The sequence below is a fragment of the Ptychodera flava genome, chromosome 11, assembly GCF_041260155.1.
Source record: "Ptychodera flava strain L36383 chromosome 11, AS_Pfla_20210202, whole genome shotgun sequence".
In the NCBI taxonomy this organism is placed as follows: domain Eukaryota; kingdom Metazoa; phylum Hemichordata; class Enteropneusta; family Ptychoderidae; genus Ptychodera; species Ptychodera flava.
In genome coordinates, this window is record NC_091938.1 from 18748780 (window position 1) to 18877771 (window position 128992).

Sequence of the window (128992 nt, forward strand, 5' to 3'; positions counted from 1 at the left end):
GATATCATATGATTGCCTACACACAAAAAAATACATTAAATGATCAAATTGCTTGAATAAAATATCAATTTGCTCAATATATTTTTAAGAAATCTATTAACAGCAACGATTTTGTTCCCATTACTGAGTTTTATATTTATTCAAATTATGCACTGTCTCACCTCTTCCTCTAAGAGTTAACTAGTCATATTGTTTGTCATTCTATACATTCAATACACGGTTGAAACAAAAACTACTTCTTGTATAAATCAATATAATTTTTAAGTGAAATGCAGTGAAAAGTGAAACACAGTGGCAGCCATACTTGATTTACGCAAATTAGGAATATTTCTCGGGTGATAAAATGTATTCAAAAAATGTTGCCTGGACAAAAAATAAGATAAATGCATACATTACTTGAACATAATGTCGCATTTTTCTCAATTCAACTGCATATTTCTTTTATCAGTGAATGTATTGCACCGATTATCCGTTTATATCTATACAAATTAGGAAACGGTATACATCTTAGATTGTATTGGACTTTAAGTATGTCATTCTAGGACCTCTCTAAAATACACAAAGAAAAAATAATTATATTGCTGTCAGAAGTAGCTTAAAATAGTTATTAATTGGGGGTATACAAAGAAAAGCGAAGTGTGGCGGCCATATTGGATTTATGCAAATGAGGAATATTTCTATGACGACTAAATATTTCCATTAACATTGCCTAAACCATAAACAAGGCAAATAAGCCCAAAACCTGTATATATCATGCTAAGCCAAATACTTTTAGTAGAAACATTCTATCGGTACCTAGTTTGTAACCATAATGTTTTTACATTTATGCAAATTACGCATTGTTTACATTTCTAGATTGTACTGGGCTTTTAGTATGTGATTGTAGGACTTCTCTGAAATACACAGTGAATAAATAATTCTATTGCTGTCAGAAGTAGCTTTTATAATAGTTATTAATTTGGAAAAATACAAAGAATAGTGAAGGTTGTGGCGGCCATATTGGATTTATGCAAATGAGTAATATTTCTATGACGACGAAATATTTCCATTGACATTACCTGAACCAAAACCAAGCCAAATAAGCCAAAAACCTGCATAACATATCATGTTTTGCCAATTATTTTTAGCAGAAACATTCTATCAGCACTAAGTTTGTAGCCATAATCGTTTTACAATTATGCAAATTAGGCGCTGTTTACAATTCTAGATTGTGCTAGGCTTAAAGTATGTTATTCTAAGACTTCTCTAAAATAAAATGTGAAAAAAATTATTCTATTGCTGTCAGTAGTAGCTTAAAAATAGTTATTAATTAGAGAAAAACAAAGAAAAGTGAAGTGTTGTGGCGGCCATATTGGATTTATGCAAATGAGGAATATTTCTATGACATCAAAATATTTCCATCAACTTTGCCTTGACCAAAAACGAGGCAAATAAGCCAAAAAACCTGTATCAAAATCATGTTTAGCCACATATTTTAAGCAGAAACCATCTATCACAGACAATTTTATACCCATGAGCCCCCTTTACATTTATGCAAATTAGGCACTGTTGCACCCCTTATATTTTATTATACTTTTAGTATGTTATTTCTGGGACCTTTCCAAAATGCATGGTGAAGAAATAATTTCTGTTGCAATTAGTCCTAGGTTGACCCCTTTTTTGGCTTAGATTGACTGGACTATTTTTGTCTCTCTCTCTCCTCTCTCTCTCTCTCTCTCTCTCTCTCTCTCTCTCTCTCTCTCTCTCTATACTATAGTATATATAATATATATATATATATATATATATATATATATATATATATATATATATATATATATATATTTATATATATGTGTGTGTGTGTATGTATGTATAATTGTCGAATGGTAGGTTACAATGTTAGCCTTCATAGGAACAGACTTCTAGCTATATTATTTGAATAGCGGGTAAATGTGAAATTGCACAAATAGATTCTTTAACATGAATCCGTACTGTCCGATTTCCACTTTAGCTAGCTGTTTATTAGAAACAATTTGTGGCAGACAAGTTTGATAGCAAATTATTCTGCTCAAAATTAATTCCACCGACTCTGAAACATTTTGTTATATTTGGAAACAAACTTGCACAGTGGTGTCCTCTGTAGGCGTAAATTATAAATTATTATTGCATATTGTTATGAAACATTAATATTTATAAAAGCGTCGCTAATGAGACGTAACATTTTTACCGTGTACATTACATAATGTTACGTATCTTGTAATGATATGCTTACTAATTGGCAATTTAACTGATTATATCTTTATGTATGTGGGGCATTAAGCCTAAAAGGTCAAGTCCATTTCGCATCTGGCCAGGTTTACTCTCTCGACCACTCCACCGAACAGGAGTGGACATTCATTACTTCATGTTTGTTTGCTGCCGGTTTTCTGTTTTTGTCATCGTCCATACAATTAGCATTGCTTATTTCAAACCTGCAACATACTAGTTAAACAAACTAAAGATATGTGGGTATGGAACTGCGCCCTGACGTTTAGGCGACGAAACGGCAGAGGGCGCTAGACGAAATAAGGTGAAGCGAATCAACTGCACTGCACTGTCATAGTGGCATATTTTTACTATATACTATCAGCGTCGCACATAACAGTCAAGCCGCAGACACACTCATTTACACATCTTCAATGTAAAGGCGTCAGTGACGTTGTGATATCAGAATCAATTGTTTGTGACCTTGATGGTGAAATAATGCCCTAACGGCATGATTTTGTTGGCTTCATTTGAGACTGGTTAGTTTCTCTTGCTTCGGAGGGCCTGCTCACTTTTTGTGAACATGTAAATTGGATAGGACATACGAACAAAAGAAAAACAGGGCAACCTTCCTGTGCCAACATTAGAAAACAGGGTTACCCAGCCGATTATTTATTTATTTATTTATTTATTTATTTATTTATTTATTTATTTATTTATTTATATAATTCACATTAAAGGATTACCCATTTACAGACTCAAATAGGGGTAAAGACTACTGTAAGGTTGTAATCTACCATGGGGTCCTACATAAAGTAAAAAAAAATATTAAAAGTTTACAACATGAAAATTAGTTTTAAAAAAAGTAAAATCAGTGCAGGTTAACTATTAAAAAGGTGACTACAGATAAAAATATATTAAAAAACACTGCTGAAATGCGAAGTAGACTATCTGCTTACATTGTCTCTGATGTAAAAGTTCAACTGGGATTTGAAATTATTCAAGGTAGTATTGCATCTAATCATGTCAGGCGATGAATTCCAAGCTCGAGCTGCACGCATGGCAAAAGTCCTTTGACCTGTTTCAGTACGAAAGGCAGCAATAATACGCAAGTTGAGGCTCCTCGTGTCCCATAAGTGTGGACGTCATTAAGCGTAATAATTTTATCAATAAGATAACTTGGAGAAGTATTATTGAAACATTTGAAAACCATATGATAATACAAGTAAAATAAAAAAATACGTTGTCTAATAGATAGAACATTAAATCTTTCAAAAAGTACATCAGTTGGGGTATCAAAATCAGCATTAAGTATCACTGTTAAGGCACACTTCTGTATTTTATAAACCCTGTCTATATTTTTAGAGGTTGTATTTCCCCACACAATACTGCAGTAATCAATGGCAGATGGAATCAAACCATAATGTAAAACTTTTCTAAGGTGCAAAGGAATGAAATTACACAGGCGCCTAAGTAGTCCAACTCTCCGGCTCAAAGTTAGACACAAATTATCAATATGGTACATCAGTCAAACGGTAACGCAGGTGTCCTAAGACTAGCTTGGCGGGGACGGAAACCCCGCGTGGAGCAAAAGGTCAAAAGCTCGCTTCATCTTGATTTTCAGTGCGAATACAGACCGTGAAAGAGCGGCCTGTCGATCCTTTTGAAGCAAGAGGTGTCAAGAGGCGATTTACACACTTTAAAATCACGAGAAAATTAATTTTCTTTAAACTTTTTTCAACAGAAGACGCGCTTCGTCAAGATTACCCATGGCTTTGTGTTTTTGCCTCTTTGTTTCCGGATATACCCCCTTTAGCATTGACAACAGCTATACTGCTATTCAGAAGTGTGAAGAGGGTATAATTTCTTCTGCCCGTCACCGAAATCCTGTGAGGATCAGGAAACAGACCGATCCGATATAATCCCTGAGAAGCATCAACGTCTTCCAAATCAATAGGGAGCAAGGAAAGTTACTCTGCAGTTTTATTACTTATGGCAAATTTAAAGTTTAGAGAGTTGGATTTGACTTTGGCATTTAATTAGCTTCTGTAACAATAGTGTGGGTATGCACATTCATTAGTTGATCACATTCTTGGGAAAGATCAGTACCAACCAATCAATTCACCGTCTATTCTATCAGTACTCTGTTATTAAGTTTCAATTCTATTACTCGCGTTAATAAAATGCGAGATCGTGTAATTTTGGACAAAATACTTTTCTCTTTGTCATCCCGCTTACCTACCCAATTATTTTGAAACAATTCATTTAAAATGAAAAAATATTACAATTTACATAATACTATAATGATGAATATTTTTGGAACATATGGCTCGCCGTTAATTCGTCTACTCGGCTGAAGAGTACGGTCCTGGTTGACACGGGTTATTTCAAGTTCTGTGACGGGCGCTGTCGTCCCGGCCAATACACTAGAACTATAGAACAGCGCAAGTTAGTCAACTTGATCTAGTTATTAGCTCAGTTGGCAGAGCATCTGAACTGAATTCGGGAGACACGGGCTCAAATCCTACGTTGGCCATTTTTTGAAGCCCCCAAAATGTAAAATGTACAGACGATCAGATGTGGTTGTATGATTTTTCTCCGTTCCTCTACAGAAGTTTAGATCTAAGGGTAACTACTCCATATACAAACACACATAGATAAGATCAATAACGATGTTCTTAAAGCAGTATCTTAGCAACACGTGTCCGTTGTTTACGGTTGTTGCTGATCAAAACAAATAATTTATTTTTTGCTCAATCTGGGTCAGTGTTGGCAGGTGCTTTGTTTGGATTTCGTATTATCAGAAGTCGATCGCGACTTGCAAACATGACCCTTAAACACTAACAAATATGCGGCAGTTATCGGCATTTAAGAAGTACGGCTACTGGAGACAACGGTTACTTACTTGATCGGGCGCATTTGTTAACTTTTATTCATTCATTCAGTTATGTTTAGTAACTTTTGAGGGGATAACAAAGAAAGGTCCGGTCTGGTCCTTAAAATTTGAAGGGGAAATAGCTAATTTCGAAAAAAATACGAATGAATTTTCCCCAACCGCACCCTACAATTACGAGCGTTACAGCTTAAATATGGCATGAAATCTCCATAACCTTTACAAATCGTTTGATTAATGTACTGTTTTGGTGGTAATGAACCTGGTACGACATACAGTTTAACGCCCCTCCATAGCGTGCGAGGGAACCAATTCTGTGGCTCATTCCAGGAATGTTGTATATGAACTACATGCGATATATGTTTACCCAAGGAAACAGTTTTTCATTTCCTTTCAGTGCACACAATTAGAGTAAGGCAATTTTCAAACGTGTCCCTATGTGAAATGTGCGGGGCGGGATTGACATTCTCACCGATGAAATAGGTTTGATGTATTGAGCGGTTTAAAACCAGACGTGACTAAAATTTATTTTGAGTCAATACTTTGATTATAGATGTGTAATTAATTATCCCTACATAACTTTGTTGGCTAGGAATAACAATGGGTAAGGCATATGTAGCGTTTATGTATTTATCTCAAGGATTCGTGTACAATTGATAATACCAAACAACCTACCAAAAGACTTTGTTGGCAGGGGAACACAATGTTCTGATGAGCTTTATAAAAAAAATCCCGATACTTGGTACGGGATAAATCATTTGTAAATATCAAGATATAGAGTATACAAGTCTTGGATTGCTATTGGCTAAACATTGAAGAAATGCTTAAATTGTGATATTGGAAACGTTTGCACCTTGTGAACATATGTGCAAAGTAATGTGACATTATTATGCACCGTATCTCCATCAATGTAAGTTGAGTACTATATAGTACTGACCGGTTTCAGTGGTCACCCGGTCCGGTGAAGCCCTTCGACGTTTTCGACGTCAAAGTAGACGCGCATTAACTGTGAAGAGGCATGTAATAAAAAAGTTATTGCCTGAATACATGGGTTTATGTGCCCGAGAGCAGGTGACAATTTGCCCTTCGCCAGGAGGGCAAATTGTCTCCTGCTGCAGGGTTGACGCTAAACGCAAAGCTGGTTGGAAACAAGTCAAATTTTAACAAGCAAAAACTGCGGAATAAAAGTGAGAATTGTGACAAATTACACGCAAATCAGCTATGATCCAGCCGGTTGCCCGAAAGAAAAGAGGAAAGGAAAAAAAAATCCCTTAATAAGAAAGGGGAGGTAGAGAGGAAGCAAAAATCATCAAGTTGTTTACTTTTTAACGGAAGTCACACAAACGCAACTGTAAATGGACGATTGTCATAGCCAATGATCGACATCGGTATAACAAAGCTTAATTCTCTTTCTTAAAATCTGATTTCGATATATAGATTTTAAAAGTATAATATTTTTGAAGCAAGTCTTATTATAACTGAGTGTGAGTGAGCTGTATTATTTGGGAAATTGCGGATTAAAACCATCAGTAACCCTATAAAATTTGAATTCCATTTTGTCCATAGGCGCGCGCTGTATTTACACTCGGGTCGCCTATTGTTCACCGCAATGTAACCCGGTGTTAATAATAATACGACGGCACAATGGAATTGCATTTACCCACGGTCACTTCACTTTAAAAGGTGGGAGGTGACCGTGAATTGCCAAATCTCCTACAGCAGTAACTTGACAACACCAATATCCATTGTTGATAGTTGTCGTTAATTAAACCGTCATTGTTGCGTTGACAGGAGTCTTCTCTAGCTCTAATCTTATCAGTTTATCACGACTTGCAAACACGGACACGGAACTACAGCAATGTTTATCACTGTGCTAGATTCAATAGCCATTCTGTTTTGACGCAAGTAGAGGACGTATGACCCATTACAATGGCTTATACGCTCAGACAGTACATTAAATCCGTATATCTTCTCGTGTTCCTCTTTTTCCCGTTGGTAACAGGTGAGTAATTCACTTTATTTATACGTTATTAGTAATATTCGTATTAAAATGTACCGGTCGGCTGATTTCCAATTCGGCCTAACCCATCTCGGCCTAAAGCCGTCTCAGCACAGTTTCAATGTCATCCAAATGATACTGTAGTTGATAAGCTCCTTTCATTACATGGACTAGCCCAGATCGCCACCCATGTGACGTAGACCATGACGGATGTACATGTTGTTCCTGTTCTGTCGGAACTTTTTTCCGGCATGCAACAGCGCACAGACCGATCTTTCGCGATCGGAACCTTATATTCTCACAATAAAGGTGATTCGATAAATTTGGAGATGGAAAGCGAGTCCAACGAAATTGCAAGTTGCTAAAACTTGAGAAATTCCAAGTGACCGAACGGGTCGGGGGCTTTACAGACCCAATGTCAATGGTCTGCAGGCAGTGATCCGTCGATCGATTAGCTTAGGGAGCTTTCAGTAATTACAGGGGGGTGGGCCGGGGGTATTGGGGGAGGGTCAATTTTTAGAAAACAGCTCAAGGGGGAGAGTCACTTTTTATAAACCTGTCTTGGGGGGAGGGTTACTTTTGACAGAAGCTGATTTTATGGCCAAAACTTTGATTGTCCGTGTGATATTTCCTGAATAGGAAATCACCAACAAAATACGTACACATTACATTATCCACAAGTTTCACAAGCAAAGAAGATGCAGTGGTATCCTACATTAAACACCTTGAACAGTTAAAACTGATAAAAGACAAGAGACAAAAACATATGCAACAGGTGGAAAAGTGTATATCAATTATCAAATGTACATAAATGCAAAGATATTGTCAATTTTTATATTGAAAAAAATTGTGCATAATTCTCTCATAGACTACCATGTACAGTAAATCAACTTTTCAGTGAAATTCCAAAATCAAATTTCTTGCACAACCATGGACTTGTAACCACTCTAGTCTAATCAAGAACAATAATGTAAATAATCCAGCATACATAAATGCACAGATTTATCTAATTTTGTACTGAAAAAAAATTATTCATAGTTTCATCATAGACCCCCATGCATAGTGAATCGACATTTCGGTGAAATTCCAAAATCAAATTTCTTGCACAACCATGGACTTGTAACCACTCTAGTCTAATCAAGAACAATAATGTTAATAATCCAGCATACATAAATGCACAGATTTATCTAATTTTGTACTGAAAAAAAAATATTCATAGTTTCATCATAGACCCATGCATAGTGAATTGACATTTTGGTGAAATTCTAAAATCAAATTTCTTACACAACCATGGACTTGTAACCACTCTAGTCTAATCAAGAACATTAATATAAATAATCAAGAGTACACAAATGCAAAGATTTACCTGTTTTTGTGTGGAAAAAACTATTCATAGTTTCATCATAGACACCATGGATAGTGAACCAACTTTTTAGATGAAATTCAGAAATCAATTTCTTCTACACGAATGCACATTTTACTTCCCAATTCAAGCAAAGTACATTTAAATACATTATCAAACATATATAATATATAGATATAGCATGTTTTGTGGGGGAAATTGTCAATAATTTGCCTGATAGACTCCATGTATTATGATTTGATATTTTTTGATGAAGCACTAAATCAGCCACATCTTGCCTTCTTATAGTTGCACAAAATATGGTGACCCTCCCTCAAATGTATGAAATACCATATCTCTTCAAAAATTCTTGCGTGATAAAATGCGACTGTCCCTCCAAAAACACCAGCCCTCCCCTCTGTAATTTGTCCTTAACATAACAATTGAACCAATTGTTATGTAAATTAGCTGATACTGTTTCAGTTATTTCCGGGGAGAATACCACAGTGGTTGGGGTTAGGGTCAAGTTTTAGAATGTCGGACAAGGGGGCGGGTCACATTTTAGACAGGAGGATGGGGGAGAGTCACATTTTACGGTACAGGTGTGGGCAAAATTCCCCCGGTCCACCCCCTTTGAATTACTAAAAGCTCCCTTTGTAACATCGCGGCTCTGGTCGTACGGTTTAATGTGGACGTCGTACCAGTCGACTCCAGCGGAGACCCGTCGACCGCAGTGCTGTGGCCATCACAAGCATGCAAAGAAGTAATCTGGGTACTATCGAACGGAACCTTTCCGGTTCGCCCAGATCGAATGCTTGTGATATTTTAAAGACATGACGCCTACGAGAATAAGAACTACTGTTTAGATCTTGTCGATCCTTCTATGCATTTAGATCCGATTTAGATCCGATTAGATGCATTTAGATTAATATGCTACATAACTCTGATTACTGTGGTTCTCCATCGCATGCGAGGTGAAACCTCTTTGCCAGCCGATGGCAGACTTGCTTTGGCGTCAGAACAGAGCGTGATGACAAGTTTACGTGACCGAATCCATGTGTCTGATTCGTTTGGTAAAGATGGTGTATTAAAATTTCAACTTGATAGGATTTATTAACGAAAATACCCTGTAAAACGGATATCTCCTGAGCGATTGGCCGTCTTACTCATTTCAATGACAGTAATCCCGGGAAATAAAACACAGATCGCGATAGTGTTTTGCAATCCATAACTATAATATTGATCCGCATTAATCAAAAATTAAGAAGACTGTTCATTTGAGAAATATATAAATTAATGGAATTTTTCTCTGTACGTCATCGTATACTTATGTGTTTTGCAAATCTGCGCAACTTTTCGCCTTCGGCTCGAAGTTTTACGGCTTCGTGAAAGACACTCGAACATGATGACCAAAAACTACCATGAGATTATAAGCATGATTAGATAATATGAATATAGACAGATCACGTCATTGAAATTTGCCCTCAATGTACGTATCAAGTTTGTCTTGCCTTCGTTATAACAAGCAACGATTTACAAGTACAATGCAAGATTAACTCCTCATGATCTACCGGGCATCATACGTACAGCTTCCACTCAGCCAACGTTAAGTCAATTAATCATGTTTATCCTATGCCTCTACTGCATACCTGTATAACCAGAGTTACAATGTAAATCGACTGAAGTTATCAATGTACATGAAGCAAAAGACGCTTTTATCCAGCGCCACCATGGTTGTCACTGACTTTTTCTTTTGTGTAAGCACGGTGTTTTCAATTGGGTTCGAACTCACAACATACACTAGCAAGTCACCTAGCAGAGAAGCAACTGACAGAACCGCTCGGCCAAATCCCCACTCTCAAAAATGGGTGGTTCGGTAACCGAGCCAAGTTGTTACAGATTTTCTGACTGCGACCCTTCCGCACGTTGTAGAGTTCATGGAACACTCGCACTAAACATACTGACTATCATCAATCGCACACAAACTTTATCAAAGCAATAACTACATCGCTTATCTTGGCGAAATGATCATTTACGTAAGCAAGTGATTAATGGAACCAAAAAGTGTGATTAGATTCAGAAATGAAATTCATACCTCTTGGGTTATATATATATATATATATATATATATATATATATATATATATATATATATATATATATATATATATTATATATATATATATATTATATATATATATACCCTTGGGTTAATATAACATATAATATATTATATCATATATATATATATATATATATATATATATATATATATATATATATATATATATATATATATATATATATATATATATATATATATATATATATATATTTATCCCTTAGCAAGTTCAGAGGTTACCATAAAGCCAAAATGGTGATAACCGGGAGGGCACATTGTAACATTTTGTGTGTGTGTATATATATATATATATATATATATATATATATATATATATATATATATATATATATATATATATATATATATATATATATATAATATATATATATATATATATTATATATATATATATACAAGCCTTACTCTTAAAGTTCACTTACATAAAGCTGTTTACATATTAGCAAATGTGAATGTACCACTACCACGGCCGTCATTTACCAGTGGATGGTTACCAATCCAGTCTCAAGCTGGTGACAACTCGTTCATGTCAATACCTCACTACCTGAACGAATTGCCGGTGTTTGTCCAAGTAAGTGCATATACTATTTTGAGCAAACAAAGATACATTGACTAGAGATCATTTTTAAAGATCAAGTGAAATAGTATTTTCTTATTTCAAATTACTTATATTTCGTTAAGTAGATCAGAGTTTGCAGTAACTCAAACCATTATAATTAAGTGTTAAACATTTTCATGTGTGTGCAAGGTTCAAGGTGCGCGTTATTGTGATGTTTGCTCGAATCTTGAGGGGACGCTGCAGCCAACACAGCGTATTTTGCTCAAAAATCACTTTTTTGCAAATATTCATTCAATTGTAATTAATTTTGTAACCCAAGATTAAAATATTGGTTCACCCTTTAGCTTGTCAAGCAGTCGTAAGTTGCGTGATAAAGAAGTGTTAATTTATGCAATTTATGCAAATCACCCGATTTCCTGGCTAAGAATTTGACTCCGCTCTAACTGGGACAAATTTTCTGAAATTTTCACATTATGTTTTCTAAATACTATATAAAAACGACTAGTTTGTTTGACAATGAAGTTCTTACATTTTGAATAAGAGGCATTTAATTTTGCTAATCATGATTTCAATAAAAGTTTTGAGTGTTGGTCTTTCAACCCTTGCCACTTTCGAACGAGGATGAATAATGCAAAATAAAATAGTCGTTTTTTCTGTAAATAATTTTCTTTTAAGTGAAATATTATATATAATAAAACAGCGTCAAGTTTTTGACATAAATTAATTTTTATCATTAATACCAAAGTTGAGTTTTTCACCCCAAATATACACCCTCTTCATCCTTCGAGTAAACCACTGCTACCATACTAAACTCTGCTTTTTGAAAATATATAGTATGGGGTCGTTTCCTTGTTATGTTCGATGAGAAATGTTGCTTTGAAAAAACTGTGTTGGCAACATGCAGCTCCACCTTAACTGATTCATTGGTTGTATTGACAATCATATTTTTTGCTCAAATGCTTAAATTGTTGCGAAAACAGATTTTCCAGAAACCTTCAGAAATCTTCAGTAAGAAAGGCTGTGACAATATGGCCGCTCATTTTGTTGATATTTCCGGTTAAGGTATAATGTACCTGGGGATGTATATTCGGATTCTAACCTATAACAATTCTGTTCTGATCTACCACTAGGCAGTTGGAGTAACAAAAATTCCATCGTCTTATTATTTTCGAGGAATGGAAAAATTTATTTTTCTCAATGGGGTTAATGCAGGGATTGTGGCCATTTGGATTTGAGGTTACTTGTTTCTCCAGTGCCAAAATTGCACGGAGACCCCCAGATTTGTATTCTTGATTTTGTCAGAGAAAGATTAAAAGTTTTCTTAGGAAAGTTTGAGCAAAAGGTCTCACTTTCGAGGAGCTTAATATCTCAAGACACTGAATTAAAGACAATGATAACACTGCAATCTTTTTGAAGGACCAGTTGCTGAAGGATAGCAATCTTCAAAGTTAAGAATTCCATGGAAAAATGTGTCATTTGCGTTTTTGTGATATCGAAAAAGTGAATCAAGAACACTAACGTTCTCGCCATATCATTGTGAACTGTCGTTCATCGATAAGATATGTAAAAATTTTGAAGTGTATCAGAACAATCTAACATAAGCTGAATTTAGCACAGTGCCTAAGCGATCCAATGATCTATAATAGTTGTCTATTTTCTTGAACGTTAAATTTTGACGATAATTTTTTGGTCACGGGTACGCTGTGATTTTATACTCTTAGAGTGCCATCCGCATTTAAGGTCTCATTTATTTTAGGTTCTTGCTCGCGCTGTTGACGGACCAAATGCTGGTTTTTTGTTTCATGGAGTGGGTTCAGCCCAAATTGACGATGATCAAACCGTAGACTACGGCGGTGTAGTTTACAGTTACAATGAACAAACGGTTAGATTGTGGGTGCCGACTGTGAACAACGGCAACAACCGTGGCTATGTCATTTATACAGGTAAAGTGAAAGGCATTAAACTGACCTCTCTGTCTCTCTCTATGACTTTGTGTCTTAATCACTCATTCGGAAATGTAAAGATGAAGATTTGTCCAACATTTATTTTCTCTCGCGCCTATTTTTGTTGTCTCAGCCTTTAAAGCAACAATAGCTGCGAATTTTATCCATTATTTTAATGATTTTATTTTCAAATCAAAGTTGGTTCGTGTAAATGTGCTAACTAAAGGACATGTATAGAAGTATCCCTGCTCGCTGATTTAGACTATGCCTACATGTTTTCACAGGTTAAATAATAAACGGGTCTCGCACTCGTAAAATAACGCCCCCACGGAAAAGTACAAAAATGCATTATTTCGTGCACATACACATCGTAATCATCCAAGTAAACAAACTTGATGCCATTTACCTGAATGCACTGCACACGATGACCTACATTTTGTTGTCGTAATCTTTATATTCTCTCTCACGTGATTAGTTTCTGCAAATGACAAGAAATATAAGATGATGTTAAAACGTTTTAATTTACATGCCACTTTCGACACTTATGAGAGTGTTCCACACTTTCAGTCTTTAAATGGATTTATTCAAAGAAAAGTCTTGGAAAACAGAAGATATTTTGAGATCGTTAATTACACATTCGCAGCTATTGTGAATTTACATGTAATGCAACATCAAAGCATTGATGCTTGTGTGTTTATGCAACACTGATGCGATATGTTGTAAATTATGTTACATATACAGTAACGGATTAAAGTCAATGGGCAGAATATACCGTTATTTATGAAGTATAAACGAAGATGATCATTGGACGGTGCACGTTGTTTACCAGTCATTTGTAAAGTTGTGGGTTGATATATGAAAAATCGGCCTATATACAACCACCCTGTAACAAAAGGTTACAGGGTAGTCATTATAAAAATATAAAAAATGGTGAATTATACTAAATGAAAAATGGTGAAGAATCCTCGAGAATTTCAATGCCCAGGAAATTTAAAAGTGTCTCTACATATGATGTCGGCAGAAAGACGGCTCGTGCTAGTTAAAAACCCAGGTGTAAATTTTAATCATTCTTATGGTGTACACGATTTTTAGAGGTGGAAACTATTTGATAGTAATACGCTTTTGCAACATTACGACACGTATTGTTTTCTTATTTATTCCTAATATACAGGTGGTTCTTTATGGGGTACACCCCATTACCAAGTTAGCCACGGTGCTGAAGTCAAAGTAGACGCCTGGTTAAATGACAGTTTTCCTGAACCAGACTTCTCCTCTGAATGGTTTGAATTCAGTGCGAATAACGGAGTAAATTCGTTCAAGGAAATACACCATGGTCTTGCTGAAAAGCCGTCCTTTGTAAGAGTTCAATACAAGGATAAAAACCCGTCAGATGACTTTTTGGGATACACATATGATGCTTACGGTGAGTTTCACGCAACGTTTATACCATTCTTGATGAATCCATGCACAAAGTTCTAGGCAGCCTTGTTTTGATACCATCCAAATGTCGAATAACATCTGAATCTTTAGTGCAAGCAAATGCTCAGATATATACACCACTCATTGTTATAACATGTATTAGTGAAATCAAACACGCACATTATTAATAAATTGTTTTTAGGCCAACTACATAACGTTTTATGGAGCATTGCTTTATATCCACGTAAGAATTGAACGTCGATAAAAACTACTAAATAATAGCGAGCGCAGCGAAAGCGGTCGAAGGCTGCTCGCGACGCGAGCAGTACAACTAACGTGTGTACATGAATGTATTTAGAATAGAATCTCTATACCTACGAGTTTGAAAAGAGCGCACTTCCGGTTTTTACATGGAGGCGGCCATTTTGACTTCTTTGTCATGGATTGCGTGAAATCTAAAATGTCATCCACCACAATGCTACTCGACAATGAGTGTTTCTTACAAGGGAAGCCCTGTGTTCCAAAAACAGTGGGTAATTTTGTTCAAAAGTATTATTTTTTATCGCTTTTAGAAGTCGGGTTCTCATAAAGCTGTGCGCCGCCATTTTGAAACAAGCCAACTCAGGCTAGAATTACATAAGTCCACGCTGTATGAACTGCAAACTTAAGGGGAGTGGGGAGTTCAAAATCGAGTTGAAGCGCCACCAACGACAAAAAACAATTATTTGTTTTTGCTTCAGCTATCAGGCGTCCTGTGTTCCCGGCCGACTCTATACTGATCTGACTATGTAATTTGCATGTTAACTGATTTAAGTTGATGAACTGCTTGGCATTTCGAGTTAAAATTGCCGAAATATAATCTAATATTAAAATGATTGACTGCCCTTCTACCTCTAAACTACGAACCATGAGCAAACACTGATTGGCATATGTACGATTATGATGGGGACAATGATATCAATACGTTGCGCTCGCTGTCAGGTCAGACCTGTAACATATTATTTGTAATCGTGTCATTGCAAAAATAAGATCTTATGTGATGGTGGCTCTATATCATTGTCATTTCGGACTTGAACCACAGTAAGTAAGACACTCATTTCAGTATGATTCTAATTCACCTAAGTTGAATATATTTACTTGACCGCTTTGTTACAAACCAAACATGGAGCATTTCATCGTTCCTATCGTAAACTATAGAGAGGCTGCGTTTTTTTTTCACTGCATTCACAGTCTCCAAAAGACACACAACTTTGTCTCTCGTTGTATGTGCAATGTGAGGGGTAAGTTTAGGGTATCACGACACAAGTCATAGCCTAATTAACCGTTTATAAAAAAACCAGCATGAGGTAAGTCTGTCTAGCATAATTGCTGATAAGCTGGTGCACGTGATCGAAATGTGCAGTGTAGCCAAATCTGAGAGCAAAATGTACCACCCTTTAGGTATTACTAATAAAAACATCAAGAACAAGTACAATCAAGTGATCAGCTATCTGCCAAGGCAGACTTGCCAATTTACCGTAATCAATTAGTGAGTTAGTGACTCTGAAGTATATTGTAATATTCAGTACGGTAACTTATCGATCAGGCCGGGTCTTGAACTCACAAAGTACAGCACCCAGTCACCTAGCGGAGAAAATCCCCACTCTCAAAAAAGAGTGGTTAAATAACCGGCCAAGCAAAGTTGTTACAATTTTTCTGACTATAATTCATGAAGCACTTATACATTCACTGTTACATATCGTATACAAACTCTATCGGACCAATGGATACATCGCTTAAACTGGGCGAAAGACAGCCTCTGGGACAATGATGTTCCAGAACAACATTTTATATATCATACATATTGCTTCTTTGTCTCACACAGAAAGTCATGGAGGTAAGAGCACTGTAAGTTTACGTCAACGTCAATTTTTTCCAGGTGCTGCCCAGTCAGACGACGATACGACTTACAGACATCACTATGGAATAGTTTTCTCATTCAATGGCAGCTTCGTCCGGATATGGGCCCCTGACAGAAACGACTACACTGGCACAAGTTACTACAGTAAGTACGGTGTTGTATCTTGGTAAATGTTTCTATCGGAGTATGGAATTTACAAAATTTTGATTAAAGACTCATCGGTCTGAGCTGGTTTCAACAGGCATTATTCGTAAAGTCTGAAGTCGTAGATTGGTTGTGTATGCCGCTTTTAATGTAAAATGAGCACGTAAAAATTATCAATTAGGCCGGGTCTTGAGGACGTTCAGAAGGGCAATGAAGAATATTAACCCTTTGAGTGATGTAATCCTTCCCACCACTGAATTTTAGAGCAACATTATATCATTTTTTTGAAATTTTCTGTAATATTTTGATGATTTTGACCAAATGGCCATTACATTTATTTGCTACACTTTTTTAACATGATTTTTCACAAAAATTAGAAAAAAATGACTAAGGTAAATTTTATAAAGGCAACCAATATTGACTTTCGCGCTCCAAGGTTAAGTAGAATTCACAATGATGGCGCTCAGAGCACAAGGTACCCAGGCATCTGGTTGTTGTTGTTTGTATTGTTGTTTATGCTTATTAGTCATGTTTTTGTTGACTAATAAAATTCAACGAATATAACTGTTGTGTTGTTGTTGTTTCAAACGTAATGTGGATGTCATAAGAAACGCTACAAGGACACTATCATTATTTGACCTCCCTGCCAACGTACACTCTCCGTAAAAGTATATCAAGAGAGTGTACGTTGGCAGGAAGGTCAAATAATGATAGTGTCCTTGTAGCGTTTCTTATGACATCCACATTACGTTTGAAACAACAACAACACAACAGTTATATTCGTTGAATTTTATTAGTCAACAAAAACATGACTAATAAGCATAAACAACAATACAAACAACGACAACCAGATGTCTGGGTACCCCGTGCTCTGACGGAGAGATTGGTCGATATACGCTAGTGATTGATTTCTCCGACTAACATCTTGAAGTGATGAATGAAAGTTATTTCCAAGTCTTATATACATAAACCATACAGGCGGCTCAGGATGTGTGTGGGATGGTTGGGGTAATGGTCTCTTCAACACCGACTTTGATAACACCATTGTAAAGGTGTCAGTCTGGACGGACACTTTCCCTACGCCGGATTTTGAGACGAACGGCGGCCTTCAGATGGGATACGGAAACGGTTTGGACAACTATAGAGAAATCACAATACCAAGTGACATAACTCCGGAGTTGGTGTATGTGCAGGTACACACATTCAAATATTGCTCGAATATCTCACAGTTTACTGTTGGTAATAAAATTTTGAATACTTACAAATATATTATCATGACATTTCGGAGGGAAGACTGGTCCTTCGATGAATTTAAGTATTTTTCATCAGATTTATTTGTTTCATCGTTGCGTGTAGTGGATATTAGGTCTCAAATTGACTTGGGAAAGCTGACATACCATGTAAAGAGCTCAAACTGATCTATGATAAAAGTTATTGGATGACGGCGACCAGAAACGAGTGCATTTTAACGATCTTCTTAGAAAAACTTCCTTGAAGTTCTTGACCTTTACTTGTCGCCAACTGTTCATTTAGGTAACAGCAATAGACGGGCCTAACAACGAGCTCTTTTTTTACGGAATGGGTGTGCAACAAGCACTGCCTGGTACCAACTATGGCGGTCTGATCTATGGCTACAGTGACAGTGAAGTACGGATGTGGTCACCGGATACATCGTACGGTGGTATAATAAATGTTATCGATGGATGGGGAGGAGAGAGAAATGTCCAGACTTCTCAAATCGCCAACGTCACTGTCAAGATATGGCAAACCGCTGCTAGTGGTGTGTAAAAGCATTTTATTTAATGTTGACCTGCAAATAAATGTCTTGAAACGATAGAAATTAAATGTCTTCAATCGACATTTCGAGAGACAAGACACATTACGAGATCAAATAGTATTGGAAACATGCAATATATTTTGTTCTAAAAGATTTCCGTGAAGCTCAATTTTAACATCAATCGTTTACCTCTTGGTTGCCGTGTCTGGTAATTTGTTGATAAAGTAACTTATCCTTTCGTCACTCAATGCTTCACGCAGACCCTTGCCACGAAGACAACTACGAAGAGATTGACAATCGATACAGAAGTTCAGCATTTAGCTCAAGCCACTTCTCCAACATTTCGGACTTGATATGTGACAGGGACATTTCTGTGGCGTGGTATCGCTTCACAAGTGACGCTGGGGGTGAAATCCCGACGTCTTGTGTCAACGTAGGAATGTGTGGAACTCAGTATCCTGTATGGATAAACGGAGACATTCCTGACGGTGTAGGTATTAACACTGTAGAGGCATGTGTTAACAAGGGTAAGCACACATTTCTGATATCAATAATTGCAAATAATGTAAAGATCTTCTCCCCGACAAGCAAACATCTTGGGTGATTATTTTACATTATCATGCACCTAAATTATAATGTTATGCATAATGCTAGAGAGGCATATAGATTAGTAGAGCGTTGTCCGTGGATTTAGAGTTTTCATATGCATTGTATCATATTGTAGATTACGTTGCGAAGTGATGTGGACAAGGTCCTGCATAGAACATATCCTCTTGTCGTTCCGTGTCTTCAGTTGAGAGATTTCTACCTGCATGCGTTCAGAACAAGTTTAATGCAAAGTGTTACATAATTAATCTTCATACAATCTCGTTAAACAGGAGGTGCAACATGCTGCGATGAAACAATATTCATTCGAGTGAAACGATGTACCGACTACTTCGTGTATGAACTAAAACCGTTGTCATCTTGTCCAATGGCATACTGTGCAGGTAAATCTCTTTTTTATTTGATGACCACTTGAAGATGACAAATGAGGACATACAAGAAAAGAGGTTGACCAAAATAAATAATTATCAAACCTTACCTTAATAAAAATGTGTAAGAATAATAAGTCTTGAAAAAAATCAGATGAGGCGCGCACATAACCTTTCCACTCGTCCCCTGTACTCTGTCGGCAGATCCATATTACTGCAACGTAGTAAATTGTTTAATTCAATATACGCTCTCTAAATCTTTCAGGTGATCTTGAACCGTGTCCACCTGGTGAACGTTCTCCGACGGGGGATTTTCAACCGGGATGCTCAGGTAAAAACACATGAATTTTAGCCAGTATTTACACTTAGTAGATTTTTTCCTTTTGGACTCACTGTTTAGGCCTTCATGATTCCTTGTTCTACAGATTTATTTCCCGAATTAGAGCACCCACCGTTATTGACGCACAAGATTTATCAAAACATTGCCTACTTTGAGTGTAGCTTCGTGCCTTTGTGGTCCAACACGACGAGTTTGGTAGAGTGGTACCTTGACGACAAACTTATCAAGTATAAATATCTTAGTTACAAATATCATACCGATGAATTGCCGGAACATGAATACAAGCTCGGCTCAACTGTAAGTAGACCACAGAGATTTATATGCAACAAGCGGGTATATATTTTAACTTAATTGTCCGGTAAAATAATAAATGATCAATTCAATGCCCCTGAAATTGAAAAAAACCAAAAAAAAAACAAAATAAAAAATAAGGGTAATCTGGTTAAGCTGAACTGTCCGCAAGAATATTTTCAAGTACCACCTTGCACATTTAATGTTATCCATTCAAAAAAGAACAAGTAGAGAGAGAGAGAGAGAGAGAGAGAGAGAGAGAGAGAGAGAGAGAGAGAGAGAGAGAGAGAGAGAGAGAGAGAGAGAGAGAGAGAGAGAGGGAGAGAGACGACAGACAGACAGACAGACAGACAGACAGACGGACGGACGGACGGACGGACGGACAGACAGACAGACAGACAGAGAGAGAGAGCTACTTGCAAAGCTTGAATACTTGTTCAAAGGATGTAACCCTTTAGTAGTGGTGAGCGGCTGAATTAATTAGTGTGGTGACATTTTGATCCCATGTGATAGGGATTTCGCTTCTCGACATTATTGGCCAAATACAATGCCATAGAAAGTAAAAGTAATTTACACTGGAAATCATTTATTTAGGTTACTTGCGAAGTGTCCGTGTCGTACACACGATATGAAATATTTGGGCATCCAAAGCAAAGCAATGCTATCTTCGTTGGAGTTCAGGTAGGCGAAGAAAATTCCGATGCTTGTAATTACTAGTATTATATTCTTCTTGACAACACTTCTCTATGTGCTCCACAGCGGACATCTGGCTAATATAGATAGCTACTTATAAGTATCTACAATGGCATTCAAGGTGTAATGAACGTGATAAAGGGGCCGTCGATCATAAAAGCTGACGCACTCGAGATGCAGTGCCATAGTATAAGGGGTATGGGTAAGGCCCCAATTTGTTCTGCGTAGGTCAAAATCTCGATAAAATTCTGCTGTGACAAAGGAAAACTTCAGACCGTGAAACCATTACAAGTACAACATTTTAATTGCAATACATGAAATCCTTATAGTTATGATGCCGAGTAATGACCTGTTTGTTGCAAAATTGTGAGACGCGTCATGTTGACACTTTTTGATACATTTGAACTGGGACAAATCATGATAGACCGACACTTTCTAAATTATCTTTATTTGCATGAAGGAAACCATACCAAATTGTGGTCAAACCACTCTATTTGGCACGTTGAATAAGTGTTAAAGGTTTGTCTAATTATCAGGTGCAGATTTTGCACAACGTGTGCATTAAAGACAGGTTGGTGTACTCCATACATAATAAACGCAGACTTCAGGAAACCAATTTTCAATAAAGAATTTCGTTTTGATGGCGGGACTTACACCGAATTAAAGAATTAAATTACTTTTTCTAAGCGTCAGATTTGATGATTGACGACCTCTAAGAAAGGAGCAGATTACAACCACGTAAGTTAAACGCCACACAGGGTGGAAACAATAACGCACATCGCACCCGGTCTCAGTGCGAGAAGAATTGTTATTTCCCTCAATGTAAAGATTTGTTTTTTAAATGTTTTAACACATGTTTACTGCGACGTATACCACCCAAAATTGGTGAAAAGTAAGTTTTAAATGAGTTAAAGATAACAAACGTCAGTGTGATGCGTGTAATTTCATAATCGTAGCATAACAAAGTATATCTTCATAAAGTGGATGTACGAACATACGAAAATTTGACCTGTCAAAAAGTGTCATGCGAAAAACTGTCAATCATTATATGACTGCGTTCGAATAAATAATTTTTTCGAATTGCATTAATGTCTAATGTAACACGCTCAACTCGCGAACTTTTGAATGCTAAAATCCCTTTCTCTTTTGTTTCGTGCATACTCTAGATCTTGCCAAGTGAGGTAACTGTGTGGGAAGACGGACTGCCTTCTAACGTGTCAATTGTAACGACCATCCCAATGCGATGCTCCTTTCTCCTCAGAGCAAGACAAAGTAAGCACTTCTGTACCATTTCCAAGAACAAAACAAATCAGATTTATTCTGATTTTCTGTACATTTCCTTCCAAGTGCGAAAATATTTTCTCCACGAGGCATTGACTTTCTTCATCAGCAATTATCATCGTTACTGATTGATCGATCGATATTTGTAACACATGGACGTAATAGGCATTTTAGTCGCTATTGGTCAATAGTGAACGTCACCCCTTAATATACTCATTACAACTCGAGCTCCTAACGTTCGACGTTCATAGCATATTAAGCTTATATTAAAGTTTTTTTTTCTATTTTTGGTTCTGTGCCTTTAGCCTTCATAACGATTTCCACGAAAAGTGCAGAGCCACCAACTGTTACACCAAATTTTCATATCCTATTGACTTCTTGGGAACACATTTATTAACTATTTAACTATTCTTTCCATGTAGATTACTACGGTTTATCAAGGCCTGACATAGTGTTTGACAAGTGTCAAGTAGACAAAGGATATGATACTGCCGAATCTCCAGATATAGTTAACATCTATGCAATAAAGGATTGCCAATCAGAAGTCTTCTATACGAACATCGTAGATGTCATACCATCGGAAGATTGTTCATTGTCAATCACTCAAGGTTATAGTGAATATTTCGGGGTGAGTATCATGGGTTTCGTGAAATGTAGACATTCTGTGTGGATAAGTACTGTTGGAAGTTATTATTACCCCAATGCACATTCACATTGAAATTAAGCAGGTATGGCCCGAGATACACTTCAAGACAGAACGTATTCTTCGATTTACCCACACGTGACACTGTTGATCACCATGCCGCTGTATATCTATATCGCTTCGTCGGTATCATAGATGTCTCCGAACACTTCAAAGTCATTCATTTAGGAATATTTCAGGAATGTACGCGGAAAGGACATTGCGATACTTCAGTTGCAATGATCTCCAAACTTCCTTGGGAAGTAATAATGAAGCAATGTGCGCTTCTCAGAACCAAAGGTTACTAAGTATTTCTATGCGATGTATCCGACAGGTTTCTTGTCCAGTCGCTATCACCTTCACCTTGATGTGATCATTGAGAAAATGATAATAATCTGACTTTTGCGTCGTCATCCAACTGAAACGGAACTTTTCGTATCACTTCTTGTTGTACCTTTTCAGCGTAGATTAAAACGGCTTTCTTAGTTTTGTAGACACGCATATCGTTATCGATACCATTAAAGTGACAAGATTTGTATATTATGGTCTATGAAAGCTGCATTTTCTCAATAATTCTCTTATTGACCAAGCATTAAATAATATCTGTTAAAATTGATACTTTAAGGGTTATTCATCAAAGTGAAAATGCTTAGTCTTCAAAAGGATTAGAAACAGCATTTTGCATAACAAGTTGAGTCATACAAATTAGTGCGTATCGCACACATTTTTTCCTATAAATGCAGGTTAACACAGAAGACGTTGATTGTGGAAACTGCTGTGGGACGGGAGACCCTCACTATACAACATTCGATGCAAGGTAAATTTTAATCTGTGTGATTTGTTTTTAAACGAAAGTTCCATTGGAAATGATTAAATCTTTATTGTCTATATTTCATATGGTTGCATTTTACTTACAGTGGCTATGACTGGTATGGAGCCGGTGACTTCGTACTTCATCAGAGCTTATCACGGCACTTTGAGGTAATGTACTCATATGAAACATCTAGGCGGTTATTGTCGAGAGTTCAATCATTTAAACGACAAGTGCAACACTTATCTATAATGTATGCATACATACACACACACATACATACATACATACATACATACATACATACATACATACATACATACATACATACATACATACATACATTGTTCTGTTTGTTAAGGCTCATTGATTTCATGCTTATTTCTGAAAGCTTATAGCTCAAGTATAACAATGACAATTAAGAAAAACAAGGCCACCAAGGATATATTAAACAACATGTTAAACCAGATATGAACTGAATATGCTCACGTGTTTACAACAGGTTCATTAATAGTGGTACGCTTCACAGAACAATAAGATATCTGTTATATCACTATATGTAGCAGGTTTTATCAACTTCGCACAGTACTCTCAGAGTTTAATCACTAATTACAAAACTTTATTTAGTATGCAAATGAGCTGTTAATTAACTTGACACCGCTCAATGCTTCATGGGACAATTAGATATCCATCATTTGTAGCACGTTTCATTTAATTTAATGCTGTAATTTTAGAGTAATGTCACTAATTACAAAGTTCATTAAATATGCGAATAAGCCCTAAATTAGCTTGACACTGTTATGTTTCATAGCACAATTAAAATATTTATCAAATCAATATCTCTAGCACGTTTCACCAAATTTGGTGCCATAATTTCAGAGTTATATACCTAATTACAAAGTTTATTAAATATGCAAATGAACCCTTAATTAATTTCACACTACTAAATGCTTTACAGCACAGTTAGATATCTGTCGGATCAGTATATGCAGCAGTTTTCATCACATTTGATGCAGATATTTCGGAGCTATATGAGTAATTATAAAACTTCGTGAAATATGCAAATGAGCTATTTATTAACTTGACACTGCACAAAGCTTCTCAGTACAATTGGATATTTATCAGATCAACATCTGTAGCAAGTTTCATCAAATTTAATGCTTTAATTTTAGAGTAATCTCACTAATTACAAAGTTCATTAAATATACAAATGAACCCTTAATTAACTCAACACAACTAAATGCTTTACACCACAATTAGATATCTGTCGGATCAGTGTCTGCAGCATATTTCATCACATTTTGTGCAGTTATTTTGGAGTTATATGATTTATTACAAAACTTCATAAAATATGCAAATAAGCTATTTTTCAACTTGACACTACCAAATGCTTCTCATTACAATTAGGTATTTAAGAGAACAATATCTGTACCCAATTTCACTGACTTGGGTGCCGTAATTTCAGAGTTAAATACCTAATTACAAAATTCATTAAATATGTAAATGAACCCTTAATTAACTTCATACTAGTAAATGCTTTACACTGCAGTTAGATATCAGTCGGATCAGTATCTGCAGCAGATTTCATCACATTTGGTGTAGTTATAATGGAGCTATACGACTAATTACAAAACTTCATAAAATATGCAAATGCGCTATTTTTTAACTTGACACTGCCCAATGCTTCTGAGTATAATTAGATATATATCAGATCAATATTTGTTGCAAATATCATCAAGTTTGGTGTAGGAATTTCAGAGTTATGTCACTAATAACAAAAGTTCATTAAATATGCAAATGAGAAGATAATTTACATGACACTCACAGTATCATGATAATGTTCTGAGATTGTCATCTGTGAAAAATTTCATGAAATTTTGTGCAGTATTTCTTGATATATGTCTACACTGTCATTACCGTCTCCATAGGGAAACCATTGTACGGAAAAAACGATATTGCATAACTTCATTTATAAGCAAGCCACCAAAATCTAATCAGTTCTTGCAAGTAGCATATGGTACCTGTGTACCAAATCTGACTTGAATCCGTGCAGGCGTTTTTGAGTTATCGTGTAAACAGACAGACAGACAGACACACACACACACACTAACACACACACACAGACAGACAGACAGACAGACATCGCTATGACAATAGCCCACGTGTTTACACACGTGAGCTAAAAAGGGCATGTGATCTAAAAAATTTTTTGTGTTGCACTCATGCGCAACAGACACATAGATTAAAAAGCGAGAAACAAAATAATTTATGATAGGCATTTCAAAATCGATGAAAACCTTTCAAAGTTAGTTTCGTTGCAATCAAACCTTTAACTATTCCATTATATGTAATTTCTTATTATTGTCGCTGTTTTCATATGTCTTGTTCTGTTAGTATTTATTCTCATCATATTTATTTCATTGCATCGCTCATAACATTTTGTGATCGCGTTTTTTTAAATATCTATTGACTTTAGAAGTTATTTAAAATAACCTAACGTGTATAAGTATTATACCCAGGTTCATGTCAGGACATGGAAGTGTTGGTCTGTCACGTGTCACTGTGCTGTCGCTATACGTGAAAATAATGACGTCATAAGTGTGGACATATGTCACGGCACGTTTGAAAAAGCCGCACCAAAAATAAGAAAACTTAGCGAACACAGGTTTGCAAGCGGTGTTATGATCAGAAAGCACACGTCGGGAAAGGAGTTTAAAGTGAGTTATTATGTATTTAGAGTCAATATTTCATTTATATATTTCGACGAATCGCGGCTTTTGGTTGTCCATCAGCATAGCCCGACATCCGAGCATTAATGCGAGAATCAACAGCTTTATCACAACGATGCTCTGTTTATGAGATTAGAGCTGGTGCCAAACGTTTGCGTGTATACACCTAGGTGTACGGCAAAACAAACATTTAAACAGAACTAATGTCTAAATGGAAGACTAACTCAATTATGCGAAAATCAGGGACATTCTGAGATGCGATATCAAAATATAAACTTTTTTTTCTCAAATGACGAGTGACTGCACTCCAGGCTTTATCTCATCATATTATTTCAATGTTTTTAAACAATATTTTCCACTTTGGGACTATCAAAATAGTGACGGGTGTAGCATGCTGTCAGGGTTCTCTTGCCCATCTCGGACACCTGATACCACCTTGTTTTAGATGACCATATTATTATCGTCATTTTCTCGTTGTTTCTTGGACCTGGTAAATTATTAAATACATTGTAAACCTTGAACACTACTGGTTATTAGGCCAGGTGAATTCTGATTGCCCTCTCAATCTATAACATCGAAGACCGTCAAGGTTTTATTAGCCCGCTTTCGTCTTTACATATGTGCAAATTAAAGGAGAGAGCAAAACAATATTTTCAAACTATAAAATTTCGAAAATACTAAAGAAATAAAATTGAATCTTTAATTATTTTTCCCTTTAGGAAGATCAAGGTTTTCTTACTTATTTCCCAATCGGAACCTTTACTTACAGATCGAGATGCCTTCTCAAGCTGCCATAAGGGTCGTAACGTCTAGTACCCACTTGAATATATACCTGGATGTACCCGGTGATGACTTTCAGCACTCTGATGGTTTATGCGGAACCTTTGACCATGACAGCTCGAACGATTACAGAAAACGAGATGGAAGCACTCTATCTTACACAGGACGTCGTCCGGATGCATTCAGTGAAAGCTGGAGGTATGTCTCAGCTGACTGTGGCAAATTAATGAAATAGTATTGATCACCACATTGCACTTCCATATTCATTAGCATATAGAAACTGATATTAGTTTGGACTGATTGACCCATCATGTTATTCATGTTTAAAAGTGACAGAGTGTGACCAGGGTATATGCCAAAATGGACCTGTTAAAAACAGTACTCTGATATCGAAAATTGCCTATTTGTAAGCATAGACTGTGTTACCTTTCCTTTTAATGGGATGAAAATTTTAGACTCAGTGCACATCCTTTCGCTTCAGATTGATTTTTAATAAGTTCTGTCAAACGTAAAACTTCAGAATTCCTGCAGGCGAAAGTTTGCTCGATAAGTTACCAGATGCGGTTGTAGAAGACCCAAGACAGCCCGAGGAAAATATGACCTACTGTTCCTGCCTTGGAGAAGAAGATGAGTGCCATGACAGTTTAAAAGACTTTACTGACTACTCGTATTTAACGGACAGCTGGACAGACATCACGGATGAAATTGACGTTGAAACGGCAGGAAGCAGGTAAGCCGCCATGAAAACTAACCAGGCTGACGCTATTTCTGCATGTAATTAGAAATGCTACCCTTCTAAACTTCTTTCGATGAAGACAAAACCGTACAATGTACAAGTCAATCTAAAACAGCTAAACGCTGTTTTCACTTGTTACTAAGGCATTGCATTTAAAATTTGCTTGATTAAAAAACGGTCCATACGTACACCTACCGACAGTACTAGTCCAGTCAATCTACGCCAAAAAAGGGGTCAACCTAGGACTAATTGCAACAGAAATTATTTCTTCACCATGCATTTTGGAAAGGTCCTAGAAATAACATACTAAAAGTATAATAAAATCTAAGGGGTGCAACAGTGCCTAATTTGCATAAATGTAAAGGGGGCTCATGGGTATAAAATTGTCGCTGATAGATGGTTTGTACTTAAGATATGTGGCTAAACATGATTTTGATACAGGTTTTTTGGCTTATTTGCCTCCATTTTGGTCTAGGCAATGTTGTTGAAAATATTTTGTCGTCAAAGAAATATTCCTCATTTGCATAAATCCAATATGGCCGCCACAACACTTCACTTTTCTTAGTTTTTCTCGAATTAATAACTATTTTTAAGCTACTACTGACAGCAATAGAATAATTTTTTCACATTGTATTTTAGACAAGTCCTAGAATAACATACTAAAAGCCGAGTACAATCTAGAATTGTAAACAGTGCCTAATTTGCATAGATGTAAAAAGATTATGGTTACAAACTTAGTGCTGATAGAATGTTTCTTCTAAAAATAATTGGCTAAACATGATATGTTATGCAGGTTTTTGGCTTATTTGCCTTGTTTTTGGTTTAGGTAATGTTGATGGAAATATCTAGTCGTCATAGAAATATTCCTAATTTGCATAAATCCAATATGGCCGCCACAACCTTCACTTTTCTTTGTATTTTTCCCAATTAATAACTATTTTTAAGCTAAGTCTGACAGCAATAGAATTATTTATACACTGTGTATTTCAGAGAAGTCCTACAATGACATACTAAAAGCCTCGTACAATCTAGAAATGTAAACAATGCCTAATTTGCATATATGTAAAAAGATTATGGTTATTAACTAGGTGCTGATAGAATGTTGCTACTAAAAATATTCGGCTAAACATGATATATGCGGATTTTGGGCTTATTTGCCTTGTGTTTGATTCAGGCAAGGTTGATTAAAATATTTTGTCGTCATAGAAATATTCTTCATTTGCATAAATCCAATATGGCCGCCACAACACTTCGCTTTTCTTTGTATGTCCCTAATTAGTAACTATATAAGCTACTTCTGACAGCAATAGAATTTAGTTTTTCTTTGTGTATTTTAGAGAGGTCCTAGAATGACATACTAAAAGTCCAATACAATCTAAGAGCTATAACATTACCTAATATGTATAGATATAAACGGATAATGGGAGCAATACATTCACTGATAAAAGAAATATGCATATTGAATGGAGAAAAATGCGACATCATGTTCAAGTAATGTATGCATTTATCTTAATTTTTGTCCAGGCAATATTTTTGAATACATTTTATCGCCCGAGAAATATTCCTTATTTGCTTCAATCAAGTATAGCTGCCACTGCATTTCACTTAAAAATAATATTTAAACCACACAACAAGTAGTTTTTGTTTCCACTCTGTATTGAATGTAGAGAATGACAAACAAAATGACTATTAAGAGGGGAGACATTGCATGATTTGAATAAATATAAAACTTAGAAAAGGGAACAAAATCGTTGCTGTTAATATATTTCTTAAAAATATATTCAGCAAATTGATATTTAATTCAAGCAATTTGATTATTTAATGTACTTTTTGTGTTTGTAGGCAATGCATAAAATCATTTAAGACTCCTCATTTTACATAACTGCAATGTGCCCCTCCTACCACTTTACTTTTCCCTGTTTTGACCTATAGTATAAATGACTATATATAATGTTAAAAAACAACGGAGATCATTAGAACTAAATTTTAGTAGGGTCATGGAAGTTACATATCGCAAGTTTAAAGGCCTGTGTTGGCACCAGATTTTCTCATCAGAAAATTTACCCACCAGATTACAATTTCAATGGACAACAAAAGGCTATTACACCTCAATCATTCTCTTACAGACTAGAACAAATTCGATCCCAGGGATCGCGAAAAGTGCATTTAATGAAGTTGTGCATAAGACAGCTAATTTACCCAAATGCTAAATGGGTCATACATGCTATACAAACCTGGTGCTGATAATCTATTTACGAAAGTAATTTAAGAGATAAGCTGACATTGTAATGACTATGTAACATCATTTTTTTTGTTTTTAGTTCAGGGAATGTTTCAAATATATCTTACAGCGATAAAAAATTATTATTTGCATTTGTCCAATAAGTCAACCATATCACTTCCTTTTTCTAACTAGAGTATGAATTATTTCTTCACCTTAAATACTTAAAGGTCCAAGAAAGGTATATTCAAAGTCTAATACAATCTACATTGTACAAAGGGCTAATTTTAAAAGATTTTATAGGAAATGCCTACACTGTATTAAATATAATAATTGAAACTTGAAATGATTTAAATTTCGTATTATTCGTATAGTTCATTTCAATTATCTAGAGAATTTGCATAATGTCAATAACATTGGCAACTTACTGGAAGATTTGGATTTTCTTAATGCATACCAAAATGCTTGGCCAAATAACCAACACTTTGTACTAAGCAAAGCTGAAGAAAATTTGTGTTTCAGCTCTATTTTCTTTTATTTTCACACTTACCGGTATTACTAATATAGATTAAGTGTTGGTAAAATGTAATTAAAGACCAGGTTGAGTGGTCACTGGTAAATCAGATATACGTTTGACTGTGTGCAACTTGCCTGTTCATGCCATATGCAGAAATTTATGATAATAATTATAAATAAATTATAATGATCATGATGATATAGAGGTACAATTGTTATACTATACTGCCAATTATCATGAAATATGGATAAGGAAAGCTGTTCCTTTATCAGCTGAAAGACATTACAATAATCAAAGGACACTGCATTTCTCAAAATTTTGAAATTTCTTGAAGACAACAATTGAAAATTAATATAAAGTCATATAATGGACTGAAGAGAGAGATTTCCTGTTTAATCTTACCGTACACAGCCATAACATTTAAGGAAAAACTGAAAAAAATCTGTTGACTGAATCATGATAATCTAAATCACTGGTAAATGCAAATCTAGATACTTTTCATAATGTTACATGGTCTAGCTGCTCTTTCAAATTTTCATGACCGTGAAACAAGAAAACCAAAATGTGAAGGGATTTGCATCACAGAAGCTGCCGTTAACGAGTTTATCAATTAGGATATCAAATTTGGACATCAAATTATCATAAAATTGGTTATCCTGTATTTTGAACCTTATGGAAGTCTCACCTCAGATTGGCCAGACTCTCAATTCCTTAAGTGATCGATCTTATTGGTGATAATACAAAGTCTAATAATCTGCAAATGGGAAGTCCATTACATAACAGCCCCATGAGTGATACTTGCACATCTAAGATCTGATATGATACGCAGTACAATTATATCATCCTATGCTTCACATCTTTTCATTGAGTTGCCCTTCCCCATACTAATGGGTTCTACCATGAACTGCAGCAGCATGAATAACCCCAGAAGAAAGCAAAATATAGACTTTCTGTTGTCAACGAAAGGATTCTGGCTGTAAACAAATGAACCACCTAGAGGAAGATGTAAACAGAGAGGAAGAGGAAGAAATTTTGATATGATAATGACCATCATAATAATTGTCATCACCACTACCATCATGGTGATCAAATGATGTTCGTATTTATATTAATGATAGTTTAATAATGAGAAAGATGATTCACAGGCACAACTGTTAAGTGTGGGGAACATTTATTAGTAACTGAATATTCCATCGTCATTGAAGATAGTGACCAAAAGCATAAAATATTCCTTCAAAAATTTTACTGCAATCGAACATGTTGTAGGATAAAATGACTGAAAATGACAATTGATGTCAAATTATTGAACACGTCCAATGATTTTTTATGAATAACCTTATCGTCGTAAAAGAAAGAAGAATATCCAAAGAAAGAATTCTGATTCCCTTTATTTAAATAGTAATGCTCTGAAACTCTTCTCTTTATTCATTGCATTTCTGAATAACCAGAAAATGTCAATGGAAGCTATTGTAGTCTTATTGTATTCAGAAGACCGTTGTGTCGATTATGCAAATTAGGCCTTTTGTATTAAAATAATTAGCATGCAAATTAGGTCAACCTCATTTGTTTTAGGTAATTCTTGCAAAACCTTAACAATTTCATTGAGAAAAAAATTGTTTAAATATGAGCTTAAACATTCATTTTGTCTGAAATAGTGGAAAAACTGCGAATATATGCAAATTACTTAATTTGCATAATCTTTATTGTTCAAGACATTTAGAAAATAACTTGTTGAACCTTACTAAATTGTGTTGCAATGAAAAAAGTCACTTGAATTCAGTTTACATGTCCAAAATGTGAGTATAGCAGTCATTTTAAAGGCGATATATAGCTAATTTGAATATATGCAAATTTAACCAATTTGCACCCCTTATATTTTCCTATACTTTTAATATGTCATTAGTGAGACTTTCCAAAGGTCAAGGTGAAGAAATAATTTCTGTTGCAATTAGTCCTAGGTTAAACCCTAAATTGACTGGACTAGTACGTGCACATGTCAACATTATTTACCGTTGAAAGATTTCGCCAAAGGAATCGAGTGCAACAAACAAAAACAGGTGACAGAGTATTAACAGCAGGTAACTACATGATTATTTAATCATTCGGTGTTGTTCTTCATTTCTTCTTCGAATTGAATATTATGTAGTTGTTGACGGTCCTGTTGTGATAACTGTAATAATACGCCGCGAAACTTAGACTGGACTTGACTTCGTGCGAGAAATCGCAAAGAATGTAACTTCAGTATGGTTAGTGATGCTTTTGAAATGATGTCTGTTAAAGACGTACCCTATCAAGTTGTCATATAAACAACAGCTGAAGAACGTAACACCGTTTGTCTTATCTAACACCCGACACCCCTTTGCAAAAAAGTGTAGCTTTTCTTCAGTTGGACTCTCGAATATCTTAATACAAAATACTCCCCAGATTATGTTGGATTTTAGAAATTCCTGGTGTAGGCCAAGTATTCTTCTTTCTAGTCGATAAATGTGTCTCCTTTGTTATAATGTGTTCATGCTCTTCATCATGTAATTAGTACATGTATTTCCTCTCCAAAAGGACTAAACGAGATCTGCACACGGCGTCCACGAACACATTCACGGAAGATGTACCCTTTCTACCAGCCACACTGACATGGCCTACTCATAGCGGTATCACAGAGCAACAAGCACGCCAAATGTGTGAGTCAGCAGTTCTCAACTCTACCGCTGCCGAAGCATGCGCAGACGTTCCAGGCGTCGATCTGTTTGTTGGCGTTGAAGGCTGCGTGGAAGACATTGGGGTATTTGATTGGTTTATTGATTGATTAATTGAGTTTTGAATAAAACATATATATATATATATATATATATATATATATATATATATATATATATATATATATATATATATATATATATATTTATTATAATAGGAGTACGTCCGTGTAAGTTTTTGCATGGACATGATGACTTCATAGACCCATCCTGTCGTTTATTTTCATCCAATACCAGGAAGCGCCTTTTATATCATTATTTGTTTGATTTGTTTGATGTTACATCTATTTTCGTATTTAATGACATGTTTGAGGAGGCTACCTCAAATTGTACAGCCAGCATAATGCAGAGCTTGGCAATCAAGTTTATAGTTGTTCAGAAATGTCTTCTGACATGCCTTACCAGGACACACCAATTAATTACTCTTACTTTACAGTACTCGTACTTTTGCTCATATGATGCACATACAGGTTACGGACGATTTGGCGTTTCTAGCGGAAGCTGTATCATTGATGGAAAATGAATGTGTGGTGTTGACAATGAAAAACATCTCCTTGTACACAAAAGGTAAGGGTTGCCTTTCTGTGCTGTACATCTTAGACTAGCTGCATCATATCAATATAGCTGCAACATTTGAAGTATAATATGTACATATTGACTAACATGTTTTAACTTTCATCAATTACCTTGGATAGTACAGTATTTACATTGGTCGTATGGGTTCCATGTAACCTTTAAGTCCACTTCTAACACCCCCCCACTTTAAAACTCTCATAAGTAAAACTTTACGGTACATAGCCAAATGTCTGGTTATTAACGACAAATTAAAAATGGTTGCCTGTACCGAGCTGTGAAACCAAACAGAATGGCAATTCATTTGCAATATAATTGAGGAATACACATGTTTTTGGATGTGCTCGATCCCCGGATTTTGAAGTTTGTGAACAGTTATTATTCACAATATAGCTAACACCTGATGACTTTACCCTTTTCGGAGTCAATCACTGACAAAGTATAGCTGAATATATCATATCTCAGCGTAAACTGACGAAACTCGACTATTTCTTACCTTACAGACGAAAACGGAACTGTTATCGGACCACCGTCCTTTATTTTCGAAGTGATTTGCCCTTCACAATGCAGTGGTAATGGTCAGTGCGTCAATGGGACGTGCCTCTGTTACGAAGGTAAGTTTTTATGATCTAGTCGGCGAAGGCGCCCGAGAGACACGTAGTAGTTCCAACGGCATTTTACACGAACATCGGCCAATTCATCTGTTTTGAAGATTTCAAATTTGAGAAATACAATCGTTTGTATGATCACATAGCGAAGTTGAAAGTAACTAAAATGGACCAGGGGTTGTCTTAATTTTTGTCGAGTGCACATCCTCCCGAGGTATGACTCCCTGAATTAGGAAAATTTGCAGCGTTTCGGTCAGCGGAAATCTATTGTTCTTATTGAACAGAAATTGTTTTGGACTTCTTAAGTTGCTGAAAATAATAACAACCTATACCCATATAGCCTTGCGATCTGCTGCACAATGCCAGCTCTGTTTTAATATGAAAATTTCAGACTACCCAACACGTAATCTTATTTCCCTCCATGACGCTCTCTCCTATATGGTGTACCCGAGATGTGCCGGATATCAGTGTCTGATCATTCAATCATTTATTTCCTCGAAAACATTTAAATTCGTCCTGAAATAGCACCCAACGTTTACCCTGTCTAAATTTGCGTAGATAATTTATTACCAGAATGTCAATAAGTTGAATGTGACATTTTTTACGTAACTTTATAAATTCAGAACTGTGTTACTCGGTAGTTTTCTGGCCTGTATTCTGTGAGTAACACGATTGGAACTAATTTGGGAAAATTGGGACTTTTAATTATTCAAATATATCAAAAGGACCAGGTGCCCTATAGCTAAGAGTTACGCTATTACGAATTACCCATAAAAAGCGTATTGTAAAAATGCAGATGGTGTTGAATATGCTGATTAAACCAACATCTACTACAATATCCAAGTACCCAAAATGTTCTAATCGTGCGTGTTCAGTGCTGTCTGTCAAATGGCATACGCCACCAGAGTTATCAAGTATTGTACAATGGAAAATGTGGGTCGTCAGTTGACTTACTTATCCCAGAGAGGTAACGTTTCGCTTCTAGTTTTACCTCAACGCTTGGCCATAGGTGTTCTTAGAATTGCTAGCATAGGAGATGCGGACTGGAGGGATGAAGATCGTAGTTTGAATGCTACGAGCACCCATTTCACTTACCATTTCGTCGGTCTTTGAACAATGGCTTGACTATTGTGTTTTATTTTCTTGTTCGAAGTGCACATCACATTAAATGCTGCAGTCAAACCGATTTCACATTTCAATGTTTTAAAAATACTAGGTTACGACGGAGCGGACTGTTCGATCGATGCAACTGCACCTCCAACCCTCTGGTATATTAACGAAGTTGAAGAACATGCCTTGTGTGACGTCAGAGAGGACTCCTGTCAACAAATCAGCGTTATTGGAGATAACTTCCTGAATTCGGAATATTTAGCGTGCCTTTACCACGTCAGACATGTGATTACCATACATATATATTCTTGTTATTTCTGTATATTATCTTATAAGATTGTTACATTATCATAATATTGACGCACATTTTTTCATTACATGTGCTTTCAAGTTGATAATATCTGTCATACAGAAGATGTTACCGTACAAGGCAATGAGATTTGTTCGTCAAGCTTATTAGGCCTACTCTTGTGTTCTATATGATTTCGAAAACCATCCTGTTCGCACAATGTACTTGTCCATGTAGGGTATATGTGTGCATTCATTAATCTTGATCGTTTGTCATGAAATGATGTAATAAAGAAAGTTTTCGTCTTCTATCTATACTTAGGCACCACAGACTGCATCACATTCGGATGAACCACTGAAAGTTGACTCTCATTTCAACACATTCCGTGAAGTTACTTGCTCATTGCCAAATCCCATGGTGACCCCAGGAGACCCAGGCGTCACTGAGGGCAAAACAGTTAGCACCATCGAAATGTACGTTAGCAATGACAATGGCGCTACCATGAGTGACGGGTTGCTACTGACAACATATGACTCAAAGTGTCGGCATTGTGACGTCACCGATGGTTGTATCATAAAGGTGTGTCTTACATATGATATCATTCTGTTATAATGCAAATGTATGCATCGTAAAGAACAGTGTTTTGTTCACTATGATGATACTGACCTTTAGTTTGAAAAAGTCCTGGAGCTCTTTTGATCTCATCTACATGGCTTAGGCAAAAGCTACGTTGTTCATACTAGATATATAATCAATGCAATAAAGGTGATGAAAGCGAAAAAAATCTTGGTTCTTTTCAATTCATTGGGATCATCTATATTTCATACCAATAGACGGATACCTGTGAAATTGAAGGCCGCTGTTTTTCTGACGGAGAATACCATCCATATGACAACAGTAGATACTGTGATCCCGCCACCAACCAGTATGAATGGACTACAGGTATTGTTATTTGTTTTACTTTCGGCTGGCTTTCACTGTATATCAACCGAAACATTGTTTCATATTGTTTGATATAAATGAAGATCAAAACAAAATAAAGCAAACAATGATGATCTTCTAAGAAAAGAATTGAGCTAAAAGCTCGTGAATGCCATGATTTACGTTCAGACAAGAAGAACTCGAGATAAATTTAAAATTCAACTTACTGTTCCCTTCCTTTTCACTTGTTAGTCCAGGAAAATGTTTGATTTGATGTTATTTCATTGTTTCTCACATGATAACTACCAGATGCAAACTGGGTACTTATACTGGCAATAACTTTGACCGTGACATGTGTGGTTGTCTTTGCCATCATCCTGGTCGTTTTCAACCGCAGCCGTCTTTGCAAAGGGATGAAGACTAACAAAAAGGTTGGTGTATATCAAAAAAGTTATTGAAAATGTCAGTGTCTATTCACGGCTTGTTACATTCAAATATGCGTATATGCAGTCGTGCACAACCTATGAATGTCTAATGTATGTAATATGTGTATGTATGTATGTATGTATGTATGTATGTATGTATGTATGTATGTATGTATGTATGTATGTATGTATGTATGTATGCATGCATGCATGCATGCATGCATGTATGTATGTATGTATGTATGTATGTATGTATGTATGTATGTATGTATGTATGTATGTATGTATGTATCAATACAAGTATCTATGTGGGTATTTGTGTACATTGGGATTGAGTGTTGAGGGAGGAGAGGTGACAAGGTAGGATGGTTAAGGAGGTTGAATAAGGTTCAGTGTGGAAACTCTAATGAAAGTAGGTGCTTGTGTATGTCTGTTTGCACCGTCTATTACTGCTACATGTCCCCAATAGCCCTTTAAAATTTTCAAAAATAATATCTCATCAGGTGCATCCCAAGGAAACAGAGGAGGAAATCGTCATCGAAGAGAAGAAGGAACTAGAATAATCATGAATGAACCGACATCTTCTCTTGATCATAATGATGGCTGGTGATGACAAAATGTTCTCATTAGTCAAGAAGGTCATTTGTACCTGTAAAGAAAAAAGTCTATATCATCTTCAATTAGCCCAAATGTCTTTTGAATATTAGTATGCATTTAGCCGTATGTTTCAAAATGGTCATCCAAGACTTTTCAAAAAACCCTAAAATGCCTAGTGAAATTAGTTGACTTTTCAAAAAAGGTAAAATACCCAATGAAGTAAGTTGAAGATTCAATAAAGAGGGTGATAAATATTTAAGCTTGTCTAGTAAATGATCGTTTTTGTTTCAACTCAAGGTCTTGAGAGTTGAGAGGATGGTTTAAGGGTCAAAATAAACACAGACACGGCTCACAAAAAATCGATGACTTTAAGCAATTGTACGACAGTTTTTCTCTTCAGTACGTGTATTGCTATAAAGCACCAAATGAATAAATCACATGGTCACAATAAAAAAGGATCAATACACATCATCATGTTGTTGCCAGAACTAGAGGTTCAATGTGATTTATCGAACTTTCCTCACACCTGCGAACATGGTCCCTTAGACACACTGTAATTGAGGATCAAAAATATTTTTTTATCGATTAACACCGAGTATTGGAATTTATTTGACGCGCTCCACAAATGATCACTTGCTTTCCTGACTTTGGGTAAGTAATCACATCACTGGGAACTCGGGCTCCTTGTTTGTTTGTTGTTTGAATTCGCTTTGCCACATCTTTTAAGTGCAATTTGTTCCAAGTTACCATCACTGATGTCTGAAAGACAGTGTTCAGTCAGTGATATGTGACGTGTTTACCCTGTCAACAACCATTTAAAGCTGAGGATCTTGGGAGAATTCATGACTGTGGTGACGAATGCACTGTGGAAAGGGTGTGCTGTATGGTGCATTTCAAAAGGGGTCCGAAAAACGGAACCCTGTGAGCAACAACAAATTGAAGTATAGTTTTTGTGCATGCAATGATTGGCTATTAAACTCTAGGGCCAAAAAAGGCGAGTTCTTCCAGTAATCCAATGGACAGTAGGAAAGCCAGCCGTCCCAAGACATTTTTCTCATTCTCACAAAAAAGTTGAGAAAATTATCATTTTTTACCACAGTTTATGGGTCCCAGCAGAGAAAAGAAAAGGAAAACATCTCCAACTTACATACCGTAATTTTGGAGGTATGTTATCGTAAACACATACATTTTTTGTTTTGCCTTATCCTGCCAAGTTCATATGTCACCGTTAGTTAAATTCGGTTACTGAGGTATAACATTGAACGTGTCTTACATACTACATCTGAAGTAAGATTTGCATGTTTGAAATCCCCGTACTATACGACTTGACCCGCCATGACACACTGTTGCTCAGTAGGTTTTAGTTCGATGCCACTTTATACTGACTTGGCGGAACGGGTTAAATTCACTTCGACATAACTCGGCAGAGTAAGTTCACAGGGAATACGCTGTGGTTGTTGCTGATTTTGTATTGTCTGTTGTCATTTTTTCACTTTCTTTCCAGAGGGAGTCGAGATTACGTAAATATTCTTATGTACATTCTAATATAGCAAAACATTACGATTGACGTGGCATTGTCACCGACCTGGCAATTTTCCCGAAGGTATCCAACTTGGAACTTTCTCTGGAAGTTTCGGTGCAACGACAGCTGAAGTACGCCCTCACGCAAGGAATATTGTGTACAACATTTACAAGCTCTACAATTTACAGAAACTAACTTTGCATATTATTGGTTTTTACGTAATACCACAATCAGGACTAACTAAATGTATGCCATAGCAGTGAATGTCAGTGTACACGTTTGACTTGATAAGCAGGGTGGTTTATTTTGGTATTTTTTCACAGAGAAGTTTCTGTGAAATCTATTCCTGCGCGAATGTTTACAATCATTTTGTTGTGATATATAGAATGACTAATCCATGAAAGGAGCGGCTCAGCTTCGGTCATTTAAGGGCTTTGCATACAATGCTATGATTACAGGTATCACGCGTAACTTTGCGTCAAAACTGACTGCACGTTTAGTTTTCTGATGTAGGGCGCCATCAGATGACAGTTGAATGGGTGCTTAGGAGTAGCGATTGAGATAAAAAAAAACAGTGAAATTACTTGCATTGGGAAAGATTAAAGTTCCTAATTTCATTGCCGCTCAGTCCCTCCAACCAAGGTAATATCCAACCTTGGCCTTGAATCGCTAAACACTATGAGTATGTGAGTGAGTTAGCGCTTTTTATTTTCTACAAATTTTGTCTTCAATGTCAATAGATTCCTGATCGAATGAAATGAGTTGTATAAGATAAGTATTTCTTAATGTCATCGCGTCTACGTTTGCTCGGTACGTATTGCAACGTGCAATGGTCATCATGGAATTTTGGCTCTCCTAACAAATGAATGCCCACGTAAATAACATAATTTTAATTAAACCGAAATAAAAATAGAGAGCTCGCATTATATTAATGAAATAGTAATTTGATTAATTCTTTCGTGAATGGTTACGAAATATTATAATGAACTGGTTTCATATTATCATTTGTTCGACTGGTGATCGTAAAGTCATTTATTAGCAACCAAACAGAAGCATCCTATATTTGCAAACGGAAACAATGATTTTACATCGACTGGGACAGAGAGAAACTGCTTGCGCTATACACATTAATAAATTACACACACACACACACACATTAATTCATCGGATTATCAGAATAGCATCTATATTTAGCCCAACTTAGTATGAGTTCATAGTTCAGTACCACAATCGAGATATTTTTCTCGATATATCTGTTCTTAAATTATGTGTAGTTTATTTACCGATGGGAGTAGATACTCAGCAAAATTCAAGTTTTTTGTGCATATCATTTTGTTCACGTCTGATAGCCTGATAGTCAGAAAGCCTGAAGAACAAATATGACCATGCTTATTTCACCTAGTGCAGTTTCCAATCGCCATATTGATGAATCGCCATCATTTGCATACAGGCCGATGGCGTGAAAATTACAATGCAAGAATATTTGTGTACACCATAATAAAACATGCAATATCACTCACTTGTACACTTAATTTTAATATTAACATCACAACGTTTTATTAAGGGCGCCAGTAACGCGGTGAATATATCAAAGAGTGACTTTTTGTCGGGTCCGGATTACCCTTGAAGAGCGTGCGAAATTCACGCTAACCCAATGGCCCGAGACCAGCTATTTTCATGCTGGACCAGTAACTCCTGAAAGATGTCCTGCTGTTCTTAAAGACGCAGGCCAGTAACTTTAACTGGATGGAAAGAGGTTAACCCAAACGTTTTGCTAAGCTAAATACCAGACAAAATTATTCAGAGATACGAAATTTATTCTTTCAAGAGATTTGCAAAACGTGAAATTCGCAAATAAAAACTGAACAGACTGATCGGTACTGCATCTAGGCGAAAGACCTTACCTCAGCTTTTCTCGCGAGAGTAGTGGCGCTATGCAATATGCTCCCCATTTGTTATGCATGTATTTTGTTCGTGATCTCCTTGTGGTCATAAAAGAGTTATTGTTGAGCATGTGTCGACGTAAATTTATTTATGGATTTCCATGACACCGCGACATTGCACTTTTATATGACATCGGACATTTACAGCTACTGGACAACACAATATCGAAATTAGAATTATTTGGTCAGATATGTGAGTTGAGGAAATCTCCAATATAGGATCGATGTTTACCCACAGTTCAAGACAAGTCTAGGCTCGTATAATTTAAGTTTAGTTGGACTACAGAAATCGGGCTTAGCCAGACGGCGGGGCCAGATCTGTAAGGTATAGTGAAATCACCGATGTACATCTAATATTCACCCGCAATCTGACAAGTATGGTATCGTCTAGTATCGAAGTAAGAGTCGGATTGAGGAAGTCGGGCCTGTCAAGATCTGTGAGGTGGTGAAATCTCTGATAAGCTTATATATTGGATATTTACCCGCGATTTGAAAGTCAAGAATCGACCAGAATCGATCTTAGAGTCCCGACATCGTCGATAAACATCGGCAATTTTATATAGACCAGACGTCCCCGAGACTCAAAGCAAGTCATTCCAGTATCGATATTAGAGTCCCATTTTCCAATAAATATGAAGTAAATATATGTGATTTCACAGATCCGGCGTGTCGAGACGCAAGGCAAAGTCATTATACAATGGTCTCGTATCGATTATTACAGTCCAAAAAATCGCCGATATGTATCAGCTTGAGGTAAAATATCGGCAATTTCGCAACAGAAGACAAGTCATTTTTGTGTCGTCTTATATCGATATTAGACCCGATATATAGATTGTTATGTACGACAGAAATATTGTGGACGCCAAACTTCGAAACTAGAAAGTAAATGTCCGATATTTAAACATTGTGCAAAATCGCGCCTTCATTGTGATTTGAACTTGATGGCCATTTGCCTTGGTCGCCTGTATAGATTACATTTTTGTGATTCGCCTGTTGTGATTTGTCTTTTAACGTGGCTTTCGAAACTTCAGTATTTTTTCTCTCCTCCTGTGGTGCCAAAACTTATCCATCCCCGATCGGAGTTCTGGACGCTTAGCTTTTTCGTGTTGGGACACATTTCAACTTCAAGCCCACGCTTTTGCTCGTTTTCTCAATGTCATTATATTTGTTATGTAAGGCTGTTTTAAGAAATACAAACGTTTATGTGTTTGTGTTTAACCTTTCACTGATTTCATATGTTTTTTGGCACTGAGACCAGTTGCCCAAACTTGGTTTTGATAGTCATCATCATTTGCTTTCCTTTGAATGAATTAAAGGCACAAAACAGTTTGATGTTAGGATGTTGAAGTGGTGTCTTTTTATTTTTTTAATCAAATGTTCTAGGCCCCCTGAGAGCGGGTAAAAATCTGCATTATATTTGGATTAGACCTGCAGACGATCGGATCAGTTGATTTTCTTCAGGGCCCGTGATTTTTTAAAGTTGCTGGCCCGCTTTGCCAGTAGAGATTTTGCGTGAGTTTCACACACTGCCCTTGAAAGATCACGATTCGGATGCGGCTGTTCGGGGGGGGGGGTAATGACGTCGTGTCCTGCAGATAGGCCGCTCCAAGATATTGGCATAAAAAAATCTATGTTTCGCAAAAAAGTTACGAGAAAATAAAGGATTGGGTATATACTGCAAGGTACACGAATAGTACACATATGGATAAAGAATATTAGCAAAAAATTTTGACACCGAAAGTCATTCTTGTTATTTGCATGTGTGAATACTAATTCAGCTCGCATCTTGCGATGAATTGCGCTAAGAGGGATTTGTCACATTAGGTCACTAATTTCAACGCCCGCGTTTGAGGGAGGAACTTTTGTTTCGCAGAAGGTTAAAATGCTTCACTCAGAAAAAAGGGGACAGCATTTCTGTATCATGGATGAAACGGCTGTAGAACAGTCATGGCGGGACATCAAACCCATCGCAAACTCTCCCAAACTTCGTTCCTGAATCCTGATTGATGGATGGGGAATTTCCAGGTGGTAAATATCCTGATTTAGCCATCGTGATAACGGTGAATTACAGTGTGTTGGATTTCTAGTTTTATGAAAACCGAATGATGTGAATATGTGTGTTTCAAATTGGCATGCGTGAAACTGAAATTTTTTTCAGTGGGTACTTAACTAACGAGAGCTAAATTTCTTGAGATGTTTGTGTATCCAGTCATTCAATTCGATGCTTGTTGCAGGCATGTTGCAATTAAATATAGTACCTGTCGGAGAACAATATATGCCTTCATCTGGAATGATCACATCAAATAAAATGATGTCCGAACTATACTCCAACATCCATGGCAAGTAGTCAAGAATTCTGCACGTTTTAGATTATTGCATTTATATTCGCACGAAATACATTCTTTGTATTTAATACACTTTTTTACATTTATTGTACGAAAGGTCTGCACGAAATACGTATATTATATTTAAAACATTTTTACATTTATTACATGAAAGGTCTGCATGAAATACATTCTTCGGGAGTTTGGGCCGGTCATGCGCGAAATACATTATTTACATTTGATAAGCTTACATTTTTTACATTTATTACATGAAAGATCTGCATGAAATATATTCTTTACATTTAATACATTCTTTACATGTAATACATTCTTTACATGAAAGGTCTGCACTAATTACATTCTTTACATTCTTTACATTTAATCATCGAGCTACCAAAAGATTTACATGTAGTACATTCTTTACATGAAAGGTACGCACGAATTACATTCTTTACACACTTAACTATCAAGGCTTGGTCGGGAGGGACGATCGGACCTCGTCGTAAGTATAGGCGGGCCTTGCCTGAAATACATTATGTACAAGTAATACATTTCTTCGAAAAAATGTCCGCACGAAATACACATTACAGGGGCCGTCTGGGGCGTGGGCATGTGTGTGAATGGGTTCTGAATAACAATTTAATTATGTAACACTTCATCGCTCAGCAGTAATGTACGCTGCAGCGCTGTGCCAGGAATGTTTTCGCCCATCTAGAACTTTTGCAAGCTCATCTAGACCCTGCCCCGAGCTTATAATGTAATGCGTGCAGACCTTTCATTTATCCAATATAAAACATGTAAAATATGTATTAAATGTAAAGAATGTATTTCGTGCAAGCCCATCTAGACCCAGCCCCGATCTTAGAATGTATTTCGCGCAGACCTTTCGTGTAAAAATGTATTAGGCCCTAAATGTAAAGAATGTGTTAAAGGCCAGGGACTTGATACCCGGGATCAAGTTAATCCCGTTCACCTTTGACATTCACGGGCGGGATCGAATGTTTATGTCTTTGTAAATTACGGTCACCATTAGAGGAAGAAACTGTTTTTTGCAAACAGAGCGACATGAAAGTTTACAACTAATGAATCGTCTAAGCTTGCCAAGAACAATAAAATACATCATGAAAAATAAACGTTTTATATGGTTAAGAAATGTATATTATAAGGAATATAGTGTTTTCATATTATTCATGGCTTATAGTTCATAAAAATGTCGTTTATAGTGAAGATTCTCTGCATGTCATCATGCAGACATTTTAACATCTTCATCGGAGTCTGCTCCAACCAGCTATCTTGTCACCTGAGAACTAAACTACCGGCAGTGTTTCTTTGCGTTTTTCTCATACAGTTTCGTTGAGTCGCTACATCAAAAAATTAATTTGACAAGGAAAAAAAAATTCTCTTCGTGTTCAGCTGCTGCTGACAAAACAACTTGTATAGTAAAAACGATATTTCACGTCAGTTTTTTTTTTAAGTCAATCGAACTTAAGCCAAAATTAAATTATAAAACATCCTGATATCTCTGATATATATGTCTGGTATATTAAAGTCATGCACAGGAACGGCGTGCTGAAAAATGTGACTGATATATTAAAGTAATGCGCTCGAAGAGCATGCTGAAAAATATTGAACATACAGATATCTCTGATATATGTATGCCTAATATGTTAAAGTTGGGCGTGCTGAAAAATATGTCTGATTATTAGAGTTACGCGCCCGGGCGCGCCGAAAAATGCAACTGAATGATGAAATTTGAGGCAGACACGATGCATTTTAGGCAATGATGAGCCTGTGTGGAAATTCAAAAACACACTGACCCCCTATTGGGCATTTCAAAAACATGGTAAGACAAAAACAGGGTGACCCCCCCCCCTGGTGATGAATCCACCGCCCCTACAGGCCGAAGAAACTGACCAATCCCTTACGCGTATCGAGAAAATATGGGACACAAAGCCCGAAACCTAAAAATAAAAAAAAAACATCATTTGAACTCTTACAGAAGCACATAGAATACTGAGAACGTTGAAAAAGATAAACACAGGGCCTCATAAGTGCCTATTTAAGTCAATATTACAGCGTTTTTCTTTCTTTTTCAATGTTACAAATAATCCAGCTGAAGAGCACAACACTTGTGTAGCTGTCTTTTGTGTAGCGTGTATTGGCATGTATAGTGCGTCCTCGTAAATGTGACCTTTAGTTCCGTGACCTCTAGGCCCGGCTCTAGCCATGCCTACTTCCTGCCCTGCCCTCGCTATGCTTACTGTACTAATTTCCCACAGTAAACACAGCGACGTCTGTACACGTGGCCAGAAGGCATGGCCAGAGGAATTGGCTAGAGGTCACGGAACTAAAGGTCGTATTTACATATGATCACATTCCCCATTGAGGGCGCACTATACATGCCAATACAAGCTACACAAAAGACAGCTACACAAATGTTGTGCTCTCCAGCTTTATTTGTAACATTAAAAAGAAAGAAAAACGCTGTAATATTGACTTAAATAGGCACTTATGAGGCCCTGTGGTATAAACGTAAAGTTGTTAATTATGAAGATTTTCCGCAATGCGCATGCGTTGAAGACAGCCGGAGGTTGGTATTCTCCATACATAATAACCAGCACAGTTTTTCTGGAGCCAATGCCAAGTTTCATTTTTAGGGGAGGGAGGAGGGACGTGCATACCAAGATTATGGAATTACATTTATAGTGCGCAAGCTTTATGGTCTAATCGACGACCCCTAAGCCTTCCCTGAGCGAACGTTGGAGGTGCAAATATTCCACTACGAAACTATTCAAACTTTATCCAGCCGTGACAAATTTGTTGTTGGCCGCATGACAAGTTTTTATCTCAAACAAAACCTGAAGGATAGTAAGCCTGGTAAGCTAGGTACCGTTCAGTTTTTACGGCCGGGGGGGGCCCCGGCAAAATCCAGGGGGGGGGGTCATCATAATTTTGGAATCTGCAAAGGGGGGGTCATCGCTTTTTCACTGGTAGGAAAGGGGGGGTCACCACATTTTCAAAAACATAATACCAACAATAAAGTTCACTTTATGCCATGGCCATGATCGACCCTCTTTACCGGCGGGCCGCCTTCGGCGGCCCACTACAATAAATATACATTATGTGTTACCCATGACCCTCTTAACAGGCAGACGCCTTTGGCGGCCACTCCAATTAGGTTTACTTCATGCAATGGCCATGATCGACCCTCTTTACCGGCGGGCCGCCTGCGGCGGCCCACTACAATAAATATACATTATGTATTACCCATGACCCTCTTAACGGGCAGACGCCTTGGTGGCCCACTCCAATCAGGTTTACTTCATGCAATGGCCATGATTGACCCTCTTTACCGGTGTGCCACCTTTGGTGGCCCACTAGAATAAAGTTGACTTTACGTAATGGCCCATGACCCTCTTAACCGGAGGGCTGCCTTTGGCGAACCACTCCAATAAAGTTTACTTTATACAATGTCCATGGACATAAGTTGTCTGTGGAAATGAAGTTAAAAATTGCCTTACAGTCGTCCTAATTAACAGACGTTTCAATGGATGTGGCTGAGAAGTTTGTGCACTGGCATCGAATAAAGTGCGCCCGCGTACCGGAGTTCAATCCAAACCATGCGGGTAAATTTGACATATGGGTTTTGGTTATTTTTCAGGGGGGGGGGTCATCAATTTTTTCGTCTGACAAAGGGGGGGGGGTCATCTTTTTTTCACAAAAAAATGCAGGGGGGGGTCTATATTTTTTTTGAACACCGGCGACAAGATTTTGCCGGGCCCCCCCCCAGGCCGTAAAAACTGAACGCTCCCTTATCATAGTCGTATAAATCATTTCCATGGTGTGGCCGTGTCACAAATAGGTGCGAATTTTCTCACAGAAATCGAAATAGAGTTAAGCCTCACCCCTACGCAATGAGCTAAGTTTGGAAAGCGTTCGTTTTAAATTTATTTATCCAAGAGTCCCTACAATTGCTAAATTGCGAGTTCGGATTCTTGGAATTTCTGAAGGGACGTCCACATTCGACGAAACGATCACTTTGCGACGATTTGTGATCGGCCCTCAGCAAATTAATGAAACACTCTTCCTATTTTACAAGTAAACAGAAGGTGTCGTTATAGATATCTGCAAATCTGAAAGATGAATGAAAAATGGAATTTAATCCAAACAAAAGCGATTTAAATATCAATTGAAAAACCAGTGAGGTATAGCATTAATACTTGAGTTTAGTGTATTTATTGTTTATTATTCATTTGTTTTGATATTTCATTCAGACTATACACCGAGTACCGGTATCGTGTTGTTGCATTAGTGTTTGTTAGCCACGCCGTAAATTCATTGTCAGAGATACTGAAGTTTTTTTAAGTTGAATTATTCAGACGTTAAAGATTCGAAGTCTTGTAATAGGTTTGGAAATATTGGCTTTCTGGTAGAGTGACACTGCACACAAAGGGACTTACATATTAGAGAATAAACCTACTGATTCATTCTGTTTTCTGTTTCAGACTCATTGTCGTGAGAAACATGAGAAGACACTGATTGTACGGAGAGCAACACTTTTACCGTCGAACACTCATGACCGCGGAGGCCAGGCGCATTAGCTGCTACAGAAAGTGACAATACGGCGGTGTAGACCTAGGCCGAGTACGTAGGCGGAGTCTGTGTATTCAACTCTTCAGCGAGGCTGCAAATTATTTTTGTAGCACGCCCCCAGCGTTTACTCGAATGTAAACATTAATTTTTATCAAGATGGCGGACGCTGGGGTTGCTGTCAGTTCGGCGATGTGAAATTTGTTTGCTTTTCTCCCCAAAATGAAGTGCAACGGCTTCTGAAAATGTACACGTGAAGAGCCATGCCGAAGCTGATCTAAGAGTAAGTTTTTCCTTGCTTTCCGCCTCCACAAGTCGGATGCAGTTCACCTGTTTTGCCGACTCCCATTCAATCTGACAAAAGGGGATATGTCAAAATGAGGTCGTGCGCTGTGAAAGATCGCAACTTGCAGCTAAAATGCACTTTTATGAAGCGTAAGATAAAAGAAAACATTCCAAACAATTTATTTTAAGCGTGGACGTTATCGTAATCTAGCTTTTTTAGACTCCCGTCGATTTTCTGGATAACTCCGCTCAATATTTTTAAGCAAACGTTCATTTTTGATGCTTTCTGGTTCAGCTGCGCCGTTTTAATAATTGCCCTTTCATCGCTGCCTTTGCAGCCATTTGCAAGAAAATTAAATTATGCGTTGAAAAATAGCCTCCTCGCACGAGCGTGTAAGCAGCTAAATTATACACCGGAGCATCGGTTGTGTTTTTGCCACAGTGTTACCAAATACAGTTTTCGTACGCAGTTTACGGCAGCAGTTGATCGAGGCCTCAACTGACTCGTAGGTCGTATCATTAAATAAATACCAGGGCGAGAATTTTTGAAATTCTTTCGAATTTTACACTTGTGTGATATAGTGCTAGAGTTCAAAGTGGGCAAGGGTTGTAGCGTGTTCATATACTAGCCATGACGAAAAAATATCACCGCAAATAAGTTACATCATACTTCAGTCGCAAGATTAAATATTGTCGCTTCGAAGCTCGCAGCAATTTTCGTCGTTCGCGCTTTGTCAAAGGCAGCACAAGTGTGTCAACGCTATTCCTTTTTTTTTTGACCCGTCGAATTATAAATCATTTAAACAGTTGAAATGAACTCATTCTCGACATAAATATTTCAGATTGAGGTCAGTGTATTTGAATGTCGATTTTTTCCATTCTCAAGTGTATTTTTTGCAGGTTTTCACACAGCTGAAAGAAAAACTTTTTTGAAGAGTTGAATGTAGCTAACATCCAGTCGTATATACTGGTGCGGAATTGAAATAAACATTTAATTGTGATCGTAGCTATTCACATTTAAACCTTGAACTCCTAAAAAGATACAAAGTCACGTTCACGAATTCAATATAGGTCAACCAAAAATATTGTTGAATTTTGAAACCAAACCAAACCAGTGCGCGACAGACCTTTAAAATAAATTTGGAAAAAAATATAAATTAAGTTGAAAAATACAAGTAGAAAAGCAGAAAATTGAATTGAAGAAATTGAAACTGGGACAAGCACAAATTGTCAGTCATATTTTGCCATCTGACATTGATTGATACAAACCTCTCGGCATCATTAATATTTCATCTTTGTACAATGTAAATTTTTCATAAGAGTTCTTCAATATTCCATTATTAAATGTGAATAATTTTTTACCAGGGCAGGTACACTAGCAAACTCTCACTGTTCCAGGCTGAATACTATTAATGCTGAAGTTAAGACAAAGAACAAGGTAGACTCAACAGCAGCAATTTTTTATACATAATACATCTTCATAATTAATTGCGGATGATTTCAAAGGAACGGTTCATTGTCATGTGCAACCTATTTCTGCTTTTGCCGAGTTTCTTTGTTTAATCGTTGTCAATAGTCTTCAAAATTTAAATGAGAAAGCCGCTTTCATGCTGGCTGATTCATATGACTGCTTTTAATATTCAATTCTTTTGGGAATTTTCAGTGGCTTTCAATTTGACAATATTAAATATATCATCGCAGAAACCCAATTCAGCCGATGTGAAAGCTTTTAGAGGGGAAGAAATATAATTGGATCAAAATTTTAAAATTGTGTCCTAATGCCATTCCAGAAAAAGTTTGAGATGAAAAGGCAGATTGCAATCATCCAGAGATTTTTTTTCATTTTGATTGCTCGAGTAAATATATATAGATTGAACATTAGATTTAAGGATTTAAAAAGCTGAAAAATAAGATTATCTCAGTCAACCTTCTTTCCGTAATCTTTTATATCTCATTTGGTGAAGTGGAATGATTTCTACATGTTTTGTGGGAATGATCAAAATTGTGGCATATCATTCACAAAAATATCTAAGACTTTGAGAATCTTCCTCATTCTACAGTGTTGTGCAGTTTTGTCGAGTTCTCTGATCAGAAATGGCTTATCTATATCAATGGTCTTCTCTTTGTTGTCTCTGAGTGTTTTTATCTTCTATTGGGATATACACAGGAGGATGGACAAATACAGAAAAATTTGCAAACATGTTTACCAGGTACGCATACAGGCAGACACTGACAGACACATTACGCACACATATATACAAACATTTTTACTTACACATTTCACAGTAGTGCACGTATTACAACTTTATCCGTGGGTCTATAGCTTTGTTTAAATTGACCCATGTCGTTAAATTTGATAGTAAAAAAATGTTGAAACGTCATGGACTGGTCATTATCAAATGTAGAGCAGCATTCTTTAATCTTGTTTTATGTCCAGTAAGCTCTGAGAGCCATCACAGCTTGATTATCAGAACATCAACTTTCCTGAAAGCTCCCAGCTTGAGTCAAAAAATAATTTTTTAATGCATTTTCTCATTGACCACTTCCTATGATTTTTAGTGATGATGCCAGCCGTCTGAAAATGATTTGTCAACAAACTTTGAGGATGTATGAATGAAAAGTATTGCTTCACAGAACGTGCGCTATTACTGGTCACGAGAAATTTCTGCCAATTTCAAATCCTGATCATTATGACCTCGAATTACATGATGCATATTCCTCACATCTGGTGACCTGTCTTTCTGAGTAATTCTGATGTTAACAGGATGCACTTGGTTTAGACAGAACAGGAGATTCTGAAATCGAGTGATTGCATTCTTTTATTTATCTAGGATGGATTTTGCAATGTTGGAATTTCTATTAAAACTCCAATCCAAGTATTTGGGCTAAATTTTTCTGAAACTAGAAAAAAGATTTTAATAAACATTAGATTCCTAATATGATATTGAGAATGAGATTTTTTTTCATGAGGACTGGAGATGATCCGGTGAGAAGAGTGGAAAAAAAGGGAGGAAAAAAGTCACAGTCATGTGGCTTGTTCTGTTGCAAGCTTGAAATGACCAATAATATGGATGGTCATTCTTTAGTAGGAGCTAACGTGAATTTTCTTCATTACACTCATTCAATAGGGTTTATGTCCTTTCATATATTGGCAAAATAGATACAACTGGCTTACCCATTTGCGTGCAAAGTGATATTTGTTAGTGGTGGTTGAACTGAGGCACGACACAATTTTAGACTTATACTTAACCAACATTGCCTAACTACTTGAAGCAGTAAATGTGTATGTACCATACAAATCGCATTGGATTGTGGGTAATCTCAAGTACTGTGATATTTGTTAGTGATGGTTGGATTGAGGTATGACAAAACTCTGGAATTTTACTGATATGACATTGGCTGAAATAAAAATCTTTCTAGTTGCAGGCTGAAGATTGCTTATACACATCCCAGATATCAGAGAGATGAAATCCTGTTTTAATTTCGTGCACGACCACTTTTACCATATAGCAAAAAAAATGTAAATTAATAAAATTTTAAGGTGCAGTACCATAACAAGGTCATTGAGTGACCATTTTATGACCCTCTTCATTTTTCAAATTCAAGCCCTGAATTCCTCGAGAAATCTTTCAGAAAACTTGTATGCATGCATATGCCGAGTTCTTGAACCACAAGTAGGCCATATTGAATGTCTTTGCACCACGGGAGTTCTGCTTAAATATCATTACTAAGAATTCATATTGTAACAGGATGAACAATTTCCCGCAAAGGTCACCACATAGATTTTAAATTGTAAGCAATATTCTCTGTATTCCTTTCCCTGCATGAGCGAAAGGCAGTACGCGCCTCGGGACAGATATTCCGACTCTCAAATTTTATCAATACTTTTCTGATCTACAACTTGTGGGGGCTCATTTTAAAGCTCTCGATGTAAGAAAATTTTCACAGTTTTAGTTTTTCAAAAATGGAAAAATTTCATTTTTTCCCCTTCAAGTTAAGACAGGGATGGTATCCATTTTCAATTTCAAATATCAAGAAATCTTAGGTAATTTGTCTCTCTAGTACCAAATTTTGCATGGTGACCCCAAAATTTTATTCTTGATTTGGTAAGAGAATGGTTGAAAGTTTCATTGAGGAAAGTTTGAACAAAAGTGTGAGTCTTTCCCTTTTGAGGTGCATGCTTCCTTAAATCAAAGAGAAAATGTAACTGTCTGGTGATATCATGTGGTTTATTTTTTGTTTCAAGTTAATTTTTTTTATTTTATACTTAGCTGAAAGACTATGCCAATGGTTGCTTACGAGAACTCTTTACCAATCCTGCCTGTAATTATTTTTACATGTTTGATAAAATTTTTTGCACATGTACCAACATGTTGCACTAACATCAAGTGAGTTTATCTCAGAAAACTGATGATTCGTAATGTTTTTTTTTTGAATTGATGGACGAAATTAATGCATAAATAGGGCTTTCAGAACTGTTGCTGTAAATTCTGAGCATGGATGCATGGCGAAATACACAACCATAAAACTTAAAAGTGAAGTTTAAAACTGGTACATGTTAGAATATATTCCAAACTGTACTATGTTGTACATGTTTGTGCACTGTCCTTTGCAAGCAAATGATAAGGGTTCAGAAGACTTGACTAGTTTCATAATTTAGAGAAAAATGGAAATTTTGTATTTGACCCTTTTAGCGCTGTAATTTTGGCCTCTAAAATTCTAGTGCAACATTTTACCTATTTTTATGAATTTTTTGTAACTCTGTTTGATAATTTTGGACTAAATTGACATTACTTTTCATTGACTACAATTTTTGAACAAAATTTTTGAAAAAATTGAAAAAAAAAATAGTCAAGATTTGAAAAGAAAATTATCAAAATTTACGTTCGACAAAAATTGACTGAGGCACTGAAAGGGTTAAGGGGTTAAGGGCAGGTTTGATACCACTAAAATAATCTGTATGAAAAACACGAGTGATGTTCACAGAGATGGAATTCTGCTTGTTGACGTGGAAGGATCAGCAATGGTCTCAACTGTGTTGATGAATGTCCTAATTTTTTGTTTTAAATTATGTGACTGGTGTCTTTCAGCACTGATCTTGATATGATATTGGTTTTAATATCAAAAGATTTTCAAATTGCTCTACAAATCAAATATCAATACCTCAAATTTATACCCACTGATAGTTTGTTTGAGATTGTATCTGCTCTGCAGAAAGTTTGATGTATCATTGTCATTTTCAAGTCGGTACCGTAATAAATCAGTGCTTTTGTAGCATAAACAGACTGCATTGTATAGGAGATATTTTCTTGAAGTATATATTTAAAATGTACATACATGTATGCTGTGTATTTTCCTTTGAAAGAAATCACAGTGCACCCGCAAATAACATTCATGTTAACTGTTTGTTTGTCACATAAATGGCTGCTGTGTCCTGAAAGTCACATTCTATTGGAAAATGCTACTTTTCTTTTCGTCCACAAGAAGCTGCGGATATATGGACGGTGTGTCCGCTGTTGATTTGTTTGCTTTCTCATTTCTCATTTTTCTGTATCAGCCCACCTATGCTGATAACTTGAATGTGATAATAGACCGAGATAGCTGTCGATAACTCAAATATTGACAAATCAGACACCGCACATGTATTCAGAATTCTCCTTTGTTTGAAACTAAATTTCGCTGCTATCAGCTCCCGATCGCAAACACTGTAAAAGCATATAAAAAGAGCCAGCAACGGAGATATTACCTGATACGATGGCATCATCGTGTTTGTGTGATTGCTAATCCCCATTACAGGTAGAGAGCCTTCATTTCCTGCCTGTAAGTCACAAGAATTAATACTTCAGATTGTATCTTTCCTCAGTGTTTTATTATTCATCTAGGAAATATTTATCAAAATTGAATTTTGCATCTTTGAATGATGGCAGTGGATTTGACCCACAGATATCACATAAGTTCGTGTTTTGAAATGTAATTTTAAGTCGGGATTTTGTTCTCAAATGAAAGAGAAAGGGAACAAACGAATCAGTGGAAAGATTTCTCATTGCCTGTGAAAGGAGTTTGACATTTTGTGACATTTCAAGCCAAACAGTTTGAAGAGTCTTGAGGAGCTTGGAGTGGATAAATCTTGAATAGAAGACACTGTTTATGTCAAGTGCTACTTGTTATTCCGGTACGCCGAGATGTAATTTGTTGTAAAATTACTTTGGCCTTATTTCAGTGAAAGAGCATTTCGGTGGCCTAAGTAGTGTTCTGGATAGCGCGGTGTCATACAACGACATCACATCATTGTCACCGATGGTATCAGAATGTATCCCCTTTGAAATGATACTTTTATCTCAGAACAAACCTCAGACCATAATTTCAGTGCCTACATACTGATAAAGTAAAAAAAAATTACATTTATTGGTGTTGCCTTTGACATTTACCAAGCAGAGAGCTGTCATTTTTTAAGCTCTGCTGTCATTGATGTGGTAGCTTACGTAGAACCGTAGGTGCCTGCCTGATGCAGTTTGATGGCCGTCGTCTGTTGGTCATCCATTTTCCATCACCTGTTAACATCCTAGGTGTATAAAAGGTGTCCCTTATCTGATTGCTTTGTTTCTTAATATGTTGTTGGGATCTTACTTTTATTCAAACTAGACAAAATCGAGGATATTAACTTTTTAGGTGTAAGTCGACTTTTCCAGTTTGAAAGACTGCTAAGGAAATTCCAGTCGCATTGATATTTATGTTGCTCCTATGAAGGAATAAACCTTTTCAAATTTATTCCAATTGCTGTTAATTAGCGACATATTATATTTATCATAATTTCTATCAAACTTTAAATATATCAGTATTACATTATCTTGTCTAGTTTTCCAGAGAGGGTTGTTCATGATGAATCACAGTCTGTGAAAAATATGTTAGTATTGTTTACTTGTGGCCTGTAAACCAGTAGAAATCTGTTTTTTTTTTTTCGTTTCACTTAAACTTTCGAGAAACACTGAGTTGTATGGCCCACTATTTTGTTTGCTTTCGGAACACACTGGTAAACAGCAAATTCTGTCTAGCAAAAGTGATAAATTAGGCCCAAGCTTGTGTACACTACAAGTACCGCACTTTTTACATTTTGTTAGGTCTGGTGTAACACCTGCAATGGCTGGGAATTTCTTTCTTTTAAATTTCAAACACACCATAGAAACACTGATCTACCAAAAGCTCTGTCACAGGTGAAGTCACATGTGAACTGTGTATCGACCGTGACCTTTGACTCCATTTCCATCAATCAACCAATCAAGACTTGTTGAATTTTTCACAGACATGGCAGTGAACATTCCCGGTGTTTAATTCATTTTATAATACTAAACCCAAGTGCAATTATGGTAATGCATTCAGTCAACTGAAAAATGACGGTATTTAAGTTTTTTGAGTCATGACCTTTTGTCATGTTCCTCAAGGCAACAGGTTCAGTTACATTGGAAGTACATGATATACGTGACGTCAAAAAAGTTTGCCCATAATCGATGACTGATATTGTTAGCAGAATCAAACACTCTGTTCGGAAGGTAAGATACACACATACATGAATTAACATCTCAGATAAAACTTAACCTTTCCCATGGAAAGGTTTTCTGAAGTTGAATTTGGGACATCCAAAAAAGTGCTTGTCTACGAGGTGCCTTTTTTGAATGATGATTACATACATGTACACAAATACCCCCTAGGATAATGTTAAATTATAATATGTACAGCTTACCATGGACCAAATATTCTTCAGCGTTGTCTTGAATTTTTTGCTCCCATAGCCATATGTATATATGGCAATGGAAGCTATTCTTATAGGCTAGGGAAATGTCTGTATGTATGTCTGTCTGTATGTCTGTGTGTCTGTATGTCTGTATGTCTGTATGTCTGTCCGTCAACATCAAAAACTCCAAAACCGCTGCACATTTCATCTTGATATTTGGTGTGTACATGGATGATGGGCTGTAGATGAGATTTTGTTAAAATGAGTTGTCATTGCCAAAATATGCAAATTAGTGCCAAAAAGGTGTTTTTGGTAAAAAATCTTCTTCTTCATAACCGCTGGTCAGACAGCTTTGATATTTGGTATACAGGTCCCTAGGGCCAACCCAACTTGGATTTGTTCAAATTGTGATGAAATATGAAATCTGTATTTTTAAGGAATTTTTTGTCATTTTTGGTCAAAAATTTATTTCATCAAACCGCTTGTCTGACAGCTTTGATATTTGTATACAGGTCCCTAGGGATAACCCAAGTTGGATTTGTTCAATTGTAAGGAAATAAGCAAATCTGTATTTTTAAGGAATTTTTTTGTCATTTTTGGTCAAAAATTTATTTCATCTAAACCGCTTGTCTGACAGCTTTGATATTTGGTATACAGGTCCCTAGGGATAACCCAACTTGGATTTGTTCAAATTGTAATGAAATAAACAAATCTGTATTTTTAAGGAATTTTTTTGTCATTTTTGGTCAAAAATTTATTTCATCAAAACCGCTTGTCTGACAGCTTTGATATTTAGTATACAGGTCCCTAGGGATAACCCAACTTGGATTTGTTCAAATTGTAATGAAATAAGCAAATCTGTATTTTTAAGGAATTTTTTTGTCATTTTTGGTCAAAAATTTATTTCATCAAAACCGCTCGTCTGACAGCTTTGATATTTGGTATACAGGTCCCTAGGGAAAGCCCAACTTGGATTTGTTCAAATTGTGATGAAATAAGCAAATCTGTATTTTTAAGGAATTTTTTTGTCATTTTTGGTCAAAAATTTATTTCATCAAAACCGCTCGTCTGACAGCTTTGATATTTGGTATACAGGTCCCTAGGGAAAGCCCAACTTGGATTTGTTCAAATTGTGATGAAATAAGCAAATCTGTATTTTTAAGGAATTTTTTTGTCATTTTTGGTCAAAAATTTATTTCATCAAAACCGCTTGTCTGACAGCTTTGATATTTGGTATACAGGTCCCTAGGGATAACCCAAGTTGGATTTGTTCAAATTGTAAGGAAATAAGCAAATCTGTATTTTTAAGGAATTTTTTTGTCATTTTTGGTCAAAAATTTATTTCATCTAAACCGCTTGTCTGACAGCTTTGATATTTGGTATACAGGTCCCTAGGGATAACCACCATTGATTTGTTCAAATTGTAATGAAATAAACAAATCTGTATTTTTAAGGAATTTTTTTGTCATTTTGGTCAAAATTTATTTCATCAAAACCGCTTGTCTGACAGCTTTGATATTTAGTATACAGGTCCCTAGGGATAACCCAATTTGGATTTGTTCAAATTGTAATGAAATAAACAAATCTGTATTTTTAAGGATTTTTTGGTCATTTTTGGTCAAAAATTTATTTCATCAAAACCGCTCGTCTGACAGCTTTGATATTTGGTATACAGGTCCCTAGGGAAAGCCCAACTTGGATTTGTTTCAAATTGTGATGAAATAAGCAAATCTGTATTTTTAAGGAATTTTTTTGTCATTTTGGTCAAAAATTTATTTCATCAAAACCGCTCGTCTGACAGCTTTGATATTTGGTATACAGGTTCCTACAGATGAACTAAATATGATATACAGAATATATGATGAAATCTGCAATTTTGTATTTTTGGTGCAATTTTTGCCATTTTGGTCAAAAAATGTGTTTCTCAAAACTACTTGTCTGATGCCTTTGATATTTGGTATACAGGTTCCTGGGGTTCTCTTAGTGTGATATAGTGAAATATAGTGAAATTGATGAAATCTTCAATTTTTGTATTTTTGGGTCAGTTTTTGCCGTTTTTGGTCAAAATATTTGTTTCTCAAAAGTTACTCATGTGATAGCTTTGATATTTGGTATACATTTTTATACATAATTATGATGAAATCATCAATTTTGTATTTTTGCAGCTAATTTTGCCATTTTAGGTCAGGCCATCCTGAAATGAGCTATCAAGATCTCAACCTTCTTCATCAATACATATGTCACAAAACGTTGCTCTCTTCATAACACAGCAGAGCTCTGTCGACCATTGGGTCGTTGTTAGCTCCCATAGCCATATGTATATATGTTTACAAGTTTACATTTTATTGAAAATCTCAATAGCCACTGAGCAGATTAGATGAAAAATTAGCATGTAAGTACTTTGGGCTGACCTGAAATGATTGTGCACATCTTGGGTCAGTATCTTGGACATGCTATTTTTCATGAATTTTTTTGTAATTTTCTCCCATTTTTGGTCAAAAAATCTTCTTCTCTGAAACCACAAGTCTGATTGATTTGAAACTTGGTATGGAAGTGCATAGGAGTGACCTTTCCCAAATTTGGGCAAATCGTGGTGAAATTTGCATATTTGCATTTTTTGGCTATTTTTTTCATTTTTGATCAAAATTTTTTTTAACTCTGAAACCACACGTCCGATTGAGTTGAAACTTAGTATAGAGGTTTTTACGGGTGACGTCAGTAAGATTTGATCAAATTCTGGTGAAATTTGCATAATTTTATTTTATTGGGGGAATTGTTTCTATTTGTGATAAAAAAATCTTTTAGCTTGATTTTAGCTTGTTTTGATAACTATATGGGAGCGACCAGTGACATTGTCACTATTTTTTACACCAGTCTTAATACAGAATATCCATTCATTCAGAGGTAAAGTTTGCTTCTGTTCATTCTTTTATCGTCCACCATATTTTTCACTGTCCCTTTGTGAATATTCTGATCACAATGTTGAAAATTATAATGTCCTTTTAAATCATGTTTTCCATTGTTTTCTCTGTTCGCAAAAGATAAATCTCATAACTTATCTGTTGTACCGTCATCTTTTTGATGAGCAACTATCTCCATTGCAAAGGTCTTCTAATTATATCGATTTACAATATACATGTAATATGCAGAGCATTTGCCGCAACAGATAGTCAGCCTATAGATAAGGATTCTGTGTTTTGATTTCTTCTTAAAGTACTGTATGAAACCTCTCATGCAAGATACAAAAATAGATTTATTTTTAGGCCATGACATTCAGCAAAAGTGATTTGGTGACATTAGTTTCTGTTTTTTCGTTTCTTGGTATGGTTTTCTGATGAATTGCTCTCTGATACAGTTTTGTTTTTTTCACTGACTGTGTAGTATCTGAACTTTCTTTTGAACACTCGTGGAAGGAAGCCCTACACACAGAGAACCTCCCTGAGGCTCTTGAGTTTTTCTCATCCAACAATTTTGAATCATTTTTGAATCATTCAGATTGCACGCTGGCACCTTGATGTTGCCAAGTTCAAGTGTAAAGGAATTGATCACTGGCTTCTGAATATTAATCAAAAAACTGTATCCATTTTGAACAGTTGAATTCTTTTTTCCAAGGTAAAGCCATCGTTGTCACATGACATAACATCCTTCCATGCTATAATTACATGAACACAAAATACCTATGACAAAGGACTATTTCTGAAACATTCTAAAACTCTCATAGACACATTATTACATGTATAGACATGTTAATGATTTTGAATATGCATATTTTGTAAGTTTTGAAAAAGGATATCTGCAGTTCAGTTAGATACAATTTACAAACATATACATATATACATACCCCGTCCCGTACACTCACAGATATATATATATACAAACACACACACACATCACAAAGATATAAACATATATTCTAGGAAGATGTTGAAGCAGTAACTTGTCTAGCTGGCCTGGACATGTCAGCTGCAGCCTTGTTCCTCAGGTGTTTCTCAGACATATATTGATCAGTTTTATTCAATGTTAATACAAACACATTACATTTGCGGTGATGTATTCTATATCAGTTTGCTTTGCAGTACGGTGCAATCTGAAATCATAGCTTTGGGGAATCGTGAGGAAAAATGAAAAAAAAATTAATAATTTTGTGTCTCAATCCTGACATAAGTGAATTGTATTACAACACTGAACGAAAGGACAAAGTTTCTTTCTCTCTCTTTCACTCTCTCTCTCTCTCTCTCTCTCTCTCTCTCTCTTTCTCCCCCCCCCATATAACATACAGTACATATGTGTATTTGTATGTGCATACCAATATGTGTATGTATGTACCATTGACTTGTTTATTACTTGTCTGTTCCACCATGCAAACCAATATGGCTGCTACATGTACCAGGGTAGTTGGACATTAAATTTTAGAATTTCCACTTTTGTTTAAATTGTTTTGAAATAAGTACAAAAGCTCAGCTTATTATTCTGGTATGATATCTATACCGGTATATTTTCAGTGAATCAACCCACAGTGCTCAATGCTAAAAAAAACAGAGCATTAATCAGGTAAAAAGTAATAATATCTGTTACTTAAGTTTCATGCATCCTGCAATCTTCAGACAGACAGAACTTAAGTTTCCCTGGGTCTTCACTCTCATTTATACCGGTGTGCCAGGGATGTACCATTATACTATGTTTTTAAGCGGTGTTTTAATTCTATAAATAATATTTCTTTTGGTTGTGACATTTTGAAACCAACTCAGAGCATATGTTTAACAGCGTAGATTTATCGGAATTGATTATGCCTAGTGCTTAATTGAACATTGGAGTACATTAAAAATGATGAGGATACGAAACAATACGAAAAAATTGCATGTACCGGTACTGTAAACCAGAGAAGAACACTGCAGTCAAAAGTCAAGTCTAACATGCAAAGGGTAATTTTAGGGCAATTTTCTCACTTTGTTTGGCATGATATTTCATACTGCTCAAAAGGTACGACTACACAGGATTGTAAAAAGATTTTGATATCTACATTGTACTAAAGCATTTCTTCAGTACTTGTACAATTTTATCTTATACTGGTATTAGCAAAATTTTTTTATGTTTGAAGACTTTCCATTCTTATATCTGTGTACAATACAGTAGTTAAGTGTCCTAGTAACTTTACATTACGGAAAATTTCTGTCGCTTTCTTGCATTTACATAAGGTGAATTAGTAAATTAAGGATTATACTGTCATCATCTGTTATAGGCAGGATTTATAATTGCACCGGGTTTTTTGTTGTTAATGTGCAGAAATCAATAATTGTCTGAACATTTTGACCCAACTTTTGGAAATGACGCTTTTGGGAATGGCAGATTTTGCACTTTGTGACCATTGATGTTGTCATTATTAAAACTATGAAAAAATCACATCTCAGTTTGGATCTAGCCACAAGTTTCAACGATAAATGCAGGTAAAAAATATGCAAAATTTGTCGGAATTTGTCTGCAGCACTTGCATCGCTATATTTAGTAACAAACTTCCCATAGCAATCAGCACTATCAAAGCTATATTGAGAATAATACTGTGAATTTCAGGCATTTTGCTGGACTTTCTACTGGACTCAGTGAAATGAGATGAACATCTTTTCACACGCTGTGATGTACCTCTTGTAGCAACAGAGCATCTGAGTAAGTTGCAAGATTTTCAAGGTTAATAAAAATGATTTAAGGAGCAGAAATGAAGCATGTAAGACCTGACTGACATTGTAATGACATTACTTGTGCAGACTGACCTTGGACTTAACAGGCATGCCAGCCTGCCTGATAATTTCAGCAGTCAGATCTCAGGTAGTGAAAATTTCAAGATATCATGTGCAGTGATAGTGAAGGAGGTCTAAGTGCTGTTAGACTTTTGTTAAAAAAATACATTGCCTTTGATTTTTCTATATACATGTATGGTAAAATATGATGGATGCGTGTGTATATACATGTATCTTCTACAGATGCATCATCATATTTTATTTGAGAGTTTACATGTACATAATATGTACATACATATAATATATTTGAGAGTTTACATGTACATAATATGTACATACATATAATATATTTGAGACCAAAAAGATCATTGTTTTTATATTTTCCAAAATACAGTGAATAGATTATCTTTTTAATTCATAACATTCATGTATTTGTCCATTTGAGGCAGAAATACAAATTTTTAAAAGTAATATTAAAATGATAAATATGACAGGATAATTATCAAAGGGGTAATAATTATGTTTACCAAAATATGTTCTATTTATGCCCTCCTGTGTGTAGAATTCATGTTTTGTTCATGAGTTTCTGGAATACAAATATTGATAATGGCACATTAATATTGAATGTCAACTGTGTCACCACCTGTGTTCAAAAGCTGAGAAAAATTATTGTCAATATATTCAAATGTTGTGAATCAAAGCTAACATTTGCTGCTCAAACATATTTATATACAACCATTAACTTTAAGTGAGGTGTTTCGTAATGAAATGATTTTCAGCGAAATATTGAGAGCTACTGTAATTTTGCTTTGTTCAATAGATTAGGGTTGGTGGAGGCTGCATTTATTCGTGAAATTAGCAAAAATAAAATTGACAGTGTGTAGTTAATTATTTTGCAATATCTGTTGATCAAACCTCACCCTAAAAATACAATGAGAAGAATGATTGAGTGAATTGAACATTTGTTAAAAGCAGAAAATGCCGAAATTATCGCTTGTTTAAATTATTTTGAAGGACTAAAATATTTTCAGGGAATATTATGCGGTAACTGCATGAACTCCAGCTAATAAATTGTGAAACGTGTGGACAGTGTCACACTTCTCTGTGTCAGAAAACACATTCTTTGTCAGATTGTTGCTGTTTGACGGTATGAAAAAGTACCATGATACAATGTGGTGACTATACACAGAGTTGAGATTGCCAAATAGACAGTACGTGTACATTTAAAAGTAGGGTGAGGTCTAGTATTGTGCAATCATGTACCATATGTGACCTGTTGCAGTGCATTTCGGAAGACCTTCTGAAGAAATTTCCAAGGTCAGGGTTGACTCATCTTACAAATATGCATGCTCTTCCCAAGATGGATGCTTAGCAGGTATATGTTTACATGATGAAACTATGAGGCACACACCTGCTCTCTATATATACACTTATAATGCCAGACGGTATGGCTATGTGGAGAGCTGTCCGAGGGATGAGGTGATACATATATACTTGCATGAGAGATTAAAACCCATAGCTCATGTCACACCGAAGCCGTGGGATTTTATGCAGGATATATTGTAAGATGCTGAGATGCATTGAAATGTAGGCAAGATCCACTCAAATCATACAGATTGGATTCCTGATAATATCAGTATGGTTATAGACTTGGAGAGCATCAAAATTAGTTTTATGATGTGATATAGTGCAATAGCTATCTAATGATATTCTTTATCTTTGATAAGATTTTCATTATCCACACATTGGAGAAAAGCTGGAGTGGGGCGAAAATAATTAATTTGGGAAAACTGGACAAAATAATTTCCATGTGAATTTAGAAATGTTCACATATAAGACACAGCATTGGTGTTTTTTTAACATGCATAGCGCTCTAGCCAAGGTTCAATCAATGACTTAACCAGGCTTTGTCCTAAGTAAGTCTCGTGTGCTGCATCGAGCTAAATGGTCATCCATCACGCTAGGTTGACTGTTTATATCTTAATTAAATTTCTGACATACGAAAGTACATGTAATATAGAAATTGAGGCCAGCAACGCCATTACACTTTGATCTTTACAGTGTTTTAAGCTGACTTTCACTGGGCTGCGTCTTGTTTAATTTGCAATGAAGCAAGACTAAAAATTCACCACTCTCTTTGAAACAAATTTTAGCCACAAAAAGCAAGTTTTAGAACAAATTTTTAGCCTTGGATGGCAATTTTGAAATGTTTTCAATTTTTTTTTTCTTCCCAGGGCTCAGTTAGGTATTTTGTTAAGGTGATCTCATGTTCATTGCTAATTATGAAAATGTGAAAATGTTGAATTTTAATTTTTTCTGCCAAAATTTTTACACTTTTGCTTAATATTCATATTCGAATATGTGTTAAACCCTGTGTTGTAAACTTTACTACCATGCATTTAGAGAAATTTTACTTTTAAAATTTATTATCTCCTGATAAACTTGTGACATTAAGACCATATGAAGTAAATAAAAGATGGAAATTCACTATAGAGAGGTAAATTCAGGATTCAAAAAATGTTATTTCTTGTATTTTTATAATGAGTATTGCAGATTTAAAGAGGGTTTATTCCAACTTTATCTAACTGGATTTTATGGGGGTCTAAAACCCAACTTGCTTTTCTGGTATGGCTCTTTAGATAGGACAAAGTTCTCCATTGACCAATCAAGCTGCATATGTGCATATTACACAAACAAACAGGAATAATAGCCTTTCTTCTTTCTCCTTTCAGAGTAATGAATGAATTTCTTAGCCAATCATATGGTTGTGTCTCAGTCTTGTAACCAATCGTAAAAGCAGTCTTGCGATACAAAAGCCAAATACCGAAAAAATAGTATGTTTAAAAGATTATGCAGTGACTGTGACTGAATTCATTCAGGTATGTAATGTTGTTGGTTTTAATAGCAATCTAAGGAGAGGAAACAGATTCATTAGGACAAGCTATATAGATTCACCCTGCATTACCAAGACGTGACCTTTGACCTGTAATTAGCATGATCTGCGTTGTGTGGTAGGCAATGATTTTTAAAAGGGGAAAGGTCACGGATTAGTACCACTTGACATATTCGTTTGCCTTGCACCTCAAACTTTGTAATTAATATGAATATTCCCCTGAGATGGTTTTCTGTAGCTGCAGGGACTGTGATATTGTCGTGAGGCAATACAGATCTTGCTATGGGTACTTTGAATTGAATTGGCCTCATGGAAAATTTCAACTTACATGTGCACCATCTTTTGCAAACCCTAAAACACGGCTAAATGCAGAAACATAAACCAGTTGCATCTGCAACCACAGCGCAGTGTTTCATACGCTCTCTCAGCCTTTGTTCACTTCATAATCTCATCTAATTTATGAGCTTGACAATATTGAACCCTGGCCATGTAAATCAGACTTTTTTTTTTCATTTCTCCCCGGTTAAGGATTTTGCAAATTGGAATTTCAAGCTTGCAGAGCCTGGCATGCAATTGCTGAGGGATTGAAATTTTCAACGAAAAGATATTTTATGGCTTAGCTGCAGCACAGGCTGAGATTTTCAGTGAACTGAGCTGTTTGAAAAACAGCTTCCCACTTGTGAGCCTCTCTCGCCGAGTAGTGTACTGCCACAAAGCAGTGCTTTAACTTATGTATCATTTTGAAACATGTACATCAGGCAGCATGTAAATGTCAGGGTTTTTTCTCAATTGGAAACAAGCCTATTTGGCCCCTTCCTTTGAGCCGATAACCTTACTCAGGACCCAGTTTAAATCGTCCTATATTTAACTCTGTTCACGTCGGTCACAGTGCTAAAGAACTACACAATAAAACACACCCCAGGTTATGCTGTTCTATTTTCATTGTATTTGTGTGTGCAGGTCTGTTTTCGTTGTGACATGTTTATTTTCAAATTTGTTGAGGTAATTTTCTTTTCATTTAAAATATTCAATGTAGTCAAATTGCAAATGATGCACAGAAGCAATTGTTATAGGATCTGAACCGTGTTGATGTTGGTTATTTGTTTCAAAGCGTTGAATGGCCTAATGGGCAGCGACGCATCTCAGAAGCTTTTCATTGTTGTGATTGATTCATTTCTGAACAGCCAATCAGCTTCAAAATAGCCCTAGTATCAGACTCCTCAAGTTGCTGTAAATAGTGATAATGTACCAATCAGATGTAACCTACTGAACAGCTGCACAATGAGCATCATGACATTGTGTGTGTCCTGATTCACTTCAATTACTGCATAATCAGAGTTCGTTCCCCTGTAGGATAAAGATACCCTACATGTACAAAAATGTGTTACACATCTAATAATATCAGTCCTGTAATATCAGGGTTTATGAAACTGCTTCTTTGTTTCAATATTTACCTTAACCAGGTGTTTACAAACTTGGTTCAGGAAAGATGTTTACATGTACATGGCATGTCTGCTTTGTAATATACTTAATGGAATGTTACTTGTGTTGTATCTTTTCTAGCATCATGTGGCCCTCTGTTTTGACATCCTAGATTGACTGAGCTTGTGTAGAACTTTAGGTGCCATACACGTTCATAATGGTAAATGAATATGGTATTTTATCAGTGTCTGTGAAGTTGCTCATATTGATCTATAACTGCATTGTGTATGTTAGCATATTTGTATCTGAAAATTCTGCCATCCAATGTGATTGTTGTATGATCATATTTTGCATGATGGGATTGTCATCAGACCTTCTGATTGGAAGAGCCTTTTGAGTTGTACGTGGCAATATGAACCAATTAATATATACTCTGACCATAGGTAACAGTTGCAGCTGAAGTGCGTCACTTGTCCGTTATGCATGTATATATACTGTACGTATTATAAGTCAGAGCATACAACTGTATCATTTTTTTGCAAATATACTTGCCACTTTAAAGGACATAATAATCACATGTGTACCGGTATATCTGACGTGCTTTTTTTGCATTTCTAGCAACAAGAGGAATACTGGAGCATTCTGCTAAATACAAAAAATTATGATCTCCTGCCTTTTTGAGATCATGATTGTGTTTCTAGCATGCAAACAAACAATATACATATACACACAGCTGTTGTTAAAGACATACTGGTAAAACAATCCATGCGCGTAACTGATTATTAGTTTCATGTAGATTTATATTAAATGTAATGAAAAACTCTGTGATTGGATTGAAATTCATGTCTAAAGCTTTTCATTTATTCGTATTCAAGGTTACCATGCATCTATAGCAACACTGGTGCATGCATTGTGTTATCCTTGGGATCCCTTTACATGCCCTCTGTAGCAACTTGAACTTAATAAAGGCTATCGGTATACTACTATTTTGTACATTTTGATCAGAATGAAACATGCACCTGTCATTGCAGTTGGTCAAGGTCTCGGTACTCTTGTATATGACAATGTAGTTTTCATGGCAGCAAGGTTAAAGGGAGGGGGTTGTCGGAGCTCTGCTCAAAGGTCGCTAGGGACCCCTACGACTGATGTAAACACTGTATCCAAGGTATGCTGGTGATTGATGAAAGTTAAAACATGTTTGTTAACAATGAATATTGTTAAATTTAAATGTTGCAGCTATATGAATAGTCTATGCAGTTGCGTAGGTGAAGCTGTTAATGTATGTTTAATGGTTGTTTCCTGACGTACGTCGAGTTGCATTGTGGGTATACAAACTGTTGTTTGACAGAAAGTTTTACAGAAGTACATAATACACATCTCATGATGGATATTTCAAGTAATGAATTGCAATATTATTTTTATGTACTTTACATTCATTTGTCTTATCAATCTGCCATATTAAGTCAACTTTGACATGTGAAACCTGCATTTTATGTCACAGAAAAGTTCACTTTATGAATGACTGGTATAATGACATAGTCCTTCATATCATATGGTAGACAGGGTAGAAGCTGCTACTGTCTATGTTCATATTAAACAAACTTTATGGTGAGTAGTTTTCTCCAAACATAAAATGTGCCCTTGGTAAAATTTCTGAGCATGATTTGCAGGATGTGTTGTTCCCCACTGCCACCGAAGTTATGCAAATATGTACGTGCAACTAGTTCACTGTCAGTTACTAGTGTTTTTTATGAATTAATAATTGCATTAGTGGCCGCCTTTCATGGCTTTTCTACAGATGATGAAATTGATATTAGAAATGTTGCCACGATGGCTAGCAGACAAATAGGGGTTGCTAGGCAGGGGGTCAGAGCAAAAAGAACAGATTAATTTACTGTTGTAGGATGTTACTGAGTCATTTGTTACTCAATAGAAGTTCAATGTCAGTTTCATTTTTACATAGTGGTTTGAAGAAATAAACATGAACCAATTCCAACATAATAAGGGGCAGGGGAGGAAACAGTTCCCTCTCTCCTGTTCTTCTGGATTCTTCTGGACACACTTGGAAAAGTATCATTTCTTTTTTTATGAAGAAGAAAAATATCTGATACGACACGACACAGAGTACTTAAAAAAATAAGTTTTCAAAATCAATGGACTGAAAATGATAAAATGAGTAATGCGCATGATAATTTCATTTCCAGGAATGTAAATATCGTGCTGTTGCTACGGCAACATTTTGTTTTGCCAGCAGGGAGACGATGTGAGAATTAATTTTGTTGCATTTCAAGGAAGATTTAATCTCCTAGTATGTGTGTATGAAACAATGAACTGACAGTATTGTTCGCACAATACTTGTCAAAATCAATCACGAAACTTGTAAGATTTTATGCAGCTTTCATTTCTCTGTAAAACAAAGCATTTGGTGACTTGTCTGTCAGTTCTGTGTTGAAGTTACAGAGACTGGCATAAACTGGTGTTGAAATATTTGTTTCAGCCGTGGAATGGTCATAGGAAAGAAAAAAAAAATTGAACATGCCATGTCCAGAATTTCACCATGACAACTGTTGTCATAGCGACATCCGTGCTCAGCCTGCTCCGAAGCAAATGCGCTCAGGAGTTTGAAATTAAATTTCAGTGAACATATTGGATGATGAATGTATTGTTTAGGCAAGTGATCCTGGCGGAGGTTGATTAATGACGGCATGGAAAGACGGGCTGTGCAGTTTTCACCGTGAATTTGACAAACAATTTGACAGAGAGAAATTGACAAATGACGGCAGGATTCCTGGCTAGGTTGGAGGCAGTGATATTCAGTAAATATTGTCCACAGCCAATAGAAACCCTGGAGTGTAATAAAGACCACCAATTGTTATTGATCAGCTTTGGCAACATGTCCGAAAAAAGATCTCTTTTTTCTCGTCACACAAACTGTTTGACTCCGGAACAAAAGCATGAGTTTCATCAAATATTAAATCTTTCAGCTATGCATGCCTGATACAGAATAATAAAAGAGTGAATTCAGTTCTGAAACAATTCAATTCAAATTGAATATCAAGCCTTTAATTATTTGTCAGTGTTGACCATGGCCCAGTTTCACACGAAGGAAATCTTCCTGCCGAGCCTGATACTGGAGACCAGGAATGCAGTGTTTAGTGAGCATCCGGATGGAAATGTTTCCGTAGCTGTAATACATGAGAATTATCAATAAAACTGCAGAAACTGACTCCGGTGGTCAAGGTCAACACATACAATGCTACAATTTAATGGATTCTATTTATAAGAAAATACCTCACTTGTAGTGAGGTAAACTATTGTAGGAAGCAGATTTTTTTCAAGTCCAGTTTTAAAGGAATCAAGATATTGCCCTCATTCCTGAGTGCAATATACATGGGTTTGTCCTCACATGTCAACAATTGGTTGTTGCAGATGCTAATGTATCAGCCAATGGTTTTCATAGATTCTGAAGATTTGTAGCCAGCCATGTACTTCACGTCTTGTGAAGTTCTCATTGAAAGTTATAATTATTGTGGTGATTTGGAGTCTAGATTTTAGTGACTGTACACTACAGAGGCATTACATACATGTATACAGACAAATTCTGAGCATTTCCGCAGTCTCGCAGAAGAAAACAAGAAACTGTAAAAATATCCACGACGAGAATGCCCTATATTTACCGTAATTTCAAAAATAATTTCCATTTTAGCTAAAGTACAAAATGTAAAAGTGGCGATTTTAAGGAACAATTTATTTATTTATTCTTCCTGACCTAACTAACAATTTTAATTTTCACCCCAAATTTTAACTGGTTGAACTGCCCGTACTTGTTAAAGGGTTATAAAGAATTGTTTCAATATTATGTATATTTTTAGTTTTACCGCCAGTGCTTTTTATAGGGTAGAGAGAAATTTTTCGAATGTCCTCTAAATTTCTATCTGCAGTAATTTAGCTGCCAGGAGGTTGCAACGAATTTTTCCAATATTTTCCAATTCCTATCTAGTTTAGCTGCTAGTGTTCATGACGAGGATTCAAAGAATTTTTCCAATATTTTCCTATTTCTTGCCAGTTTTTATCTGCCAGTAGTTTATCTGCTGGTGCTTGTTAGGTGAAGGAATTGTGAAAAATTTACTGAGCATGAAAAATATGTGTTGATAAAGATCGCTATTATGATCCATCCATGATTTGCAACAAGATATTCTCTAATCAGAATAAAGAATCTTTGAAAATTGTTTGTCAGTAAAGAATTTTGATATGAGGATGAAGTGGCCCATAGCTGTAACTTTTGATGATTCTTCCGCTATTTTGTTTTTTTGTGTCTACTTCAAACACCATGTTGAGTTATACATACACTCAGCCTGTATACCGAGTATGTACACAGGTAGATTGCATTGTTATTGTGGACATGTAAATTCTGGTCCAGGAGTTTGGACGAAAATAGTGAAGAAATGTCAACAAAAATTATACAGGGCTGGCCTGATACTTCCATGCTTGAGAGCAAAGTTATAATGTCTTTCAACATAGCAAGAAAATATCTTGGTTGATACATATGTACCGGTACGTGCATGATCACATGCTATTCAAGCTTTCGTCTTGTGCTAGAGGGGGGCAAACTGCATGATATTGAAATGCATTGTGGGTAAAATGTCAACTTCTAACCACATCAAGAGTTTGAGATTGGGATCTCATAAATACGTTTAACGCAATTCTGATCATTCGCATGGCAAGAAGTTTTGTGTGATCATGAAACTAGCTAAACTCGTTCATTTTTAGCTCCCATAGCCATATGTATATATGGCAATGGAAGCTATTCTTATAGGCTAGGAAAATGTCTGTATGTATGTATGTCTGTATGTCTGTATGTCTGTATGTCTGTCCGTCAACATCAAAAACTCCAAAACCGCTGTACATTTCATCTTGATATTTGGTATGTACATGGATGATGGGCTGTAGATGAGATTTTGTTCAAATGAAGTTGTCATTGCCAAAAATATGCAAATTAAGTGAAAAAATGTAAAAACAGTCAAAATTGAAAAAACTCAATAACCACTGAGCAGATTACATGAAAAATTAGCATGTAAGTACTTTGGGCTGACATGAAATGATTGTGCGCATCTTGGGTCAGTATCTTGGTCTTGCTATTTTTCATGAATTTTTTTGTAATTTTCTCCCATTTTTGGTCAAAAAATCTCCTGCTCTGAAACCACAAGTCCGATTGATTTGAAACTTGGTATGGAAGTGCATAGGAGTGACCTTTCCCAAATTTGGGCAAATCGTGGTAAAATTTGCATATTTTTAGTTTACACGTCCATAGACTCCCATGTATAAGGCAGATCTCCATAGAATCCCATGTATAAGGCCACAAAAAATAAAAATTTAGTTTCTCATCGTATTCATATTGCAAAAAGGATGCAGTGACACAATTTTTAGTCCCCATGGATAAAGTCCAGTGAGCTTATAGATTGGGTCATGTCCGTCTGTTCGTCCATCCGTGAGTCCATCCGTTCACGCAGATATCTCGGATATTTTGACAAAGTGTCATGTGACCTTGATGACCTTTGATCTCAAATATACATATTTGTCCATAACTCAGTAACCACAAGTGCTACCACCCTTCATATATGGTATGATGGGACAGCTTATGACGCCACATATTGTACCTCATTAATTATGCACATATCTAATTTTGAGCGAGCCAATAGAGCTAGAGGTCTGATTTTTGGTATATAGAGATAACTTAGCAAAACAATTTTTTTTGACAAAATGTCACGTGACCTCGGTGACCTTTGACCTCAAATATACATATTTGTCCATAACTCAGTAACCACAAGTGCTACAGCCTTCATGTATGGTATGATGGGACAGCTCATGACGCCACATATTGTACCTCATTAATTATGCGCATATCTAATTTTGAGCGAGCCAATAGAGCTAGAGGTCTGATTTTTGGTATATAGGGATAACTTAGCAAAACAATTTTTTGACAAAATGTCACGTGACCTCGGTGACCTTGACTTGACCTCAAATATACATATTTGTCCATAACTCAGTAACCACAAGTGCTACAGCCTTCATGTATGGTATGATGGGACAGCTTATGACGCCACATATTGTACCTCATTAATTATGCACATATCTATTTTTGAGCGAGCCAATAGAGCTAGAGGTCTGATTTTTGGTATATAGGGATAACTTAGCAATACAATTTTTTTGACAAAATGTCACATGACCTCGGTGACCTTTGACCTCAAATATACATATTTGTCCATAACTCAGTAACCACAAGTGCTACAGCCTTCATGTATGGTATGATGGGACACCTTATGACGCCACATATTGTACCTCATTAATTATGCGCATATCTAATTTTGAGCGAGCCAATAGAGCTAGAGGTCTGATTTTTGGTATACAGGGATAACTTAGCAATACAATTTTTTGACAAAATGTCACGTGACCTCGGTGACCTTTGACCTCAAATATACATATTTGTCCATAACTCAGTAACCACAAGTGCTACAGCCTTCATGTATGGTATGATGGGACAGCTTATGACGCCACATATTGTACCTCATTAATTATGCACATATCTAATTTTGAGCGAGCCAATAGAGCTAGAGGTCTGATTTTTGGTATATAGGGATAACTTAGCAAAGCAATTTTTTGACAAAATGTCACATGACCTCGGTGACCTTTGACCTCAAATATACATATTTTTCCATAACTCGGTAACCACAAGTGCTACACCCTTCATGTTTGGTATGATTGGACACCTTATGACGCCACATACTGTACCTCAATAATTATGCGCATATCTCATTCTGAGCGAGCCAATAGAGCTGGATGTCTGATTTTTGGTATATAGGGATAACTATAGGAGAGAAAATTTTTTGACCAAATTTCATGTGACATCGATGACCTTTTACCTAAATATATGTTTATGTCAATAAATAAGTAACCACAAGTGCTATGTCCTGTGTATTTAGTAGGATGGGAGCCCTTATGACAACACACGCTTTACCTCATTAATTATGTACACATCTAATTCTGGCAAGCGAATAGAGCTAGAGATCTGATTTTTTGGCATATAGGGATTAATTAGCAATAGAATTTTTTTTTTCAAAATGTCATGTGACCTCGATGACCTTTGACCTTGATTATACATATGCATATCTCAGTAACCACAAGTTCTATACCCTCCAATTTTGATAGGATATTAGACCTTACGATGTCACATCTTGTACCTCATTTATAATGCGCATATGTATTTCTTGGCTGGCCAATACTGCTAGAGGTCTGATCTTTTTCCCGATTTAGAACCATAACTTAGACATGCCTCATGTGTTTCAAATTGGGAACAACGACATAGACCTATGTGCCCATAGATCTCAACATATACACACCAGTGATACTTCTTAATGACCACATTTTCCTGCCCCATCAAGACTAATACTCCTATTACAAGTGGGGACTATGTCATTGTAAATGACTTGTTGAGTTAATGGTTGTATCACAGTATTCGATATATCTAATTCTGTATTTTTTCCATTTTATATTCTGAATAATTACATTAAACATATTTCACTGTCTCCATACATTTCATTTAAGTATTTTCACTTCATGCACTTTATCCCTTTCACACATATTCAAATATCTGACCAGAGAACAAACACTAAATAGTCCAGGATGGGAGCTACAGTGTCATTGACGCTATTTTTTCATCTTCTCAGCATTTCTTGTATGAAATTCCCGTATGATCTAAACCTTTACTTTTACTTCTGTAATCATACATATGTATTTTACCGGAATAAATCTGCCGTCTTGAAAATATGGTCGACTGCCTGAGAAGACGTTTATGACTCACTTCGGTGGCAAAAATCGTATTTCATTAGTGTTGAACTAATGAAATGCAGGCCATTCCTTCCTTTCCCTCATTGTGTACCCTACAATTCTGTCCTTGAGAGCAAATGCTGGTATTCTTGTCTTTTTGGAGATGGACCAAAGGGTAAAATCCAGAAAGCATCCAAAATGGGAGACTGGTCCAGCTGTGGTATTTTCTTTGATGTACCGGTACCTGCTAGTGTTTACATAATCGGCTGTGCGGCGGTCTTGCACCGGGCGCATAGAATGTCGAGCAAGTGCCCTGTCACATGACTAAAAACCTCAGCCTTGAGCCACTGGGCTACCGAAACCTGCACTGAAGTGCCACGTACCTTTCATTGCTCACTCTTACAGCATTATTTTACTGCAAATTGTCCCTGTGGAAATATGAGTATAAAATCACAGAGTAATTTCATATCAGCTGCATGTAGTATATCTTCTATCAAATTAACTGTGAAATTAACTTTTGCTATAAGCTGACATAATTTTCACACCTATAGTCTGGGTGAAAAATGACCAAATTTTTCATTAATTACGACGGATCTTAGATGCAAAATAGACTCTTTGCAGTCATTGAGTTGAGATGTATAATTTGAATTAATAGTGAGCCAGCAGATAGAGTCATCTGTTGTGTTATAAACAAGGCCATTTGTAACAGACTGGGGATAATTAAAAACACAGTTCCTTTTAAATGAAATTCAGTGCCTTTGACCTTAAAACCCCTCCCTTCATTTCCTAAATGAAAGTGTGAAAGCATGCAAATTTGATGATGAAATTGTGATTTGAACTTTTGTATTGCTGGAAAATTGGTCATTTAAAGTTTTAACCGATTTGTTTTTGAACCACAAAAGATTTCAAAACAAAATCTCAAGGCTGATCAAGTATCACAAATACACATGGCTGTTGGTTCCCATTGCATGTAGTTAATGCAAACTGCACACGGTAACAGGTTAAACCTGTAATTCAAATGGACCAATTTGCACAAACAAACCCCATTGTGAAAGGCGCATAGAAATATGTATTTCCATACGCTACGCACTTGTACCGGTACACATGGGTTTGATTGAACCGCCATCACGTGATCTTTTGGGTATACTGAGTCGGTATAACGCATTGGTGTCCTTTTTATTCTGGAGTAGAACCATTGAAATAGAGCCAAACCCCCCTTGCTTTAAGTGCCCTCCTGCTAAACAGGAGTTTTGTTTCTCACGGTGCCTTTTCATTACCCATGACGGTGACCCCAAAGTGAATTGATGTTGCAACACTAAGTTTCAATGATATACATGAAACCCTCCAACATACCATGTTTCTATAGAAAGAAAATGGTTCTACTCTGGAATAAAAAGGACGCACATTAATTGCTTTGCAGACTGCATACCCAAGAGATCACGTGATGCTGGTACAAACGCATACAGAAATATACATATTTCTATGCGCATTTGTGCATGTGGGTTTGTATATACTGTGGACCACTCGAATTTGGGTTTAACCTATTGAGACCATTAAGGTGGAGGAACGCAACATTACCATTGTCCTAACAAGGATCAAGAAACATCCAACACGGTGTAGAAAGAGTATTGTGTACTGTAGAGGAGTGTTATCTGATCTGAAAAAAAGCATGGATCAAGTTCTATGGAGATGAAGTGTACTCCTTTGATACTGCCATGCAAACACATAAAATCAACAGTTTTATAGTTCTTGGCTTATATGAAAGGCATGATAAAAATCAAGTGGAAAGCAAACAGAAGTCACTCTTTAAACACTGAGTTTTTAGTGATGCATGGTCACAATGATTTTGCAGAACACCTGTGTGGAACCTGGTACTCCTTATAGAACTAGATAGAATTCTGAAATATTACTGGTAGATCTTGTGAGGATGTATGTAAGAAGCATATGTGTACACAGAGAGCCTTTGATGTTCGCAAGTTGAAGATTCACTCCAAAATGCTCTTTTTAGAGGGCCAGTAGCTACAGTATATAACGTTGATGAATTTTTCCCTTTTATTTTTAATGTCAACTACATTTTCTTGATCTATTCCCCAAAGCATTTTGAGATACAAAGTATTCAGCTTGTCAACTCAGCCTGTATTGATAATGTTGACAAGTGGATTCTGGTCCAGACTAAAAGTCAAATGAACTAAATAGTTGGTGTTTCAACATCCTTCAAGGAGTAGAACATGAACTTGCAATCAAAATTCAAAACAAAAATACTGACAAAACTCATCGAAAGTTACAATTACTGGCTCTTTAAAGGGACAATCGTGACCAAGTTGTTATGTTTTTCTTCATACTGGCTACAGAAAACAAGAAAATTTTCTTGCACTTGTCTTAAGCATAGTGAAGTACAATGCATTTACCATGTTAACACAATACTTTGTCTGCAAACACTCAATATCATTGTTGACAAATAAAACCCACATTGATATTCAGCAGTCAATTATGGCAAGGGACATTACACACACCTGTCTTTGTAGAGATCAGTCAAAGAGTGGGCATTTCAATATGATATTTCGAGTAGAACTAAACATCATATTTTACAAACAGAACAATATAACAGAAAATACATCAACAGTTACAGATACTGGAGCTTTAAAACTGGAGGCTCGTTAATATTTATCGGTATATGTTTTTCATTAAGCGCATAACTTTATTTTAATTTGGTGTAGGGGAAAAGTGGTACATTAAATTCACATTCTGAGGATGTTGAATTCATGTCTTGTGCAATATTCTATGAACAAGAAATAAAAAACGTACACTTGTTAAATTTTCAGGTCTATATTATACGCCAAGTATATTCCCACTTCTTGGGCAATGGTCAGTGTGGCATACACTGACATATTGAATGCAATTGCCAAACCACGCATCATAGATCACTGTTGATTGGACTAAATAGAAAATGTGGATAAGCCGTTCACTGGGAAGATTTAGAGAATGAAGGGAGATTATTTACACCTTCGCAACATGCCAACCTTCATAAGTTGCATCTATTAATTTTCATTCAGTGACTTATTTGTTTGTCAGACATGTAGCGGCGTTATCAAATGTCTAGGAGGTTGCTCATCACTCATGGTCAGGGGATGACATCGTGTGCATTTCTATGTGGCAAATCACCTGTGGACTCTGACAATGGTTAAGGGTTGATGCTCGGCATACAGGGGAATTTTGGCGGTTGCCAATGAAAATTAGAGCGCCCTCACAAGGGCTGTTTACTGTGACGGAGTCATTTTGCCGAAAAAGCTCTTGTTTTTGGAAAAATTACTGGTGTGTATTATTGTTTCTTGAGCACACTTTAGTGAATATGATTAACTCAATGTTCCTATAGTACCATATGGGGCATTTGTTACAACGGTATGGAAAAAATCAAACCAATGAAGTATCTGAGTTTTCGTATTTGCTGTGCCAATGCTTTAACCCTTTCGCCACAATGGTTTGTCCCAAACCTATTGTTGTCAATAGTGACTCTGGATCTGTTTACAGGGAATCAGGGTGAATGGGTCAAATGATCTTTTCAGAGGCTCTGTAAAACCGAACTGGCTGTTATAGTTGTCTTAAAGTTCTTTTATTTTATTGTACATGTATATAAGACAGAAGCAAATAGACTTTGATAATAGAGCGGCCAGTTCGCAGTTAAGTACACATGTTACGTTCCATCAGTACGTGTAGCACCTTTGTCTTGCCATAACTAGATGTCGATAAGTGTAGCACAAACATTCAGAACTGTGAACGACACTTCTACACATAGGTCGTGCACCTGATAATTATGTGTAGTATTTTTTTCGATTTTCTTGATGGTTTTTGTGAAATTAGACGAGCAACCTCATACATGTAGTGTACCATTGTAAATTAGCAAACATCTTTGATATCAGAATATTTTATAAAGTTTGCACTGTGGAAGAAATACTTGCTATGATTTCCCGACATGAATGTTCCCGAATGAAATGTTGAAGTCTCATTCCACTTTTATATCTCACATGCCTCAACAAGATTTCTTTGAAGGGAGGCTATTGTCGGAACTGTGCATGCGCAACTTTCTTGTTTACAAACAATGTATTTCATGCATTATATCTGGATGCATCACATCAACATAGCTGCAACAATTGCATTTTACAATATTGTTAACAAACATGTTTTAAAAATAATCAATCACTAATGTACCCTAGATACAGTGTTCACATCGGTAGTGGGGTTCCCTGGCAACCTTTGAGCAGTTCCAACGACAGCCTCCCTTTAAACCTTATAAATAACTATATCAAAGAAAATTGGCTGATTTAATGCGAGGGTAGAACGAAGTGTAAGAATAACTGTCACGTAAAGAAATTAATTTTTCCAAAAACTTGCATGAATTTCACATATTTCTGAGAAAAAATGCTGTACAATCATTGGGAACTCACAACTAAACTGAAAAATTCACACATAAACATGGAGATGTGTACACAACTGTATGCCGCCTGGCGTTTGCAGACTTATGTGTAACCTCTCTACAGTACTTGCCTACATGTAGATAGACAGAGGTGTCCGTTTTCTTGTTCAGCCAGTTGAAGATACATGTAGCACCCCAGTCTACTGAAGTAACTTTCCCGGTCCAAGAGTTACATGTGAAATATTGAACTTCATTGAACAGTGTAACATTCAGAGTACGCCAATTGAAAGTGCAATGTGGGTCACCATAACTGAATTCAAAAGGGCAGAATTCAGTGACAGCAAACTCAAATTTACAGCCTCACTATTGAGTGAAAAGTTTGAAAATTTTACCATAACTACAGAAAAAGGTTGAAGTCTGGCAGCTTCTTTCTGTTTTTCAGTTACAGCTCAAATGAACTCATCTCTGGTTTCAGCAATTGTATTTTTCATCAATATTGTGACATCTATAATGATTGTCATGCAAAGACAGGCTGGTACTTTATTTCTTTATAACAGAGAGTAAGAATTTTTCCAAAGCGCAGAAAAAATATAGCAAAACCAGAAATTACCTTGATTTTGATAGAAAGCCTTAAAACAAGCAGTTCATAGCTTTGCTTTCATAAATGCAGTGTATCACCTGTAATAGAGTGAGGTAAAAGTCAACTGTGGTTTTGACACTGAGGTGGCTGAACTAAAAAGGTTCAGCTCTATATGTGTGTGAGTGTAATTGTTAAAGGTACATGTAATTGTCATACCAGATTTCAAATTATGTGTTAACAACCTCTTTATAATGATGGATGATCCTGTCCCTTGCCTGTGTAGTTGTGTATGGTTTTACAGTGGTTTGCTTTGACCTGTTGGCAATACAGTACTGTAACTAGTTACAATATTTCCAACACAGTCACAAGTATAATTGCCTACCAGTAATATCAGTCGATCACAAAGAAATCAAGTCTGTTAAAGTTGAAACATTGTCTAGAAGGAGGATAGGCATAGTCAAAACATCACCATCAAATCTTTACAACGACTCTTGCAAATGATTCATTCTAGACAGTTATGTGTAGCAAGGTGTGTGTGGATGTGTGGTGTTGTTTTGTTTTAACTATGCGTGACCTCCTTCCAGACAATTTTTCAACTTTCACAGAGTTGATTTCTATGTTACTGATAGATATTACTGTCAAAATGATAAAGTAAGCCTGACAGTGTTGGCAACTCCTCATTTAGACTGTATGTATTGTATATGTCCCAAAGTGCCAACCGTTCAACGCAAACCACTGTAGTGTAGTACATGTAGATTTGTAATTTCTTGTATATCTCGAAATACCGGTATCTTCCGGGATGTAGAAAATTTTGGTTGCTAGTGGCAACAAGCAGTGTATATGCACATAAAGTTTGTGCAAAGTGTCCTGATTTTTTACTTAAACTAAATTTTCACAGCTGGCACATTAGCCGGTTGTTTTTGACAGCTGCTGGCTATTTTCTCCATCCCTGTTGTCTTGAATGGCTTTTTTTGTCAAAGTACACAAGTTAAATTTTGTTCCTTATACATGTACATCATATCTGGTTTGATGTAATCCAAAGCATACGGGATCATGGTTGTATTGACCAAAAATCCCAGATAATGGAAGTTTATGTATACATGCAATGGTAAAGTTGTAATTAATTCAGGACAGGCTGAAGCCCAAGAACTTGGTCCATTTCGGTGATCGCTATTTTGAGTTCATCAGTGAACAGACTGACATGTACCTTACAACTGCATTGGAAATCATCCTGTCAATCTTGTAGTCAGCATGTCAATCACCCACTCTGTGACCTGCCAATCATTTTTGCAAATCAATCAAAAACTCCCCTTAAGATAGTTAATATGGGTGTACTGCCATTGCTAATCAGGCTATTGTGAACTAAAGAAATTAACCAATGAAATATGTCAGTCTTTTGCGTCTGAGAAATAGCTTGTCATTGATTGAGAAGTTTCCGATAAATTTTTCAAACAATTTTTCAGTAACCTGAAAACGTAATATTATGTCCAGCCTGTACAGGCTTTTTAAGAAAAATGAAAAATGTTTAAATATGCAATCTGAAAGTGATTAAAATGTTGTTTAGGTACTGTACATGATTTATTAAACTTGGAATTTTGTCACAGATAAGATGGGTAGTTTGTTTATGTTCAGAAAGCTTTCAAATTTGTTTTTGCTTCAATAGGAGAAATGAATATTTACAGAGCTAAAGTAATGTGTCTTCTAACAAATGCCAAAAATGATGATTTAAATTTCATCTTTATGAAAGTAAAATCAACAACAATGACACTGGTTTTTTTTAATTTCATTCAAAAACTTAAATTCATGAACTACTGGTAGTTACCTGTACACTTAAAACATTAAAAGATAAATAAATGAAAGCATATATAAAAATAAAATTGACAAAATATGTTCACCATATCACCAGTAGTATCTTATGCCCCTATATCAGTCATTTTGATATAATATCAATAATACTGAAATATGAGCTGAGCTAAACTGTGTAGGAGTACAGCCTACTCAGGTTACAACTGAAAACCATACTTGATTAACACACAATTAAGTGACTATTTCTCAGATCAATATTCCATCTTTGAAGTTAGACGTTGTGATTATAAATGTACAGTACATTGTGTACCGATGATGTGTTTGTGTTGCTATCGTATGTACGGTACTGTATCAATAGACGGGAGTTATTACTCGGGGAGTTTCTGGATCATCGGGCCCATCTTATTGACCTCAATAGTTGATAAAATATATCTGACAAAATCCTTTCGGCTAACACTGCAATCAATTTCAAAAACTGAAATTCAGGGAGACTTAATGAACCGAGGCCCCCCAGACAAGGGAATTACATCTTTCATGCTTGAGCAATTTTTACGACTTATCCTTGACCGCGGCGCATCTCACAGGTGCTGGGAGCTTGATGTGCCTGCGTCTTTACATCAAGCGTAGCAAGTGCTCATTACCAGCAATCTTAAAACTTGGCCAGCATCCGGTCTGTAAAATGTAGAAATCCATTAGCCATTTACAGTTTTTTTCGCATCTCCTCTTTTAATTTTGTTGTGTTGTAACATTTTCCTAAAAACCATCATCACTTGAATCGTGCAAAAGATTTTCCCTATTTGTGTTTTGTTGCTTGAGGTAAATTTTTAAGTCCATTCACAAAAAAAAAATGAAAAAGCTAATCTGATTAATATATGAAAAGAACAGGCAGGATAAGAAACATTAAAATTTTATCATTATCAGGAAAAACAATGAGATTTTGTCTATTTTTAAGAATTCAGCAAAGGAATATTATGCATGAGAAATACACGTCAAAAATGTTTTTCTTTTGCTTTCAGCGATTCTTTAACAGTGAATTAACTTAGAAAATCACATGAGGTACCCCGGTGTCTTTGCCGTCGAATGAAAAAGTGATATTAAAAATTGTCACATTTGATTGTGATTTCTACAAGTGTTGTATTCCACAGTCTGTAAGTTGCAATTCAGCAGTCAGAGACGTGTATGTCCATACCATGCCAGTCTTCAAGGGGTACAGTTGTTCAAAGTTCGAATCATTTAAAATAGATGCAGGAATGATGCCTAGTTTGGTTGGGTATACCGTATGTAGTCGAAGGATAAAAACTTTTTTATGCTGTAGGGAAAAGCAAATACGGGTAGTATGTGCGAGAGTTGGTTTTTTTTGTGAGGTTGATAATTTTAAGTGAAAAGTAATCAATTCTGAGAACTCATTGAACAATTTTTTTTAGAAAGTGAAAATGCTTTTGATTGTTTTGTTAGTATGGTACAAGTATATTGTGTAATTATATGTGTACGTAGTATTGATTATTTTATTATGTACATGTGAACAAAAACATATCAAAATGATTTTGTATGTTTGGCTTCAATTACGTTCTCTTTTTCTTGAAGAGATCCTTTCTTAGGAAGCAAATATTTTTTGACAGGCTTTGAATTTATGCTTCTTATTTGTACTGTAAACGGCTTCAAAAATTGTTGTGTTTTATTGATGTACGAGCCGGGCACAAAAAATGTGAAACTTTCCTATTTTGATTTTTTTTTGTAATCGTAAATTCAAATACAAATCCCCTAAAGCAAGGCATGTTGAGCATGGATCATGGAATAATTCATTCTGTTTTGTGTCTTGCTGTGTTAAGGTGAAAACTGTGTACAAAGGAAAGATATGTATAAGGTACAGCGATGTGATTTTTTCTCTCCACTTCAGTTGGAAAGTCTTGTAAGAGGCGTGATGTGAGTGGCAAACAAACCGAGAGTGTTCCTTTGTTCGGAAAACGTGAATGGAATCAGAAGATTTCAGTAAATTAATAAAAAGTACATTGGGAAAATTGACATGTGAGTTTTACTTAAAACACGGCTGGGCTGCCTTTGTTACTGATGATGCATGTGTACTGCATCTGAAAACTGGCGAAAAAAAGAGAGAACTTGCTCGACTCTGAATGGGAGAAATATGACCTATCTGATGTCTTTGCCCCCGAACACATGAACAAAAAATAATGATTTTCGAAGGAAACTTGTATTGCATGTCAATTGATGCAGCCTTTATTGAAAATTTATATTTTGATGAGCAGATTGACATGAATAATTTAATAAAAAAACTTCAGAGTTTCACAGGAACACGCATTAAAAATTGAAAACAGGGGTGTTTGGGTAATGCCTATAATTACTGCAGTACAGTGCGCTGCTGGCTGGGATCAGGGGATTTGTGATTCACCAGTTTGCCCCCAAACTTCAATGAAGGGAAAAATATCAAATTTGCGAGAAAGCATCCCTAATTATGCTGAAAATTGGTCTTTTCAAATTGGCTTTTCACTCTGGATTAGTGATCTGACGTCGACGGTGATATTTAAGAAATCAGTTTTATTGTGTGAGTGTTGTTGTGGAAAATCATATTTTATTCGGCAGTGACTACTTCACTGCTCATTGGCTGCTCGGCCTGATCGAATATTCTTTAATAATCTTTCAATTTCCTCTAATGCTTTCAACCAATTTCAATATCGGCAATCCCTAATTTCATAATGGAAAAAGCTATTAAATTTAATATAGAATTTCATCTTTCTTTCCAAATGCAATTTAATTCCTTCCTTTTCCCTAAATTTAATAATTGGCTTTTTGTTATGAAATTTATTTGGCCATGAAATTTTATTGAAAGTAGAAATGCAGGCAGGCTCGCTGAGTAATATAATATGATCGCTTTTTATTGAACCTCGTATTGGTCGGTTGAAAGAGAGCAAGCCATTTCTTACGTTTAATCCTGTAGACACATTTGGGCCGTGCAGCTGTACCATTTCTCATGCGGAGTCGAGGTAATTTCACTTTCCGTCAGCTAGTTTTAGCTTTAGCATTTAAGTCTCTTCAATAACGTAGATTTTTACCATTTCTGACAGCAACAGGGTAGGGTTGAGGAACTTCCACTGTTTTCTTTCTTTTTTGGAGGGTTTTATCATGGCAGGAGGTTTTTTAATATTTCCCCCCCTGTTTTTGTATTTATATTCCCGGCATCCAATTAGACTGTATCCGTACAAGTGACATAGCTGCAGGGTGAGCCGCATGTTGACTGGTTTCAAATCATTGTCCCGTCCTGACTGTAGCAGAACATGATACATGCGTCTGACTTGCAGCTAATTTTCGGGGCTGGGAGCATGATAAACGACCTTTGTCAGATATTACAGGGTGTAGTTCAAGCACTGGGGTCTGTCACAGAGACCATGACGTCTTAGCGCAGAGATTACGGCATGATGTTGGTGCAGATGTATCAGCCTTCGATGCGACTTGTGCAAGGCAAAGTGCAGGTCACTGCCACTGGGCAAAAAATGGGAAGCTAGGCAATGTCTTTTGTGTGATGTTCAAAACAAGTGACACTTCTGATTTCAATGGAAAGTGAAATCAGAACTCGTCGTTCCTGGAATATTGCTGTAATTATTTCAGTTTCAACAGGAAATTTGTAACTTTTTTGATGAGTCATGGTGTTTTAAGGAGGGATGCTCAACAGTCTTATGCTGGTATTTGCAGTGTCAAGTCTTTAACTAACAACGTCAAAGGATGGAGAATCAGTACACAAATCTGCTACTCAGTAAGTGACATATGTTTTCACGTAGTCATCTGTTTCTAGTGTATCCTGCTTTGAACAAACTTAGAAATTTCTTTCATATTTTGAATACATGTACATTGTACATTGTATTTTGGCACAAATTGGTCATACAATCTACATATGGTATATCAAGTGGAAGTCAAGGGCTGATTTGTACAAAAATCTGTACTTGGCATAACTAAATGACATATGTTCAGACCAAAGTTAACATTTTCAGGTGGCCTGTGCTGCTTACGTATATCTTCTATTTTAAGGGCGACATAAAAAATTACGAGTGATTTTTTTCTCTCAAATTGTAAAGAATAATGTATCCAAATAATGTTGGAACAGTTTAAACCACTTTTTTATAAGCTCCGCTGTCAGCGACGCGGAGCTTATCAAATAGGTTGATTGTCCGTCGTCGTCCGTCGTCCGTCGTCCGTCAACAATTGCCTTCTCCTCTGAAACCGCAAGTCCGATTGCTTTGAAATTTTATATGCAGTTCACTTGGGGTGACCTCACTTAGGTTTGTTCAAATTGTGGTGAAATTTGCATATTTGTATTTTTGGGGCATTTTTTGGTGTTTTTGGTAAAAAAATCTTCTTCTCTCAAACCGCTTGTCCGATTACTTTTAAATTTGATGTGCAGTTTACTTAGGATGACTTCAGTCAGATTTGTTCAAATCATGGTGAAATTTGCATATTTGTATTTTTAAGGCAATTTTTGTCATTTTTGGTAAAAAAATCTTTAAAAATCTTCTTCTTCAAAACTTCCAATCAGATAGCTTTGATATTTGGTACATATGTCCCTAGGATGATCTATTTCAGATTTGTTCAAATTGTGCAGAAATATGCAAATTCCATTTTTAAGGCAATTTTTGCCATTTTTGGTCAAAAAATGTTTTTTCAAAAAAGTACTGGCCTGATAGTTTTGAAATTCGGTATACAGGTTTCTATAGATGAACTTAGTAATATATATTGAATTTCTGATGAAATCTGTAATTTTGTATTTTTGGGGCAATTTTTGCCATTTTGGTCAAAAAATGTGTATTTCCAAAACTGCTCATCTGATAGCTTTGAAATTTGGTATACAGGTTCCTACAGATAAACTAAATGTGGTATACAGGTTCCTACAGATGAACTAAATGATATTTATTGAAATTATGATGAAATCTGCAATTTTGTAATTTTGGGGCAATTTTTCCCATTTTTGGTCAAAAAATGTGTATTTCCAAAACTACTCATCTGATAGCTTTGCAATTTGGTATACAGGTTCCTACAGATGAGCTAAGTAATATATATTGAATTTCTGATGAAATCTGTAATTTTGTATTTTTGGGGCAATTTTTGCCATTTTTGGTCAAAAAATGTGTATTTCCAAAACTACTCATCTGATAGCTTTGAAATTTGGTATACAGGTTTCTATAGATGAACTAAATGATATTTATTGAAATAATGATGAAATCTGCAATTTTGAATTTTTAGGGCAATTTTTCCCATTTTTGGTCAAAAAATGTGTTTTTCAAAAAGTACTGGTCTAACAGCTTTGAAATTTGGTATACAGGTTTCTATAGATGAACAAATTTGATCTTTTGAAATTATGATGAAATCTGCAATTTTTATTTTTGGGGGCAATGTTGCCATTTGTGGTCAGAAAATTTCATTCTCAAACAACTACTCATCGGATAGCTTTTGTTGAAATGTTCTTAGGGATGATCCAATGTGACATATTCAAAGTATGATGAAATTGTGTATTTTTGCAGCTTATTTTAGCCACTTTCTTTCTGGCCATTGCATTGAACTATCAAAGATTTCCACCTTCTTCATCAACATGTGTCAAAAATAGTTATTCTCTACATAAACACAGCGAAGCTATATCGGCCGCTAGGTCGCTTGTTTATATGCTTATGTTCTGTCAATTGTCAATATTGCCATTTTGTCTACAGGGATGTTTATATCATCTTTGATAGGGGACGAATGTTTGAATATTAACCCTTTGAGTGCTATAATTTTTTCCCGCCAAAATTTGAGTGTAATATTTTATCAATTTTATAAGAATTTTTCTGTAATTGTTTTTAATAACTTTGGACCAAATGGACATCACATTTCATTGGCTACAGCTTTTTTGTCAAAATTTCGGCAAAAATCTGAAAAAAGTTTACTGGGGTATATTTTATGAAGGCAACAAAAATTGACTTTGGTGCTCAAAGGGTTTACATCTGTTTGTAAAATTAGACTTATACCTCATGTATCACATGTAACTATGTAAAATTTGACTAAATAATCACAACATTATATAGTCATCTGCAGCTAGCCTCATGGAACGAACATTTCACAAACATTCATGGACATTGTGGTCTATTCTGGAACGTTTATAAATTAGCTATACCATACTCTCTGGTAGATCTGGGGTGATCTTTTGACTAATTTGAAACGCTGTCTTTGCAGTTATATTAAAATTTGTAACTTGTTACATGTCAAATGTTAGATCTAAGGTGACATTCTAGTGAAACACATCGATACATCAGTGAATTCTTGTTTGAATCAGTCACTAAACTGCAGTGATCTTTGTTCAGAAAGTGGAGTTTTTAAAATTCCTTTTTAAGTCTGTGAATGTTTTTCATTTTGCATAGGTAAATTTTTAACCCTTTGAGCACCAAAGTCAATTTTTGTCTCCTTTAAAAATATACCTCAGTCAATTTTTTTTTTCAAATTCATGCCAAATTTTGATAAAAAACTGTAGCTGATGAAAGGTGATGCCCATTTGGTTCAAAATTATCTAAGAAATTACAGAAAAATTCAGAAAATTGGTAAAATATTGCACTAAAATTTTAGTGGGAAAAATTACGGCACTAAAAGTGTTAAAATGAATATGGTATAATGAGGCAAACTTTTGTTTGTAACGTGTTGAGGGAGGAAACAATATGAAAACACAGAAAGGGGATGTACTGGTATGACATTACATCAGCCATTTAGCTATTGAATTTTTACATCCCAGATGACAAAAAATAGGTATTTTATAAATCTTAGGACTTTTGAAGTATTGAAAATATCTCCACTCTGAACGGGTGGTCATGTGTGACCAAGGGATTTTTCAGTCATGAATGAATACCAGTATTTGTCAAATGTCAAGGAGCAGGTACATTTCTAAGTGCCAAAGTCAATTTTTGTAGCCTTTGTAAAATATAACCCAGTCAATTTTTTTCAGATATTTCCCAAAATTTTGATCAAAAATTGCAGCCCATGAAAAGTGATGTCCAGGTGGTCCAAAACAATCAAAAAATTATAAAAAGATCTTAAAAATTTGTAAAATTTTTGCACTTAAATTGTCTGGTAAAGTATTGCCCCTTAAGGGCTAATATATACCTACTTTCTTAAAAGAGTTACAGTACAGTACGGATTCACATTTCTGTGAAGATTTAGAATCCTTGGTGACTTATTTTTTCAGGTGATCACTATATTTCTGTATTTAGTGTGACCTTGTAGAGGTATTCTGATTTTTTTTGGGGGGGGAGGGGGAGACAAGAATTGAAAAAATTGGAAAAGAGAGAATGTTTACAATATATAGTATTTGTGCAACCTTGATGGTATGAATTTGTGAAGAATCTAATTTTATGGCCCAAAGATACCTACTGTAACTTACAGGTGCTTTCTGCCCTGTTTATGGCTACAATTATAGGCTGTAGGTGTGTAATGTTGTTTATAGTCTTGCAATTAAGGAGATTGTAATGCATTGAGAGGGTGATGGATGAAATGTACACTGGTTGTTATCTTTACGTCAAGCCACTCTAAGTATCATAAAAGTTAAAATTGCATGTCAAATGGTGGTTCGTGCATTGCATATTCATAGAATTAACATACTATAAGTTACATCATGAATGTTATTAAGATGGTTTAATTTGATCAGAAGCAGTACTATTGAATCTGTCGTTTCGTTTTTGTTGGTGAGCAGTGTGATACTCTGATGTACCGATAAATGCATTCATCACATTTACTGTCTGTAAACATACGTGCTTTCATGCAGGTCTGCCTTCCCAAAATTCCATGTTGTCACATTTTATATATAGCAGCAATTCTCCAGCCTCCATGTGGAAGTCCTCTCTTTCTGTTTCTTGATAATGGAGTTCACTTTATGGTACAACTTTCACTTTTTGTTTGAAATCTTACACTCGTGTCTCTGTCTACTGAATGTAGCACACTCTCTTCTGGACTGCTGTGGTGGTCCGCCCCGTCTGTCATACTTTATTACTAACTGACCACAGGTATACATCTACCTGTAGAGACAGTAAGCTTTCATTTTAGATGCCATGCTGCTCATGTTGATCATTCAGGAAAACACAGTTTCTTGTTTATCACCTCGTTGTCAATCTATGTGCAAAATGAAATATTATTTGCTGCCATTTCGTCGGAAGCTTTCATGTACAGAAATTAAATCTACCGTACAGGTACTGAGAAAAGTTGATAGTCGCTGGTTTCTTTCAAACTTTGAACTGTACGGTGTGCTTCATGTATACCCAGTACATTGGTTCAAACTTTGTGTAAGTGTATCAGAGTGAGGGGGAGACCTTGCTGTTTCTTGCTGATTTGTTGTTGTACATCAGAACCATTTAGCAAATTGTTATGCGAATAATTTTTTTCTAATTTATGCACAGAAAGAACACACCATAACATATGTATGCATATATTACTACACATAAGGCTGTACCACGTGATCATTCTGTTTCATTGGTTTCAAGTGTAATTGTGATTATTAAATCTGTTATGTTTCTTCCATTGAAGATATGGACATCAGTGACAAATAATTTTTGCATGTATTTTCAAATTCTCTTCAACCTGTTAAATTGTGTTGAGCAAAAATTCTTTCAAGTCCCTTTTGCCGCTTTCATCAATTTTGTAAAATGCATCTTTGCGAACAAGCCTAACATGTACATGTAGGTTGTTCCATTTGACTCTGAGTATATCTAATGAGACATATATGCAACATTTTCACAGGAGTCTAGAGTGTGTGGTTTTTTTCCCAGTAATTATGCAAATAATACAGTGTGAGCTATTGCCATAGCAACCAAACTAACAATTCTTTCTCAAGGGGCTGCCACCGTCTCTTGAAATGACATCACAAGTCAGAGAGAAGCATGCTTAATTAGTCAATATTTGATCAAATGTACAACAAGTGGACAGATGTAGAATCGGTGCAAATTGTGTAAATTTCTCAAGTACATTATTACAATACCTGCATACTGTATGATGTACATCAATTCAAACTCAGTGTCAGTTCTTGTGTGATGTATTTGCCTTGACCAAATGATCACCAATATGAACAAGCAACAGTTTAATACAGACTAAATTTAGCACAAAAAAATTAGACCCTTTTGTGGAATTTTCAGTCAGAAATGCCATTCCCATTTTGTCAGGTTTCTAATTGGGGTGTGAACATTCAATATTTGTCTATAGCAGCGTTTCATATGCAGCCCACGCATTGCCATTGCCACTGTCAATGCGATTTAATCTCTGGATAATACGTCCATAAACGTTTGTTTGACAAGTTTTCCAGCCACATGTTGTGGTACCAGAATGGGTTTCGGTAACTGTGAAATTTTCACAATCCGCTGTTATCGGAGACTCATTCTGAAATCTGTTGAGCAAATTAAGTTTTCACAGACTTGTGAAAAGGCAAAAATTTAATTTTTCCGAGCAGAGATAACACAAGGTATTTATAACGACCATGTTGTCATGATTTGATCACAAATATTGGTAAGTTTTAGAATATTTGTTTCTCTAATTGCCAACATTCATGGTGACCTGTGAATTTTATTCGTGGTAATGAAACAGAAACAGATTGATTTAAAGTTTCTCTGAAGAAGGAAATTTTAGTTTATGTTTTAAACTGTGTATCAAAACAAGTGCTAAGACCACCATACAAATGTACATAATGAATGAGCCCCAAAACGTAAAAAAAGGCTGTTTATAACCTTTTCGCCACCATGGTTTGGCCCAAACCCATTGTTATCAATGATGATTGTGGACCTGTAATCAGGGAATTGGGGGTGAACAGGTTAAAAGGGAGTTAGCTGCTGTGTTTGATGATTTTTTCCATGATTATAAATGTCAATCACAGTTTCTTTTTCTTCTCCCCAAAGCATGTTCAAACACCTATTATTCAGCTTGTGAACATAGTATTTTATCACTTTTATTGTTTATGTTTGAATTCCAGTTTGGAACAGAGTTCATTTGTCAACAAAAATAACCATGCAGACTTCTGGCTACTGTTTATCCTAATATGCTTTTGGGAGTAGAGTGAGAAAATGCAGTTTGTACTTGTATGCATAAAACAAAAATGGTGTAAAAAATCATCAAAATTACAGCTACAGTACATGCCATCATTACAACAGGTCTTTTTCCATCACTACCATATATTGGTACTCTCTGCTGGTTTTCCATTTCACAGTTTGTCTTACACTCAGAGAAGGGAATGAAGGATGATAAATACCCATTTTTGTGAGCTGCCTGTCACATCATCTGAAAGTACATTACCCCAGTAGTTAGGTAGACCGTTCAGGTAAAGTACGTATATAGGTTACAGGTTGGTTGCACTTCTACACTCAGGCTGTCATTATTTTTCAGAAACCAAAAAATCATAAACATGCACCAGGGCAGTGCTGTTTTGTTCTTTCAAGATTCTTTGCATAGCAAAGAGGATATTTCTGTCTGATGGCTGAACTACTGTAAATCTTACATGACTTTACAACTTTTGTGTCGTGTGGCATGTGCATTAATCTCTCAGAGTATGGTGATTTATTATAATAATAGTCTCCCTTGCTGAAATTTTACTTCCACTGCAGTATTGGTTCTGTACTGCCCACTATTGTATCACAGCTCCCCAACTTGGTCCTAATATTCACATGACAGTACGCATTATCAATGAATTCGTTTTACTGGGAGAAGTGCAGGTACTGTGCCCCTAAGCCTCTGAGGGCAGAACACAGCTGTGATAGCTTCTAGTAGTACACTGATTGGTTCAAGGCAACTCTGAGGAGGTTGAACCTTTTAATGTACTTCTATTGCTACAGGTATCAAGTTTTAGGGTATTGAAGGATACAAAATGTTCAAATGTGGATGTTGATGAACATACAGTACACATAACAAGATCTTTCAAGGCTCTGTTTGTATCATGTTATTTCACATCTTTGTCAATAATTCCAAAGTTTTCCTAATTTTTTACAAGAAAATCAGATCTTGGATTAGAGTGTAACTGACAGAAGAGTTCACCTTGTCCAATATCGTCAGGCTGGTCAAGAAAAGCCCCATTTTGAAAAGGTTGCTTGGACCTACATGTACCAGTTGATAAATTTGCATCAAAGAATTTGCAGGAGTCCGTTGTGATTATGTACCTGTATATAGACGTGCGTCAGCTACATGAGCCGAAGGTCATTGAACTTTCTGTCAGGAAGTTCGACACAAGCATTGATTTGAGTTCAACCGATAATAGGAGTTTCCTAGAATGTGGGGTCATGTGAAGACACTGCAGGTTTAATACATGTACTTATACTTTTTTGAATACAGAAGAAATTGAGAGCTAATAGTAATGTAAGTCGAAACTTCGTGAATACGTTTACACTGTTCTAGGATGTATGGCTCCTACAAATTCATACAAGAAGCCGAAATTACCACTCGTCTCTCATTCTGCACTCCTAGTCAGATACATCTTCAGGGCGCAGTCCGTGGACAATGACTCTTACTAGTCTCAGTAATTCCAGGCAGATGAGCGCAACACAAGTGTCTGCATTTGCCCTTCTAAAAAGAAATGAGTGCGTTTATACTTGTAGTAATATAAGGTCAGTGTATGATAATATCAATGATGCCCTCAGGGCAGTGACTCGGAACCTACTGTACGTCATTATGTTTCTATAGGTACAAGTAACTTCCAGAATTGTAATTCTGAAATCCCTCTTTTCATTCCATCAATTGAAAGCCAATATTCAGTTGCCTTATGATTGCTCCTGCCGTACAGTCTGAATTATTAATTTTGCTATCTGCGCACATGAACTGCACTTAATTAGGTGTGTATGTTTCCTATTGTTGCATTTATGAAACGGGAGAGTTTTTTTCTGGAAAAGACTGAAATTACACGTACATCATACAAATATAGCGTGACATGCTCTGTTGTACACAGTACTTGTGTACAATATTATACTGAACTGTTACAGAGGAGTTGTCATATTAGAGTTGCAAAAATCCATTAAATATTATTTATTATTGCATCAAATATGGTTTTTCAGAGCTGTGTGAGAGTTTTTCCCGCAGAAAACGATGTAACATTTTTGTGAAGGCTGGTATAAAGTCAGTACATGTAATCTACATTAAAACTAGTACATTCCATAAGGTCGCCTTGATATACCATAGTAACAACTTTAAGGTAGAACGTTCCTCAAGAATACAAATAAACTTTTTCAATCTCAAACTTTCTTCAATGAAACTTCCATCCATTCTCTCACCAAATCAAGAATAATAATCAAGGGTTGCCATGCAGAATTTGGTACAAAAGAAACAAATTACCAAACATTTTATCGATAGTTGAAATTCAAAATGGCTGCCATCCCTGTGTTTACTCTACGAGGAAAAATAAGATTTTGATTTTTGAAAAAATAAGACTGTGAAAACTTTTCTCCAAGAACTTTAAAATGAGCCCCCAGTACAGGCCGTAGACCAGAAAAGTTGTAAAAAATTTCAGACTCTTCATTCTACCTCAACCCTTCATCGCCAAAATAACCTAACTGTTTTTATTCTGATCACAGCAAAACATGTTTGCTTCAACCTTGTATAGTTTCTCAATGGACTGTAGTATATTATTCTACATTTACCAGCAGCTGATACATGCCTTTCAAGAAAATCCATATTCTCATGAAACTGGATCAGAACCTATCACCAGGTCAAAAAGAAATGGCTATTCATGCTTTGTGAAAGCGAGAGGCAGGTTATGAAGCAAGAGTAAAAAACAGGAATTAAGAGACCAGTCATTCTGACATGGACTGCACCAAATATTGAATGTCCAACCAAGGCCTTTCTGTCAAATAGGACCATCCTTTCTTTGGATAGTCTGAGGTGCTATCAAAAAATCAAACTCAGTTTCATTTGTAGTCCATGCATGTGATAGAAAAACCAGTGGACTGTATTTCCTTTCTATCACATGGTGTTGTTTGAGCTTGACAGTGTGCAGGTACAGTAATAGGTACGTCTTGAAACAGAACCCCGCTTACATCTGATCTCTAGTCAGCAATGCATTGCTGATGTTGAAGAAATTTTTAACAAGAATGGTATATAACTGTATACGGTATACATGATTCCGTATTGTTTACAGTTTGTATAATTGTATATCTACTCAGTACATCTACCGTATATTTATATCTATTCAGTACATCTATATTTATGTAATGATATATATACACACAAACTATATATATATATATATATATATATATATATATATATATATATATATATATATATATATATATATATATATATATGTTTGTGCATATATGTTATATTATACACAATGTATATACTGTGTACAATATTTGGGTGTGTGTTGTTTTTCTCATAATTTATCATGCATATAGTTGAAATTAATGAAAATATTTTGATTTTCTGAGTGGCAAGCATGAACATGAATTCATTGCATCAGCAATAGAAAATTTGTTGTAATTTAATTACATTTGAAATTTTAAGAGCTCTTCATTCATTTATGAATTGATACGAATTACCTGGTTGTGAATAAAAAACTGACACGTTTACATCATTCCGCAATCCGTTATTTACAAATTCTGTAACGAGTCATTGTTCAGACCCTTAACATTTGGAAAAGTAATGAAATCCCTGCAATTCTGGTGTTGTTTGTTGAAATCTATTGAACAGTGCAATGAAATAAGCCTGAAGTTAACAAAAAAAGTAATTTCATTGGCACTGCCATTAGAAGAACTTTCCAAGGTAATAATAATAATGTGTGATGTTTTGACATTTTCTCCCGAGCCTGATTTAGCTCTCCCCCAACAAACCACCCGTAATTTAATTTGAAAATAATTGAATTACCATGCAAATATCTGAAATTAGGAAAATGTTATTATGGAAAATTTAGTTGTCAATTGAACCATTGATTTATAATAGAGTTTTTCCTCCACTCAATTTTCATGTGTAAGGCTCACCAACTTCTTTATGTGATTACCTTTTGTTCTTTCACTTTGGTTTTAATTTTTTTCTGCGTGGTTCAATCATCCATGGTGTTTGATTGACGTTGCTGCTATTATGCTTTTATTTTGCTTAAATGTTAATTGCACGGAAGTAATCAGCATCCTAGATTTGCATTATTTATACTATTTTTTTTTTATATAATTGATTTGAAAATTCCTGTCGGGAGAACAAAAAAAAATCGCCTCTTTTCACACAAATTAGATTAATGAGTACAGCTGATACTCTTATCATGTGTCATTTTATTATCAAGAACAATTAGCAGAAATATTAATTCAAATTTCATTGAAAGTGCAAGGTTATTGTGACATATATTTTCTGAGTCTTCTCACTGTCAAATGCACAAAAGAGTTATAAATCAACAGCCTGCATTGTGCGGTTTCCTTTGACCAGTCAGCCATGCACTGAGAATACTGCCACAAGTGGCAGATGGTTAAAATTCCTTTGTTTATTACTGCTGGTTAACCGCTTTGTTTCTTTGCTTGATAACATTCTGCTGTATTAGTGGAGAAAAGATAAAAGATTTGAAATTCTGCAAATTTTTTCCTTTAAAACATGAACTAATTTACAAGAGATCAAAAAGTTGGATTTATGAACCAGGATTTTGAACTTTTTTGATTTGTAAGAAGTAATATTCCATACAAAGGGGCATTATTCCATAGCAGAGATGGTTTGTATACGTAGCTGTCTTTAGATCGTATGTAACTTTCTGTGTACGCCATAACTTATACTTCGGCTGCTTTGTTGCTAACAATATAACAACCATCCATAATATTTTCTTGTTGTTTAAATTTTCCGTGCTTTTAAATGGATCATTTGCCATTCATTATATCTTGATGAAAAATGTCACTCATTACGTTTAGAAAAGGAACCAGCTATGCTACCTACCATTGATGTCAATTTATCGCAGTGTGTGGAATGAAAATCAGAAATTATAGCAGAGTCCTAATTTAATAAAAATTGTTGGAATGGTCACAGTGCCTTTGTCGAGTGACTGCACTGAATCAAAGTATTGCAATTAGTCTCTCAAAGTGCTGCTAATTTGACTTGGCAGGCCACTCATTAATCTGATTTCCCATCTAAAAATAGGACTTCCGTGGCAATCCGCTGGTTCAGACAATTGTCCTGGTGGTGGTACATTGTGATGCCTTGACATTGGCATATCTTCCACCCCCAAATTTAATTTTATTTTACCTGCAGAATCTTGAAATTCTATTCCATCGTCACTGATGTGAAAGTCAAAACATAGTGGGTGTAGCCTTTAAAATGCTATATTTTTACATTTACTGGTATATATATGAGTTCATCATTATTGTTTTAAATGAGAATGCATTTAATATTTATTAATACCAAAGTTTCATGCGTATTACAGAAATAGGGTAATGTGCAAATATCTGATTATTTTTTAATGAAAAATTTTCTCTCAGAAAGACTAACGAACCCTCTTTAGTTGTTGACAGTATTAGATTGAATACAAAATATCGAATAGTTAAAACTTAATGTAACACCGGTGCGCACTAGAATACACGCAAAAACTGTTGTACAGCATTGTTTCTATGCAGTCACAGTACATGCATTTACACCCATTAAGATAGCTTGCAATACCGGTGAATAAAACCATTGAAAAATGGCACATCTTTCTTTGAGAATTGCGGAAGATTTTTAGCTTCAAACTTTGTCGTCGGAATACCTATATTTGGATTTTTCAGCAATATTTATTATTTACATAATAGATCAAGATTTCTATAATCCACTTTTATTAACTGTATAACAATTGTGTGCAGCTGCAGATACTGGAAATTATGTACTAAAACTGCGTCTGCAAGAGAAAAAATGCTATATTTCAAAATTGGCATAAAAAAGTTCCTCAAGGAAATCTTGACAGAAGTCATGTGAAAATGAATTTTTCCATGCATCAGAATATTTTCTGTCCCAAAATTATTGCGCATGCCAAATAATGATGCCAAATATATGCAGGTACTTTGTAATGGATGATGGTGCAGTAATTTGACATTTAAACAGACATTTCACCAGTAAGAACCCGTACGCTGTAAGAGTGTACTTCAGCTTCTATGAAGCATGATTTGATGCAGACATGATCTTCTGAGATCAGCTTGAATTTAAAAGAAATATGATAATCAAGTACAATTCTGTGAAATTGACTTGATGAGATTGCGTACAAAGGCATTTGCTTTTGAAAAGGTAAGATTATGACGTATCGGAGCTGACCAAAACATTTTGAGCTGAAATACCTTTAAAGAGTACAAAAAGTGAATTATAACCAAGTCTGAGTCAGATTTCACCTCAGATTTCACCTCAATGCAGAGCATTGCAATCAGTTTCATTTACTAACCTGTACTCAAAGGTTGAATTTCTTTTTAATTTCATACAGGTCATAGAGGCATATCAGATTTTAATGTAATCTGAAATCAGGAAGAAGAGGCCATCTCTGAACAAGTTGCCATGGAGACAAGCACTGCCAATCAACCGAGTAACAAGTCATCTGGGGTAAATGAGGAAATGAAGCTCTCTGTGGGACGCGAAGAGCTGAAACAGACGGTGTGTCTGCTGGCCTGCAGTCTGGGCGAAAGTGAGGTGAACAAAAAGGATGAAGCCATTCTTGATGCTATTCATAGACTTAATCGTATCATAACTCAGGGAGGTAAGATGATCCAGTTTGCTTCGCCATCCCAACCTGGGCCCTCGCCTCAAGAAAGTGACAGTCAGAAACCAGAGACAGATGTTCCAACAGACAGCCCAGTGAGTGATGTGACTGCTGAAGAGTTGTCCGGGCAACTGCCGAACCCTGCCCGACCTGGGGTTACTATGGTGACAAGAAACGGCGAAATAAATGGGGAGATGCTTCTAGAATGCTACAATGGTTCTGACGACACCGATTTGGAAGACTACTACGGAATACAAGCGGAGAGTCGGGATAGCCTGTCGTCACAACAGGGCAAGTTGTCACGAGGTATTACTTTGCCGCCCTCATTGAGTAACGGCATAGGAATGACCCGGGGGATGATCAGTGGGATAATGCATCCGCTCAAGATCTCCAACATGTCACGGAGGAAGCATGAAAGGCAGACATTCACATGCTACAAGTGTAAAGAGCGAATTGTCTGCGTGACAAACTTTGAAAAGCACATGATGGAAGCCCATAATATTGGCAAGCCGTGGGAGTGTCGTTTCTGTCCAGGCAGGCGCTTCCACCGACTTATTCTGCTGGAGCATCACTATAACACAATGCACAAGAACAACGGGGAAGGGCGGCGCAAGTACACCCAGAGGCAGTTCATTTGTGACCTCTGCCATGAAGTTGTCACGTACGTCTCCAAGTTCGAAGCACACATGCTAGAGAAGCACGGGGTGAGGAAGCCGTGGAGGTGCGATCAGTGTGTTAATTACGCGGCAGCCACTTATCACCTGTACATGTGGCACGTCCAACAGTACCATCCAAACATCACCAAGCACCACTTGGAGATCAGCACAGTGGTCAACAACACCATCACCATCAACAGTACCAATCCTCAGGCCCTCACAGCAACAACCATTCTGGCCCCTCAACGTCCGACTATTCCTGTCACCCTGGCCCCAACTGCCCCAACCGAGCAGAGGCATTGAGAGCTGTTCCAACGAAGTGAAGATCAGGGAAGAATCAGTGAAAAAAGCAGAAAGTGTGGCCAGCAGTGACCCAGCAGAATGCAGCCCTCGGGAAGAAGCAGGGGTTGAGGTCAAAGGTCATCCCAAAGTCGCAGTTGGCAATTCAGTGCCTCTGCCTGTTTTAGTTCCTCAGGCACAGGTGCAACAAAATGAGGAGAAGAATGAAGAGGAAGAAGAGGAAGATGGAGGAGATGATGATGGAGAAGGTGAGCTGATGATCGCAGATGATAAGGAGATGGATTTTACAGATGCTGAGAGACCTGATGATGAGAGTTCCAGCATGAAGGCTGATACAGCGGAGACCCCCATGGTGCAGAGTGAAAGTCCTGGAAAATTAGACATGAATGATGTTAGTCCACAAAATCTGGTTGTTAAGAGGGAGCCAAATTGGGAAGATGAAGTGAGTGAAGATTCTGGTTGCCAAGGTGAAGAAAATAACCATGGTGATGGTGCCAATGGTAACCATGCGGTGCGGAGGAGAAACTCAAGCGAGTTGGAAATGGAGGAAGGTCAAGATGAAAACAAACTGGCCTTCTTGCAGAACTACCCTAGAAAATATACCATTCGAAGATTTATCTGCGAACTTTGTGGAATTGAGATACGACACACCGCCAAGTACGAGCGGCACATGTTTGAGATGCACAACGTGACGATGCCGTACAAGTGCAACAAGTGCTCAGGGAAACGATTCATGAGGCTCATCCAGCTGCAAGTGCACGAAGACAAAATGCACAGTCACAAGCCCGTGGAGACGAGGCGTAAGTGGACTCAGCGACAGTTCCAGTGTCCGGTCTGTCAGGAGAAAATCACGTACGTGGCCAAGTACCAGCAGCACATGATCCTAGAGCACGGAGTGATGCGGATGTTTGATTGCCGGGTGTGCGGCCACGCCATGGGACATTATCACCAGTATCAGGATCACATGAGAACATATCACCCCAACGCCAGCGTAAAGCACTACTCAGAGACGGAGTCACTGACCAACAGTGGAAGTGCCATGGGTCAACACAGCGATGAGGGTACTTAGTTTGAGAAAGTGACAGATACCACACTGTAGGGTAGACATTGAAATAACACTGGCTACTCAAAAAACAAAACACAAAACATTTGAACAGAACACAAATAGTTGCATATCAGACAAATATCAAATCACACGTTGACTTCGGATAAAAACTTTATCCCAATCATTTTCAAAGAGACTGGTCCACCACAGTGCAGAAAATATAATTTAACATAATCTAAAGAGAAGATGTACAGAAAACACTTTCAGATCACAGACAGGAAGAGCCCCAGTCTCTGTCATCAATATTGAAAACTAGAATGATGTTAATGCAGAAGCCTAGTGCAAATAGACCTTTGATAGACAGACCACACACAACCACTTTCTAATCGAGAGAAGAATGGCAAGTGAGAGTCAGATGTCATCATTTCTCATCAGCATCAACAGTCCAAGAACTGGCTTTCCCTGAAAACTCTCAAGTTCAAAGGCTATCGTGACACATTGAAAGGCATTAGAGAACAGTGAATGTGTTTTGCAGTGCACCAGCTTCTATCAAATCAATGCTATGAGAAAGCCATACAGGGTGTACATGTAAGTACAAGATATTTCATCAAAAGAAAATGATGCTTCGCCCAACAAATGCAAACAATCTCTGGTGAAATGGTCAGATTCAAGTGTTCAAGAAAGGACAAGAAAGTCCTGAATCCTTGAAGTTGGCATCTCCACATGGAAGATGACTCTGCTGTGCATCGAGATGCTATGGTGAAGATAGGACCAGCAGCCAATCATTGCCTCTGGTTACAGATTGTGTCTGCTTTTTGTATCAAAAGTATTCACACACAAAAGTATGTGCTCACAATCACGCGCATACTGGGAAATCAATTTGTAAGTACAGCAATACTTCAAGTTGATGTGCAAAGTTGGAATGTCACGAAGGGGATTTCATTGAGAGAATGAAATGATAATGTAATCGTAAGAAATATCCTGTTACTGTGCACAGCATTGATCGTGGAGAATGAGACTGGAGTATCAGAGAGACTTTGTCTACGATGCTTTTTAGGCATTTTCACATTCTTGCCTCAATCTGTGATTTCATCGGCCTTATTAGAGACTCATTCTGTCCTTTGAAGAGGGGAATTCTCTTGGAAAAGAAAAGAGATTTTGCATCGGGGTCAGTAGGTGTACTCTTCACAGAATCAAAATCAAGAACATAAATGGATTTTTAGCCAGTGTGTCATGTTCTAGCAGGGAATGCTGGAATCTAAAAACTAACTCTATAAAAAACGTGTGCGTTCATCACTCACAAAAAATGTTTGGGAAAGCGCATTTGAAGAAAAATAATTAGGATACAGTTATTTGCTACCTAGACCTTATACCTCTAAAGATAGTCAAGTCTGACCTTTGACCTGTATACCTCATAAATCACTGACTTACTATCCATGTGAAAATAATCTGTTAAAAGAAACCTTTTTTTTAAAAAATGTTCTTTGAAAGTTTTTTAATTTATTACATTGAATCAGATTCGATTTGATTAAAACTTCCTTTGTTCAATCTTTGGAATTAAGATATTTTTCAAGTTGCAAAATGATTTGCTAAATGTTGAAATAAGTATCATGTTGATTTTTGTGTAAACTGATCCCATTATAAAGACATGCTGCACTTTGATAGCTATTTGGACTTTTGATGTCCAACGTCGTCTTCTTCAAAAGTCTTCTATCATGATATCACAAAGTATATTGTAGTGTGTTAGTCATTGGAAAACAAGTGTGTGGAAAGCTGGATTGTGGTGGTTTCAATTAGATTGATGTAATCGGAGTACTGTAAAATGAACTCTTTTTGAATTTTACTTGTAGAAAGTACTATTTAGTGTTTTTTGTCTTGAGCATTTGTAGGGTTAGTGTGCCTCCAAAGTGGGTAAACACTATGTAATCCACACGTACATGTAGTCTGGAATGTTTCAAAATTAATCCTGTGAATTGCTATTGGTTCAATTTAATCATGTGGTATCCAAGTCTGCAATCTGATTGGTTAGTGATTTTTGACTATGTTTAACATTAGACTCATTGATCCCTAGCATCTTATTGGCCAGATCCATAATGACATGTAAGGTGTGATAAGATATAAGATGTATATTTCCTATAAAAAGGGAGTTTGTGTGATGTTAACTCCTTGACTAAATTTACCTCAGTTTTTCCAGAGAAGAGAGAACAGAGACAGTACATTCTCTGTCTGATATTTATATGTCTATCTTTTACGTTCATGATATCACCGTGAACACTAGATGTTTCTAAGTCCATATAGTCTTTCAAATATTTAACCATAGATATCTATACATTTTGTGACTTTGTAATGTGTTCATATATAATCCTTAAGAGAGTTTTTTTTTGGTCAGAGAATATGAAGCACCTCATTCTCCAGTCATATCCTGTTTGTATACGACTTTTACAAATGTGTACATTTTTTGCAGTGCTATGTGATTACTGGTACACTTTGCATTGTAACTGAGCTGTAAGTTACTCAAACACTGGCTTGATTTTCAACTTGTCACATGTGCCTTGGTTAAAAGTACACGGCCTGATGTTACAGTTTGATGTTAGGGTTGCTATTGTGACATAACTCATCATTTTGCAGTTGATCCTGGCACTATGGAAGGGCACTGATTTATCACCAATGATCTGTTTAATTGTAGCTTGAGATTGAATCTGATTGGCTTAGACCATGGTAATCTACATATTGCTATGGCAATATGCATATTTTATGAATATTCAATTGGCAATTGTGAAATTATCTTCTAAATTCTCTGCGGGTAGTGTCAAAACATATCATAATGAATTACAGTGCATTTCACGACAGACTTAACTGATTTTTGCTGCATACATGCTCTATTGTACTTTTAGCCAAAATGTGAATATTACTCCTGACATATTAAGATCGTTACAATTTGCCAGGTAGAAAATTTTGATACATATAAGAAAACTTGGAGCTCAGATACAGCTGAACACGGCACACACCAATCACCCCTCTTTGTATTTGAAATAATTAAGATGTGAAAAGTAGATACTTTAGACAAACACACTAGTCTTCAATACCATTGACAAACATTACACTTGTGCAACGCAGTCTGTTGAGAAAGGGGCAAATAATAGTTATTAAGTTTTCTTCAAGTTTTCAATTTTTCAGATTTCATAATCATCACCAACAAAGTTCATTTCATTTCTTGAAATTTTCTTTTGAACTGGCCTACTACATGTAATTTACACTGTAATATTTAAAGTTTTTTTTGCATTAGGGGACGTTTCCATCTAAAAAACAGTGCATATTCAATGCACATTCACCCCTTGAAATAGGGGTTTGAAGGGGTATGGAGCTCCTAATTAAAGTTATTTGCCATCTGGTAAGCTGTTTGCAATATGTGATTAGAGATAGCGATTAAGTGGGTGTACAGGGAAGACATCTCTGCCTTACACACTTCACTCATACAGATAATCGTTCGCCTTGAACTTCTTTGAACATTGTACCCTAATTTTCACAGATTAGGACCTATAAATATACTACAAGCCATATGTTAGTTCAAATTAATAAAAGTAGGAACAAATTCCGATGTCCTGAAATGATAATACTGTTGTCAAGGTTTACACGAGATTGAGTTTGTGCCGCTTCACTGTACAATACCTTGGCATAAAGTAGTATACCGGCCAAGCTATTGGTATCTGAAGTTGTTGACTAAGCGTTATGTAATGTCTGATTATATCTGATATAACTACGTTAGATTGCATATTATCAGTGCAGAAAGAGCCCAAAAAAGTGTACTGTTTTTTAGATGCGAGCATCCCGTCATGGTTTTTTTTGCGTACAAGAGAAGTTTCTTGAGTCAGTAGCATGCCAATCTACATTTGAAGTACGCTGGTTTTGATCCAGATGTGTTTATGCTAGCCGTTTGTACTCTTCCAAATCTTCAATTTCTATAAAGCAGATACTCCCTTGTGATGAAGTAAGTTGCTGTAAACATGGACGATCATTTCAACCCTCATCAGTACCCCCCCCCCCCCCCCAATTCATTTCCTATGGAAATGTGTCAAATGTGACGTCAATAGTCGACAATAATCCATCTGTTTTCAGACACTCGTACATCAAAGTGTAATGTTTGTCAGTTTAATTGACATGGTCCCACAAATCAGGACATTTTATGGCGTAGTTTACTGCAGATTGGCAAGTTGAGAAGTGATGTAGCACTCTAAGAAAAGCTACACTGTTATTTTATTACATGGAGATCGAAAGTGTGGTCGTACAAATGCCCTTGACTCTTCAGCATACCAGCTGTAAATATTGAACAGTGCACTTATCATTTTTCTTCCAAAATAATGCCTTGCCCTACATTATCTGTTTCACTGTAGTATGGAGATACATGTATGTACAGTACAGGGTCTGTACCGTACACTCCTGGAAAGTCCTTGAACTCAAAGCCTCCTGGAATGTCCTTGGGAAAGGTCCTTGAAAATAAAATTGAGTCCTGGAAAGTTCTGGTAAATTGATAGTCCATCCACAATTCTAAAAAATGTCAAGATAATCAGTCATGATATCGAAAAATGTTATGTAAAATGATATATAAAAATATTACATCATGAAAATGATATCTTGAAAACGGTATTTTGGATCTGCAAAAGTCCTGGATAGTTGCTGAAAAAAAATCTTCAAAGTCCTTGAATTTTAAGTGACTTTGAGTGTATGGACCCTGAATATACCTGTAAAGTAATATGTGATAATTATGACTTTTGACGGTATGATGTCAAAACCGAAATTTCTGGAAGACAATCATGCAAGATTTCAAGTAAAAAGTTTATGAATACTATTCACCACCAACTGCTCCTTATCTATTTATGACTAATCTCTTAAAATGAAAGTGATAAAGGAACAAAATTTAGGTTAAACATGCCAAAAAGCATGGCAAAAAGAAAGAGTTCCTATTGGGCATTCAGAAAGATGAAATTGACTGTTGGTACACTAATATATGAACAAAGTCTCTCCATATAGTTTACATTAACTCGCCAATCTGTAACATATTAATGATGTTGCACAAGTGTAGCACATACAACAGAGCTAGAATAGTGGATGTGTAATCTTGGTTGATAGATTTTGATAAAAAATATTATTACTGTGATATAAGTGACAAAATTTTACCTTCAAACCCCCCCCCCCCCCCCCGTTGTCTGGTGTCTCATTCAAGAGATGTTTTAATATTTTACACCATGTTTAACACGCATTCTTCTGTGCAAGTACTCTTCTTTGACAAAGTGATGTATTAAAGTATGCTTCTACTGACTTGAGATAAAAAGAAAACCTGTTAATCTTTCTCCAATTGCCATGACAACAAGCATGGTATCTTTTGCATATTGGTAATTATCAAAGATTCAAGTTTGACATTATGGGACAGATAAGAAAGTTAAAGTAGTCCATGTCATATGTGAATATAATGATTTTTCAATTCACAACTACACATGCCAACGGTGGAGTAATTCTTTTGTATACATAGCTCCTACAAATTGCTTGTTCTCGCCGATCAAATGGCCATTTCCTTCTCTAACAGTGACGTAAATTTGAGAAGGGAGCTTGCGAAACTGCCAAAGAAAGCTTTTATCAATATCAGGATATCGATAAGAAGCAGATAAAGATTGCGATTGATTGTAATGCTAAGTGCAGTGCTGATGGCTTGATCCTTGATAATGAGTTAAGAAGCGTGTATCTGATTTGAGTAATGTCATCATGCCACACTTAGAACAGGTTTGCTTTTTACAATATGGCCTATCGTCTGAAATGCTGTTTTAAATGGTTAACGTTAGCTGTGCGCTCAATCAGAATAACTGGATAGAAACCACGGTACCAGCTGATTAAAATTCTGATTTGTGAACATCCGGGTGGAAGTGAGGAAAGTACAGATATGTAAATCAGATGTAAATCGTATGCTAATCTCCATGACCTAAGGGCGGGTCACCCACCTCTTTCTCTGCTGCATTATGGATCTGGAGCAAGGAAACCTTTTGAAAAGTGGCTGTGAAATGAAAAGATTATATTCATATTTTGACTCCTGCAAGAAAAAATCAGCAAATGCAAAAATGTGATACATGTACTTTGTATTATCAACTGAAACAAGAGGGCATATATATTGATACAGATGTGAATATAATGACATGTGTTCCTTTGTTGTGGAGCTATGGGCACATGCACAGATGGCCTTATTTGAAAATCATGCTCAAAGAAAACTCAGAATTCAAGAAATTTCTTTGAAATCTTTGGACGTCATGATACTCTTGCCACGTGATTGAATATACATATGGGTACCATGCTTGCTGTAACACTTACTCCTGGCCAAAAGGAATGTCAATATTAATTCCCCAGAATGTACAGTTAATTAGTGACCATTGTTCTCAGCAATCAAAGTTGATGTATTTATTTAATTACTGAATGTAATATTATCGATGTTGGAAGTATATGTTCATGTACAAATACTAAGTTATTGAAAATTTTTTATAGAAATAGAACAGAGAGTCGGTGATTGTCAAAATTTAATTTACATTTTTGTACTAGTCCTGTGTATTTTAACAATATTTATTACTCAATTTATACTGAAGTTCTTTATGTAGCTTGAATATTGTACTTTTTATTTAATATTTATAATGGTATGTTTTTATTATGTACATGTTCATGTATGTTCTAGAAAACTATCTTTAGTCCACATACTGAGTATCATATACTTACTGGCATAGATTAATGTATATACATGTAGTGTGGTTAGTGTTTTTTCTGTTAATTTATGCTGCATTTAGCCCTGTGTGTTTTTCTCATACTGCAATACTTCTTCTCAGTAGCAGGTCGTTGCTGGTAGCAGTGCTTGCTGTACACAAAAGCTCTTGAAAGTCCCAAACCATGTTGTTATGACAGTTTCATTGGAGTATGTCATTTTGAAATGATGTTGAAAATTATAATACTTTTACGGTTACCGTATCTGTACCCCAAAGCAGGTTTTAAATTTTATTTGAAATGCCGGGACGGCTGAAGGTTAATAGATACACCTTTGGTTGCGAATAAAAAGGATGTACCTAGGGGACTCTGATGGGAGTGATGGTAATAGTGGACTCCCCAGGTTAACAATTTAAACAAATTTCTTTATGTCCACCAATCTTCAGTCTTGCCAATACAGCTAAGTATTGTGAGAATTTGAGTCTCAAAAATCTGTCTCCAGTTTGCATTCCATCTTAACCCTTTCACCACATTTGCTGAATCCCTGTGTTGAGATCCAATTTTACCCTGTAGCAAAACTATGACAGTTTAGTCAAATATTGTGGTGAAAGGCTTAAAGGTGGTGTATTCAATCTGGCTGAGAGCTGGACTGACTTACAGAGTTGGCGAAAGGGATGTGAAATTGCCAGTGAGAGTAGAAAGACATTTATAAGAGGTTTTCAACAGGTGTTTCTGAAAGGATTTTCTGAAACATTGCAAAAGTGAGCAAGTATTGGCAATAAGTTTATCCCATAAAGCCATCCATGATACTATAATGTACAGGTACATGCAGTGCCAGTATCATTGATAGCCCGATCGTTGTGTGTACCCATTCCCTTTTTGGTTCAGAAATTGGTGGGAATGAGCAAATATCAGATTTTGATAATAAATCTGTTGTAAACCTTTATCAAAAGTTCACTTTTAGTACTCATTTGTTTTCAAGTCCGAGCCTATCAGGGTTTTCAATGGTGTATAGTTGGACCCATGCATAGAACTTCAATGAGAGGCTGGTTGAAAGTAGTCGTAAAGTTCATTTCTCACCTTGAAACACATACTGTCCTATGAATTTAAGTTTCCTATAACTTACTATTTGTAGGTTCTTGCAGTGACCTGTCAAAATTTGGTAAAATCATCTTATTACATCTTTCTTTCACATTTATTTTTATCACGCTGGCACTTTCAGGTCAGTAAAATTTCAAAAAGCACATTTACCTTTTTATTGTAGTGGTTTGGCCCAAACTCACTGTTACCAATGATGCTTGTGGACCTGTTCACAAAGAATTAGGGAAGGTCAGGTTACAGAACATGTAACAGTAGTGCATTTTCCCCCCAAACAGACGCTGCTATGAAACTTACTTCTACATCCTAGTACATCGTAAGATGTTTTTACTTTACTATGTTGTGTGGCCTTAGCCAGTGCATGTGTCATCAATCAGAAAGATAAAGTACACAGTCCCTCGTAAATTTCTACGGGACAAGATTGCAGGCGTGATGTCAGCATATTTAATATGATTTATTGGAATAACGTTACAGCAAGGTTCTCTTAGCAGACTCTTATGCTGTCAAAATCATTATCTCATACCCAAGTCATCAATTTAAAATGCAGGATTTGAAAAAAATTTGCATGTTTTTACCAAATTTCTTTTTCAAAAATTCGTCATGTCATGATATAATTTCAGGTCTAAGTTAAAGCTATTCAGTATGGAAAAATCACAGGTATCTCATAGTGCACACAGATGTAGCAATTTCCTTTGACCTTGATTCTGACATGTCACATCCTATTTCTTAGTTGACCACAAACAGTACCTCATCACAAAAACAAGTGTATTTGACTTATTTTCGCTAATAGTGCCCTCCAATGACAGAGATTTCATGTTTCACTGATATTTTATGACACTTTTGAAAAGTCACATGCAACAACCATCATTATACTAAATAATGCCACACACAGAAGAGATCAACAGCCCTCTGCATACTTTAGCCAGTGCATGCCAGCTTGTATAGGATAATTGCAAGCATCTGGTGTGCCAAAATTTACATCAATCTTGAATTTCACTGGCATATTAGGTTTACTCTTCAATATATACTTTACAAACATAAATTATCGGAGCCTGTTTGTACGTGTGGTAGCAACATTCCTCTTGAGGAGAAACATAACATCTAAAACAAACCTGAGCTAAGAACACACCTGAAACCCATCACCACTTTCTCTCCTACATTGTATTTATTTAAAATATTTCAACTGCCTCGTCTTGGTCTAAATAAGTGCCTAGCTTTTACTTTATGCAGATTACCTTAGAGTTTACAGATACTACCCTCAAAGCTACATGTAGGCCTGGTGTCTTGGTTGTCACCTTTACAGAGTGGGTTCCCCCTTCACAGCTGTCACTTTCAGACCGAACGAAGATATTTTTTACATTAAAAACCCTCCACTGAGTGGCAACCCATTGTATATGGTCAGGGGCCAGCTAGAAATGCTTTGATTTGGTAGAAATGCCTGCGTTCAACAAAACTTACCACTGAGTGATTGATCACTCTACACACAGGCTTGAGTTCATCACACTACTTGTGATAAATTGTGATAAAAAACTACCTCTTGCCCATGAAAAAAGAGTTCAGATTTATACAAACATAAATGGAATGTGCACATTTCCTTGATTGAAATACCATCATGTTGAAATAGATTTTATGGCATTTATTTTTTATTGTCTTTGTGGAGGGTACATGTATAGATTTCCCCTCAAGATGATTTTATAGTTCCCAAATAAAACTCTATAATCGCTAATCCAGGCTCACTGTTGTAACATTACAGCATTTGTGTCAGAGGTGGCGTCAAATTTTATCAAAAATATTTGGATATCAAAGAAAGGGGAGATAAATAATATCTCTAAAGTTCAAAGCACATCCGGGTTCAAAATTTTCATGGCATGTGAACAAGTCTTTTAATGAAAATTGCAAGGCTTTTGAAATGCAGATCTGTGTGTCATCTTGTGGACGCAAACATCATATGTCAGCAGAATCCAAGGAGACTGCCAGAATGAATCTGATATGATTAAAGATTTCCTTTATGGAATTTTTGTGCCACTAGTTGTATTAGAAAATCTGATCATTTATGTTTGCTTTGATCAGCGTCCATCGGGGTCTCGCACACACCACCATTTGTTGGCTTCAACCTCCTCTTGAGTGCCATTCTTGAAATGTTGCACATTTCTTGAGTTAGTTTTCATCTTATGTTTAATAACAGAAGTTGCACTATCCAGAATCAAATATGACATGTTACACCAATGAAAAATTAACTCCTTACTGTGTGAAAGCAGTTTCAGGAGAAAGACATGGGTGGTGAAATCAGAGTTACAACCACCCTTCCACCCCTCTTTGGTAATGTATAAGTCCAACCACACCATTGAAAACCAATAGGATTATCCAAAAAGTGTGATGGTGAGGTGGGTCAACCCTAGTCCGAAATCACCAGATTGGCAATATACTGTCCTGATGTTAGTGTATAGGAAGGTTACACACAGGCAGCTCTAGAAGTCAGCTTAAAGTCTTGCAGTTGGCTTTTATTAATATCACAGTACATGCTTGATGTAGTCCATATCTTAGCCATTGCAGATACTACAATTAAACATAGAAATGCTGCCTTTTTTTTAAATACATGCAATGAATAGTACTTTGTGATAACTTCCATTTAGATTGTGAGCAGAAAATCTTAATAAATATCATCCCAGTTGGCAAACTTGCCAGGTTTTTGCTGATTTTCAAGAGTGTCTGGTTTGCTCACAATTCACTGTGAAATAACGATTTCTTTCTCTTTAGGTGTTAATTAAATACGTAATAGGCACTTTGCCATATCATAGGCTGGAGCAAGAAGACATTCTTCCAGATTAGATATTTTTACAAAAATGGAATCTGTTTTTTTGAGTCACTGAACACCTACCTGATAATAGATAGAAACCGTCCATATAAACTTATGGGAAACTGGGTTAGGATGTAAGAACACTTCACTTTATCACATTACACATTTCATCCAATGGGTGATGTAGAAATACAGGATGAAAGTGTAATCAGCCAGATTTGAGAAGTCTGTAGTTCTAGAGCTTCCAGCTTTATGTGTCCTTATGAATAGAATCGATGTTGTACAATTTGCCTTTAGTGATCATATAAGTTGACATTGTGTCAGGTCACTTTCTGGTGTTGTCATAGTTTGGTAAATATACCCTTGATTGATCATAACATGAAGTTAAAACAATATTTATTGAACCTTAAAGTTCTCTCTCACACCCCTTGCTCAGCCTTACTTACCTCAAATCCCTCACTCGGCTCCAAACAAATGTCACATTCACAAACTTGTGTATGATGTCACATGTCCAGTTCAAGTACCATTGTCAAAATATGGCAAGTGCGTGTTGGAAGCTCTGTTCAAGTTGAACAGCGCCCTCAGAAGTAAAATTTCAAGTCGCCTCTAGAGGGTGGTGGACTTAGCAGTTCATCAAACTATCACTTCTCTCCAGCAAAAATCCTTTGTTTTGTTTACAAAACCGATTCAACAATCCCAACTTTTGAAATTCATGTAGTCAGTTGATTTTATGTGATGAATATTGTCAAACTTCAGCATGGTCTGTGTTACTGGTCAAAGTGTGCAATTTATACTTCCAATTACATGCGTTGTCAAGTATGGCTGGATTTTTATCAATAAACAACTCAATATACACCAAAGCTTCTGTCTTTGTTTCATTGATATCACAATTGCATGGTAAACAATTTAAAAATCGTAAATCATATAATATGCATGAGCCGTCTGCAAAGTTGAATTAGTGCAGGCTGACTGGTATGATCTCTGAAAGAATGTGATCTCGTTGAACTTCACATAATCATTCTTGAATTTCATATGCATGCTACTTAGGTATATTCTTCAATGCATACTCGACAAATATTGATAAATATCGGAGACTGAATCTGTTTTTTGGATAGTTCTAATCTGTTTTTTGGGATAGTTCAAAGGATACACTTTCTGTCCTATACATTCAAAATATTTTTAACTTCCTCACAACTTGACATACTTAGTGCTACACTCGTTTCGGTTACCCAGACTGCTCTGCGGGTCTCTCATCCGGCTGCCTCTGTGTGGAGAGGCGGTCAGATGATAGACCTGCAGAGCAGTTTAAGTAGTGCTAAGCCTTTTATGCAATGCAGATTGCCTAGCAGATGTCAAACATACTAGGCCGCAGAAAAAGCCGTGTGGTTCCGGTAACCCAGCTACCCTAATTTTACCCACCGAACCTCAACGTTTTATAGACATTTTCAGTTAAACGAACGTGAAATTGGGAACAAAATACAAATATGCGAGAATTCAGTGATGTTTATGACGTCATTCATTATTGTGCGTTACAGCAAGTAACATGGTCGTTTGCGATAGCTTACTCGATATTATTCGGTGAATCTATCATGAAGACGAAAAAATCTTTGTTGGTTGTTGTTTATTACAAGTGGATTATCGAAAAATTTTTAAGGAAACATCGTTCATGATTCTCCTATTGTTAGACAGTACAACCCACTCAGTTTGCGTTGAATGTGCTTGCGATGTTGGTAAGCCCGGTAGCGCGAAGTGCAATAGCAATATTACATGTTACATTTTGGTTTAAGAATAATAAGAATTGCAAAAACTGGAAGACGCTGTGAAGAAAACTACCAAAACATTATATCATAACGCATGTTGAGTTCTTGGACAATTTGATGCATGTTGCAATACGGTTCGCCACCAATATGGCTGACAAGATGCAGCATTGACTAATATCATTCAACAAATAAAATTAGATTTTTAAGGACGTGTGTTTTGTGTTTCTGAAAAAATGATCCAATATTTCACATATAAGGTAAAGCGATGAATTTTCAACTATCCTGTTACACTGCATGTAACTACACGAAAAGTCATTACCTGGTGGTAATATAGGGTTTGAAATTATGACTCACCTCACTATACGAATTTTTATTTACTACAAGGTAATATAGTTTGAAAAGAACAAATACAAACTTCAATGTTGTGTTATTTTCACATATCTGATTTATCCAGCAATATACACTATCATTGATACACATATAAACAGATTTCTCAGAAATTGGAACTACGTAATTCTTTTTACTTTGCTTGAAAGATAGCTCAGTCTTTGGTGTCACCCTTGAGTAGCTGCTCCAGGAATTCTGGGGTTGTGTTCAGGTTCAGACTTTTTAACAATAACAGTTAAAGACCCTCTACAAATTACCGCCCTCAGTGGCCACCTAGAAATGCTCTGAAATACCCGTGTACTGTGATCAACATTTCTGACTTAATAACAACATTAATATTAACATCAAAATAATAAATAAATGGGTGATATTTAATAAAGACGAATCGTCGTATACAAGAAATACATCAAAGTTCTTTAGACGATGTAACCAAAGCGACAGCGTGTTTCATCTAAACAGTCTAACAGGGTAGGAGTTACGCATTCATTTTCACTTGTGACCATCATGGCTCGCACTGTCACCGAATTACGTTATTGTACAGCAAACTTTTAAAAAAAACATTGATGCATCAGGTGGGAATCTCACCTGTCCCTGTATTTTGTGCAGTGATATGCTTGCCTTAAAAAAATTGAACCGACACGTAATTGAAAATTCACAAGCAAGGGTACTCAAAATTTCAGAATGCTTAGAGGCGACAATTTTAATTCCTCCGACCCCTCGCCCACAAGAACGATTGTAATAAGCCTTTATCCATTGCCGACTTCGCACGCAGCCTCCGTGATCAGAAAAATACGTTTAAGACCAAGAAAAATAAAAAAAATGTTTCTCATTCTAGACATATTGCAAAAATGATGTGGTGACATATATGCGGTGACGCGGGTTTTTTTCTCTCAATCTTTTTATTCAACCAACAAGAACGCGCAAAAAACACGAAAACAACATAGGAATGCACGCAGAGATAAATGCACAGCAGTGTTGCTTTAGTATATTTGTACAGAAACAGTTCTGCACTTTCAGTGCAGCAATGCACAGTTTTGACAGCTTAATATAACAGCGACATATGTGTACAGTTCTGAATGAGTTTACTCACGCCATTAAAACGATTTTAACGATTTGAGAACAGCTGACGCCAGTTCTTAAAGAACAAGCACGGTGTATATTAACCTTTTTAGATACGTTTTTGAATATTGCTCGAAAGACTAGATTAGAAAATGCAATCAATCACCCGACTAACATTGTCACCCTTTTTAAAAGGCGTTCAATCATGATCACTTAAAGCTGGTCGCTGACAAAATTGCCCTAAAAATATGATCGAAAGGAACAATGGCTGTGAATTTTGTTTTGATCGTGGATGGTCATGAATAAGTGACGCAGACACAGATATTCAGAGCTCAAGTAACTTCGTGTATTTCACTAAAACGAGCGACATGTTGAGAGAGTGCGCATGCGTGCGCATGTTACATCCTTGTTCAAGAACACATTATAGCTTTCTCAAAGTACTGATTTTTACATATTGTAACATCCTTCCTTTTTTAAAGGATAGTGGGGAGTCCTGATATGATGTTAATTGTTCATGAATTGGAATGTTCATATCAATTGTCCGCGTTACCGTACTCAGGCCTCTGGTGGACATAGTAATAGTGAACTTTTTTTGTTTTTTTTTGTTTTTTTTTTTTTTTTTTTTAGAACAAAAACATTCTCAAGATGCAAATACAACAATAAACATGATTAAAATATCAACTTTGTTTCAGCATGCATAAAATGATATAAAGTTTCTTTGAGTATCAATGTTTTGTTGAATTTGTAACGAAAGGTTTATGAAACATGAATAAATTTGGCAACTGTAGTCATAGTTACAGTAGTGTGTTAAAACTAGCATAGAACACAGAACAAAGTTTTCAAGTGGTGTAGTCCTTCCAATAGGTTGGTTGTTTTATTATACGGCCGCTTCTGGATTTCACTGGTGATTTAGACAGTGTTGTTTCAGTCGGAGGGGGCGGAGGCGACGAAGTTGTTTCCTTGGTAGCTGGCAGACGTGGTGGTGGAGGGGTACTTGCAGGCAATGGTGCGCTCGATTACGTCGGTAGATTGTGTTGTCTGATTTAACTTCATATGATCTTCCATCCAGGCGCTGTGTGACGATGGCTTTTGGCCATTTCTTTTGTCCTAGGATGAACGGTTTCATTCTGACAACATCACCTTCTTCTAGCGTTGGTAAGTCATGTGCATTCCTGTTGTAATATGCTGCTTGTACAGTTTGCTTTTTCTTCATTCTGTCTCGTTCGCTTTCCGAGTTGAATGACCTTGGTTTCAGTAGACTGGCTGCGGTTGGAAGTAGTGTTCTGGTCCTACGATTCATTAGGCGTTGTGCTGGACTGGAGCCTACTTGTTGTGTTGGGGTGTTGCGTTGATCGAGTAGTGCAAGGTTGATGTCGCTGTTGGATTTCTTGCACTTTCTCAAGAGTTGTTTGGCTTTCTTGACGGCTGCTTCGACCTTGCCATTAGCTTTGCTGTTGTATGGGCTTATGGTGAGGTGTTCAAAGTCCCATTGCTTAGCGAATTCTGCAAATTCAGTAGATATGTACTGTGGTCCGTTGTCACTTACAGCTTGTTCCGGTATTCCATACCTGGCAAAGTGCTGTTTGGTTTTCCTTATGATGGTTGAGGACTTTGTGTCTGGAAGTTTGTCCAGTTCATAGAAATCGCTATAGTAGTCTACGGTTACGAGGTAGTCACGATTGTCATAGGTGAATAGATCTGAGGCTATTTTTTGCCATGGTCGTTGTGGAATCTCGTGGTTCATCAGTGTTTCTTTGCACTGACTAGTTTCATATGTTCTGCATGTTTCACAGGCTGAGATGTAGTTCTTGATGTCTGCACTCATACCTGGCCAGTACAGGCATTCGCGCGCTCTACGCAGACAACCTTCAATGCCAGTGTGTGATGAGTGTATGCGGGTCATCATGTCTTTTCTTAGGCTGTGTGGTATGACGACTCTTTCCGATCTGAAGATGAGACCATCTTGGATGGATAGTTCATCTCTGAAGTTGAAGTATGGCGATACTTGTGTTGGTGCTTGGTCCTTGGTATCTGGCCAACCGGACTGGATTACCTTTCGGAGTGACTGCAGGGATTTATCTTGCTCTGTTGCTGTGCGAATTTGTGACAGTCTCTCCTCACTTATAGGTAAGAAACTGACCATATGATTTTGTCAAACACAGTTTCTCTGTTTGTTCCATCAGGAGGTAAGTATGCTCTGGATAGAGTATCGGCTACGTGCATGTCCTTACCTTTGCAGTAGACTATCTTCACGTCATAGTTTTGGAGACGGATCATCATTCTCTGTAATCTCTTTGGTGCTCTGGATAGCGGCTTATTCTGTATTGACTCCAGAGGTTTGTGATCACTGTATACTGTGGTGTGTCGGCCATAAGTGTATTGATGAAATTTCTCCATCGAGTAGACAATAGCCAGCATTTCCTTTTCGATCTGGGCATATCTCGTTTCGGCTGGTGAAAGTGCTCGGCTTGCGTATGCTATGGGGCGTCCTTCTTGCAGTAGTACGGTACCTAAGCCAGACTGACTACTATCACATTGTACTTCAAGTTCTTTGTCTGGGTTGTAGTATGCTAATACAGGCGCTGACGTCATCAGCTTCTTTACTTCATGAAGTGCAGCTTCCTGCGTTTCGGTCCATTCCCACTTAACATCAGTATGAGTGAGTTGTCTGATGGGCTTCATGACGTCAGATAGGCGTGGTAGGAAACGACTAAGATAGTTTACCATACCATTCAGTCTCTGGACTTCTTCAGGATTCTCTGGCCTGGGCATTTCTATGATTGCCTTTATCTTGTCTGGATCAGCTTTCAGGCCGTCTTCAGTCAGTAGGTGTCCGTGGAAGGGTATCTGTTTGCATCGTAGTTTCAACTTGGCTTGCTTGAGTTTGATGCCTTTCTCACGACATCGTTGTAGTAGCTTGTCTAAGTTGTTATCGTGTCCTGGGTCAGTGTCGCTGTGGACTGTGATATCATCAGCAATGCATAGTACGCCTGGTAGGCCCTCTAGTGCTTGGTGTAAGCGTTTCTGGAATATTTCGCTGGAGACATTGAGGCCAAAAGGCAGTCTAAGCCATCGATATCTTCCGAAAGGAGTAATAAACGTGGTAAGTAGACTGGATTCCTCATCAAGAGTCAGGTGCCAGTATGCGGACGACAGGTCGACTTTGGTGAAGACCTTTGACTTTGATAGTTCAGGCAGGACATCATCAAGGGTCGGTAGCTGATAGTGCTCTCTTTTGAGCGCTTCGTTCAAGGGTTTCGGATCGATGCAGATCCTAATTTCTCCAGACTTCTTTGTCGTAGCTACAAATTGACTGGTCCATTCAGTGGGTTGGTCAACTGGTGTGATGGCTCCAAGCCCTACAAGTCGGTCAAGTTCGGCTTTCAATTTGTCTTTTACGGAGATGGGTACTGATCGACATGGCAGTGTGACAGGGGTTGCATCTGGGTTAACATATAGATGTACTTTGCCCTCAAGTTGTCCTAGTTTATCATCGAAGACATCAGGGTATTTGTTGACAATGTGTTGCTTGTCATCAGAGGAGACTGAGTTAACTGCCTTGAAGTTCTCTCTATTTATGGTTAGCAGCTTCATCTGTTGTGTCGCTTGTATGCCTAGGAGTGGAGTTAGGTTTTCCTTTACAATAATGAATTCAACAGAGTACTTCTTCATTCCCTTTGGGTTGCGTATGATCAGGCGACATACTCCGGCTGGTTGTAGTTTAGTGCCATTCCACATTACTAGATTATTGTGACATGGTTTAATGTCTCTCTTACCGATGTACTTTATGGGCAGGATATTAGCCGTTGCTCCGCAATCTAACTGGAAACGGACTGGCTTGTTATCGATAAGAATTTCTGCGTGAACTTCTTTGTCATTCACTGAGTTGACCTTCACAACATTTATCCATTCTGGTTCAGAGTCACTGGATTCACTGCACTGGTTGTCTTGCACAGTACGTACTTTGCGAGTTTTCAAGCATTTCTTGGCGAAATGGTTTCTACCCTTGCATGATGTACAAGTCTTTCCCCATGCAGGGCACTTCTGTTTACCAGGAACATGGTTGTATCCGCAAAATTTGCAGTCAATACTATTCTGTTTGGTATTTGGAGCTTGGGCTTTGTGACTCTTAGTATCACTCTGCTTCTTTCTTGGGGAGTGGGCTTTGCCTTAACTTGTTTACTTCTTCTGAACCTCCCATCGCTCTCAGACGTGATGCGGTGGCTTCAGCACCTCGGCATGTGTCGATACAATGGTTGAGTGTTAGTTTGCGTTCTTGCAGGAGACGCTTTCGTACTGCATTGTCCTTTATACCAACAACTATTTGATCTCTGATGAGCGAGTCGTGTAAGCACTGACAAAAGTTGCATGTCTTGGCTATGGTTTTCAGTGCTGTAATGTAGGTATCAATGCTTTCATTTTGCTCTTGGACACGCTTGTTGAATAGATATCGTTGGTATGTTTCATTGGTTTCACCAACAAAGTGGGTGTCAAATTTCTTGACAATAGTGTCTAGCTTGGATTTGTCCTCTCCCTCTGCATAACCAAATCCATTATATATTGCTAAAGCTTCAGGCCCAATGGCATGGAGAAACAGGGCTAACTGGTATTCAGTTGTTTGAGTATTCAGCTGCGTTATCACACTATAATTGTTCCATACCTGTTTCCATGTTTCCATTTCTCGGCTGAGGTGGCGCTGTCACCTACATCCAACTGAGCAGGCAATGGAATCTGTGGTGCGTTGGGCGGTAAAGTAACACGAGCGTTCTCTTGGGGGTTTGCCATAATGAGTATTGCAGCGATCGGCTTCGGTATTAGGTTTCTCAGTACTAACGACAATGTTTCAGACAGTGCCGGGTTTCAATGATAGCCGTGTGTATTAGAAACACGTGTGTTCGTTCATACGGAATACAGTCCGATCACAACTTACAGTTTTGTTGCCGTAGAAATTCAGTTTCTTCGTCCTTGGGTCCTTTTCTTTGGTTCAAGGATTCATCTAGGCTTCAAGTTTTACCGCTGCCACCATGTTTTGATCGTGGATGGTCATGAATAAGTGACGCAGACACAGATATTCAGAGCTCAAGTAACTTCGTGTATTTCACTAAAACGAGCGACATGTTGGAGAGAGTGCGCATGCGTGCGCATGTTACATCCTTGTTCAAGAACACATTATAGCTTTCTCAAAGTACTGATTTTTACATATTGTAACAAATTTCAGGAAAAGAAAGGTGGTATGAAATCTGCAAACTTTCATTTAAAACATTATCAAGGCATATCAAAGCCGTGTGCAGGTAGCAAACTTTTATAGGGTAACCCAATGTATAATATGAAAATACACAGAAGACATTATTGTCTGGATGAGGATGCCATCAAATTCAAATGAAATGAAATGATGTAGCGACATTTCAGCGTGTGACAATGTGTGACAATGTATAATGTTTGCAAAAGTCACTCTGTATCTAACACCTTCCGTCAATTAAGTGTATTGCTGTTTTCCCAGAGCTCTTCTGAGAGATGTGAGTATATTAGTCGAGATCCATGTCATTAAATCAAAGGCAGGTTTGAAACATCATTTCAAATTACCAAATACATGTCGTTAACTTCCCCATTACGAGAGCTTTTAAGATTGCAGGATGATGTTTCATAGCTTGCACAATCAATGAGTAGTGCTATCCTCGTTTCAAACAGTAGAGAGAAATTTTAAATAGTAGAGAGAATTTTCAAACAATGCAGAGAAATTTCAAACAGTAGAGAGAAATTTCAAACAGTAGAGAGAAATTTCAAACAGTAGAGAAATTTCAAACAGTAGAGAGAAATTTCAAACAGTAGACAGAAATTTCAAACAGTAGATAAATTTCAAACAGTAGAGAGAATTTTTAAACAGTAGATATAAATTTCAAACAGTGCGGAGAATTGTCATTATCGTCCACGGTACACTATGAGCTAACGTATTGTAATACATTTCGCATCCCGTCCCTGTCACCATAATTTCAGACATTTAACGTTGACCTTTAGTAATCAACTTAACCGATAAGGGTTACACTCTCTAGACAGAGGTAGAGTTGAGCTGAGAGTTGGGTGGAGAGATTGCAGCCGAGTGTTCACCGTTGCTGTATTGTAATGAAGATCCAAAGTGGTGTTCACAACTGACATCTTGGTTTGTCAGCTTCAGTTACTGAAAAACACGACCCGAGACAGGTATCTTAACTCATATGCAAATTAAGAAGAGGCGGAAGATAACACTAAAGGAATGTGAAGGCTTAAGCCTTCTGTATTCATCAACAAAAAATACAAGGCAGCTTAATCATCACCCTAAAGGCTGTGCTGCAATATATTCTGGGTACCTTTGAAAATTCCTTCGAGAAAATGGCGTCCGAAACCCCCTAAGTCTCGAGGCCGTTTACGCAACTACGATGGCATATATTGGTGACACTGGCTGTATCACGAGCAGTGTGATGCACTCACCTCCCCAAAATCCTGTTAGAAGCGCGTCTGCCCAGTGCTGAAATGCTCATCAACTGAGCCAGTATCACTCAATGGAAGAAAATCCATGAATAGAGTTCGTAAACGATCTCATTCCTTAATTCAAAACCTCCGACCAAGCCTTAACTACGAAGGTATACCGACAACCTCAACCTAAATTTTACGAAATATTTGTACAATTAACAATCTCAAAACAGAATTCAAATCGCCTCAGCTTAGTGAGCTAACTTCCTCTCATTATTGATAGCAAATGCTAACAAATTGAAGCCATAAATTGCCACATATGTTGCATAATCTACTTTGGCAATAACATATCAAATAATATTTGAAACATTTGATAATAGTTGACAGCTTAAGGGAGCCGCCATTCTTTACGGCCGGGGGGTGGAGGAATCTGAGGAGGGTCACTCAAAAATCGAAAGCTACAATATGGAGAGGAAGAAGGGGGATACTAAATTTTTGGTGCCGAATAAATTGAAACACCTCTCAGATTGCACCATTACACACATCAATTTCTCAAAATTTTCGATGCGAGAGGGGGATACCACCCCTCTCTTGCTCTCACCCCTTTAGGTATTCTAACAGTTTTAGTAAAACATTGAAAACACCTCTCAGAATTGCACCACACTGCACCGTTGCACATATCAATTTCTCAAAATTTTCCAAGCAAGAGAGGGGATATCCCCCTCTGTCACTTTCCCTCAGTCTCTCGCGTGTTCTCCCCTGTACTTTCAAATTCTGCCAGGTCAGATATCCTTATGAAAACCCTGTCATGATACCAATCCAAATTAAAGAATATTATATGGTTGGATACTGGTTATAGCCTGAACTTTTATATTTATATTTTGTTGTGTCTTTACATTTCATTTCGTTGGTTTCACCTTTTTCAAGCGCCATGAAATAACGGATGATAATCCAGCTAGCATAGTACACCAGGATTTGAGAGGTCTTTACTGTTGCTGTGTTTTTGTTTAACTTTTCTAAGTTAAGGGGGGGGGGGTCAGTCAAAATTTCTGTGTTAGAGAGGGGGAGTTTACTCAAATTCGTCATGGTTGGCAGGGGGTTACTCAAAATCTCAGAGTTTCCGATGAAATTCCTCCGACCCCCAGACCGTAAATAATGACGGCTCCCTAAACACCGGAGGGACTGTATGCTAGGAAAGAAAACTAGAGGTTGTTTCCTGCGGCCTCTGCAAAATGCTACGTATTTCTTCTAACGCATCATATGCATTATTATTGTTTTTATATTCTTCAAGACGGTCGCAGAGGTGCCAATAGCTCCGGTTCCGTGATGCAGTGCGCGCTAGGGTGTAGTAAGCGAACGCTACTTACAAATATTATTTGGTGACCATGAGAAATTATCGCATGCGCATGAACTACTATCTCGTGCTCACGAGACAGTATCTCTGGGATATGTCTGGTTTGATGTTGCATGTCAAGTGACAGGATTTCTGATAACGGTTATACATTGGTAAGGGTGGATTATACTGCTTGGTTTTTGAGTATACATCTCTTAATTTCTAAATTGTTAACACAAATGTAACTGCCATAAAATTGAGAAACTGGCCAATCCGGTTTATATATTATATATCGCATTTTTACGTTGCCAGAACACCATAAAACAGCATTGAAGCTTTGTGGTCAAATCTATATTGATTCCAGACCTACGACTACCGCCTACTACGATAATCCCGCACAGATGCCGCGCCAATTTACATACAGAGTGAGCAGCAAGGTGACTCTCGCGCAGAGAGAGAGAGAGAGAGAGAGAGAGAGAGAGAGAGAGAGAGAGAGAGAGAGAGAGAGAGAGAGAGAGAGAGAGAGAGAAACAGTTACAACTCTTGAAAGAATCATATCAGCTACAATTTACACGTGTTAACTAGTTATTGTTGGCTGACACAATAAAAACACATAATGTGATTTCTTATGTCACAGATCAAAACAGAATTGTAAAACTCAATCAAACCACTTAAGGAAACATGCCGTACAGCACATCTACCAAATCTGAGGACAATGTATGTCTGGTTTGTATGCAGATCTACTTATAAATAACTCATACATTTTAATCACTAATATCGACGCCTGGTATTCCGTCAACATTGAGTCAATGACAGAGTCAATGACCGCTAAATGCATTTATTCTGTATGCTAGATGTAAAAGGTTTAGTTGGAATAAATTACCTCTTTAACAGTATACACTGACATGCGGGCCGTCACCAAAAAAAAACAGTAGAGAGAGAGAGAGAGAGAGAGAGAGAGAGAGAGAGAGAGAGAGGCAGTGATTTTGAAAAAAAGAGGATGACCCTGTCTTTGATTTTGTCTTTTTGGTCCTATATAGACAATCAATAGAAAGTTGGTTCACGCACCTGCTTATTTCCCGAAATTCAGATTCCGTTCCTTGAAGTCCGAACACACGCATACGCGTATGTCTTTGACTGGGAACGGCCATACAGTGCAAAAGTGAAGAGCGGTTTGTGTGTTGAAATGTATAAAACGATTCATTTGTGTTGGTAAGTATTATTAGATTTAGGATTTGTATGCAATTTTTTCAACCGTTTAACGTTATAATTTTATATTTTAAATAAGCCGTGTCGTTTCGTAAAGTTGAGACATCCCCTCTGTGACTTAGGCATGGCCCTCCCCTGTTAGACCCCTGCACGTAAAATGGTGGTGACCCTCTAACCTCGGCGTCACATCTGTTCGAGTCCTGATACCTATACAACGCCGTTATAGCAACTGATTGAAACAAGTAGCATCACAATAATGGCTCCCCTTCGTGCCTTGAAATGTTTGCTAATCTTCCTGACTACCGTTGTCATTTATCGACTGACCGCAGAATACGACGTTTTTCGGAAACTGCCTTACCGGGATGAAAATGGTCCATTACGTCACAGGTATTTGTCGGAGAGCGATTTGCTTCCGACGCGTGCTACTGAGGATGAGGATGTGTTGCAGTGGTTGAATATCGACAGCACTGCTAGCCACTCAGATGTTGCACTAGACTCATCAACATCCATAGCTGCCCAGTACGAGGAAAGATACGAGGTAAAGCAGAAAGAACAAAGACAGCAGACAACAGAGAACAGGCTCATGATCGGCAGCAAAACGTTTTCCGTCCAATCCGAGATCATATCTTATTTAATTCATCTTTCAAGGAAGGTTGCAGAACAGTACGGCTTCGTCACTTTGCAATTCTTTAATCGTGGCTACATCAACATCACCAAGAGCTGGGTATGTAACGTCAAATGTATGGGAGTGTTGCCTCGGGTTCTCTTCATAGCAACGGACCAGGATGCACTCGACGGTCTGTCCCGCTTGCTGAAACACGACGTTCAAGTGTTGCTCATACCCTTCGAAACAGATATTAAATTGTCCATTGGAAAAGTGGGTTACTATCGGTTTATTCTGTTGAGGACATGGATCGTTCTTGTTTTACTGCAGAGAAATATTCCAGTCGCCCTCATCGAATCGGATGCTGTGTGGTTTGATGATGCTCTGCCATTCATAAGCAAATACCGAGGCTTCGACATCGTGTCGTCATCGAACACTCTGTTCGAGAAGGGTATTTCCGGCGGGTTCATTTACGTCAACACAACTGCACCAGCCACGCAAGCATGGCTCGACATGTACAGGAAATTTGAAGGTTACATGAGAACACAAGAAAATGAATTTGAAAATATGGCCTTTGTCCACTCTGAAGTGACTACCCTTGCAAGGGGCATACACGGTACCGATGTGAAGGTTAAAACATTACCGCTGAAGTATTTTGTGTCAGGTTTGTGGTATCAAAATGCCACTCTCCGTGAAGTTACACAGCCGATAGTCATCCAAAACAACTACATCATAGGGGTTGAAACTAAGGTATCTCAAGCACAGGCTTGGGGACACTGGTATCTGAGAGAAGACGGCCATTGCAAAGACGATAGCGAACTGGTTCAATGTTCGTGAACACACCTTACTGCAATCAGCATATAAATTACCATCTCGACAGTCCCACACCTTCAGGACATCCGGTATGTGGCACCATATGTGGTGGAGTAGGACCGGGAGTTTTACCGAAAAATACGCTGACATTGAGTAACAAATGCCAACTCTTACCGATCGCAGTATTCATTTTTCAGTATCAAGTAGATTCTCTGTGAAATAAAGATAACATGTATAAAATATTTGAGTAAGTATGGGTCGACCATTGAATAATGAATAGTGCATCTTTCACACGTGTTATCCCAACCGTAACAGTACAATTGCAACACGTTTTGCCGATGAAAGTTTGCTCTCAGTAATCGTGTCTTGTTTTGGAACTATCATCAGTTGGTAGGTGTAAATTTATTTGGCCTGGAAAGGGAGCTGTCATTATTTACGGCCTGGAGGTGGAGGGGATTCGGAGGAATTTCATCGGAAACTCTGAAATTTCGAGTAACCCCCCTGCCAACCCTGATGGATTTGGGTAACCTCCTTCTCTAACACTGAAAATTTGACTGGTCCCCACGCTTCTTGGAAAAGTTAAATATCAATACGTGTATTTGTAAACTTTACAAAAATACAGCAATAGTAAAGACCTTTCATATCCTTGTGTACCCTTCTTGATTCTCATCGGTTATCTCATGACGGTTTAAAAAGGTGAAACCAACAAAATGAAATTCAAAGTCACAACGTAACAAAATATAGATATGAAAGTTCACGCTATGACCAGTATCAAACCATAAAGTAATGATTAATTTTGATGGGTATCATGACAAGGTTTTCACTAAGATATCAGACAGTCCGGAATTTGAAAGTACAGGGGGAGAACACACGAGAGGTTGAGGGGGAAGTGTCAGAGGAGGTTGTACCGTCTCTTGCATGGACAAATTTTAGAAATTGATGTGTGCAATGGTGCAGTCTAGTGCAGTAAGCTTATGAGAGGTGTTTTCAATTTGTATTTTTTCTGAGTAAAACTGTTACAACACCCAAGCGCGAGAGTGTCCCCCCCCTCGCATCGAAATTTTTGAGAAATTAATGTGTGAAATGGTGCAATCTGAGAGGTGTTTCAATTTCTTTTGCACAAAAGATTGAGTGAACCCCCCCCCCGCTTCTTTCTCTCCACATTTTGAACAACCCCCTTTGCAGCTTTCAATTTTTTAGTGACGCCCCTCACATTCCTCCGGCCCCCAGGCCGTAAATGATGACGGCTCCCTAATCTTTTACAACTCTTAATAACACCTTTGGATTTTACTGGCGCAATAAAGCACTCCTATTGGGCCAGTCATAAAGGTAACATCTGGCGGACAAAACCAAAAAAAAATCCGTAATTTTCAAAACGGCTATATTCGTGTATGACAGTCTGTTGCCACGGAATGGGCGTGTAACGTGACGCGCCTGTTGCTACAGGCAACACTCACTTTCATCAGGGGCAGATGACGTATATGTAATAAACGGGATATTCTCAAGGCGCCAGATCCGATATCTTTGTTACTGCCATACTCAATCTCTTACGAGACCCTACGAGTTGACCATTGCTATATTGGATGGTTTGTCCGTTTTCTTGGGTTGTATTGTTTCTCTGGTGACTGGTATTATCGAGGGCTCGTTGAAGCCACGTACTGGCTCACATCTTGGTTGAAAAAAAATTCATAAACAAGTCAAATGTTTTTTTCTGAGACATATCCCCATCATCGCTCCAATGCTATGAAACATTGCGTTACTGGTGTTGGTGTTTCCAGTGTTCATGTTAAAAAATACCATGTACTACCTCTAGTATGGGTTGGCCTAATAGTTGCCACTTTTTATGCTAACATAATAGGTTTATTGTACAGTATGTATCGTTGTTCTGTTTGTACAGTATTGTTTCCATTATTTCAGCGTTGGCACAATTCTTTGATAGTTTTATGTCCTTCCTATTAGATCAGGGCATACGTAAAGCAAATAGCAAAATCACATAAGCTTTTTCCAGCTAGTTCATTTCAATCATCAGATTCGAATCCGAATAAAAGTCATAACCGACGGAGAACATCAAGTCTTTCGAGTAAACGCAAACAACCGAACACGAAAGTACATGTATATGTTGATAAGTAAGTGTGAGTCTCTCTCTCTCTCTCTCTCTCTCTCTCTCTCTCTCTCTCTCTCTGCGCTTATAGACTTGAACAAGTCGGTCTACGTCAGTGCATTAACTGTTGTAACTGCACTACAGAATAATAATTCACTAACTGAAGGCATCATGGGGATGCTAAACATGTTCATTGCTCTGCACAGATATTTTACCTTGATTGAATTTAGCCTACGTAACGAGTCATTACAGATCCTTTGCACGGGGGACAACCAAAATAGCAGACACAGCCTTCTGGCATTGACGCTACGGTATTCAGAAAAAATCGATAGATCTGAAAATCAAACACCCTCCCTTAAAGAAAACGATGCAATCCAGACGTTAGGATTCTTCAATACAAAGTGATCAGTGTTGATTAAGGTAGTATGCGCCTCGAAAGTGAAAGACTTAAAGTTTTGCTCAAACTTGCCTTAACGAAACCTTCAACTTTTCTACTATCGTACAGTACAGTTTTGAACTAGGGAAACAAATTACTATGGGAATTACTATGGGAAAATAAAATTTTGGATTTTCCCAAACTAAGACGGTGAAAAGTCTTCTTTCTCCAAGAGCTTTAAAAATAAGCCCCAACAAGTGGTAGATTAGAAAAGAATTGTAGAAATTTGGCAGTCAGAATATCTGTCCCTGAGGCGCGTTCTACCTTAAGTCTGCACACATCGGCAAAACCTGCAGAGTCAAAGATCATTCCTCGCCTGCCAATTGACCGTTATAGGGACCCAGCCTCATCAGTCATCGTGATTTTAATTGTTGCAACAGTTCTTGGATGCCTCAAAAGTGTGCCCTCCTATGCCAAAGCGTTCAACCCACAGCTTTACATTTGTATAGCTGGAGTTGTTTACAAAGATATACAACTGGGCAGAACAAATGATCAAGGTAGGGAAAATAAAATACTTCTTTAAATACAAGCTAGTGGACCACAGGTGAACTTGTTGATCGAAACCATCATGCAGATAACGAAGGTATGCAAAATGTCAAAGCGACCTTGAGAGAGGTTTTCTTCGAAATTTCCAGGTAGATGCTTATTTTATACCTAATTATACTTGTGTGCCGTCTAGATCTTTGAAAAAGGGTACAGTAACCATAGGAACGAGGTATCTGGCAGTGGAAACTGCATCCCCAGCCAAAATCATTTCGTTGTTGCTCAGGGTCAAGGTTGGCACAATGTACTGCCCCAGGTAATGTAGCAATCAGAATCAGCTCTTCAAGAAGCTTATAAAGTGGTTTACAGAGACATGTTGCAGGTAACAAAATAGACGAGGAAACCCAATGTGATTTTGCTGAAATGATGACACCAGTATAGTTGGAAGAAACACGTCTAGTCTAATGGGAGCTTAGTACTTTTAGCCAGGTAGAAAATACATTGTAGGCAGCCAGGGTGATCAATCTAAGTGTGAAAGACGCACAAGAGAGACACAGCAGTGAACGTGTGACAATATGTTCGTTTTGAAGTTTCTCTTTTGCCCATAGAGGGCGTACGGCATCCTCCTCGCTGTCCTTTTAGTAACGTCCGTGTGCTGACATTCATTTGTTTAAAAAGCTACACCTAATATTATGAAACAGACAGTATCAAGAAGATGAACAAATATTGAGGTTCGGTGTAATATTTTGCATTTGGAATTTGACCACCATACAATTGATAACTATATGTTTTAAAAGAAACACTCTTGACTTCAAAAGTAGCCTACATCGAGAAAATTTTCTCATAAGCATATTAGCTGATATATAAAAGCATCTCATCTGTCGCTCGATATCGTCATCATCACGAAAGTGATCGATGAGAACAAAACCCAAATGTGTTTTCTTTGAGACAAATGCTAATTTAACTCCATTGAGAAAGACAGAAGGAATGCGACAAATCCCGGAAGAATCAGATGTTACACACATAATGTTGGTCTTTTTGTTATTAAATAAAATCTCGTGAGTATCACTATAGTCGCTAGAAATATTGACCAACTTGAGTCCCCTTGACAGAAGGATTAATCAGACAAATATCATCAGCATATATTAAATGATTGATGAAAGCTCCTTCAATGTTACAACCTGTCTTACAATTTGACAGCATAAGGCTCAAATGACCTATATATATATATATATATATATATATATATATATATATATATATATATATATATATATATATATATATATATTAAAAAGCTTTGGTGACAAGATCCCACCTTGCTTTACACCATTGGAGACAGTAAAACCACTGGAGGTACATGCACATCAGCGAATAAGAAATCTGATAAATAAAGTGGAACTTTGCGATCAATTAACGTTTTGAATAAAATCCTAAATAAAATTAATTCTTTGAACTTAGAAGCAACTATCGAAAGTGCAATCGGACGGTAGTTACTTTTGTCATTGATATTGTTGTTTTTTTCCTTTATGATGGGAACTAAAACAGTATTGGAAAGTCGACTGCGGCAAACACCGTGCAAAAATATCGCTGTAAAACACATAATAAGTAAAATGGAAACTTTATTGCTAGCATACATAAAATGCTCAGTTGAAAGATAGAGCCAGCAGATTTACCAGCCTGTTGTTTCCCAGTGGCATCGCTAACGTCCCTAGGATAAGCAATAACATCATTATGAATAGAATACTTTTCAGCAGTATCTAACACAAACTTCTGGTCATCTGTAGTTTTCACAGAGTTGTGAACGTCACGGTTAAATGGTTACACCACACATGAACAACATTTGCTTCGCCAGTACAACCACCCACATTGTTTGGCCAGGACGAAGACTTTTTATTATTAACGGGGTACTAATTTTTTGTGGTTTACATCTAAACGATTTTTGGCCATAGCATCATCAGCTTTCATTTGCTCTTCACGCCCGTAAGCGAGCATGAGTACAACGTTTTAAGTCATACAGTTGACCATGCTTGGGTTTATCAGACTCACGCCATAATTTAAATGCGTCACGGGCAATTTCATGAATCTCTTTTAAACGGTCATTACAACCAACAACTGTACATCTTTTTCTATTTTCGGTACTCGAGCTAATTTGAGTGCCAGCAAAATGTAAAGCATCAATGACATTGTCATAAAAATCAGAAATACTGTCAGCATGATTCTTGTCTTTACAGTGAATATCTTTACAGCATAATGAATCAATAGTAACACTAATATCTGCAAGAAGTCTGTCTGAGACCGCAGTGTACATATCATATTGTTTGATGTT

General features: G+C 36.7%; 3 protein-coding genes across 4 annotated transcripts; all 3 read left to right on the forward strand.

Annotated features, from left to right (window-relative positions):
• The first annotated feature begins 6908 nt into the window (after positions 1–6908).
• LOC139143707 (von Willebrand factor D and EGF domain-containing protein-like) lies at positions 6909–37936 on the forward strand. Its single transcript, XM_070714236.1, has 27 exons — positions 6909–7121; positions 11047–11174; positions 12919–13105; positions 14277–14528; positions 16443–16568; positions 17547–17761; positions 18102–18348; positions 18606–18872; positions 19224–19334; positions 19585–19650; positions 19745–19956; positions 20545–20631; positions 21810–21915; positions 22347–22552; positions 23350–23423; positions 23524–23587; positions 25937–26134; positions 26916–27124; positions 27447–27656; positions 32957–33179; positions 33624–33720; positions 34230–34340; positions 35551–35729; positions 36055–36312; positions 36567–36675; positions 36964–37085; positions 37583–37936. The coding sequence occupies exons 1-27, from the start codon at positions 7049–7051 to the stop codon at positions 37640–37642; spliced, it is 4197 nt and encodes a 1398-aa protein (XP_070570337.1). The 5' UTR covers positions 6909–7048; the 3' UTR covers positions 37643–37936.
• A 10266-nt stretch (positions 37937–48202) lies between these two features.
• Positions 48203–110891, forward strand: LOC139143710 (uncharacterized). Of its 2 annotated transcripts, none has more exons than XM_070714245.1 (2): positions 48203–48338; positions 97131–110891. In XM_070714245.1, the coding sequence occupies exon 2, from the start codon at positions 97202–97204 to the stop codon at positions 98360–98362; it is 1161 nt and encodes a 386-aa protein (XP_070570346.1). In that variant the 5' UTR covers positions 48203–48338; positions 97131–97201; the 3' UTR covers positions 98363–110891. The 2 variants fall into 2 exon arrangements, with proteins under 2 accessions (XP_070570346.1, XP_070570347.1); XM_070714246.1 differs by lacking the exon at positions 48203–48338 and adding an exon at positions 83656–83733.
• Positions 98637–99428, forward strand: LOC139144388 (zinc finger protein 556-like). The gene has a single exon (XM_070715090.1). The coding sequence runs from the start codon at positions 98637–98639 to the stop codon at positions 99426–99428; it is 792 nt and encodes a 263-aa protein (XP_070571191.1).
• Positions 110892–128992: the final 18101 nt, after the last annotated feature.

Bases quoted from the DNA above. Each gene is read 5' to 3' on its own strand.
- LOC139143710 (XM_070714245.1), top strand. From the start codon at position 97,202: ATGGAGACAAGCACTGCCAATCAACCGAGTAACAAGTCATCTGGGGTA.
- LOC139143707 (XM_070714236.1), top strand. From the start codon at position 7,049: ATGGCTTATACGCTCAGACAGTACATTAAATCCGTATATCTTCTCGTG. The intron at 17,762-18,101 runs GTACACACATTC...CTGTTCATTTAG, and splicing joins CGGAGTTGGTGTATGTGCAG to GTAACAGCAATAGACGGGCC. The intron at 23,588-25,936 runs GTAATGTACTCA...TATTATACCCAG, and splicing joins GCTTATCACGGCACTTTGAG to GTTCATGTCAGGACATGGAA.
- LOC139144388 (XM_070715090.1), top strand. From the start codon at position 98,637: ATGGATTTTACAGATGCTGAGAGACCTGATGATGAGAGTTCCAGCATG.